This window comes from Notothenia rossii (genome assembly GCF_949606895.1).
Source record: "Notothenia rossii genome assembly, chromosome: 6".
Taxonomy (NCBI): domain Eukaryota; kingdom Metazoa; phylum Chordata; class Actinopteri; order Perciformes; family Nototheniidae; genus Notothenia; species Notothenia rossii.
The window spans coordinates 78,279,356-78,423,534 of NC_136909.1; the positions used below are offsets into that span (position 1 = coordinate 78,279,356).

At 40.2% G+C, this 144,179-nt stretch overlaps 3 protein-coding genes and 1 long non-coding RNA gene across 10 annotated transcripts; 1 reads left to right on the plus strand and 3 right to left on the minus strand.

The window, feature by feature from the left end:
• Positions 1-355: 355 nt before the first annotated feature.
• ndnfl (neuron-derived neurotrophic factor, like) lies at positions 356-9,348 on the minus strand. The gene is made up of 4 exons (XM_079688383.1): positions 8,925-9,348; positions 6,095-6,347; positions 3,990-4,114; positions 356-2,468 (listed from the first exon to the last, which is right to left on the minus strand). The coding sequence occupies exons 2-4, from the start codon at positions 6,271-6,273 to the stop codon at positions 1,021-1,023; spliced, it is 1,752 nt and encodes a 583-aa protein (XP_079544509.1). The 5' UTR covers positions 6,274-6,347; positions 8,925-9,348; the 3' UTR covers positions 356-1,020.
• Positions 9,349-14,112: 4,764 nt separating this feature from the next.
• On the minus strand, positions 14,113-21,377 carry sparcl2 (SPARC-like 2). 3 transcript variants are annotated; one of them, XM_079688044.1, is made up of 9 exons: positions 21,206-21,377; positions 20,633-20,738; positions 19,737-19,809; positions 18,937-19,048; positions 18,556-18,674; positions 18,311-18,465; positions 16,466-16,578; positions 14,951-15,045; positions 14,113-14,402 (listed from the first exon to the last, which is right to left on the minus strand). In XM_079688044.1, exons 2-9 carry the CDS (start codon positions 20,693-20,695, stop codon positions 14,347-14,349), a joined length of 786 nt encoding a protein of 261 aa, XP_079544170.1. In that variant the 5' UTR covers positions 20,696-20,738; positions 21,206-21,377; the 3' UTR covers positions 14,113-14,346. The 3 variants fall into 3 exon arrangements, with proteins under 3 accessions (XP_079544170.1, XP_079544172.1, XP_079544171.1); XM_079688046.1 differs by lacking the exons at positions 19,737-19,809; positions 20,633-20,738; positions 21,206-21,377 and adding an exon at positions 19,303-19,529 and having other exon boundaries at positions 18,556-18,670; XM_079688045.1 differs by lacking the exons at positions 19,737-19,809; positions 20,633-20,738; positions 21,206-21,377 and having other exon boundaries at positions 18,556-18,670; positions 18,937-19,529.
• Positions 21,378-23,044: 1,667 nt separating this feature from the next.
• Positions 23,045-88,350, plus strand: ccser2a (coiled-coil serine-rich protein 2a). 4 transcript variants are annotated; one of them, XM_079688775.1, is made up of 12 exons: positions 23,045-23,609; positions 40,755-42,226; positions 42,308-42,519; positions 60,646-60,739; positions 63,623-63,731; positions 63,872-64,052; positions 67,353-67,418; positions 67,515-67,631; positions 71,857-72,003; positions 78,859-78,946; positions 80,355-80,394; positions 83,339-83,537. In XM_079688775.1, exons 2-12 carry the CDS (start codon positions 40,798-40,800, stop codon positions 83,400-83,402), a joined length of 2,547 nt encoding a protein of 848 aa, XP_079544901.1. In that variant the 5' UTR covers positions 23,045-23,609; positions 40,755-40,797; the 3' UTR covers positions 83,403-83,537. The 4 variants fall into 4 exon arrangements, with proteins under 4 accessions (XP_079544901.1, XP_079544903.1, XP_079544902.1 ...); XM_079688776.1 differs by lacking the exon at positions 80,355-80,394 and having other exon boundaries at positions 23,049-23,609; positions 83,339-83,576; XM_079688777.1 differs by lacking the exons at positions 78,859-78,946; positions 80,355-80,394; positions 83,339-83,537 and adding an exon at positions 76,278-78,838.
• LOC307043863 lies at positions 50,958-54,641 on the minus strand. Of its 2 annotated transcripts, none has more exons than XR_013809461.1 (3): positions 54,563-54,641; positions 53,917-54,043; positions 50,958-51,428 (listed from the first exon to the last, which is right to left on the minus strand). It is a non-coding gene; the product is annotated as an uncharacterized lncRNA (long non-coding RNA). The 2 variants fall into 2 exon arrangements; XR_013809462.1 differs by lacking the exon at positions 50,958-51,428 and adding an exon at positions 53,673-53,770.
• Positions 88,351-144,179: the final 55,829 nt, after the last annotated feature.

Consider the following 144,179-nt stretch of genomic DNA (forward strand, 5'->3'; position numbering starts at 1 on the left):
TATTAAAGTGTGTGAATGTCCGAGGTAATATCTGATCCGTCTCATTCAGCCTTTATGTTGCTACTTGGTAAAAATAAGTTATTACTTGAAAGATGTTTCTTTAAGAAAGATGATAACCTCGCAAGGCAGGCTACTACTAGGGTTACCATGATGGAAACAATATTAAAGTGTCCCTTTCCTTCAACCTTTGAATTAAATGGCATATATTGGTAAGGCACTAAGTTTCCCAGATCTATTACAGTAAGAATGTAAGCTTTTAGCAATCAATTTGGTAAAATAATCACATTTATAAATGAGTTATACATTTATAATAAGTCTTATTTGCATACATGCAGCACTCAGTCAAGGACATACAGATACTGTAGTATTTATTGGTGCATTTGAAGCAGCACAAGAATACATCAAAGACAATGAGGCAAGTCACTAAGTATTTTTCACTGCTTCATGCGAAAGCAGAACACAAGATACACACTGACTTTGAACTAAGCATCTGTAGATTGCACCCATCTGTGTTTATAAGCCTGTACAATATGCAGCACTGAAGATATACGCTGCAAACCCCTGTCTCAGATGTTATCCAATTACTGCCCCATCTGTTTCTGTTGCATATTTGGCACAGTCTCTGTTGTTGTTTTTGTATTGACTTTCTGTCATCAAAAAACTCATTTGTCCTTTGTACTCCGACACAAAATAAGCACTTGGACAACTGGCACATCATAATCATGATAAACAATGAAAAACAAAATGACAAGAGCACAAGAGTTGGATTGTAAATGTTATGAACTTTTGCTGGTGTGCAGATCCTTCTCATATGTTTCCATCCACTTGCATTGATAGTGCAAGTGGAGTTTGAATAAAACCATTTCTCCTCCAGGGGGAATGTTTTCTTGTTATGGCTACAGTCTCTCCACAACAGTCCAATGGCTTTGTTCTCATGGTCAGTCTTTACAGCATGTCCATGGCCGATGCATTTTCCCCTAAAGTGGGACAGTCTTAAAATCTCCTGTAGGGGGCGGCAGCTCAGCACTCCTTTCTGGTCTTCAACATCTTGCTGGCATACTTGATAGGGATCCCCCAGCGTCTCATTAGATAGACATCAAACACATAGGCCATCCCTGGCTCCAGGCCCCCGATCACAGCAGTAGTGACGGCCCGCCGAGGATTCAGCTCCTGGAAATACTTGCAGAGAACCCTCTCGGTGTCAGAGCGGGACTCTGGTCCCAGACAGGGCGAAGTTAGAGCCGACGCTCCCCCTGCTTCTGCTCCATGCTCGCCCAGCTTCCTGCGGTACACACAGTACAAGCTTCTTTCCTCTGTGCCCATCCACGCTAGGGTGACGCTGTTGCAACCACGTAACCTGTTGAAGGACTTTATCTGCAAGGTGGAGGGTAGAGATGGGACCCCTCTCCGGTGGTAGGCTGAGGAGGTCTGCATTTTCACTGAAGCCATCAGACCTCCCAAAGCTGGGTCAGCAGCATCAGACATCCTGCTTGGGGTAGTTCCTTCTCTCTCCAAGTGGATGAGATAGGACGGACTTCCCTGGAGCCAAATGTGTGCTAAATCTCCCCCGACAGCCTGGGAGCTCAAAACCTGACCTTTACTTGACACAGTGACCTTGACTTTTTCTCCTCCGCCGCAGCTCTGCAAAGTGAGGAGGCCACTCTGCTGAATGCCCCGTGGACGGAAAGTGAAGAACTGCTCGGAGTTGGAGCCTCTGTCGCTAAAGGTCACCCACCTCAGCTCTCCCTCTCTCAGAGTGACGATCGTAGCCCGAGCCTCCTCATGCGTTCGAGCAAATGTTCCCTTGTACGCCATGCTGGTCCCGTTCAGCCTGTCGATCACAAACACGTCAAAGTAATACTGCGTCTCCGGCAGGAGCTCAGAGACGGTGCAAACGCTCTCTGTCCCCTGACACACACACTGGAGATCAGAATACTCATCAGTGGGGGAAGACGCTGGACTCTGGGCTTCTGGGTAAGAGTCCCACTGCTGCCACCACCACTCTTTCAAAATGGGCCATGCTGTCACTCTCCTCCTCCTCTCCTTCTTTTCTTCTTTTTGGTCGTTTTTTTTCCCTATTTTCTCTCGCGCTGCACAAACACTGGGGTAGTTTTTCTGAGAGTTGGCGAGGACACAGTAATCGTAGCTTTTCTGTGACTGAGGGAGGCTGGTGATGGAGGCACTGGGCGCCCAGCTGAGGGTGACACTGGTCATGCCTACACCCAGAGTGTGAACTCTGTGGTCGGCTGGGAGCAGGGGGAAGGCTCCGGAGGGCCCCGGGCCTTCATGGAGGTACACTGTAGCTCTGGTGTTCTGCTGTTTGGAGCGCAGCCTCAGGATGTAGATGGTGGCATGGGATTTGGAAGGACCCTTGTAGGTGTCAACTGCACTGCCTGTGAAGCTGTACATTTTCTCCTCACTCCCCGGACCTTGCCACCACACCTCAGGCGTACTCTTTTTGCTGCTCCCTGTGTGGAAATACAATAAAAAGCAAAATCCATCGTTACTTCACTTGGATGTTTGTGTATGTATTACTCAGTTCAGAATTAAGTTGATGCAATGCTATTAAGTGAGCAGCAATTGTAATGTACACACACATACCTGACTACAGAAACTCTCTCTTCTCTGTATGGTCAATGTCATCACGCCATTAAATAGAAATGTTTTGTGGATTTCCCTACAATCCTTATTTATTGCAAGGCACAATGCACCAATCAGTAAGTGAAAAGGTGAATACCCATCAGTTTTGTCATGTTTCAATTTAAGAATTAGGTGCCAAAATAATGTGGCTATGTGTAGGAGAAAGATCATGGTGATATTGAATGTGCTTTTGTCATTCGGATAAGGTGCTCAGCAGTAGCACAGTTATACAAACTGTACATATATGAAGGAGTACACACTGTTTTTCACTTTAACAAAGGATTCTGGGGGTTGCAGCAAACACACGCACTGCAAATTAAATGGAAAAAGAACAACAGAACAACTCATCGATGAACCAAAACAAATAATGACACAACGTCAATTGCCTCTTCACAGTCACTCTTCACTATAGTGTACGACGCAACTGGCAAAAAAACTGGCCACAAAAACCCGCCACCACTTGTCTTCACCGTTCACTTCTCAAATGAGACCAAATGTTACTGAATCAAAGTGAATAATTCAGGCTGGCATGGGGACCCACAAGCTCAGGAACTGAATGATTCATGTGTCATTTTCTAACTTCATTATTTTACCATGTAGAGAAGCTTGTTTAGTTAGCCAGGAGAAACACCCACGGAACACTCTGAGGCACATTTTCTTTTCCAGAAATCTTTTTTAGAGCTCAGAAATACTATTACTTTGATTTACTTGGTGCATTTATTGCCATGACTTAACTTTTAAGCCATTTTGTAATTCGTTTTTTTTTTTTTTTTTTTTTACAGTTTATTCAACATTGGGATCAGGAGGAGGCAATGCTTTTTGGTTGATGTGAGTGTTTTAAAGAGATTTTCAAATCCAAAGCCTCATATAAAATGTATGGGAGTGTGACAACCATATGTGATTACACTCGCTCTCTCTTTCCATGCAAGAGATATTTTGGCATTTCGAAGAATTTATAGCATTCAACTTGGGTGCAATGCTGATAAGATGTAGAAAATAAGCTTATCCACCTGAGAGTTTGTGACAGTGACAATTGGAGACAGTCGCTTTTTCAAAATACAAATGCCTCATCAGTGATATTAATCAGTTTATTGATCTATAAGCGGGACATAACATGAAATATGTCCCACTTTTAAACAAGCAATGCAAAGACTTCACACTATGCCATATGATGTTCCAAAAGTAAACTATTTTCTACAAACTCGCATTAAGCAAGATTAGAGTATTTGCCCTCTACTAAATCCCCATCTGTTTGATAGTACAGATAATATCTAATTGATGGTCTTGTCTAAGCCGGATGCAGGGTAACGTGTCTGAAGGTGCAGGTAGGGGTCTTACGGCTCACTCACACTCCAGGCTCTTGAGGGGTTTGTCCTTCAGGCTCCGTGCTGAAAGGCTCCATTCGATGGGGAGGTCACAGGGACTGACAGTCACCGACATCACCGGAGCCTTCTTCTTCAGCGTGAAGTATAGCCTGTGGAGAAACACCACAAATCACAGGAAGAAGTTGTTTGATTCATCACTGCGAATGTCAAAAAGATAACATTGTGTTTCCATTCAGCTGCGAGGTGATGGATGTAGAAAAAATATATCTTTCAGTGCCGATTGTGCCGCCTTCCTTCGGTTCAATGGATGATTTGCAGATACAATGGGCTGGTTAAAATGTTCTTTTTTACAGAAAGCGTAACATTTGTCAACGTGGCTGATGTTGCCAGTCTTTCTATTTGCCTCCATGCTGATCAGTCATTTGATAGCAGATCAGGAGAGGTGACCTGGGATCAGTTGATAAGGCTGCATTGACAGTTTCAGATGAATATCTTCCGTGTGCTGTAACTATCTGGGATCGTGCTTAGCATAGAAACGATTACATCCCTTATTGTGATCAGATGTTTTAGGGACAGTGTTTGTGCATGCTGTATTACAGATTTGCATCTCAGATGGCAGCTTGAGGACATATACCAGTCTCACTCTGGTGGTTTGGTATTATTTTAAAAGAAACAATCCCTGTTGGAAACTCATGAACCAATTTTCAACTATTCACCTTCACAATGACGTCTGAATGAAAGAAATCTGTCTCATTTAAAACCGTGTAATTTCTTCCCAGCTAGTTAAGCAACTGCACGGTTATTTGTCAATAAATATTTGTTTTCCCTCCTTACAAACATCATTATTCATGTTTCTGTGCAGATGGCGGTTGTTTCCAAACAGATGTGCGACACTTTCACTCTCAAGGGCGGTCTGTGGATTATTTAATAGAGTGATTAATTTCAGAATCAATGTTTTCTCTCCATTGTTTGCCATGTGGTTCTGCATGACTGCACCGGTGGACAGACTGCAACACACAGGGAGATGCATTTCTCAATTTTCAGCTCCCAGTTTCAGAAAGCGAGCACTGGCACTGGTGTGTAGGGATCAGGCCAAATGGGCTCGACTTCCTCTCGCTTTCGCTACAGTGGTGCTGGAAACAGCCAGTGTCTCTAAAAGGTGGTCGGAGGATGGCTGGTGACTTGTTATTGAAGTGGAAACACGGGCGAATCTGATGAGCAGGCCTCAAGATTTATTCATGAGCTTTCCATGAACTGCAAATTGGCGAAATCTTCACTTTTTTTTGTTTTGTTATTGAGTTATTTAGTGCGGTGTTGGGTTTCAAAAACATTTACTGACTTGACTTTTTATGCATTTTTCAATTACAGCCAGTGAAGGAAAGAACACTTATTCAAAGGCTGTACTTACATTTTGATGTGCCAATGAATAGGGTATTTCCATTTTCTGCTGACTTCTACTTCTACTCCAACACATTACAGATGGGAATATTCAACTTTTACTTTGTATTTAGTAAGTTTAGTCACTAGATATTTTATGGCTTTGATAAATAATCCAAAAGATAATCGCCAAATAAATGATGATTAATTATTATGGGATAAGATGAGAAAGGACTTTATTGATCCAGGGGGAAATTCACAAGCTAGTAGTATATCAGTAACAAAGTTCAATCTAAACCTACCATTACCAGATGCAACATTAAGTATATATAGTATAATTACTTGTATTAATAGGAGTTGATTTGCTAATATATTTTTGTGCATGTTCTCAATAGAAAAGGGTAATTGAATAATGTATAAATATAAATGCAATAAGATTTAGTTACTTTGGTAATGCTACTTAGGTAGTACTTCTTCCAATAAGAGAAACCACAAGATTGAAAAGAAATGTGTATATTTATTCTTTTTAATTATCTGAGATACTTAAATCTATTTCCATCCCCTCTGCCTTCAGAAGTTGTAACCGTAAAAAGTCCAGATTTACTTGAGTAGACAATTAATTGATTACTGAAAAGTTAATCAACAGATTGATCATCATTGACAATTATTATTAGTTGTGGCCTTAATGGCAATCAACAACTAAACCACCTGATAGTATCCTTCATAAATTTCCCCATCCCATCTGTTCCTACCTGCGGGTGCGTCCTTTGGGGAGAGTTAGAGATGTGATCTTTCCTTCTGGGAACCATGTAGTTGGGCGAAGTGGCACCTCGTTCTCCGGTGCCAGGGAAGAATGCACCCGGGGCCATGAGGAGCCACAAAACAGTACCAACGCTGCACCGAGACACCAGGACAAGGACCCGAGTGCCATCGCTGCTTCTTCTGTCTGTCTCTTTCACTCTTTGACTTTCCTTCCGTCACCACGTCTTGGATATCCCCGGGGTTCTAAGAGCGCATGGTGGAAAGGTCAAGGACATCAATCAGAGCCCATCAGCAACACACACACACACACACACACACACACACACACACACACACACACACACACACACACACACACACACACACACACACACACACACACACACACAGCAATGCACTTAAACACACTCAGTTAAAGTTCTACTGGACCATTCACACAGAAACTAAAGAGCTGTGGCGGCTGATGATTCATTGATATGAAGAAACATCCGTTCCTATTCAGACAGAATTATTCATGCCGTGGATTAGAGATTGCCATGCTATGTTTCTTTGGGGTGTGTGTGTATAGCACAGCTTGACACTCACTGTAAGACATCGCAGTACTTTTCAAAGTGTGAAGTGGGTTTCTAATATCACTCTGAAGTCCGTGCCTTTACATCTACATTTCTATTTTTAGTCGGGGGAGTTCAGATGAGTCTGTTCTGTAAATCATGGTTATTAGCAGCCATTTTATCAGGAGGAAGGTGACGCCATGCTGATGTGGAGAGAAGTACATAAACAACACCTGGAGGTGCTCTGATGCAGTCAGACCCAATCAGCATACATAAACGCAACGCCCGACAGGAGCTGGTATCAGATTATTCTGCCTGTCCTTTATACTATTTCTTTCACAGTGTTTCTCTTTCTCCTGTCTTTTGGGTGTATATATTTATATATGTGTGTGGTTGTGATTTAGTGATAGTGGAAAGGATGATTACAGGTCTCAGTGTTGCTCTTGCTCCCCAGAGACGACACATTTGTTCAAAGTCACAGTCTTCACAACAAACTCCCCGCCTTCCTCTAACAGGGTGTATTATGTCAATGCTGTTTCCTATAGATCAGATGACAATCACAGTGGAACCATGGAGGCGCCGGCTACAGAAGGTACATCTAAGTCTTTCAGGCCCCGGGACACACGGAGATCCAAACTCACAAACCGGCGCACAGCTACAAAGTCACACCGAGGCGCCTGCTCATTATCCTTGCAAAGAAAAAGGGGAGTGAACGACCCATAAAGCTTTAACTGAGAGACATGCAGCGGGAGAGAGGCAGATTGAAATGGGAGGGAGGGTGGTGAGGAAGGGGAGGCTGAGGAAGAAAGGGCTGTGGAAATGGAGAGCAAGAAGAGGAGGATGTTGGATCCCGGAGTAATTAGAGGGAAGGAGAGGGAGAGAGGAAAAGAGGAGAAAGTGGAAAAGAGGAGGTTGGAATCAGATGGGAAAAAAACATTATTGCCATGCAACAAGGTTGCAATGAATTTGTTTCGGTGTTTTAGCCAGACACATGAGGCTGATTGGTGTTTACTTTAGCCCCCATGTCGAATGGGTTCTAATGTGTCACACATTACCAGCCGGCTGCTCAACCTCACACTCCCCCTCAATCAGTCTCCATAAAAATGAAGACACAGTAAAGCTTGGCGGGCTTGTTTCTTCAAAACGCAGCCGCTGATCAAAAATGCCTACAGCTCCTCAGCAAATTATGGCCAATTGAATTTTCATAAGGCAAAAAGGCTGGGTCTTACAGAGAGAGAGAGAGAGAGCTTAGTGGACTTAACCACCGCCCTCTATAAATAAATACACACTCCCCTTTAAACACAGGAGCTCATGACTTTGATGGTCCCGCTCACTCTCTGCTCTTTTTTCTTCTTCTTTTCAAGGGTTTCCTCTTTCCATTATGTTTATCCCAGACTGTCAAGTGACTGCATTTATTCTGGATAGTGTTTGGGTTTTAATTAAGGATATTCCAACCCTGCACAGTTTGTCTTTTTCTCTCTCTCTCTCTCTCTCTCTCTCTGCCCTTCTTTTTCTGCCTGCTTTTCACTTCATCTGGCCCCTCATTTAGAAGTTGATGCAGGCTCAGTTTCAGAGGGACAGGTTGAGTGCTGTGTGCTGTGTGTCCGCACATTGTACTCACTATCTTCTATCTCCCTGAGCTCTGGCAGGACCATCTGCCTTCTGTTATCTGTGGGCAGATTAAATGGCATGGGATGGTCCCTGCAGGATCCGTTTTCCCCCCCAAACTACTACGGGCAAAGAAACTGGCCTCTGGTCCATGATGGGAGTTGACGAGATGACAACGGGGAAAACTGCAATGACCATGGAACTTGATAGGATTTTACGCTAGATTTTTTTACCTCGCTGCCTGAATATATTAACCCTTCTCCACGTTTTCCTTACTTTCATTGTCCCTCCGTGCATCTCTCATGCACTTTCCTACAGTATCATGCTTTTTTTTTTATGCATACTTTGTATCTGCCCTTTCTCTTTTTTATCACTGCCTCACTCCACAGACATACTTTTCTTTCCAATGACGTTATGTAGTCAGAGAGAGAAAAAACAGACAGGGACATACAATAAAACAAACAGATGAGCACTGCGTTCAAACATCAAGAAAAAACCCGATCCTGCAACAAATGAAAAGTACCCAGCTTTTAAGAAAAACCCTCCAGAGACCTTGATCCAAAGGAACAAGTTGCTGACTTACACATCCTGTTGAAATATGACACACTCACTCACGCATGCTCTGCAAGGACAACAACATACAAGCATGCATCACCCTTACCTTCTCTCAGTGCACGATATCCTCTCCTGCGCAGGGAGTGAGGGATGGGATCAAATGAGAGAGGGAGTGAGGATGGAGGAGGAGGAGGAGGAGGAGGAGGAGGAGGAGAAGGGGATGAGAGCCGGGCGCTAAGAGAGGAGGAGCGACAGCAGGTTGCAGTCGGGTGTTCTTCTGACTCCCATGGGGTGATGCTCACTCCTTCCTTCAGGAGGTGTCTCTCCAGGGCTCAGGTGTCCCCTCAGGGCTGTCCCACCTGCTCTTTACCCTGGTGTGGTCCCTCTTCACCCTCGTCCTCCTCACTCTCTTCACACGTGGAGGCTTGTCCTGCTAAACACTGTGTGAATGTCATCCGCTCAGTGGAGCTTTGTGTCCCCCTCTTGTCTTCTCGTGTTACCCCTGTCACTCTTTCATCCCCTTTTCCCTCTGTTTACCTGGAAGTGAACAGAGCTTTCTCGCAATTTGTGTGTGATTGTGTGTGTTTGTGTGTGTTTGTGTATCTGAATGTGCAATCTGAGAGTGGGTGAGTGTGAGGGGGCAGGCGGTGAGGTCGCTGAATGGGGGTGGTGAAGAGAGAGAGAGAGAGAGAGAGAGAGAGAGAGAGAGAGAGAGAGACTTTGCATTGTTAAGAGCAGCATTAGGGAAAGGGATGTGATGTAAAAGTGAAATACATTAACCGTTCTCTGGCTGCTCTGATAACATCTGTATTAAGAGAGCGTTTCCGACTGACTGTTGGAGGTTGTTCAGACTGACTTTAAACAATCATCAAATGCAAGGACGGATTATTATATTTATCCAAATATTTCTTGTTTTCTCTGACATTAAAACAAACTAAAATATGAATCGTGTTTATTAGAAACACTAACTGGACTGTTGGAGGTTTTTTTTTCTGTTCAGCAAAATAGTTTCACTTTTAAACCTAAAGGTGGGGTAGGTAAGTTTGAGAAACCGGCTCGAGATACACTTTTTGTTATATTCCATGGAATGCTCTTAACATCCCGATAGCAATGAATATCTGAAGTGCTTTGACAAAAAATCCATAAAAACATCTCATCTGTGGAAGCCGTAGCGCTGTAAAAAGCACGACCAATCATTTTAGCCGGCCCGGCTAAAATAACTGGATGGCCTACCTGCCTGTCAGCCTTCCATCTGTGCACAAACTTATCTCGTTCCCTCATTGGTCATGTGCGCGTTCGTGTGTGTTGGAGGAGGGGCTCTGTAAGGAAGTGGCAGATTTTTTCCGGCTGTGTATTTTCAAATTCTAGCGCACTCGAGCTGGTTTCTCCAAAATTACCTACCCCATCTTTAATATTTATTCCATTCAATTATAGAAATTGTTTTTTTTCTGAAATTATTAAAATTAAAATTATAAAAATAGGACGCACAGTCATCATCACTTATGTGTTGCTGGCCAAGGACTGAATAATGTATTTATATTTATCATTTAATTTTCTATACTGTATTTTGCTTTTCACAGTTAACAAACATCAGTTAACAAAACCCAAATGTATCACATGTTGGGCACGCCTGCAGCATGATACTCTTTATACTGAGGTGTTTTTATTAATAATGTTTTAATCAGGATGCATGTGTTTGGAAAGTAAGAAGCATAAAACTAAACAGAATTTGGATCGTACTATAATAATAAATAATAGATTTAATACTTTAATACTTAGATTTGATACTGCATAAGTTGTGTCTCTTATTGATATTCAACATAGCCCCCATTTACATCAATGCATTCATTGGTTCCTAATTCTTCATTCAACGTGGAGGCATGCAATAAAACAATGTTTTCTTCAGGAATTCAAGGTATCATGAGGTAAGTCATTTATACATTTTGTGGGTGAAGTATTCCTTTAACAATAAATCTCTCTCTATGCATATTTTTCTCCTCTAATCCTTTGCATTCTTGATTTCAGTCTGGCTGAAGTGAGGGAAAATTGTTGCATTTAGGCTGGTATGCTCAGTGTTTGCTGCCTGGGGCTTGGTTTCAGTGAATCCTGTCTGTGGAGTTGAAATTAAAAACCTGTGCCCGCATATCACAGTAAAGGCACAATGTAATGGACTGGAAATCTACCGGACAGAAACTATAGAGTCTCCATACAGGACGGCCATATTGAAGGCTTTATGTCCTTCACCTATAGGTCAATTGTAGATCTCAGAGGATTGTGGGCATTCATATCAGTGGCTCTCCAACCCAACCTAGCCCTCTTATCTCCACACAATGGTGGGCCTCATGTACCGTGCTCTCTCTCTTGAGCTCTTTAATCAATATCATTAGGAAAATAGAAAGAGGCTCGCCACATTGTGTGCTAACTCCCCCCTTCCCTCTCTGTGATGGGGCCTTTTCTCTCTCATTCACAGGTACTTCAGTGTAGGGCTATTGAGGTCGCTGTGAATGGGACCCACTCCACCCGAGGGAATATTGTCTGACCGGAGGCTGCAATCTGACAGACCCCCTCTCTGTCTGCGCCATCACTTAAAAGGAAGATGAAAAATGTGGCACATGAGCGCTATTAATAAATGTATCACAACTTGGGATTTTATTTCAGAGTGAGGACCTTTTGCTGCGGATGGACTCTCTTTCAAAGCCACCAAGTATCCCTCTCCGTGCGCTGGCCCACTTTACAGTCCCTAAGAAGTTCTGAAAGTCTGCAATCTGGCAGAGCGTGATACGGCAGCATGCTTTTGAAGACCGGATGGTGATTAACCTTAGAGAGATTACTGCACACATCGTGTATTAGCTGCTTTCTAGCGACTTTTGTGCAGTTTCTTAGGAAAAACCTGATTTTCGGAAACATGTTGTAAGTTGTTTTCCCAAGATTTTGGACATCTGTCGGACATCTGTCAGACCTGGATCTGATGCGAAAGCTTGGGTGACACACTCACACGCTCTCTGTTTCAATGCCATCGTGAATGGCCTGAATATTTCTTTTGATCCACACAGCTCCTCTCCTCTCTTGCTCAATAATTTACAGATATACATTCACCGGACAAACTCTATTTACACAGCGAGTGACAGAAAGTGGGAGTTAAAATTTCATTTGGCGTAATTGCATGAAAAGAAACTGCAAAACTGGCCTTTTCATCTATTATTGATGTCTGCTTACAAGCCATGCATAATGCAAAGGGCCGTCTTTATGACAACCATGTATTAAATATCATGGTCTGTGGGTCGAGGGGCTCGGCCTGCTTGTTTTTTACTGCCACTGTTAACTGGCTTTATCATTGACTGAGTAACAGCCTACATGTACAGTGTTGTAAAAGCAAGGCGAGAAAGAGGGATTGACAGTGAGAGAAATAAATAGGGAGAGACGAGATGAAATGGGGGGACATGAGGGAGGGAGTGCTAGCTGACAACGGGTTAACAGGAATCCTTATTTTTAACAACATGTCATCACCAGTCGCCCATCTGCTCCTGTGCTCTCACAGTCTCTTGGGAAAGAGAGGGAGAGTGTGTGTGTCTGTGTGTCTATGTATGTGTGTGTGTGTGTGCAAGAAAGAGAGTCATACAAGCAAGCCATCACAGATCAGATCTCTGATCAGCACCAAAGGAGGAGGAGGGGAGACACAAGGTTAGAGAGGTGGGTGGCAAACAGATCCCTCTCTCCTCTAATATCTAAATAGGGTGTGACAGGGGGGGACAGTAGGAGACGAGGTGAACCACGTGCGTGTGTGTGTCTGATAGTGCATGTGTGTGGGTTTGACAGCAAAGTAAAGTAGGATTAGGTGGACCAATCTACAACTGCCCTTTCTGTGTTTGGATGGGGGAGGATGGAAAGAGGTGGTGGTCCTGGGGTAATGAGGGAATCTATTAGAAGAGAGGAGGGGTGTATGAAGACACAAAGAGAGAGAAGGAGGAGGTGTGTATACCATGCTGGACCTTCAGGGGTGGCCCCATCAGCTCATTTTATTATTATGTTTCTGAATAAAGGAAGTTGTCCCTAGCTGGGGAAGAAAGGAGTGCTTGAGGAGCGATGTTTGTTGGAGGAGGAGGTGGGGGCACTCGCTCCGCAGGTCACTCATGATTAGAAAATACAGTTCCATCTCAGCTCAGTACAGTTTGTGGCTTTGTACTGTCTCCCAGCCTGTCTTCCTTGTTTTTCTCCCTTTTTCACTCGCCAAGAAGAACTGCAGCCCTCGAGTGCTAAGCTCCAAAAGTTTTTGAGTGAAAATCTGATGGAATGAAGACATCTTGCTTTGATATTTATGATGATGCACTTTCTGCACGGCATGTAGAACACGCAGTCCTCGTTTGCCTCGCGCCTGCAATGAATCTGCATCTCGCCCCCTTTCTTCATCTTTGTCTTTCCAATGTCTTTCTCTCTCACCCCCTTCATCCTTCAGGCATGGTAAATGTGAAGGCTAATTAGTCCAGAGAAACCAGTCCCACCAAAGCACCGACCCCAGGCCACACACACACACACACACCCCTATTGATCATGTAGCACCAACACAAGCAACAGCACCACACAAAAACAGAAGTGAACAATCAAGATGCAACAAGAGTTTTTACATCAGCCTGTTTATACATGTACTAAAAGTCAGCGAGATTTCACTACGCAAGTTTTTACGACCTTGACAGAGGTCAAGTGTTTCAAATATTCTGCATCATGCTCAGAGATGCTATTTGCAGAGTCTGCTGTGAAGGAAATGTTTTGCAGCTTCAAAACCTTTTTTTCTTGCGTTTCTTCTATACCCGCTTCCTCAGACATCCCTTCCCCCCTCTCACTCTCCGTTCTCAGTCTTTCCCTCATTTCTGATCCATTTTTTATGCATTACTCCATTACTCTCAACTCCCATTTACAGTGCATTACCTCCTCCCATCTTCCACAAACACACTTTATACTTCTCTCTCCTTCCTTCAGCCACTTTGCTTCTCTCCTTCCCTTCCTTGCTCAGTGCATTACGACACTTTCCTCTCCTTCTCCCCTTCATCCCCTTTATAATCTCTTTGTCTCTTCTCCGGTCACGTCATCCCATACTTAGCATTTCTACCCCCTTTATCTTTATTTCCCATCTAGTTTGTCATTCAGTGTACATCACGCTGTCTGTCTGCACTGCTCTCATCCTCCCTTTTAATTGGCCATTCAAAGCATGCCATATCAATTGGTACATAATATTGCCTGTTGTCTCTGCTCTTTTACAACACAGATGTACAAATGTCAGCGAATGGAATTACCAAGACTGGGGGTGAGACATTTATTTAAACACATGAATGCACAGACAACCAGCAGACAGTAGAGATTTGATGAGGTTGTAAATCTCTGCGTTATGAGCTGCAGTACTGGTCGAGAGCAGATGTGTGAGCAGTGTGTAGAGATGCCATCCTGTAGCTTTTAGATAACTGTGGTGATACATTCTTCTGCAAGTTCTTCAAAGTAAAAGAAATGCAAGAAGGACTTCATGGCCATTTTAAATGTCAAAGATGGTTCTCTTTGATTGTAGGACACAGCTTGCGGGAGCCCATTCTCATCGCTGTAGATAAAACAAACAAAAAAAGCAGCAATATATTATTTTGGTTGGAAACAACCGGTGAAATAACTGAGACAAATTAAATACTCTGAAGAAAATTGGTTTTAATGACTAGGAAAAAGCATGTTTTAAACAAGATATTTGAATGTATGTGTGTGAAATTTAAGTATTCAAAAGTGTTGATGAGGTCAACAAAGGTCAGAATGTCTTCACTGAAAGTTTTTTGATGACTGTTTTTTAATTGGCTTCTCGGGAGTGTACCAATTTTATGAATGTGCAAAACTAGATTGCTGCCCAAATGAATGAGCATAATCATTATCCAGGAAATTATTTTCCTTAGGAGAAGGTTCATGATTTATACCGTCATTTGGAGTGAAACTTGAGGCAAAATGTATAGAGGAACATGAATCATTAAGTATCCCATTAAGCTGGTTGAGATGGCTTTGCTCTTCTTCAGCAGAAAAAAAATGACATAGAAACCGTACAGTTAAAAAGGGGCTTAAAGTAAGCTTTAACCTTCAGCAATATCTGTCACCAGGAGGAATACTCACACATGAAATGGTAGAACCAGGCCTCAGTGTGATCCACTAGACAGGTTGTCCACTCTTGCAGGGTCACCTTCCTGTTCCTGTCACTGTCACATGACCTGCGAACACAGCACATTATAAAACATAGTGACTTGACATGCATTAACCCATGCCCTTATGAACCTATGCAATTGTTACATGCACACACTACAACATGACAGATTTATACACATAGTATACATGTATGGAAAGTGCATTGGGGCTCAACATCAGCCATTGTCTTTCACCCCGCAGCTTTATCTCTGAAGGGTACTCCTTCCATTTGTGTTAATCCATGGGCAGCGGGAGACACAGTGGGTAATAAACATTATCATTGCTGGGAATGGCTTGACATTGACACAGCCAGCCCCTACACCCACAAAACCTGTCACTGCAGACTGGCAGAGAAAAGGGGGGTTGGGTGGGAATATGGATGGTACAGAAAGAAGGAGAGATGGAAGGATGCGAGAATTAGTGAAAATGAAGTAGGAGAGGCAGAAGAGAGTCTATTTGAGGAGGAAAGTAGGAAGCACAGAAGGGGGAAAGAAGTGCTTCAACGTGGAGGAGGAGTTGGATGATGGAGAGATGGTGTGGTCATGAGATCGGAGGGGAGGAGGACACAGGAAGCGGCTGTTGGCATTGAGGATGAATGGATAGATGGCGTGCAGAGAGAACAGCATGGTGGGAGGTGCAGCTTGGTCACAGAGCGGGGGCGAAATGCATCGCCGTGTCACATTTTTAACCCTTGGCGTTTCAGTAATTAGCTAGAGAGCAACATATTGCGAGAGACAGAAGGTCCACATTACGAACCTGTGTGAGACATGAGGTGATGGTCATCAACACTGCCCTTATGTTATTGACTGCCCAGTAACCTTGTGGAAAGTTGGATTTTGCCTTCTATTCAAATAAGCTGTGTATTCATATATATATATATATATATTATATATCGATCTTTTTTTTTTTACGCTGCTGGACAGTCTTGCACTAATGTACATTCTCAAAGATATAGAAGTGACTGTTATTTTGTATATATTGATTGTTCTGCTTTTTTATTGTGTGCATATGTATAAATGTGTCTTTTGATTGTGTATATATAGGTATATACATATTTATATATATATATTACTTTTTGTATTCGGGATTGTGGGAAACGGTATTTCGATCTCTCTGTCTGTACACACAAACTGAAAGATTGGCAATAAAGTTGACTTTGACTATATATATATATATATATATATATATATATATATTCCTCCCATACTTCTGGCCTCAAGAAAGTTTATTCAAATCTAAGAATGTAACATTTGAAATGTGAATACTTTGATGATACATGCTTCGGGATTTTCAGGGGAAAAAACCATGCCAATATGAAATTCAAACATGTGGCAGATAGAACAATCATGATATAATTTCTCCTGTGGTCCAACAGCAAATCCTTTGGGGCAGCGCTGTATCGTTAGCAGCTAAATGTGGTACTGACTGAAAGAATGTGGTACTGACTGAAAGAATGGTACAGCACAATGCTCCAGTGGCATCCTCTTGTATCGCAGCTTCCTCAGGTCCCTGCGGCTCAACTTGCCATCGTTGTTCTGATCCAGCATGGTAAATCTTTGCTAAACAGAGAGCAGAAGAAGGATTGAAATAAAAGAAGCATCAGGTTCAACTTATCATTTGCACTGGTTATTTAACATGCATGACAAACAATGAAATAAATATGCATTGTTGTCGTGAATGCAACATAAGTTCCAGGGGTAGCAATGTCAGTCTGCAGCTATTGGATGGATTGGCATGACATTTATTACAAACATTAAGGTCTTCAGAGGATGAATTATTGATAACCTGACTTTTCATATTATGCCATCATCAGGTCAAAGTGTTATGACCAAATTCCAGCAAAACTCGTGACAATCAGCATCAGTTGTAGCCGGCTGGCGGCTAATTGCTAATAAGCACTTGCTAAGCTTAGATGGTAAACATGATAAATAGCCTATAAGCTAAACACATGGGTAAGCATCATCTTGTAAGCATGCTAAAGCTGAGACGAGCATGGCTGCTATTTTCATGGCGTAATTTGTCCTTGCCTGATTTGACATTGTTGAAAGACAAAATTCTGGATTTGGTCGTAGAGATGAATAAATGGTTTCATGCCCATTATCAGTACATGGTTTTTCTCACCTTCAAAAATACAGCATGAGTTTTATTTGTATTTACTTGGGGCCAGGAGGTCAATATAGCTGGCGTGGGATATTAAGTTATCCCTCCATTCAACATCTTATTGAATAATTTAGTGATTATTGACCAAATGCTATTCATACATGGTGTTTTTGAGAGGCACTGTCTCATTCTGTGGACGACTACACCACAAGCAACACAAGAACTTGCCACTTACACCAGGTTGTTAGCATCGATTTCCTGCTGGACAATGCATGAAAAGCAGTTTGTATATTAGCCCAATGAGGGTGTCTGGTGTAAAAAAAAACGTTATGTTCAGTGTTAAGTTACACCGGGCGTGAAAATGATCCCTTGGCATATTCTTCTTCCGGCTGTACTTCCTTTAGCATTACATTTTGTTGTGGATATTGATTTCATTTGCATCATCATTAGATGAGATAATAATAGGTCATAAATCATTTTTATTACTAAACAATTATCTTCACCCCTTGGGTGCAGACTTTTGGTGTTTGGCATTCTGCTCCATAGGCTTACATTAAGAAGGCAATAGAAAACTAGCACTTAACACCCGTAATATTATAGGACACACACATTTAGTTTTGCAAACAAACTGCGCAAAAGAGAAGGTGCGTTATGCAGTCTGTTGATGTTGATATGAATATTGATCTACTTGTGTATGTATTGTTAACAACATACCGCTAGCTGGCTGTCTTGAGAAGAAGGAAACAAATGTAAGAATCGCAAAAAACTGGAAACCCATGTGATGTTTGTTTAACCATTTCTTATATTGAAAGGTCACATTTATTTTCAAAAGCTATATCATGTGACACAATGACCCAAAATCAATTAATCAGCATTGACACTGGAAAAATGAGACACACCTATTTTTATTAGATATGGAGTCACCTGGTCACATGACAGCAAAGGTATTGAAAATAAATGGTTGAATTTTAAATCAAGACCTTTTAATACTTTAATATTTTTCAGAAAAATGTCATATAAAGAGAAGAAGAACTAGAATTAATGAAAAGGAAGTGTGTGGTATGTGGCCAGTATGGTAATAATTCCGATACGGGTCCCTGGGTCAGATGACATGGAAGCTATTAAAACAATTCCCCAAAAGATGGTCATTGTAGACGTGTATTGCCACTTGAAGCATGAACTCTCAGCTACCTGTGCTAGTAGTGTCCTCTGGGTGTGGCTCAGGCAGCTCTGGGACGGGGCAGCGGGGACGTAGGACTGCCCCATACGACTCAGGAGCAGAAACCAGTCCAGGAGACGATATGGAAACTGGCCTAACTCCTCCTCAGTGCATCTAGACCTGGAGACTGATCAAGACAGATAGCAGAGCTCATTTGGCATGTTGCAGTACACAGTGGAAATTGTGTGTAATATTTAATGCTGTGTGTGTTTATTACCCAGACAGGGTCCTGTGTGAGCCAGTGCTGTGTGGCGCCTCTTTCTGCAGGCTTCTTTATGCAGAAAACACTCATTCCCATAGGTCTTTCCCAGCACACTGCACACTGGTGCCCTCTGCCTGATCACATGAGCCAGTGCCCCAATGCAAAACTTTATGTAAGGTGCACAGCCAGATAAAATAAACTGCTGGAACTTTATCCCTAAATCTACATATTTCTTTCTGATTTGATATGATTATAATTAACAATATCCTACAGTTAATAAGCAATTTTGCATATGATTCTTTTCACTACATTTGCTGGTCAAATACAGGCAATTGTCAAAATACTTGCAAAATAAGTAGACGTGTACTTGATTTAAATGCCACGAAGTGTTTTTACCGTGGACAGGACTGAGGACAGACACACTTGGGGACACAAACTCCATTTTCTTGAACTACCTGGCACCAAGATCCCGTTGGACTGTGGCATTTCAACAGCTCACAAAGCTTCTCTGAAACAGGAAGATACATTTCTTCATAACACTGTTTTCTGTTTCCTAGTTTTACATTTGTGTTTTCTCTGCCATTACAGGCCAGTGTTGATAACCACTTATTCATCATGTAGCTCTGATTAAAGGCCTTTTGGATAAAAGCATCATATAAAATGTCTAGCAAGCATCTATTTAAAAGGATGACATTTGACAAGAGTGGTGGATAAAAAAGAAAAGTTAGTTAAAAGAAGAAAAGTAAAGCAAATTAAAATCACATTGTTACGTGCCAGGCAGGCTGTACTTGTGTGGTTTTCTTTCCCTCCTGTGTTTCTCTCTTCTCCCTGTCTTCTGCACAGCTAATCAGCAGCTGATCGGAATCTGCCTGTGCACCTGAATCTGATGGCTGATTGGATCTCCTCAAAATGAATGATGGGACAACCACCTTGTTTTCAATCATCATACGATACATTCTTAGCCTTAAATGCAAAATGTTGCCCAAAATGTTTTGAAATTGAATGACAATGCAACAATGATCGATGCATTTAGTATGAATTTTTACTTCAAGCCAACATTATGGTCTCCTTAACCCCAAACTGTGATGAGCCAGGCATTGTTGCCTTTTATGTCCTATTAAATAAAACATACCTTACTGTGTGTACACGATTTATCCTACTGGCATAAAGCCACATTCCTCGACTGTAAGTCTTACCTGGCTCCACTCTGCCAATATACGGTCTCAGGCTCTCCTCGGCTTGTCTCTGTTTGCGCTGGGCTCTGCCTCCCTGACACACACACACACACACACACACACACACACACACACACACACACACACACACACACACACACACACACACACACACACACACACACACACACACACACACACACACACACACACACACACACACACACACACACACACACACACACGATTATTCCCTATCGTGTTCCGAGCAGAGCTGACTGGATGAAAGGATCATATGCTTTTCTTTTCATCACATTCCACAGGCATGCACTAAACTCAGGTATTAACTTGTCAGTCATTGAAGACCTATTGTCTTAAAATGTGGATCATGAGCCTAAAGTAATGTGTCCCCACTATTTAATCGTCTATGTTTTCATCTGTGCTAAAGATCAGAGTTCATATATAAGAAAATCTGTCAGAGTTATGTAAAAGATATTTAAATAAAACTGTTAAATTAAACCAAGATGAAATTGGTATGCATTTTATCACATCCATCTCCTTCCATACGACCTTATTCCAAACTTTTATTTCCAGAAACTTTGTAGTCAGAGCCAGGTCGACATCTGCAGCTAAAGTTCTCCCAGATGGGAAACAGGTGCAATGCTGACCAGAAATGGACTGGGTCAATGCGTTTATGAGATACTGTGTAAACACCTATTATAAAGCAATCATGATGACTGGAAAAGAACAAATGAAGAAACACAAAAAAACAAAACAGCCATGAGATTCTTTACCATATTTGTAGCCCTATTCATGAACAAATCTGAGGGTATTCTTTGTGCCCAACTAGGTGGTAATTTTTAATACAATTTAAGAACATTTAGACATTACCCAAGACACATTTACAGTAGACTCACCGTGGTTGTACAAGTGTGTAGACTCAGGAAAAGAAACAAAACAAAGGGCAAGCTCAGGTTCATGGCTGTAACATCAAATCGGCTGCAAGAAGAGATTCAAATGTTCCTGCAGAAGGAAAATATTGGATTTATTCAAACAGATCGTGCAAACATGGCTGTGGTTGCAATTTATGTCGAACATTGTGTGAGATTGAATAACACATTTGTTTCATTTTCCGGCAACAACCCCACTCTAATTTTACATTTATCGATATCAATTACTCTTGAGTTAATGCTGATGAATAAATATTGCTCAAGGACTATCAATTTACCAAGATAATGTACCATTAATAGATGCGTTTATGTCTGTGGTGTCATTTACATGACTATTATTCTATTTCCAGTCATTAGGATAATAGAGCGGGAATCAATGCAGCTCATTGAGTCCCAAGAAAAACAATAATTTTCCATCTCAGAGGAAACAGAGGGTTGAATTACACTGAGAGGACATTCAGGATTTCAGCAGAGGAAGTTATTATAGTCTGTCAAGTCATTCTCTATCCCCCTGCCTGCTTGAATAAAAAAACTTCTTACCTGGGCCTCTGTCACTCTTTTTTTTGTTATTCCCTTGTTGGTGTTCTCCTTCTTTCCCTTGTTGCATGATATTCCTTAGTCTCTCCGTCTCACCGTCTTCTGGGCAGCCTTCCTCAGCAGTCTTACTTTTTACTTGTATTTGATCCATCTATTTTTACATCCTTGCCTTATCTAACCCCTCCTCTCTGCATCTCCCTGTCTGTCTGACTTTCTTCCCTTCACATTATCTCCTTGTTGCAGCTACTGCACAGGTATGTGAACTCACTTGAAGAGATTGTGCTGTTGATGCTGAGATATGGAAATAAGAACAGGAGTTTTTTTGTGGTGTGGATTTCATCGAAGTTGGCACTTGAAGAAGAAAAGATGAACAAGCCAGAGTAATTATGTGGTCACATTTCTTCTTATCTCGCTGTCTTTCTCAAATTAATAGTCACTTTGTTTTTCAGACACACATAAGCACGTACCCAAAGGTAGAAACGAATGAATATGATTAAATTAACTCTCAGGGGCAATACAAGGTAAAAGGCTGCTCTCTGGTGGTTATAATGATGAATAACAGTTTCACTGACATGGGAAACATTTTGTGGGTCTACTGCAGCTAAAATCACAACATCTTATGTATTTGTATTTGGTATATGTCCTCCTTGAAGGAAGACCATCGTTTAGTCAACACTTATTTTGATTAATTTACCTCTTTAAATAATGAAGGGAACCATTCTTCAAACGTTTTCCCTGTTGCTCACTTGAATATTACATTTAGAAGAAAACACAAAGCAAAAAACATGAATTAGTAAAACAGAAAAAAAAAAATTAAACAAACATCATTAAAAAGTTAGTAGCTGTTGGTAAAGCAGCATTTTTGTTAGTGTTCTGTTTGTTGTGATTTAGTGCATCTTAGTTAAGGGGGTCAACAGGGGCTCATGAAGGGGGCCTTGTGCGGTGATCCATTGCCAAATTTATTCAGATTATACAGGAATGTTAGATCATATGACACTCAAATTACACCAATACCACCATGCATTTGGTTGATCACCATGCGTTTGGGCAATCATATCTATAATATTCTAATATATGCAAAAGATGAAGCTTTGTATACATCTTAAACAACCAATGTTGTGACACTCACTAATGTTTTTATAATAAAAAACTCTTAAGAATGCATTATTATGTATTTTCTAGCAGATTTGTGTTAGTTTAACTCTCTTTGAATCTCATATTAAAACAACTAGTATATTTGGATGCTAATTTTATACTGAATTTAAATTATCCTCTGCGGTCCTGCATTTTCTTCTTATTAGTAAAATATATCAGTATGCAACTGCAACTGTACAATATTTAATTGGAAGGAAACGAAAATGAATGAATGAATGCCCCTCAAAATATTTGTTTCCAGCCCCCCAAACCTTCACCAATTGATAACGATGCAACATATAAATACACATAAATCAATTAAATAAAAATGAATGAGAATAATATTAAGTATAGGACAAAAACAAATACTTAAGTAATTTCTTACTGATACTTTGTGTGTGCGCAGTTGTGTTGTGTTGTGTGTACGCGCCTACGTCATTGTATACATTATGGTTTACGTCTCATTATAAACCGACGTCATGTCATCGGTAGCGGGAAGACTGTAGTTTACAAGCTATGTTGTTTACGGTGAACGCAGCCATTTGACACTTTTAGACACCCAAAACAAACAAACAACAACAACAATTTATTAAAGTAAAGGTTAACATGCAGGAACACCGAAAACAATGTCAAATGTAAGCAAATGAGCACTTTGAGGCTAGCCTGCGAAGTCACCCTTTGAGACCCAGGTGACATTAACGCTCCGCCCAGCTGGGAGCGAGAGGACGGTGCTGCCAGTCAGAAAGATAAACTGCTCTGGGAAGTCAGTTAGCACCGTGAGGTCGTCTGCTGTGGTTTGTTTATTCTCATATTTAGGAGCTGTTTTCTATGAGGATTTTTACAGCCCGGATTAATGTTGACGTCCTCCCGTCTTTTTCAGTCGGTAACGCTCGGTGTCATTAGTTTATCCGTGTTGTCATCGTGACAGTTAAACTAGCGGCTAAAAGATAGAGTAGCTTCAGGCTATTTTATCCTTAAAGTGGAATTACTTCATGGAAATACGAGGATTCCCATTTGTTTATTATCCACTAAGCTAAATGTACGGGACTCGAAAACAGACTTGACATGTCAAGAAGCTTTTCATTGAACTTGTGTAGTGGCTATGGGCTAGCCATCAATTCACATCAATGAATCCTAACTGTTTTAAACGGAAAGTGAAAGACTAACCGCCTCTGCTTTACTTTACAACATGTTATTTAAAAGCTAAGAAGAACACGATGGAGTGTTTGCTGACCCGTAATTGAGGTTGTAAACATGAGTTTCACAGCATAAGGTAAGTTGTTTTTCGGTTACATAAGTGGTGTTATGATTGTGAAATGAATGATAGGAAAACAGTAACCGTGTTGGCAATATTTGCTGCCTATTCATACATCTCCTTATTTCTCTGTTTGAGTATGGGCATACATAGTTGCTATATACATTTAAACTAACAATAACTCATGAATGTAAAAAGGCTTTGATGCAGTAGTTATTAATCCTCATGTTGATGCCCAGTGAGGCAGAATAGGCCATGTTTCTAACCTCACAACATCATGCCCTTGAAAGAGTTACTGTACCATGAATGAGGATGACCAGGCCATTTATGTAATAAGCATATCAAAAGCAACTATTATTTAACACATGATAACAGAAGTTGCACACAGACAGTGATTTCATATTGTAGTATTTCGTCTTGACAAGTCTCTCTATATGGCTCAGTAGTTAAGTGTAACTCTATCTTGTTTGAGACACACCACTGAAATGTGTATTCCTCATGCACTGGTGAGCATTTAAGGGTAACTTAAGATGACTCATGGGCCTTCATGCTCCCCTCAGACATGAGTTCAAAATGAACCAGGGTTTTCTATACCATGCAGTGCAGCCTCACTTATTCATATTTTTATACCAGAACTGAAGTTGCTGTCGGTCAAGTCTCATAACTATGTGTGTGCACCATTTAAGGCTGTGGTCTATAACAGCCCAGACAGTGAAAAGTGCCATGGCATCAATGTGCCAACACACATTAAAATAAGGCTTGACTTATTGCCCTTAGTGTAAGTGAGATGGACACTCTTTTGGTGCTCCAGTGTTTGGGTGTGGTCACATTTACACACTGTATGCACTCACACACACGCAAATCCATGTGTGTGTTCCTCAGGCACCTGTTGGCATAGGTCCTGGAGCGCCACCTTGGCTGAGGGTGTGTTTACAACTTGATTCCCCCCAACAACAGCTGAATGTCTCCACCATGTGCCTGCCTTCTTAAGACCCCCCATATTGCAGTTCAATATGTGAGGGTTTTCCCAGACTGTGTCTGCCTGTCTTAATGTGTGCCCTTACCATCAGCGTCTAGCTATGCGTGAAGATACACATTATACACGACATCACCCTTAGCATAGCAGTCATTCCAAAGCTCTCTTAAGGGCAACCTTGAGGCCAATAGATAAGATGGTAAAATGTGCTTGCGTGATGCTAAAAGCAACTACTTGCAGCAAGGAGAAGTGTTGAGTCATTATGCCAGGAAACACAGCCTGAGAGAGTCCGCTAAGAGCTTGGTGAGTGCTAAACAGCCCTTGAAAGCATCAGATAATGCACCCTTTCTACTGTAATTGTTGTATTTCATTTTTCTGATCTTATTTATTCTGACAAAACTGACATGGCATCTCCTAGCTCCTATTTTTTCGGACTCTTTGCACACGCTCTCCCCTATTTTCTATTGCTCAAAATCTAATCTAATGGCTAATAATTTAAGATGGCCATTAAAATGGGATTATTTTGTCACTTAGAATAATGAACTGTGTTTATAGTTGTTTGTGTTTGCATGTCTGTGTCGTGTTGTTATACTATAGCCACTTGATTTGACTTTGACTTTTCTCTGATCCTCCTTGCCCTCTTCTCTCTCTGTATGTTGTCTATCATTAGAGCTATACTTAGCCACGCTTATCAGTTACCTCGGTACGACCACAGATGTTTAAGTGCTTTGAATAGCTCGGTGTGTTGCTGAGTGTACAGTATGTCCGATGCATTGCCATGTCGAAAATGAACAGGAGCTTTGAGCAAAATGCTCTTTTAAAGATCAGGAAATACCCTTGTAGTACTCTTTGCATGTCACCGTATTTAGAGTTCACTTTACAATGTCCATGTGTTTGTGGAACCCTGCCCTAATCCACCCTTAAGTGAAGTACTTTCAAAGATAGCCATTAAGAACGCTGACCTAAACGTACAACAACAATTTGCGCTGTGAAATTGCGCAATTCAAATTTTCTATGATATCAAATTATAGGTTGTATACAATGGTTTCTGTACAGAAAGCAGCACTGTTATATTGGATGGGTTGTGTATAAATAATCCCTCTATTCTTTTGCTCCTGTGTTTGCACAGGTGTCATTATGAACACAATGGTAGCAGCAGATGTGTGTTATTATTGAGCCGCTGCTGAAATACCAGAAATCTCAAACTAACAGCAGACATTATGACTTGTCGCACAGGTGTTACATAAAACATTAAAAGTCAATACTTTTTTATTAAAATGAATGTCTATAATCTCAATCTCTTATAAACCTATGGTACACTTACACAAGTGTTTTCACTTTACCTGATTAGACCGATGTCCCAGCTGTGTGGGGGCGTGTACACACACTGCATGATTGACATTACGCATTACGTCTCCGTCCAATATCAGCCTTAAGAGAGGCCTAATTAACCTTCAGTCAAAACATCTGTGTGGATGTGCAGGACTTTGACTGTTAGTAGAAATGTATGACGCAAAATGATACATTGTAGTTACACTAAGCAGCTAAAACCAGCACTCGCAAGTTAATTCAGTGTCATTATTATGATATTAGCATTTCTTCATATTATGAATTGAATGCTGTATAAGACACAGTATCATTGCATATTTGTTTTGTTCCTCAACACGTGCTTGCTATTGTTGCTCATATCAATTCATTTCACAGATAGACAAAGTATGTTTGGCGTGCTTCATCCAGTTTTTCCATATCTTATTAGCTTCTAGTAATGTGACCAATTTGAGCTTGCATTACACACAGTCGCATGATCCCTCTCCTTAAAACCTTTATATCACATTCAATAATCCTTCAAGGCTTTGAATCATGTGGTATTATAGAATCTTTGTGTCCTTTGGATCAGGCGTTGTACAACCAACGTGCTGGAGTTTGTGAGCTGTGTTTTGAGGTTAACCGTTTGCTTTCAGCTTATCTACAAGAACACTGCTGAGTCACTCTCAATCACAGTATATGACCTGCTGCAATCTGCGACCATCTGTTCAACATACAGTACACGTTTCTTCTCAGACACCATTGTTTGTTTTCATGTTCATGCTACTGTACCTGTTTCATTTGGCATATTGCCCTTTGTTCACTCAGTAATACTATATCATTCTAACTCTTAAACCGCCATTTCACCTTAATTAACATTCATTTTGTTGTGAGTTTAAGCTCGGAATATATTGTTTTAGCTGTTGTGAGACTGTAGGGACATTTTGCCCATTACTCATGTCCTGTTCAAGTGCAGAGATAACGTCTCAAATGTCTATGGGGTTACCTGCCCAGTCATTATGTTGATATTCAAATACTTTATTTGCATGGCAGACTAATCTGCAGCCCTCAACATCACCATATAAAGAAATGATGGTGCCTGTCCGTGCTCAAAGCAGTTAACACAGCAGAGGTATCTCTAGCCACAACCACCTCCAATGAGTATTTAGTCAGTTTATCACAGAAAGGTTACTCTTTTGTATCAGACTCTCTTTTGAACAGGTTCCCGTCTAGTTTCATCCGTTGACCTAATAGCTCTAAACCCTGTGAAAAAATAGGACACAAAGGCCTGGCAAACCTCAACCGTGGTCTTATTTGATGTCAGGAGGCTTTGTTCTCCCTAGCCTCACATGTTTGCTTGTTACTGTACAAACACGTACAGTAGGAGAATAATAGAGATTAGGGGAAGTCTTTGTTAAGAAAGACAGCCTGATAGACAGTGGAAAGAAAAGAGGCACAGGAAAAGAGGGAAGTTGGGCAGAGAGGAAGCAGGAGTCCATTCAAAGAGCACAAATCCATCAGGAACAGGATCTATTAAAGGCTTATATTTTAGACTATGTTTCATATTGAGGGCCTTAACCTGTTAAGCCCTGAGCCTGTTTTTCAGGTTTCAGGCTCGAAAATGACATGCCCAGAACGAATGACTATAGCTTCACTTCTAAAAGGGGTAAATGAGTAATCTTTTTTCTCAAAGCAATGATACACCTGTGAGTTAGATCTAGAAAAGTCAGAATCAATATAGATGTTTTTATTTTAAAGTAAATTCAGATTGAACACAGTAAAAAAAGTGTAATTTATAGTTTCCGCCCAAAGAAAAACCATTACTTATAGTGAAAAGCACCTTTGAATGATGGGATAGTAGACTAAACGCTTTAGGAATGACCCGTAAAGTGAAGTTGTGTGTTGTCTTTCCTGGCTTTCGCTGCCGTGAATTTTGGTCGCACAGTGATGATACTTATACCATTGGAATCTGTGGAATCTTAGCTTTCACAGGGGTAGACATTAAGGGTAAAATGCCACTGGCCCGGAGCATTCGTCCAAAAAAAAATCGACTTATAATGAAGAAAATTAACACATTTGTTGCAATAGTCATTTATGCACTAACTACATTACTACCTGTACTACAACATTTGAATCATCAGTTCTTCCTAATTTTCCTCAATTGTTCATATTTGGTTTATTAAAATAATGATATTGTGGTCATTGTTAAAAAATGTCTGCTCTTATTATGAGTATTATTATTTGTATAATGCACTTTCTGCCTTCCTGTCATTAGGAGTTAGACATGTAATGGCTATGTAATAGATTAGATTAGAACCTTCATTATCCTAAACTGCTGGGACATTTCCCTATAGCCAATACCCTTTATATGTTCTACTCTTCACTTAGGCTACTTGTCAGCACGGCATTGATGTACAGAGCCGACAGAAGACCTTGTTTATATTGGCATCATATTGAGAGGTGCAGCCAGTGACGCGTCCTAAAACCAGGAAGTAAGCTGCTGGTTCCCTCGACAAAAAGCAATGGGATTTCTCCACAGGGTTTTGGAAAATAGCTGGTAATAAGGTCTGTGGAAAACAAACCTGTTTGATAAATGAATGTTTTGTTCAGCCGGATAATCTCCACATGTGTTACATTCCCTATTGGGCTAAGGGAACCAAAGGGAAACGACACGACCAGAGTGGAATTGGTATAATTATAAGTGGCTTTATTAAAGTAGGTGGCAACAAAGACAGGCAAACAGCCTAGAATGAACCAAAACGGATGATCTAACCATCAACAAAAAAGGACTCCAAAAGAAAGTTACAAAGAAACAAAACCTCACGTTACACGTGGTACAAATGGAAATGAGGAAGGCTGCACACACACAGCTGCAGCTGGTCAACAGGTGCTAATCACCTCGGTCTAAGCTAACATGTTACACAAATACTAGCAGCTGATCAACAGGTGCTAGTCACCTGGGTCTAACCGAAAAATGATAAGCACAGTTACATAAATACGAAACACAACACACTACCTAGCACTCTGCTACGCAGTCTACTAGTTACAAGGGAGCTAATAGCATGAACACCCCGAGTAAGGTATCACAAGGCTAGAGGCGTCTGTCTCCCAACACAGAGCCTCCAGAATGATCTCCGTTCCCAGCCTTTGTACTTCTCCCCCGGGAGATGTGCCGGAAGGGGGCGGGGATTGGATGACGTCTCATCCAATCACCTCTTCGGATGTTGCGAGGGTGGTACTTCGGAGGAACTGCGCAGCTCATGTGTACACACACACACACACACACACACACACACACACACACACACACACACACACACACACACACACACACAGGATTAACAGCCTTAACAGCCCCAGGAAGGCAGCGGCTGTAAAAACATGTCTACCCTACTTTTATAATTTTCGAATCATAACTCTAATCGAAAGATTCCATCGATCAAGCTGGCTGAAACTTTCTCTCCCTCTTAATAATAATAATAATAATTCATTTATCTTATATAGCTAGGCGCCTTTCAAGGCTCTCAAGGTCGCCGTACAAACACATACAAAATAAGATACACAATACATAACACCAGCATAAGAGACATAAACAAGACAATGCAGTATATAAATCAATCAAATAACCAAATCAATAAAAACAGAGGATGTGTGATGGATAATTAATGATCAGGGTGGATATGCGAGTGTGAAGAGATATGTTTTGAGGCGTGATTTGAAAATGGGGAGAGAATCAGTTTTGCGGATGTCAGGTGGGAGGGAGTTCCAGAGGCGGGGTGCAGAGCGGCTGAAGGCTCTAGACCCCATGGTGGTCTTCTTCTCATACTCTCTGTCACTATCCGTTTAACTACTCCGGTGACTTTCTTTTATTTGAAGATTGTTTTTTGCCCGGCGCTTGGCCGGTTACCGCTGGTATTAAAAACATTTTTGGTGAATGGTTAGGTGGCGCGATAGTCTGTAGTGTTGAAATTGTTCATATCGTCAGTTAGCTGAGTTTCTTCCCGTTAAGTGGGTATGACACATTAATAGGTTGTTAAATGTTAAGAAGCCCTGAGACACAGTTTCGTGAATATTGTTGTGTTTGCTCCCGCCGGCGGGGGCAATCGGGCTTAACAGGTTAACATAAGAACTATTCTCTGGAAGCTAAATCTCTCACCGCTCATGACAGGCTTATGTTTTGCATTGTAACTTTTGGCGATAAGGAATGAGTCAGAGTTTGGCAAAGGTTACATCTAATGACCAATAAACAGCACATTGTTCAGATAAGCTGGGGATGTTTCAGCTGAACTCACATGTCAGCATAAAGAAAAGTGGTTGATACAGTAGAGAAAGGGATGTCATTGTAATGGTATCATAAAAGCTTGGGGGAAGGCAGGCGGTTTTCATTTTTTTCGCCCTGAGTCCTTGTTGCTATATAAATGTTTTTATTTGTTGTTCTGTTCACGAATCATGTGAGAAAAAACGCTTATGATTCATCTCACTAAAAGGGCTGTTGTATCGATGCCTAATCCTCTGCATGTGCATGTATTGTATAATACGTATATTATTATATAATAATGGTTCATTTAGAGTTCAGGTTTTCATCAAAGCTTTACATCAGACTCAATTCATATCATGTCCGACATCACAGAGAAAACATAAACGTCATAAAATATGCTTTATCAACAGCATGATGTACTTCCTGTGTGCTGCTGATAGCATAGTATAGCTTGAATGACTGTTTTTGTACAATTTCACAAAGCTTTCTAAATTGTATTAATCCATTTAAAGCAACATTTTCACATTTGGGAAGTGAAAACCAATTCATGTTGGCCAATTTTGCTTCATAGAAGACTACAAATGAGTTACAATGGGACAACTCTGGGTTTTTGGAAGCCATCCAAATGACATACAACTTTTTGGACCTTTTTATCGTTTGATGGTTTTTACAGGTGGAGCCAGAGTAAGCAACATTTTCATATTTACACTCAATACAATTTAATGATACCCGGTGATGTGAAAGAGATGTTTTTAGTACTTTTCCCAATGTGAACCGATAGAGAGGCGAAGTCCCACCCTTTCCGGGGGACCTCCATGGGACCTTATTTCGGAAAAAGTATGTATTGAAGTCAATGGCGAGAGAAAGATTATTTTTCGATCCCGTTTGAAGTGTGCCACGAATTACTGATTTTGCAAGTCTAAAAAATTAAAATGTAAAAGTAAAACTTTTTTTTGTGTGAAACCGCTCAATGAACTACATCTCCCGTCTCGCACCACACACCAAGACGGCCGTCACGTTGGCACATTTCACTTCTTTCTTTCAGAATGAGGCGAAAAGTATTAAAAGAGGTGAAAATCACTACAAGTCTGGGCATGTTGAGAGCTGTACATACACACAAGGGGAGTTAGTCGGTTCCGTAAGAGCCAGCATGCAGGACCGGATTCTGGGATTTGTATTCTTTCTGGTTGCGTATTTTTCATAGTCTTACATTTCAACAGTTTTACGACAAACTGACTTTTTTTACATGGAAATTATTTTTCAAGATTGACAAACATCATATGTGTAATTTGTGGCGGGATCAAACGGGATCGAAATATAATCTTTCTCTCCCCATTAACTTCTATACATAATTTTTCCGAAGTAAGGTCCCATGGGTCGGAAGTAGATGGGCGGGACTTCGCCTCTCTATACTCCACTTTGAGGGTTTCTGCAGCTCTCAGCCACTTTCCACCTACTTGAGTGGTTTTCTGGTCCAACAAACCAAATACCAGTTTACATACAAAGTCCAACTCATGAACTCACACCAACAATTCTATTCTATCATAGTAAACAACAACTGAAAGTGTGATTGATAAAGAAAGTAATCAAAAGATAATAGTTCTGTCAGTGTTTAGAAAACAAAGCCATGTCTAAAGTGCAGGTTTGATTTTAGTAAGCTGTTGTTTGCTTGGTGAAAACACAGTGAGCAGTGGATACAAACTTTTCTGTTAACTTTACTAAGCCATAAAATAAAAAATTGCTTGACCATCCATAGCTACACAAATTGATAAAAACACAAACGATGTACTTGAAGAAGGTCTATTATCCTAATTAAGATGCTGTTACTTATATGATTATAGGCCTGAGCTAGTTAAGCAACAAATAGCTGCACCATGGAGTCAGTTCGGGCGAGAGAGTTTTATCTTTTAATTAAAAAGAATAAATTGTTGCGAGCAGTTGTGTGATCAATCATTAATGAGATGTTCTGTGGTCACTCTGAAGTTTTATTATGCATCAAAAAGAAAAGTATGCCTCTGGCTGCTGTCGGCTCTGCCTCCTGCTCCCATCTGCATAAACGACTCTAATGACCTGGCCGACAGTGACTGACACCTGCGCTACTGCCAGGCAACAGATATCAACCTTTTTATCCCAAACGGCCAATCAGAAGGTGAGAATTAAATTGCGCTGTCAAATGCACTGCAGTCTTCTCCCATGTGGTTCAAATGAAGGTCATACATGGGAGAGGGAACAGATACGCATGTCTGTCTCTTCATGACGCGCACATACACTTAAAACTGAATGATAAAGCAGAGAGAGGTTTAAGGAGAAATGTGATTACAGTGATGGGTGTGTTGACATCTGGGCACCTCTAACAGTGAAGATAATTAGATTATAACAAGTCCTGCCAGCAATACTGCTTCTCAGCATCACACCTCACAAAGAAGGCAGCAGCAGGGTTATTCTTATGTATGAGTCAGGGTGGATGATGAGGACTTTTTGAGGGTGGTCCGTGTCAGGACTTGTCAGTTTGACTAGGTGAAGACAACTTTTGTGACTGTCTCGTTTTTTTGAATTAATGGACCACCTGGAAAAAAGTTTCCAACATTCAGATGTCATAACAGTTTTCCGTCTAGAATAAGCTCTCAAAATCCCCACCTATCTTAACCAATTTAAGGCTGTAAATGTTTAAAAGGCTGACTTTGATTGAGGCTTGTTAAAAGAAGTATACCAGGAAGTAATTTAAATGCAAAAGAAGTCCTTTGCTACCCTGTGTTTAAGCCTTATTTTATTGCTGCTGATGTGGGTTGAATCGGACTCCGTTGTGATTTATCACGGCATGTGATAGTTATAAACAGTGGATATTGAGGAGCTGGCAATATGGTTTTACAGCTAGCACTTAGCTGAAAATGGTGGACTGAGGGGGACCAGTATGCTGTCAACCATGAAATGAGTATGGGAAATTGAACTCGTATTGAATCTTTACGAGAACCACAACAAATGCCTTTTTACTGGAGTGACTTAATGTGCAGCTGAGTGCTGCAAGGCGGGATCTGTTTCCCTTTATTATCCCCTCTGGAGATTCAATGACATTAAAGGGCAGCAGCATGAAAACTGACAATTACTACTCTAGCTTGTCAGTAACATTTCTTTATTGGTGGGATTATGTGACTTTAGTCTTTGGACTTTGTAATATATTGTGGATAATTGATCAGACTGTTTCCTGCTGAAGTTTACGTCATTTGTATTGACAACAATTCTTTGTAATGTTTTTATTTCCCCAAAACATAATTTGTCCTCACCACTTCTGTACTCTTGCAGCACACTGGGTGGGGCTCCTGAAAGATGCCCTATCAAATATTAAACGCACCCATAAATGCTCTGTTCTCTCCACCCACCGCCACACACACACACACACACACACACACACACACACACACACACACACACACACACACACACACACACACACACACACACACACACACACACACACACACACACACACACACAGGCTCACATGCAAGGAGAGAGCCAGGCGGCAGACAGACCAACCTCTGAAGAGTGTCTTCCTGTTCCTGTGCTATTCTCTCGTCTGGGCGCTGCCTTACTTTCAGATTAGATGATGGAGGAAACAAAGTGCAGTGACTTGGCAGGGTGTAGCTCTTGTCTTAATGATTCACTCTTGGATTAAAATAATTGGAACATAAACTCACTCAGTTAAGGTAAAGTTTTTCTATTTTACTTTTCTGTGGTACATAATGAGCAAAAAATGTGATATTGTATATGTATGTTCTTCTGGTATCTTGTTCAGTATACTCAAACATACACTGCAGTTGTGAATGTAGCAGGTTGCCACACCTTAACTTTCCCCACTTCTTTCCTCTGTTGGTCTCTGTCATTCGATCTACCCCAGTTAGTATACAGCATTACCAAACCCTCTATGCTGTCTCATTGGATTAGCATCAAGTAACATCAGTGCAGCTCAGCCTAGTATTGCTTTCACTCAATACACATTAGCCTAGCGTCAGTGTTGCTTTCATCCCTGTCTCATTCTATTAGCCTGCTCTAATGGCACTCTGTTAATGTCTTGTGGGACAGAGCTTTGGCCCACTACTGCTCGGTCCAGATGACTGGCCTAGTTATTACTCCACTGGGACACTGCACTCTGTCAATATATGTAAATGAAGCTGGACTTTGGTTGAGTGTCAGTAGGAGGTGAACAAGTCATTTGGGCTGCAGTTGATTGTCAGAGTATAATTATTATACCTCTATGCATTCTTTCAACACAGACTATGCAATTAGATATCATTCATCCAACATATCAAATATGTTTTAAAACTGGGCTGACTGATTGTGGTTATGTATGTGTGTGTGCATATGTGTGTGTGTCTGGGGTGGTCCCTTAAAATCTTATCTCAGAGTGGAGCCAGCTGGAGGATATATAGGCTCTTCAGACAAGGGTTATATAGCTTTTGATCTATTAAATGATTGGTTGGGCGCTATAAAAGACAGATTCGCCAAAATCGACAGAAAGTAGAAAGAAAGATGGAGGTAAATTGCAAGCTGCAGCTGCCCTCCACATCAAACCAATAACCAATAAGAGTCTCGATTTTTTGCTTCCTCACTCCATCCATCCTCCCTATCCATGCTTTCTCTTCTGTCTCTCCCTTTCTTCAGTTCTCTATATTGTGAAGCTCCAGTCTATGTTGACTTGAATTGCTCAGATACACCCATTGTTTTCTACAAAAGAGAAAGCTGTTAAGTTTTTCTGAAGCTACATTTTTAGTAGTTACAAATACAGCTCTTGTGCTAAGGAAGCTATTCAAAACATGTAAGTGCACGTTACCATTTACGCTACACAGGAAATAGTAGCAACAGAAAAGCTACCACAGAGAAAAAAGTTGAAGTCTGCGTAGATTTTTATGTGATTATAGAACCTTTCATATCTCTAAGGGCATGTTTGTTAAAAAATAAGACTGTACAAAAAGAAACCTGGTTCAATCAGCCACTTTACAGCTTAGCTTGAATTAGATCCACTTCCAAAAGACATAACATTTCTTTCAGTTTTATGTCAGACAAAGAAGGGCCACTAATGTCTAGGATTGTAAACCTTTACACACCAATTATGTTTTAGCAGGAAGTAAAAAGACATTTTACTTTTACTTTCAGGGTTTCCCCCAGGAAATTGTAAATAGATAACATTCAAAGCAATTTTTTATGTAAGATTAGGTTGCTCAACTCTTCTCCTAAACATTGTTTTCAAATCTACAGTAACAGTTTTTTCCAAATAAACTATTTGTACAACAATAGCGAACAATAATTATTTTTAATCAATTTTCTCAAAGTAGTTTTTATTACTGCGCTTAAAGGTGGGGTAGGTAATTTTGGAGAAACCAGCTCGAGTGCGCTAGAATTTGAAAATACACAGCCGGAAGAAATCTGCTACTTCCTTAAAGAGCCCCTCCTCCAACACACACGAACGCACACATGACCAATGAGGGCACGAGATAAGTTTGTGCACAGATGGAAGGCTGACAGGCAGGTAGGCCATCCAGTTATTTTAGCCGGGCCGCCTAAAATGATTGGTCGTGCTTTTTACAGCGCTACGGCTTCCACAGATGACATTTTTTAATGGATTTTTTGTCAAAGCACTTCAGATATTCATTGCTATCGAGATGTTAAGAGCATTCCATGGAATATAACAAATAGTGTATCTCGAGCCGGTTTCTCAAACTTACCTACCCCACCTTTGATGGAATACAAAAATATTGCTGCTATGAAAGCAAGGGTCTGCATTAAAGAAGTGACGCCCTGCTTTGGAAAACAATGCAATACAACAGACTCTTTATAAGTAAATAACAGCTGATAGACAATACTACTAGGGTGTTACCCACATGTGAAGTTGCATTTGCATTTTTTTAATATTGTTCACTGTTTTCTGTTGAAACTACTAAAAAGAGCATTTTCTTTCTATATACTGACTTCATACTTATTCCATATCCCTTTCCCGGGGGTTTCCACAGTCTGAATACAATTCTCCCCTTATCAATGTCTCAAAATTGAATGAAGGCGAGATACGAGAGGAATGATGCATCCTGACATTCTATTTTTGAGAGATGGTGCTCAGACCTTTTAATGATGGGGAACCATGAGCATTGTGACATGGGGATACACTGCAGCATCGTGTGTAGTAGAGCACCTCCATTCATGCGTAGCCCCACTGACCCAATAGATCATAGCCCCCGGCCTGTCGCTTCCTATCTGCATCCATTCTGTTACTCCTGAAGAATGAATCTCTGTAGTGTGTGAGCAGATCAAAAGTGAAAGCTTTGCTAGGGGAGTAATGAACAACCTTATTCTTGCACTTCGGATTTTTCAGCCTTCCCATATCTCTGCCAGGTGCTTTCTGTCTGGCTGTCCTCTGAGACAGAAATAAAGTAAGGCCAAACAGCCTCACTGGCAGACAGACAGAAAACTCCCATTCCCTGTACGACGGAGAGTAAGAAAAGATGTCATCTCACTTTTTTGCTTTTCTCACATACAGGGATCACTGCTGAGATGCTGAGTTGCAGGTCTAGCAAAAGATCTCTGTGGGAAAAGCCTGCCTGAAGTCTTGTCTCACTGCCTCTCCCATTCTTACTTTATTTAACAGCATCTGTCTATCGCTGTCCATTCCCTTTTCTTTTTGTAATCCCTTCCACTCCCTCTGCTGCTTGCAGTCTTTCGTTACGTACCCTATTATTATTCTCTGGATTGGAAGTTACATCGTGATGAAATCGTTCATGCACTAGGTGATATTGGATTTTAATCTAATCTGTTGATCTCTTCCGTACTCAGACACAATCTATAAAGCAGCGATTTTTAGACATCAAGAAAAAACAGTTTCTTGCTGTTCTACAACCCTCAGTAAACAAACCTAAAATACAAAGATAAACTATATTATTGAAACAATCCCTGTAGACCTCAGTGTTAAACCAGGTTCAAATTAAATCAACAGCATTGAAGCTTGTTGGAGGTTTATAATTCCAGTGTGCAAACGTTGCTCTTAGTATGATTTTTAGTTAGTTAGACTGTGTCTCTGTGGATTTCCTTTACATTATTCATCCCTTCACAAGGTTTCAGGTTTTGTTTCAGATGCAGTGCGGACCCACAAGAGGCATATTGTTGGCCTTGATACTTGGATGTTAGTGAAACTCTGGATATTTATTTACAGTACTATACTCTGGGGGGGAGGGGCAGGCCATCACATATAAGCGCATGACAGATGGCCTGCAAGGTTTACTGCCCTACCTTAAAGTGTGTCAGGCGGTTTGGGTGTTGTTTTTTTATTTATGCTCCTCATGAGCTGACCTGTGTCCTTGTACTGGTATTGGAGAAAAGGGCTGGGTATCAATCATATTCTGTCCATAGCACTGGGAAACGGAAGCAGACATTTGCTGAAATTTGAACCGATACTTTGGGATTATGTTTTTATTTTGAAGATAGCTGATTCATATAATTAATTTGTGAAAAAGTCATTATTAAAGCAAAACAAGCTTGTAAGTGTGTTTATGTTATGAACAATTATTCGCTCAAATAGATACATCGGGATAGTTATTTTGTTAAAGGGGACCTATCATGCAAAATGCACTTTTGTTCGTCTTTTATACATGAATATGTGTCCCCGTGTTCCAGGGAACTCACCAAGAGTCAGAAAACACAACCCTCTCTATTTTCCTCCATACCCAAATCTCTAAAAAAGGGGCTGCAACGGATCTGATACAGACTGATCCAGATTTGAACACTGTCCTGACGTCAGGACGGTGGCGCTACGGCTATAGGGCCAACTCTCCACCTATCAGGGGAATGTGGGGTTGGGCCACGGCCGGCCATTGCCGCTCGAAAGCGCTGTAGTAGGCCTACATTTGCCAGGCCTGTAAGTGGCGCTGTAGTCTGCCACAAAAGCAGCGAAGAAGACTTCCCATGCATGGTTGCCATGGTTGCCCTTCTGTTTATTCTCCGCTGTGGCTCCACAGAATCAGCCCCCTGCAAAAACAGTTCTGGAGAACAGCAAATAGAGCGAAATGAGACATGGCTAGAATGTATGATCTGTTTGGTATTTTGAAAACAGAAACATATAAATATACCTTATATAGTTATGGCCCTACAATATATCATTTACATATAGCATGATAGGTGTCCTTTAAATTCAAAAACATTTGTATTTTTTTTTATTTAATTAGATAAAAGCATTGAGATCAAATCTAATTTTCAATGCTGAACTGGCCAAGAAGGCAGCAAAGTTACACATAACACATACAATACAGAGAACATAACTAAGAAAACAAAAGACGAAAAAGCAGTCACTAAATTGTGCACATTAGGACAGTAAGAAAGGTACACTACTTATTACTGCAAGAGCAGCTGGTGGTAAGGACTTCAGACAACTTCAATTTAAACATGCTATTGAGACAAGTGCCGTCAGTTTGAGGTGTGATTGAAGGTCATTCCAAGACCAAGGACCATAATAAAAAAGACTCCTTTTTCCAGCCTCAGTCCGCACAGCAGGAACCTGGAACCGTATCCAGGCACTGGATCTGAGGTTGTAAGAGTCACAAACTGGAGCAAATCTGGCACATATGTAGAGTGGAAGCTTACCTAAAATGGCTTTATACATTATTAAAAACCAATGCTGCATCCAACGCATAGTAAGTGAGGACCATCCAGTTAGGCTATACAGTTTGCAAATATATTATTTTGTAATAAAATGCCTTAGATAATCAGCAATGTAAGATACTGTAACTTGAACATCATTGGTACCAAAACTCTCGTAAATCATGGTCACGTACATACAATTGCCTTTATAGCAGGACTTTGATAATGTGACATTAGTAGGCCACTGTGTTGTTGTTGCTGTAAATACAAATGTGAGACCTTAACATTAGACTATTCTACCTACTTATTTACTCAACACCCAAAGAATTACAGCTAAACTATAATATAACAAGCATATAAACTGTGGATGGGGAATTTCTTTACAATGACTTCAAACATCAAAGGAAACTCCCGCACTACCAACGGGTTTCTTCCAATGTCTGGGTGACAAGTGAGATGACCCAGATGACAAAACATTTGCCACAGCTGCGTGGAGGATTTGCTGTTTATTATGGTGATCTGACACGCTGGATGTGAATGAAACTTAAGAGGTTCTGGGCCATTCATACAGGCGAGCCCTCTAATTGAATTGCTACCCATTAAACACACATAGACACACACAACCACCACCCCCACCCCGGGGCAAAGAGGCTTTGGTTGCCCCACTTGCAATTGCTGACCTGATTTTGCGTGCAACTTTGTGTTTTCGTTTTTGTGCCGAAGTGTGTTTATGAAGCAGATTAGGATGGTGGCATAGCCTGACTTCTGTAGCACTTATGAGTGTGTCTCTTTGATTGTAGACGCGTGTGTCTGTGCATGGGAATGTGGGGCAGCAGGGTATGTGGACGTTTTTTTTCTCCTGAACACGAGTCCCACATTTTCACACAACGCCCCTCCCCCACTAATTCAGAAGTTGAGTGGATTATTGCCCCAGTATCTGCCTTTGTGTCTTTGTGCCAGTTTGTCAAAGGATCTACTCAAAAGGGGGATTGATCTACTGTTGATCAACAAAACAGCCTGCATTTCTAAAAAATACATTTACTTTCTATCTGGGGCAACCGTCTGCAGACAGTTTTTGAGTCCCTGCTTTGCTCCCTCATGCAGATGGATCACTTTCTGTTAACCGCTCCAGCCATCTGGATTTCAGTAACTTTCCTATTCATAATTTTCCAGCACTAGCCAGATGGATGCAACACGCAGGTGCACCACCAACACATGTACACTTGTCGCATGGCTGATTGGAAACGGATGAATTTAACGAGTAGCAGGAAACGGCCCTGTGTTCTCCCTCCATTGGCTTATGCTCTACGTCCTGCATTCACTATTCAAAGTGTGCTGGCTACCTTCCCAACACTGGTTTCCCCTTGTCCCCCAGGCGGTGTATATCCGTTTGCCCATTCTTCTGTTGGCCAGGCATCTCGGCGCCATATCCTCCAAAACCTGAAAAAACTAAACAAAGTTATCATTATTCTATTAACTGTCTTAATATACCCATACATTTTGGGAGATTTAATAATAATAAACACAATACTCTGGTTCCTGCTATGGATTTATGTTCATACATGTTTGTTTCCTGCTTTGAATAGAGTCAAGAGTACCTTATGCATGGTTTCAAGTAGAGACATGTGATTTTCCATGTGTGATTGAAATTTGTGGCCGTGTACGGATTGCGTAAAGTCAGATTAATTTAGCCTTTATGTCTCTCACATGACCACGTGAAAGTATAAAGCCAGACTTACCGTGACAAAGCCTCAAGTCATCCTGTAAGCTGCTGGTTTAATCCCTAATGCTCCTCACAGTCAGACAGGCAACTAGTCCGGGACAGCAGGTGGTCAGAACTACCCTTAGTGTTGTTACTATTTATCAGGGCATATGCTTACGGCATATAGTGTGTGTGTGTGTCTGTTGTGTGTCTGACTGTGTTTGCTTTGTAGGATTTTCAACTACTGTACATTCTAAGTCAAATCATGCTGAAATCTAATCATCTATTTGTGTATTCTTTCCCCAGTTGTGTGTGATTCCATGTCCCTCCATGCCTTTTTGGGCATCTAATGGAAGAAAAATCACACATCAGGTCCGCCATGGTATCCAGGCTGCCTAAGTTCGGTGGACGCTCCTCGACTGGTGCTGCCAACCCCTTGTCCAATGGTTTTACACACCCGACCACCCCCACTCAGGATGGAAAGACCACTCCCTCAGGAACACGGCCAAATGGCGTAATCCGAGCCTCTTCATTTTCCTTCAAATGGAAGAGGGACGAGGGGACGAGCCCCACCAGCCCTGAGGATGGCGTTGAAGAAAAGGCTCAGACACTGCTCCCCCCTCTGGTAAAGGAGGTGAGAAATGGCTCTCCATCGACGCCCAAGATGCGGAGGTCAGGTGTTTTGACGGTGGCTGTCTCCAGTCCCAAGGCCATCCCCAAGCAATCCTTGAAGATGAGTCCCAAAATAGTGACCAAGCTAGACCAAAGCCCACTGAACGGAGGTCCTAAAATTGCAGCCCATAATGGCTTCAGCAGTCCAGTTCGAACGGGGTCAGAATCCCGACTTGTGCGGCCGAGAGCAGGCTCCAGCTCTCCCAGAAGCAGCTCTCAAGACAGCCTGTCCCAGTCAAGTGACAGCCTGAAGACCTTGGCACTTGACAACATGGTGCGCTCAAACAGCTTCACTCACTTCAAGCAGATTCCCTCACCCACCAGCCAGCCTATGACGCGGTCCTTCTCCTTCAACCGGGCTGTAGAGCTAGCCAAGCCTCTGACAAACACTCAGCTCCGGCCTCCTCGCAGTAGTTTTCTCAAACCCCCTCAGCTGAGCAATGGAAGAGTGGGTTTAGGACTCGGAGGCCTGAATAGCGGCCTTGGAGGTTCAGGAGGTCTAGGTGGAGGACTTCAGTACAGTAGACCACCTTCAGCTGCCTCTTCTCTCCCCACTCTCTCAATACCTCCAGCGCCCACTACTCCTAGTCCTCTGAGAAAGCCTCTGCTCCCGAGCTGTGTGCTCAACAAGTCATTGGGAAGCAGTGGTTTGTCTTTGGGCTACAGGCCGACTCGATCTGGGCAGACCAAGCAGCAAAAGCCACTTTTTCCATGTAGGGTCAAGGGCGATATCAGACCTTCAACTGCCCCTGAATTTGCAGGGCTATTAGGGATAGCAATAGACATTGAGCGGACTAGTGAGACTGCAAAAGCAGTCTCTCCCAGTGACAGTGATGGAAGCTCCGGAGGAGGAAAAGGAGGAAAAAGTGTGCTTAAGATCTCTGGCCAAACAGCAGGTGAGACTTTGGAGGACATGTCCTTATCCTCGGCCTCCTCTCTAGACAGAGGCGACACCAGTGAAGATTTTCTGGATGACTTTGACTGTCTGGGAGATGGGTTCAGTGATGGGGACCTGCCTGACAACAGAAGAACTGACAGCACTACTCAAACCCGCTTACACAGCTTTCTCAATGAGAGCCTTGACTGGGACACTATGGATCTGGCAGGTAAGATATTTTCCTAATTTCATTTAATGTTTGTTACATTTTTGTCCGTTTCTCAGACATGCGTTTATTTATCTTCTGCAGGACATAAAGAAGAGAGCCCTATGCAGGACTCTCAGGGACCGCTGGGCTTGTCTTCAGAGCCGGCTGACGTCCTTCAGGCTTCGTCTGTGGAGATGTCGCCCTCCAACAGCTCTGGTGGAACCTACATGTGGGATGAGGATGGTCTCGAGCCACTTGGGGGGCCGGGGACACATCCATGTGACAGCTATGATGATTCAGACCTCAACAGCATGGTGAGTCCCAGTTTCCAGCTTTCCCTTTTAATGTTGTTAATGTGTAACTTCACCCCAAGGTCTCAGCATTGCTTCACCCACTGAATAATTTAGAATTTTTTTTTTTTCTGAGCCTTTGTGGGAGATAGGGAGGGGTTAAGCAGGGTGAGTGCATGGATGTGTGAAGCATGAGTTGCTCAGTGGGCGTTAAAATTAAACTATTTTTAGTTTACATTTCATGACACAAATTAGAACAAACCTGTCGACTCTGTCGGCATTATCCTGCAAGGTTCAGGGTGGAAAGATGGCCTGTTGAGTCATTTTCAATCTGTAAAATATATATTTCTAAAACATTTGTTCACGATATAGTCATATAATTTCCCAGCAGCTCAAAGCACCTTTAATATGTCAGTCCTAAAAAACGATTCTTATTAAAAACATTTGCCGTCAGTTTAATCCCTTCCCACTGTTGTCGGGGGTTTAAAAAATCATATCAAATTCACTTTTAATCAAGAACATTTGAGAATTAATCAAAAACTTCTTTAAAAAAAATCTCATATCTACTTAATATTATAACTCACTCAATATGAAATATGTCAGATTAACAACCTTCTCAGTAAGAAATATTTAGTTGATTGACTAATTGAAAGTCAATCAAATGACATTTCCAGGTGTGACATTTTTGTTGTTGTATAATTTCATAATTATTCATATTTAAACTGATAAGGAAGTAAGCACTCCTGTTGAAGCAGCTGCCACGCATGTAATGTTCTCCACTCCTCTCTTAATGTGAAGTGGCACATCGCTCTGTGGCACATCTCAGACAGAAAGGGAAAGGGGAGGAGAACAGCCAAAAGCCTTTAGCGATAATGAGGTCAATAAGGCTAAAAACTTCAGCAACACTTAAAGCTACTGCAGCTTTACCTGATTGCTAGTTGGCGTAGTAGAATGTGCTAGTGTGAGTGAGAAGTGGGTTCATTTCCAAGAGTGAGAGGGTTGAAAGAAAGGTAAAGGGTATGACTTTAGTTTTTATGACATCTTGATAGCAGTACATGAGTACCAGCATCAGAAGGCAATCTCAAGTAATTCAAAAATATAGGCCTGCAGCAAACATTACATACAAACATAATTATGTACCTAATGTAAGCTTCAGGAGCACACTTTAGATTATCCTCAATCAGGGTGTGAGGAAGCTTATGTTTGCAGGCCCCTTAGTTTCATTTTGATCCTATTTAATATGAAATTATACTAATTTGTTTTACATTAAAACATACAAATATTCAGTATTATGAAAAAAATAAATTCTGATGTCATTAAGTGTAATTTCCCTTTTTTATAGGGGTTTGACTTTGGGGTTTGACACACACACACACACACACACACACACACACACACACACACACACACACACACACACACACACACACACACACACACACACACACACACACACACACACACACTATACATTGTTTAGTCCATTAATCAGTTCCACTTTTTAAAGATTCCTCCTTCCTTTTATAATTAGGGATTAAACGAGCAGAACAAAGGCTGAAAAGGAAAGCAAAAGTGTCTAGAGGTTTCTGCCAGCTCTCACTGCATTTTTCCTGCCAAGGCTTCTCTCTCCCTTAGAGGAATGCTGACCCGGCCACCGACTGTGTGGTAATAGCATTGCTGGCCTTCTCTTTGGCTCTCTGTACTCCTGTACCCCGGCACCTGATCGCAGGAATGCGCAAAGAGCTTAAAATGAGCTGGACTAGAAATGATATACGCTTTATGTGTTTACTGTTATACCATGTGATGGAGACGAAAACTCTGAGCCACTGAACATTTAACTTGTTTATCTCACAATAGTGGTATTTGTAATGGTAATTATTTGGCAAAGTTATCAAAACAATAAGAAAAGGACAAGAGGTGTGTGTGTGTGTGTGTGTGTGTGTGTGTGTGTGTGTGTGTGTGTGTGTGTGTGTGTGTGTGTGTGTGTGTGTGTGTGTGTGTGTGTGTGTGTGTGTGTGTGTGTGTGTGTGTGTGTGTGTGTGTGTGTGTGTGTGTGTGCGCTATCTGTAGGTGTGCATTGGTGCTGTCATGTGGTAGACTTGTCATGTGACTTGAGAGTCCTGTATTTGTTTATAAGTATGTTCTTTTATCCAATCCTACGTTTAATCAAATATTGTGCTTCCCAAGTACAACGTAACTTGATAGCAGTGCTTACATCTTTTGATAATATTGTGAGAATAATCAGATATAGATTGGAGAATTTTAATCAGTGCTAGTCAAAGTATCTTCTTCTGAATGTACCACAAAACAGTTCAGAAGTACAAGATGATCTTTGCATGGCTTTGCAGGATTTACTACGGCAACATTATTATACTTATAATATAATATCCTGTATTTTGCAATTAAAATAACTGTGCAAAGAGTTTGGGATTTGAATATTTGAAGTCAAAATCCAATGCTGGGATATTCTGCAGAATGAAAAGGCCACAGGGCTGCTAGTTTGTATTTAACTAGATGATGTGTGTCCCCTGTGACTATAATCAGTAGCAGCCATCTTGCCGCTCTAGGCCAATGCAACAAAACCCAGCACTGCTACAAATCTGTACATACATAAATGATTTCAGCTTTGGGGCTTGTGTGAAGCCTTTCTAAAGAGGAACAATATGAATAAAGAAGAATAGGGTGAGATTCAGTGACTGATAGCTGATGTGTGAAGATCGGCTCTATGGGGAATCTGCCTTTGAGATATTTAACTGGGCTATTTGATTAGAGGAAATGAGCCCACTTACTGTAATTAGATGCACTGAGCTCTCTATTCCACCCTTTTCATCCTATTTTCTTCCCATCTGTCTCTCTCTCTCTTACTCCTTCTGCCATTGTTCACTGGAAATAGTAAATAGTTTCTTGGAAAACCACAAATATATGCCATGTTTACACGGAGACGAAACGGGTTGTATCCGCTACAGTTCTCTATCGTAAGGACGGTTCGTCCACACGAGGCCGTAACGGAACCGCGGAAAGGGAGCCTTCAAAAGATAACGGCTCCCAAGGTGGGTAGATCTTCGGACGAAACGCTCTAGGGGGCCAAATTGCTCCGTGTGTACGTCCTTTACGATAATTTCCTGATAACGATGACGCCATAGCCCCGCCTCTCCACCTCTGCTGCTCACCCCTGCGTCACCCGCGTCATTGTTGATGTGTTTCGCCAACAACAACAATGGCGGGTCACAGGGTTGCTTTCGTGCTCCAGACGGTACTTTCCATGCTACAGATGTTGGACATGGAGAACTACATGAACTACATGTTGCTAAATCCACCGTGGAGAATAAACAGAAGGGCAACCAGGCAACCATGGCAACCATGCTCGGGAGGTCTTATTCGCTGCTTTTGGTGTATTTTGTGGCGGAAGTACAGCGCCACTTACAGACGGACACGTTTCTTGAGCCGATTCCGTGTGGACGGCAGACTTTTTTGATATCGACTAAGGTTTGTTTTCCGTTTCGTTTCCGTGTAAACGTGGCCATAATCTTGTCACAAAGCAGTGTCTGTGTCCAATTTTTATTTGTGATTCTTTCAGATTTATGCTGCATAATCCATGTGGACTGTAAGGACAGTGACAGTCTGTTAGGAGTTGAATGAAAGGCCAGGAGTTTGCTGATAGCTTTTCTTTTAGTCTTGTGAATGCATAAGCCTGCTGCTCTGAATGAGATGCTAGGGTTATTCAAAAGGAAAGGCATGTAATCATGGCTGTGAGAAAAAAGTAAAGTTGAATCCTCTTAAAGAAGAACGCAACTAGTGTTTATAGCATTTATGTAAGCAAAACTCTCGCTGTGTTTGTTCCTTGTTGGCATGAAAGATTGAATAAGATATTAAGCTCCTGGCAGGTTTAATGTTACACTGCAGTGGCGTGCACAGTCCACTTGGAGGCACTGTGTTTCCTTACGACAACACACTGTGGCTGCTATAGTGTTCTTGGCTTGTGTGTCCCAGTATCTTTCCGGCTATAAATGGCTCCATCTGCATTATTTTGCCTCTATGCAAAATCAAGGAGGGAGCTACCTGAGCTGATAATAACACTCCCATGATGCACCATGCAGCTCAGTACAGTACCAGCTTTACAAAATTGGCATTTTGAGATGGAGGGACCCTTCTCACAGCGCCTGTTAATGTTTCCCTGGCCTCAGCGCAATTCATCATGCAGCGCAACGGCATCTCTAGTCCAGGAAGCTATTTATATTTAAATGGTAGAAGCATTTTGGAGTATCTGAGAATACTTATTATTTTGTCAGTCATAAATGGAAAGGATCCTAGAAAAAAAGCTGAAAATATATAAATGTATTCGTGTGGCTTATTTGTTTTTTCTCTAAACTGTGTCAAAGGATGGAATTAGCAGTTTGGCTGTTGAAGGGTTTGTTGTTGGGGTGTTTTTGGATTGATTTATATTGTTAACTGCATACCTTTTATCCCCTCTCAGTATTTGCCAAATACTATGTTCAACTTGAATACAACATGAATAGAATCAACAGATCTACCAACTTTGGATTTAGTAAAGCTTATTGTTATGGTGTTTTAGAATGCCTCTTAATAACAGAAGTACATTACCTTTTTAACTACAGCCCCTTGTCCCTCCTCGCAGCATGAAACCTTGCTCGAAATGTGTTGCAGCTGCTGCCATTTTCTCTAGTTTAGCAGTTTGGTTTCCGTGTGAATGTTTTACCCATTTCCCTTTCTGTGTATTACCCAAAGTCCTGGTGGTACCGTAATCCTTCCAGCTTCCTCAAAGCTGCACAGTTACCGCTGCCTCTTATCCCTGATTTATTTATTTTGCCTCTAATTTTAGGCTTTTGTGGAGCAAGGTTGAGACAGGTCATTTCATTAGTGTTTAAATGAGTGAGGTGCTTAAGCCTTTTGTCTGCAGTCCTCAGCCATTTATGGAACAAGCTGCCAGTGAACCGGCTATGCTGCTGCATTAATGAGGCTTATAGCTCACCTGCTTTTGTTTTCTTTATTTTAATTTGACAGCAGCAGCCTGTGAAGGTAAACAATGGTTCTCTGTGTAACCCCTTTTGCTGCATTCAGTGCTTTCAATAGAGACCATCCCAAACTACTTCTGACAACAGCAGTGTGAGTCATTCCCAAATTACAGCCTACACTTCTATCATTATCCTCCATGACTCCCTTTAGTTTCCGACCACAGTCGTGACTATTATTTTACCAGCAATCATTATCATGCTGCTTATTATAACCACTTCTCTCAACACAGGCTCACATTTAGAAAATCGTATTGGCTGCTTATTTGGTCCCTATGAGAGATGAAGGCAATATATTAGATGATTAGAAACATAAAAGCAAAACCATTTTCACCGACAAGTCTTGGTTGATTTAGTATAATCAGTTTATTGACTGTGTTTTACCTGCAGTTACATGATTAACAATGACATAGCCCCCACACTGTGTCAGCAACAGGTTACATTAATATTACCTCTAACTCATTTTCAAAGCGTAACCTCAATCTAAAGGTTCATTTAGGACTCGATACACTAAATCATGGAGATAAGGCCTTGAATCTGCTATTAAATGATTTAAAAGGAAGTTTCCAAAGAAAAGCAGGTTTAACAAATCTTGTTTGAGAGACAGATGCTGCAGTTATAACAAAATAAAAGCATAATCAGTGGCGGACTATTTATACCTAGGAGAGGTGACCCATTGAATTATTGGTTAATAATGCATAATACAGGTGCAACGTTATTTGTATAACATAGTAATTGTTTTTTGTTTCAGTTCAAATGTGCCGCATTCAAGACCACCAATATACATAATGTGACACTTTCCAAAACTCTGTAGGCTGCAATATCAATTACATTAGATAATCATTCATATAACAGAAACACACTTTTCAAAATACTCAATTCTAGAGAGTAGAGTAATGTATTTCTCACTGTCAGCACCAACCTTATTAAACACTTGATTTGTTGAATCTCTCCCCACTCCATGTCCAATTCAACTTGCAGTATTCTCATTTACATTTCATGCGCCTTGTGATTTTTAAATTATGCCGATGAAATTCAGTATCTAGTCTCTCATGGATATTCGATTTTCTTCTTCTTGCAGTAGTTTAATTCAGCTCACTGGTAAGGCTTGGGTGAAACGTAATCTGCTTTTACTAACAGAATTGTAATTACATTTCTACAAAATATTCTTTTAGTTTTTGCACAAAAATGTAATATTTCTACAGAGCTTTGGATTTGTAATGGCTTTATTTGCAACTGTGGTGTTTACCTTATTAACAGATACAGTTACTCCCCACAGTATTTTCGCTCTCTGTGTTGCATTTTGTATCTAACAAATGAGGAAAAGTAAATAGAGAAACGATAAATTAAGCAAAACGATCGCAGTACCTCTCTCTCAATAGGTCATTCAAATTAAGCAGGGCACTAATTCTGTACTATTAAAAGCAATAAACAACTCAATAAAACGACTTAGGTAAAAGGTGCAGTTATTGTTATCAGTCTAAGTAACAAAGCCTTTTCGTAAAGCAGTGCAATGTGTAAACTGAAGCCTGAGGTGCCTGCTTGTTGGCAGAGGAGTGCAGAACAGCTCCTTTGTTGATGGTCTTTGTTTTATGTCTAAAGTACATACACTGTGACGCAGGAAGCATATTGTTTTCAATTTGTTAACAGTACGCATAACTTGAGCACAAAATGAAATGGCAAAAAGATTGAGCTGGGAAGGCATACTGCTGATTTGAGAGTTACATAACTGTATTTTGCTCTGTTCTGTAGCTCCATCGCTCATTAAATAATTTCACTCAGTGTTCCTGTTTCACTCTGCTTCAGTGTTTGCCTGCGCATAGCATAACACAACATAAATGAAAGGATATGGCGATTTGTAACAATCTTTTTCTTAGTGTAACAGTAAACAATATTGGAGATTTAAATTATACAGTACCTTAGTTGAACAGTCACGGCTCAGCACAGGTTCAGTTCAGGCTGAGAAAAACTTCAACGCAAAGTTTATTTTATTTTGAGAAGACTGTAGTGCAACTGTCAAAAAGATACAAAATCCCCGACATATATTTTTGGTATTTAATTTGACAATTTTGCTATGATAGAGATTATACAGGAGTACACGTAATGCTGGTTAGAGCCTTTATTGAAACTGGTCTGTATTTGTTTCAACACATTTAAGTCCTTGCCAATTACAGTTTTTGTTTACAGTTATATATATATAGTATATTTCCATATTTTCACCTTCCCATAAGGCAGCCATCCCTCTCTGTATTTAAAGACCTAGCTCTGGTAAATGGATTACAATGACATCTGGAAATGATTGAGGTAGAGGACATCTCCTCCATTAAAACCACAAGCGAGTCCCAAGATATAGAGAATAAGAAATGATACTCTTAAGTACTGGTGCTAATGTCACACAAGAGACATGCACAGAGAGCAGCAGCTGAGCACACACACCCTATACTCTATACATTTATATGTAAAGACACAGAGTAGGCTATCACATAATATTTCAGTATATCTGAGAACATTATTTTGGAAAGCGTTTGACCTTGATACAAAAATAATGATCCAGAAAATGTATTGTTTTTTAGCCCTAGTAGCTCAACTGAGATGTCATTACCAAATAGACAGATACTGGGTTGAAAAGAGGAGCTTACATTGTGTGGGACAAAGATAAGAAAAAGACAGGGCCGCCTCAGAAAAACAAGTAAAGTCTCCCTCGCACTTATTGATTTGACTCTGTAACCCATGCCTGAAGTTTGTGGACTCTTAAAAAGTAGTTAAAACTGAAATTCACCTGCCAACTTTGCCTTTTTGGATGATAAATGTGCCGTGGCTAATTTACAGTCAGCCAACAAAAATGCAAATGATAATCAGAAACCCCAAAAAGAAAGCATTAGAATTAAGGTTTCTGTAATGAGCTTTTATTTCGCTTTGCAAGTCTGTTGTGAAGGCATCTGGGTCACTCGTGGGCAAACTGTCAAACAGAGAAGTTCAGCTTTAAAACTTTCCCAGTGATCTTAAAGGTTTTAATCAGTGTTTGATGAAGCAGTGTTTGTTGTAAGATTCATCTGGTGCTGACGGTGGGAGCAGAGAGTGTGCCATAAAACTGAGCACACTGGAAGACCTTCACTCGGCTGTTGCCATTTCGAAGGCTTCTCTTGCTGCAGGCTTTCGATTGATTGAGCATGTCTGTGTGTCAGAGATGGATCGAAAATGTGTATGTCATAATGTCAAATTCATGTACTCCTACAAGTCCTTCCCTGAGTGAGAACAGGCACAGCGGCATCATTTTAATTGGCTCAAAACTGCTGTTTGGTGCATTTTAATAACCGTTCCTAACAGATATTGACCTCGCTGTTGAATCACAGAGTTCACAACACATGCGTTTATTGGGTTTCAATATTAAACAAAGTTGTTACACTCTGCATAATAGAATTATTTCTTAACAATATACATTTAGTTACTTAACTTATATAATAAAACAGAGCTCAAGAACAGGGTCATGAAAATATCACACAGCAATGTAGCCTGGAGTCACTTTATCAAAGTCAAACATCTTCTAACATTGGATTCCTTTTCAAACAAATGTTAAAATGAACACATACTTTAAACCAGGCAGTATAAACCCTGCAACAGTACTGAACACTGATCACTGTCAAACAGAGCAACAGAATGAATATTATCTTCTAAAGATTACTTAATAATATGATCAAATGTAACCCTTTAGTAACAACATTTTGATAAGTAACTGCAATTGAATGATATCTTTTTTCTCAGTTACTATAACTGGTTACAATTACATTTATACAAAAAATGTTTTCTGTTATATAATCATAATAATTACACATTGTTGTCAATCCCTCTTTCCTGGTACATCTGGGCCTGTCCTCGAGCAAGGCATTCATCCACAAGTTACTCCTGATGTGTGCAATATGTGAGAAGAATGAGAAATACAATTTAAAATCTTTAATGTTCCCTCAATAGAGACATCAAGGCAATTCTGAGTGAGTCATACACAAGTCCCAAGCTATCATTTATGATCCATCTGTGTCTGTAACTGAAGAAAAATCAACTCTTTATTTTACTCTGATAAAACTATGGCAGATGCTATTTACACCTGGGTGTCCGTAGCTAACAATGCTATTTACACCCGGGTGTCCGTAGCCAACAATGTTATTTACACCCGGGTGTCCGTAGCTAACAATGCTATTTACACCCGGGTGTCCGTAGCCAACAATGCTATTTACACCCGGGTGTCCGTAGCCAACAATGTTATTTACACCCGGGTGTTCGTAGCCAACAATGTTATTTACACCCGGGTGTTCGTAGCCAACGATGCTATTTACACCCGGGTGTCTGTAGCTAACAATGCTATTTACACCCGGGTGTCCGTAGCCAACAATGTTATTTACACCCGGGTGTTCGTAGCCAAGGATGCTATTTACACCCGGGTGTTCGTAGCCAACAATGCTATTTAAACCCGGGTGTCTGTAGCTAACAATGCTATTTACACCCGGGTGTCCGTAGCTAACAATGCTATTTTTACACCCGGGTGTCCGTAGCAAACAATGCTATTTACACCCGGGTGTCTGTAGCTAACAATGCTATTTACACCCGGGTGTCCGTAGCCAACAATGTTATTTGCACCCGGGCTAGATTAGATACTGTTTTGGATATATAGGTAGGCTATTTATGGAAATGTTTATTTGATAAATTGCCTTGTGCTGCTGCGTCAAATTCTAATTCCCCTATGGTGGATGTATAAAGGCACATCTTATCTTAAGCACTGTAGCTATAAGAAAATGCTTAGAAAGGGTATATTTTGTGTTTAATGTATGCTGAAAAAAAACAGCTTAGACCAATTTAGCTGGTCAGGATGGCTGGTTTAGCTGGTTTATTTGGTGCCTGGTTTAGCTGGTTTAACTGGTGCACCAGCTAAACCAGCTAAACCATCCATCCTGGCCAGCTAAAAAAAAACAGCATAGACCAGCATAGTATGCTGGTATGCTGGGCTGTTCACCAGCATCCATCTATCACCAGTTTATGTTTAATAATAGTATTAAATATATCATGCTGGAAGCTTACCAGGATTTGAGATGACCAGCATACATTGTTTAAATCAGTGGTTCTCAACTTGTCAGGGCTCGGGACCCACTTTTTACTTGGTCAATACATCGCGACCCAACATTTTGATGCACTCAAATCTATTCAACAAAAAAACGTGCTGTAATATATATATACGCTTTTCAGCATACAATATTAATACAAGTGAAGTACAGTGCATATATCCCTTATATCCCCCAGGAGATATAAACTATGCATTCTGGTACACTCTGAGAAGAAAATAAATAAATCTATTACTACCCGACATATTAATAATATTTTATGCCATTGTTTATTTTTCACTTTGTTCTGACATCTTGCAGAAGAGTAAAGAGGAGATAGTCTGTGTGGATTACTTTAAATTGTGGGTAGGGTAGATAGCTCCCATTGTTCTGTGACCTGTCAATCATCAAACCGTGGGTCATATTTCATTATGTGTTCATTTTTATCTGAAGTTGTACCCATGGATGTATAAAGAAGAGTTCTACCAAAAAGTTATTGTCCGTGGGGACTTCGGCAACAAAATAAAAGTTATACTTTCCCCCCCCTCCCCCCAAAAAAAAAGAATTCCCCAAAAGATTTTCCGCATTTTTTTTCTTCACTCACGAGAAACGGGTCCGCGACCCACTTTTGGATCACGACCCACCAGTTGAGAACCACTGGTTTAAATACTGGTATGATTACTTAAACCAGAAAACATAAATATATTACAAAGATTCATTGTGTCACATGTTCTGGTATCTACCAAAATAAAGACGTTGTATAGTGTTCATAACAGTATTTTAATTGAATAAATAGCTAGTTAATATAATAAAATGCACAGCAACAATACAATAATTATACAAATGACAACCAACCTGCAAATCAACTTACACATAAAAATAAATATATTATCTAAAATAGGTGCATTTGATTAAAAAAAAAAAAAAAAAATAGAATTCAATATTTAAATGGTAACAAAAACAGTAACACTATGTATGATAAGAGAAAGGCAACAAAGAAAGTGTTTTTTGTTTTTCTTTGTTCATGTCCATAATGTTTCCCGTTGTGGTAAAATACATTACAGTTGGTTGGCATAGACGTTACAGTCAACAATTGCTTATGGTGAATTATGGCAAAAACAAATAGAGCTAGTGTACACGGTGCAGCTGTATTATCTGGGAAAAAGAAGAATCGGATCAGGATTCGGTATTGTCGGACAATCAATATCAAATGAATCGGATCATTATTAGCATCAGCACTTGATCACCTTCGTCGACTTGCAGCCTAAATACAAAGATAACTCCACTCCTCTCACTCTTACCTCTAATAAGCCTTGGTAGAACTAGTGTCCGAGTCATAGGGTCTAGAACTGACTCATGTGGAACAGAGTCCCATACAGACATGGTTCCATGTTCAGGAAACATGTTTGATGTGGGCTGACATCCTTTCTGCAGCGATAAATAAAGAAAACAAAGAAAACATTTTGAGTAATAGTAATGATGGTAACAACAATAATATTAGCATCACTATTTATATAGCACTAACACAATTGCAAAGGGATTCTCACAACAAAAATAAAGAACAAAACAATACCAACAATAAAAAAACCAATTATTAAAGGAATTTTAAGAGACAAAGAAGTTATAAACATTCTAAGAGGCCGACTACAAAAGCTAGGCTCAATGGCTCTTGATGACATCAATGAGCAGTCCCAATAGATGCCGTTGTATTAAAATAAATAGAATAGGTCCAGATTTCTTCTATTTTGTGTTGGATGATTTGTTTTATTCATTGCTCATGGATGTTAAGATGTGTTTTACAATTATAACAAAAAGATTATTGTAATTGGAATAAAAAAGATTGCAAATCATAGTTTTAATAGAATCACTAGCAATATAGGGTTTATTCAACAGCAGTAAAGCATTAAGTTGCTACATTAACATACACTGAACTGTAAAGCAACTTACCACTATTTAGGAAAGGCTCTGATCTGAAGGGTTGGCCAGTCGGACAGCAAAGAGGTGGAGGAGTACAACCATTGGTATACAGGACTGTCTCAGAAAATTAGAATATTGTGATAAAGTTCTTTATTTTCTGTAATGCAATTAAAAAAACAAAAATGTCATACATTCTGGATTCATTACAAATCAACTGAAATATTGCAAGCCTTTTATTATTTTAATATTGCTGATTATGGCATACAGCTTAAGAAAACTCAAAAATCCTATCTCAAAAAATTAGAATAGTTCCTCAGACCAAGTAAAAAAAAAAGATTTATAACAGCAAAACACAATCAAACATTTGAAAATGTCCATTAATGCACTCAGTACTTGGTTGGGAATCCTTTTGCACGGATTACTGCATCAATGCGGCGTGGCATGGAGGCAATCAGCCTGTGGCATTGCTGAGGTGTTATGGATGCCCAGGATGCTTCAATAGCGGCCTTTAGCTCATTAGCATTGTTGGGTCTGGTGTCTTTGAGCTTCTTCTTCACAATACCCCACATATTCTCTATGGGGTTCAGGTCAGGGGAATTTGCAGGCCAATCGAGGACAGTAATGCCATGGTCAGTACACCAGTTACTGGTGGTTTTGGCACTGTGGGCAGGTGCCAGATCATGCTGGAAAATGAATTCCTCATCTCCATAGAGCTTTTCAGCAGACGGAAGCATGTAGTGCTCTAAAATCTCTTGGTACACAGTTGCATTTACTCTGGGCTTGATGAAACACAGTGGACCAACACCAGCAGCTGACATGGCTCCCCAAACCATCGCTGACTGTGGGAACTTCACACTGGATTTCAAGCAACTTGGATTTTGCTCCTCTCCAGCCTTTCTCCAGACTCTGGCGCCTTGACTTCCAAATGAAATACAAAACTTGCTTTCGTCTGAAAAGAGGACTTTGGACCACTGTGCAACTGTCCAGTGCTTCTTTTCCTTAGCCCAAGTCAGACACCTCTTCCGTTGTCTTGAGTTCAGAAGTGGCTTGACCATGGGAATACGGCTATTGTAGCCCATTTCCCGGACACGTCTGTGAACAGTGACTTTTGATACCTGGACTCCAGCTTCAGTCCACTGTCTTTGAAGCTCCCCCAAATTCTGGAAGCGACTCTTCTTCACAATGCTGTTAAGGCTGCGGTCATCTCTCTTGGTTGTGCAGCGTTTCCTGCCACATTTCCCCCTTCCAACAGACTTTTTGTGGATGTGCTTTGAAACTGCACTCTGTGAACAGCTTGCTCTTTGAGAAATGTCTTTTTGTGTCTTACCCTCCTGATGGAGGGTGTCAATGACGGTCCTCTGGACAGCAGTCAGATCAGCAGTCTTCCCCATACTTGTGATTTAGTTTACTGAACCAAGCTGAGTGTTTTTCAAGGCTCAGGAAACCCTTGCAGGTGTTTCGAGTTAATTAGACGATTCAAGTGATTCGTTGAACACCCTACTAGTATACTTTTTCATGATATTCTAATATTTAGAGATAGGATATTTGAGTTTTCTTAAGCTGTATGCCATAATCAGCAATATTAAAATAATAAAAGGCTTGCAATATTTCAGTTGATTTGTAATGAATCCAGAATGTATGACATTTTTGTTTTTTTAATTGCATTACAGAAAATAAAGAACTTTATCACAATATTCTAATTTTCTGAGACAGTCCTGTATGTTACACCTAAAAGAAAGATAAAGAAATAAGACAGCACAGGAGGACAAACATCTTCTTAAGTAAAAGACCAAATCATGTCAAGCTTTAACCTGAGCCTGTTTTTCAGTCTTTACAATGCACTGTTGGAAAATACCTTCCAAATGCTAAATTCAAACTCAATACCATAAATAACTGGGTACCAAAGTGCTTTACCTGATAGAGCACATTGATAGAACCGGCTGGGCCTTTTGCTGCATATCATCTCCTCCCTCTCCACTGTTTCCAGTAGATATCTCCTGCCTCTGTCCAATAAAACAGAAATGCCCCAAAACAATCATATTTAAAAAAAGTTAAAAACAATAACTTGCTTTTGGCATTGAAATGGATTAGAATCTCACCTTTTTCATGGATGTCAGGAAAGCCAGGAAGTCGTTCCCTTCAAGTCCGCAACCAGTCATAGGAGTTCAAATGCAAAGCCTGACTGATGACAAGAGCGGGAGACTTACATTTTACAATTATATTTTTTGATTAATACCAGAGCAGTGTGTACATAGGCCCTGTACGACATGCAAAGAACAGATCAAATCCCCTGACAGACTCACACACTTTGGTGATGTCCTCATCTGATAATGTTTCATTTTTTAGCAGCAAAGTAACATTACTCAAAGTCAGTGGCGAGCCATGACTTTTATACATTAAATCAAGTTATTTTGCTAAAACTAAATAACTTTTGAAGTAAAACTGATGCAAACAGAGACCGAAAATATGTATACACTGGATTTCTCCGGGCGTCATCCTTCTGATTTACCACATAACATTTCTATTGAACCACTCCGGCCCATATACTCCGGCTCTGAGACGCCAATTTTCTTTTTCAGCTAACACACCTGAGTTTATTATTTTGCACTGAGCTGTGTTTGTGGTCAAACACTGGCTGAAATAAATAAAGTGCAAAAACTGATGGATGTAGCTGCTCCTGGCCTTTTGTTGTGTTGATGGAAGGTGTTCTCTATAGCAGGGGTTCTCAAACTTTTTGTTTATGCGGACCACTTTTTATTATCAAGGATTTTTGCGGACAACCTCAAATGCAAACCTTAAAAACAAGTACATATATAAACGTAGTGTTAAAACGCAGATATATGTTATTGTTGATTATGGACAACACTTAATTTCACCACTGGTTAACCATGGTTACGTGTGCGCGTGCAACACCACAAACATGGATCGGTGGTTAGCATCAGGTTCTCTGAAGAGAAAAGAGGTTAACGTTGCCGTTAATGAAGATAATGAGAGTGAGTCGGAGGCATCTACAAGCCAGATTCCAAGATTGACGGCGAAGATTAGCTGGTTTTAGGCTCTCGTTAGCCAGTGTCTGAGCAAAGGCTCATGTTCAGTGCCTGTGTAGGTAAATCCCTGTTCTAAGTAGTTCTTATTGTATTTTATTTTAATCTTCCCTCTCTTTTTTTTCTTCCGCGGAATCTGGCTTATAGATGCCTCCGACTCACTCTCATTATCTTAATTAAGGGTAACGTTAACCTCTTTTCTCTTCAGAGAACCTGATGCTAGCCACCGATCCATGTTTTGTGATTTTAAACGCGCACACGTAACCATGGGTAAAATTAAGTGTTAATCCATAATTAACAATAACAAATATCTGCGTTTTAACACAACTTTATATATGTACTTATTTTTACAGTTTGCATATACAGTATGAAGTGGTCCGCGAAAATCCTTCATAATAAAAAGTGGATTTTATTTAGCTTTTTTCCACGGACCACCTGCAGCCGTGGACCACAGTTTTGAGAACCGCTGCTCTATAGAGTGCGCAAAGCTTTTTAATACACAGAGGTGAACTGTCAGACAGCTGAAAAGAGCTGCAGCCAATGAACGATGTAAGAGTTGTATCTCAGTACCGTGTCAAATGTATGAAAGTCAGTATATCAGTTACATTTCACCAGATATATGCGAGTGTAGGCTGTTTTTGACATTGACGCTACTTAAGATAGATAGTAGGTGAATGGACGGATGGATAATTAATATAGCTTTGCTGACAGTATCTGGAGGGCCGCAGAAGTATGAGCTGTTTTTTCTTTTTTCTTCTTCATTAAGTCTGGCACACTGAGTACCAGGCAGTAATTGTGCAACACATGAGATTTACTATAATGACTCATTTTGTGCTTGTGTCCTTTAGTCAAAGCCCTGTCAATTTAGTTTCATAAAGCCCAAAATTGCCTTGAAAAATAAAGCTTTGAACTATTGATTCAGTTCTCTGCTTTTGGGTATGCTTTGAATTATTCGGCAGACAGCAGCGCAGCAGTCAGACTAACTGCATATTCCGAGGCTGTAATGAGTACTGTTTTTGTTGGATTTTCAAAGTGTTCTGTATTATCGTTCATAATTGAGTGATATTGTCCCAGAAGTGTGTTCTGTTATCTGTATTATGTTTAAGGGAATACTTTGCTGCTGGAGTGAGAGAGTCATGTGAAACGGCCTCACAGGAAAAGTACTTGACAGTCCTTCACAAGTTCTGATTGTTAATGACAACATGAAACAATTACGGAGAGTGAAAATGTATAAAGATAAAGGACATTTAATGCACAAATGTCAAAAGCAATGAAAGCACCATCTAATTACAAGAGTTCAGCATGACATTCTATTTTATATATTGTATAAGTTCCACAAAGGGAGTATTAATGGAATTAACCTGTTAAGCCCCAAGGTCCCTGCCGGCAGGGACCCTGTTTTTTTTTTTCAGGACACTGTGTCTCAGGGGATCTTAATATTTAAGAACCTATTAAAGTGTTATACCAGATTAACGGAAATAATCTCAGCTAACTGAAGATATAAATCATTTTTACCAAAACAAAACACAAGTCTCATAAGAAGCATCTAAATGACCCCTTAGCTAAAAATGCTAACGGACATTGGCACAGAACTCAAGATAAAAGTACCCTTATTACTTATCGTAGCTGCACATACAAGATATCTGATTAAAACTGAGGTTCCACAGATTATTTAGGTATATAGTATCATCACTGAGTGATCATCACAGGGGAAGCAAAGACAGACATCACAACACATACCTTTACGTAGCTTCTAGGGAGATCGCCTCACCGTAGCTGTTAATCTGATCAAAAGACGTGTTCAATGGCATTAAAACGAGAAAAAACGCGGCTGAATCGGTTAATCCATAGGTTGATAAAGTTTCTGGGCAATAATTGGAATTATTTATAATCCATAATTCCATTTTTATGTAAAAATCGCAGAGCAAAAGTTAGCTGCTAATGGTAGCCACCAGAGTTGCTGCTGCTTCCGGTCTTGGCTATGCGGCAGTATAATACACACACATGACCAAATAAGGACTATGTGGGAGTTCCCCTCGATTCCATTGGATCTGACGGTTAGAAAGAGATGTCACATGTCAAAATCCTGCAGGGGGAGCCAGAGATATGACAAATCCACCCAAATGGCCCCAGAAGAGTATTTTTTTTGCTAAATCTGTCTAAAATCGTCAAATATCACTTGTTTTGCATCAATCTTGATACAGGGTACTTATTATATGTTGTACTTTGGATTCCTAAAGCTTTTAGTCTACTAACCCATCATCCAAGGTTAGTTTTCACTATAAGTACAAAATATGTTTTGGACGCACACTATAATTTACAGTTTTTTACCATGTTCAATCTGAATTTTCTTTAAAATAAAAAACATCTATATTGAATCTGACTTTTCTACATCCAACTGACAGATTTATCATTACTTTGAGAAAAAAGATTATTAATTTAACCCTTTTAGAAGGGAAGATATGGTCATTTGTTCTGGGAATGTCATTTTCGAGCCTGAAACCTGAAAAACAGGCTCAGGGTTTAACAGGTTAATACATTACACATAGATGTGTTCCTGCCCTTGAGTCCAGTTTCTCTGTATCTACAAAACAACCTGCATTCCCCATTAAAGAAGGACTTTATGTCACAGCATCAATTAATCCTGTTGTGTGCTAAAAAGTTATGGTTTTTATATCTCATAATAAAATATGGGTTTGTAGCAACTAAAAGCTGCTTTGAAAGAATTGCTAATGCCAGACCAAGGACAAAAGGATCCTGATTCATGCAAACATTCATGTCTTGCTAATTGAAGGATTAGGAATGATTTAAATGTTTCAAAATGCTGTGTGACCCAAAAATACAAACTGCGTCTGTATATTTGTCCTTTAGTGCATTGTGTGTTTTTGACTTCATTGTATCTGGCCCCTGTTGTCTAGATATATTTATCAGTTAGGCTTCCCGAACATAAACACATTTTTCAAAAACACAGAGGAAAAATGATATAATGCACTCATAGTGTGCCTAAAATGTACCCATAATGTTATCTAATGCCTTACAACGAAATGATTTTTGCCTGTGATTTCTCAGGATATGCTTAACAACCTTGACCCTCCGGCATCAGGAGAGCTGGATGAGGATGACCTCATGCTGGATGTGGACCTCCCAGAGGAAGGCTTGCACGGTCAGCACACAAAAACCCACACACACAAATTGTATTTATCTTATACAGGATTTAAATTTGCGAGGTTATTCTTTGGCCATGAGAAATGCTTTAGTATCATTGGCTGGAAGTCATCCATTATTCTTCGGACTCCTCCAGCGTTAGTGCTCTGATCATAATTGTAAATTAATGCATTAACCGAGGCCTGAGCATTCTATTTCCAGCATTATCCTTTTATGGCATAAAATGTCTAGAATTCAATAAATCCCATTTTGCCTTGGGTGAAGAATTGTCTCTGCAACAACCATTAGCATCTTATAAATGACACCTTATTGTCTATCATGTGCTGTTACTGCTAATATTTGTTTGCTGAAGAGTTATTTAATTACAACTCCAACATTGTTCACAACTAGCTCTGAATGACAGGTAGGCAGCTGACTTGGAGCAGTATCATGCTGCCTTTGTTTACAGGAACAGATGCACACACAGTTGCGTATGGTTACGGCACATCCACATTGCATACATGGGCTCAGAAGATCAGAGGCTACATTTGATCGCCTTGAAAACAGCAGTCTGGTGTTAGCATGATTAGTTTAATAGCTTAACACCCCCCGCTACCATCTTGATATGATATCTATTTCTGTCTTCAGTGCTTTCTCTGTGACTCATTTTCACTTTGTGGATTTAATCAATGGCCAACCTCATTGGGAAACAGTAAGATAACTTCTTTGTGGGTGTTAAAGGTGATCAGGTCATCATATCACCACATAATAATAGTGTTGACAATGTTATTATGGATTCAGTGGGTAGTGTGGGTCACTTACATGAAAAGTACATTTTGACCTCACCTATAATCAAACATGAGGAATTCTAGGAAGGGAATTTTCCCCCTTCACTCCTGAATCTAGCCCCGTCACATTACCATTCATGGCAAATGAATAAGGCACATTGAAATATATGGATGGGCAAACGCACCCATGCTAATGTACAATAGTTAGGTGTCAGGCACCCCTAGCAATGCTGCCCACCGCAAATGTTCTGCAGTAAATTCTAACTTTTATGAAGTTATTTATCAGCTTTTATGATATTAAGTAATGTCATTGATATAAACTACATCCTCCAAAATGATCATAACATTAGATGAACACCTCTCTAAAACAGCTTTGACAAAAAGGGAACATTACAACCTTGCAGATGGTACACATTTATTGCAGGCCTGTTTTATTAGACTGCATTAGTTTTAGCTAGGTGTGCCTAATAAACAGTCAACTGCAAATACATCACTGAGGCATCTTTACACCCCTGATGTCATCTTCAGTCTGTAAACAATGATTTGATTTTGAGAGAAGCAAACCGACAGAGAGAGGGAGGGAGAGGGAGAGGAGAATGTTCACTCCAGAGGAATGTGAATCGGCGTGTTGTCCCTTCCTACTCCTTTTTCGGAAGCGACCATATTTATAGCGCAGTGTGTCATGGCTAGTGCTAAAGCGTCAGAGTGAAAGCAAGAGAAGCTGAAGAGTCCAGTTAGACCCAGCCCACAGGGCAGGCCTTGAGACACGGGATAGGAAATGATGTTCCCTCCCTCCCAAAGACACCCTGACTCTGCCACAGACCAGGAAGTGGAGAAGAAGACAAAAAGGGATGGGTAGAAGGGGTCTCATGTATTAATTTCATCCAGTTACCGGGTCCCGTGACAGAAGAGAGAGGCCCCAGCTTCTCTCTCTTTCCTGCTACAGCTAGTGAATTTCTTTCGTGGACACAAAACAATTACCTCAGCTGCTCCCCCACCACCACCACCACCACAGTCATTTCTCCCCAGCTGCAGTTCCTAGGGAGTTCCCAGAAAAACAACCCTGTCAACAAAGACAGAAGCAGACAGAGTGGGATCTGGGTAGACTTTCTCTCACTGGCCCTTTAACTGCTCACCAGCTGACTGGACAAGAAGACATTTCTCTCCACTCCCCGTCTGAGTTTCACTGCCTTTGTGGATTTCTCACCCCCAAGTTGGAATATATTCCTTTTGAATGACTTTTTCTGAGCTGAAAAGAAGTTACTGGAAGCGCTGAAGTTTCCTGGAATGTAATACTTCAGATTCAGGCTGAAGTTTGCTCTTGTGCTATGTGTTGACACTCAGGGTAAAGTAAATCAAATGCCACTGCTGAATTCCTTGGATTGGTGTCTTTCAATCTGCCCAGTAATTCTTTATCTCTCTTTTGTCTATCTCTCTTTCTCCCCTTTCTATCTGGAACATAGATATTCAACGGTCCTTTTGATTTCCTGAGGGTCTCGCTCTGTTAGTTGTCAATTTTGTGGCGGTCATGGTTCATTTCACAGCTGTGTGCTATTGAGTGTTGCCAAATACTGTGTCCTTTTACCTCCTTGAAAATGTAATGGCCTGTCACTGTGTGTGTGAGCGCATTTTTTGCATCTGATGTTGGAGACAGTTGAGATGAATAGAGAATAAGGAGGGGAGATCCGATCATGATTTATATGCAAATACCCATGATAGGGTATCTGAAATATACATCGAAGTATTCATTACCAAAAGATAGGAAACATTGACTCTCAGTCTTGCTTTTTGTGTTTGCTTTAGAGTGCTAGTAAAAGACAAACACTGGCTGGGAAAAAGAGAAAAACATAAATTATAACCTTTGCAGAAATGCAGCTTATCTTCCACAACAAACATCCACTTCAACAAATAACAGCAGCAACAGAAGTGATTTTCTTGAAGTTTTATTTTTTGGATCTATACTTTTTCACCATATCTCAAACACTGGCTTCATACATTTCAGCTCAGATGAAAAAGTGTTTATGCTCCTTTCTCCTTCACTTGCTTCTTCTCTGTTTTAGATATTCTCAGGTTTCTTTACTCTGTCTTATCTTGCTCCAAATTCTTCTGCATAGACGCTGACAGGATGTCCCACTTTGAGTGCTCAGAGAGGGCCGGTCGGCAAGGGCAGCGGCGTAGACACCATCGCTGGAGTGGACCAGATAACTTCTACAATGATGGCAGGTTGGTTAGGTCTGGAAGGATGTTGCCAGAAGAGAATTCAAAAGTAGAATGCAGAAAGCAAAGACACAAAGCCAACATCATTCTGTATTCCCTCTGCCTGGCTCTGACTCTCTCCTCTGGGTTTTATCTCTTTTTCGCAGGGCCCATGTTGTTCAACACTATGACGGTCTCAAGGCTTCAAGGATCTCTTCACGCTCTGTCCCCTCTGAAGGCAGGCAGCATGGCTACATGGCGATGCTGGATGAACTCACACTCGAACACGTGACTCAGGACTGCAGCTCGCTGAAGAACCAGCTGCTCAGGCTCAAAACAATGCTACAGGTGAGAGCCATTTAGAAACACAGAGGTGTACGGGTGCATGTAGCAAAACTTGCACACTCTTACGGCCCGTCCACACGGCGGCGTGCTATGAAGCTTCAACGCTGCTTCCCATTCACTTTGAATGGGGTGACGTCACGCTTCGCCAAACTGCATTGTGGTTCTGTCGCTTTGCTTTGCCTCCGTTGCTCGCTTCAAAAGTTGAGAAAAGTTCAACTTTTCAAGCTTCGACGGAAGCGTCAGCCAATCAAATCATATGCCAGTACAAGCTCTAGCCAATCAAACCGCGTGCTTGTGTTTCCGGCGCGGGAGATTCATGTGATTGGTTGTTGGTCGAGCTTCCGATACGCCAGCCGGCAACCTTCAACGCACGCTGCCGTGTGGACGCTGCGTTACACACGTGAATGCATGTAGAGAGATCTACAAGATGCCAACACATAAAGACATTTGTTTGGTAGGTACATGCACTAACACACATAAGTGTTCACAGAAAACTCTGTGACTCTTCGTTATATGTTTACCATTGTTTGAGTTCTGTTGCATTTGCTGTTGAATATGTCACGTAACATGCAGATATTATTGCCACTCCCATTTTTTATTTTGGTCTCATATTAGGCACATTTCCGAGTTTTGGGTACAATTTCAGATGCTTTTATTTATTAAATTCAGCTTTACTTTTTTTTGCACTGCTGTTAGACCCTCCAGAAAAACGCGGGCTAAAATCCTTGATTATGCGATTAAAAATGCTGGGTTTTTATGTGATTTTATCTGGTGAAATTGCGGGAAGTTGCGAAAAAGAATAGATTATTTTTTTAAATATTGGGCTGTCTTATTTATTCTCTCTCACACACAACCTGCCACTAACGTTAAACCCCTTTCCTATTCAATTAAACACATTCAATGTTTATTTATTGTAAAAGCAATTGGGCTATTTTAATCACACTCTCTCTCTCTCTCTCTCTCTCTCTCACACGCACGCACGCACGCGCACACGCACACGCACACGCACGCACACGCACACGCACACGCACACACACACACACACACACACACACACACACACACACACACACACACACACACACACACACACACACACACTTCTCCGCCTCATTCTGTCTTCATTTACTCGTTCGTTATCTGACCAGCTTCATTCTTGGAGGCTACTCACTTCGTTTCTTGTAGCCCTCGAAAGGGTTTTGGAGGTTGATGCCTCGGTGAATGTGAGTTGTTTGGCTTTCTTGTCCGCAGCAGAAGAAAGCATTTTCGAATGTTTGAATGAATCAAAGTGGGTCGTCACCGTCGACTTTCTCTAAGACGTATGCTCCAACACACAGTTGCACGGGGTGCAGAATAGTTTCCCCCCACTTTCAGGAAAGACATCGGGGTACTGCTTTGCCCGGTCTCTAGCAGAAATGTTCGTCGTGTGAGTTCCACACGTTCACTCTACGGTGTTGTTTACCTTCTGTGATGCGCGAGCTGATGACGTCACGTCATCATCATCACTACTTCACGTCAAGACGAGTTAACTTTTTTTTTTCTCAACTTTGTGTGGAAAACTGCGGGGATTATGCGGCCTTTTGAAAATCTGTGCCATTTTGCTGATTATGCGGTAAATTCTGTGATCGCAGGATCGCGTTTTTCTGGAGGGTCTATGCTGTTGAGTGTTCTGCAGGGGAGAAATGAGAAGTGTTTTCTAACAAAACTCAAGTAAGCTATTCTTGATCTATAATGCGCTTCCACTCCAAGTACTTAGAAGTTATTAAATGTTTAATTACATCAGTTGTATTATTCCTGTCATCACACAGGAACAAAATGCATCACCCCCCCCCCCCCCCCCCCACATCCTATCATTGCCCCTCGCCCACAAACCCCAAAGTACTGTCAAACACCCGGTGTCAAACTCAGAGGCTTTTCTTTGTGTATTTGTCCCTTTTATTAATAAATCATCAATTTTTCAGCAACAGCAATTTTAGTTATTAGATGCTCTGAGACTCCTTCTCTTTAAATGCAGTCTGTGTGATTTGTGATGCATGTTTGTGTGCGCTTTGTGAAAATGATCAGATAGACAATACATATTATAATTATGATATATATTTTCAGTTCGTCAGTCAGACACATCTATTTCATGGGAAGAAGAGTGGGTGACAAGAAGGGAAAGGAGAGGAAAAAAAGATGTCACCTATAGAAATGAGCTCTTGCATATGAGCTGAAGTCCCACGCTGCTGCGAAACACAGACACCCATCTTTGAAATAGCTGAAATGCATAAGCTATTCACACTGCGCACTCTGTAAGATTAAATGATCCTGAATGCTTACAACTCAATTTCCCCTATACAGCATAACAAGTGATTCTGCTTTTGCATTTAAATCAAATCTCCTTCAGATGTGTTCATCGTGCTCACTGCAATTAGTCAAAGGTGTTTGCTGTATAGCCTCAAGTAGTACCAGTGTTCTTTATTGTGTTTTAGTATGTTGTGAGCTCAAGGCAGCGCATGTCAAATGAGCCACTAGCCTTTCTGAATCCTAATTGATCATTGGTGTATTGTGTCTGACATCCAGACATGTTGGTTTCATCTGATAAAAACCACATGACCTGAACAAGAAGCAGGTGAAACGTAGTGTTGTCATATTGTATTTTAAGTAGTTTATTGAATATTAATCCCAATTTTGATCATTTTCCAAAAGCCATCATATTGAGATTTGATAACCTTTGATTGAGATGTGTAATTATTCATGACAATTGTAATCACCAAGTTCTTTATCTAAACCATGATTGGTTAAATAATCAGCAAATGTAATTACAGTTTGCACTGAATATTCTTTTGATTGCTGCCCTAATTTCAGCAGCTTCGACAGACATTTTTGTTCTCTATGAAATAAATATAGTTAAAGTTAAAAAACACTCCGCTCTGCCTGAGGTATCTAACATTGGAGGCTTACAGTTCATGGTCAGCAAAGTATATATTCTAAATAGTAAAATTATTTCACTGTGGCAGAAATATTGCTCTTGAGGCATGCCCGAGGAAATCGTCATTGATCCAGCTCACTGTGTGTGTGTGTGTGTGTGTGTGTGTGTGTGTGTGTGTGTGTGTGTGTGTGTGTGTGTGTGTGTGTGTGTGTGTGTGTGTGTGTGTGTGTGTGTGTGTGTGTGTGTGTGTGTGTGTGTGTGTGTGTGTGTGTGTGTGTGTGTGTGTGTGTGTGTGTGTGTGTGTGTGTGTGTGTGTGTGTGTGTGTGTGTGTGTGTGTGTGTGTGTGTGTGTGTGTGTGTGTGTGCTGTTGTGTGTGTGTGTCTGTTTCCAGCTTGAGGATACTGACTCTCCAGCAGATGTTCCTGAAGAGATTGAAGACAATACAACTGCATCACAGGTAACACTCTTTACTTTAGTTGTATAGCAGTGGTTGTTTGGATATTCTTTATTTGTCTCCAGTTTTCTTCACAGTATACTGTATGTGTTTTTCCAGTTGGAGGAGCTGATCAAGGAAGTGCAGGTGCTCCGAGAAGAGCTGAGGAGCCGAGACAAGACCATCGCTCAACTCACATTGCAGAGCCAACAGTTACAACATCAGCGGGAACCAATGGTGAGTTGTTGTGTTCAGAACTGATACAAGTGAAAAGCCTGAAAAGGGAAATGTATTCTATGTCAGATGGAGAAATGATTACATTAATTTGAGTAATACATTGTCTTCCTGTCTTTTATTTTGGACTATCACAGACATTAAACACAGCGTAGGGCACGAAAATCCAAAACACTTCTACAAGTGCTGAATCATCAAACCAACTGGAGGCGAAAGTCTGATAAGATCTGCAGACTGCACTCATAGCTCCGAGCAAAAAGCAAATAGGTTTGACAATGCCTGACAAAGATCTCTGTTGGATCAGAATGTTGCTCTGATAAATTACATTTGCTGGGAGCTATCTGTAAGGCGTGCAGATACTATTTTGTCTGGAATTATCACTGATAGTATAGACAGTTGACAGTCTTTTATCTTGTTACAGTTTGTGAGTTATTTCTGCTGATGGGTTTCTGTTGTGTTTATGTTTGAAAGTACTACAGTTTTTAAAAACAGGTCATTAGCGAGATTAGAAACAGACAAGATTATTGCAGAGAGATTCTGCAAATGCAACCCTCACTCCTTAGACCATCGGCTTGCCAAATAAAAAATAAATGAGAATATTGGATGCATAAGGGTGCAAATATATACATATATGATTATTATTATGGAGCTCTAGAGAAGGGAACATACTGTATCAGCACCCTCTTTATGTGAAGATGCAGCTGTTATGAGGGTTGCAAAGGGGCGGAACATTTCCGGTAAATTTCCAGAAAGTTTCCATGGGAAGTTAAGCTCGGGAATATTGGAAATATTCGATGCAAAATTAAACAAAAAACATGACATTTCAACAGATTTTTAATTTTTATTTAATTTTTTTAAGTAGAACAGAACAAGTTTTAATTATTTTATTGAACAATTATTTGTTTCATTGAAGAACGAAAACAGGAATGTTGAGTTAAATATTACTCAACCCTACTCATTAAAAAATGAACAAAAATGCGCCCCCCATCCAAAAATCCCCAGAAAGTCCCATTTTAAATGAAAAGATGTGGCTTCATTTGTCTTGTGCTTTGGGCTCAAAAGTGTGATCCAGTCTTCTCGAAATCATCCGTGCATGTGATGGAGGAATGCACAGTGCCTGTAGGGGGTGTGGTCTCAACAGCCATGCAGTGGCAGTGTGCTATGGCATGGATATTCAAGTGTACTTGAATGGCATCTGTTTGTTTTAGTCATGATTATGCTAAAATATACTTTCCCCAACTATATTTAAGTTCCCTATGAAGAGTCAACCTTCAATTTAGAAAATTCCAAGTTTATTCCCATACATTCCCGTTTATTCCCATGAAAAGTTTCCATCTTTGTAAAATCCCAGAATTTTGCAACCCTATTATACATGTTCAAAGTATACTCTTTGAAAGAAACTCTACATGACATATGAACTAAGGTGACGCTCATCACTGACAAGTAAATGATCAAGCCTCATACACCGAAAATCAATTTAGGTTCATCTTCCGTGTAGTGGTACAGTACATAGAGGCGTGTGTTCCTGGAGCACGTTCACACAGGGCTGTGATCCTGCTCATGTCTGCTGATTGCTTTCATGTAGCCATCATGCCCTGCAAGCATGTAGCTTCTAGTCTGGTATTCCATCACCCTGACACCATTTCTCTTCAGTCTTGAAATGTCTGGGCTCAGCCTTCAATCTTTTGTTTTACATCAATACCAGATTTGATAAAGATATAAAAAGGAGAAGAAATAGCGTTTGTACAGACATCATCACCTTGTGCTTTGTGGCACTTTGAGGGATTGAGGAAAACACACAGTTTAAAAGGCTTGTGATAGATGAACGGATCCACCATTCAGCTCTCTAGTGGTCTCTGAAGACATACTGTTGTACCCTTTACTGCAGGTTGGAGTTCATTTCTCTGCTCCCTTATGCACTCCAGTGTGTCTACTCATGCGCTCTAGACTGTGTTTCAATAACCTCCATTCTGTTCGCTTTAAGCTGGCTCCATCTCCACTCCAACATTCATTAGTGTCTTGACCAGAATCGCTTGTTAGCCATACAACCGTATGCCTGGCTGACATTATTCAAATCCCTGTCGTATAGAGAAATACCATAATGTCAAAGCAGGGTCTGTTCTCCAGCCTCCCTGCCGCATACTGTGCCTCCAATTAGAATGATCACCCTCCCACTGCAGGTTCTTCATCTGAGCACAACATTGTTGCACCCTCACCTCACAACAAGCAAAATGAAAAGGACATTTTCAGATCTGTGTCTGACATTAATGAGTGTGGAGGCTGTGAGAGGGAAGATGTTGTAAGAAGATAAGAGGGAAACTGAGGTGTGTACTCTGCTGCCTCTGTTTGGAAACACTATGTGGGCAACCAAGGTTATGTTAGAAGAATTCTGAAGCTGGTTTGTGTTCACACAGCCTCTGTTGTCCCTTCAGGACAACATTGAACAACAATGAAGCCAACTAAATGGGTTTAAAATGTTTAATGTGCTGACCAACCCTACATTTGGTCGACATGATATCTAGAATTAGAAAGTCAACGGTTACTGGATCTGCTTTTTCTCCTTTGAAATTGGTTTTAAGACAGTATAGCGGTTACTTAAGAGTGAGGGAGTCGAAGTGTTACAGAGAAAACTGAGAGAAAAGTTGACTGAATTGAACATAATGGACTGATTATAAAACAATAGAGAAGCTGTGTGTGTGTGTGGCAGCCAGAAGAAAGTCTGTTGCACTGTGTGTGTGTGTGTGTGTGTGTGTGTGTGTGTGTGTGTGTGTGTGTGTGTGTGTGTGTGTGTGTGTGTGTGTGTGTGTGTGTGTGTGTGTGTGTGTGTGTGTGTGTGTGTGTGTGTGTGTGTGTGTGTGTGTGTGTGTGTGTGTGTGTGTGTGTGTGTGTGTGTGTGTGTGTGTGTGTGTGTGTGTGTGGAGCTGGGAGGAGTGAAAATGAAATAATGTGATAAAGAACAGTGGAACCATCACAGACAGAAAACTGGTTTCTCAGTCTGACTTGATGGAATGCAGTTTTGGAAGCTGCTTCCACCGCTGTTGAGGCAGCCCGCTCATGATTATGCACACTTTTTTTTTCTTTGAGCTGCATTGCAGATTTCAAAAAGGCTGGTGAAATCTAGCCATTTCTGTCAGATTCTGATGTCGTCCTTGCAGCCAAGTACATATTTCTCTGCTATTCATTAACGCATAAGTTATAATATGAGATTTAGTGCTTACTTCTTACAGAAATAGGTAAAGCACATCATTGCTCTGGTATTTGTTTTCATATTGGATGGTGCTTATAATTCATAAGGCTGATAAAGAGCCTATATTGAGATAAGATAGTCAAAGCGGTTTAACAGATTAAAAAGGAGGTTATTTTCTGTCATGTGCTTAAAGTAAATGTTAGGGTGAGTTTCATTTACTGAAGGATCTTTAAATTACCATGTAAGGGTACCCACTTTCAACCAGTGCTTATTTTTCATATGTCAGTAATAATACATAATGTTTGATAACCTTCTAACTCACTGACTTTTTCCACATTCGATGTGAAGAAGGGAAGATGCTCTAATTTTTTAAATGTCATCTGTTTTATTTGTAGAAAAAAAAAATTTGTTTGAAGAAAATATTGCACATTCTTTATTTATTTGTCGTCTGTTTGTTCATGTTATTGTATCTGATATTTCACAACTAAGTGGGTGGTTTCCCTCGCCACCAGTGGTGTAGTGGTCGTTGGACGCGGGGAATTATGATTCGTCATCACGCTTGTGACCCCAGGGTGACACCACCAGCTAACTAAAGTAGGACTTTCTGTTGACCTGTCTGCCCGTTTTGTGCACTTGCGGCCTTGTTTGGGATGACCTAATTAAAATAGCGTCCACCCAGTAAAAAAATCCCCACTACACCACTGCTCACCACAGTATCATTCCGGAAAAGGTTATACATTAACTGTTGATGCCGAATGCCAAATACTAAATCCAAGAAATTAATGATCTCTTTCTTTCTTTTTAAATGATATTCAAGCATCCAAGTCAATTTCCATTGAACTTATTGTTTAAAAGTTTAATTGAGGTGGTGCTAATTGCACTGATTGCACATGATTTGCCCTGCATAGTGACTTGCTTAGTGCCAGCATTAATGTAGTAAGTAGAACATCTGGCCCAGGTTAAAATAAGTCAATAAATCCAGCTTCCGGATATTGGTTAATAAGCTTTCTTTCATTCATTCAATTATTCTTACTCCCTCAGCCTGCACAGGGGCGGTCGGTCAGATGTCAGTGTCACCACCAGAGGGCGCCCTCTTCACTACGACAGGGAGAGAGACAGATGGACAGGCGGACGCAGCATCACTATGACAAAGCCACGCAGACCTACTGGAGACCACCGAGCCAAGCTGTGAGTCCAAACATCCACTGAACGCATGACAGCACTCCTGAAGTGCTCACAACTGTGTAATATTGCTGATATCTGAAACTGGTCAACAATGAAATGCGTGTGTTTCAACAAAGATCTTTATACCATTTCATATCAGCACTTTGGGATACTCTGGTGACTTAGTACATGTGTCACTCCGCTTGAGTCACTCAACCAGTTTATCTACTGCTTGTCTCAGGCCAGCCATGTCTAAAAATGAGTACACCATATCCCCTCTATGGAATACAGTTTATTAAGATGTCAATGTGCTTTTTGTGACCCTATCACACACTCGTTTCACCCAGATCTCACTCTAAACAGGGTGTTGTGAAGCTGGTGTTTAACTTCAATTACTGAGGAAGAGAGGATGTAGAGTTAAAGGATGGAAAGAAAAAAGAAAGATTAAAGGAAGTAGGAATTTAGACAGAGAGATAGCTAGGTGGAAGATGGGCGGATTAGATGTGTGTGCAATGTGTTCAGTATCATGCCACTATAGCATGCTGTGTGGCAGCCAACTATTGATTCAATAGCAGGAGTGCCACAGGCAGGGTGCCGAGTAAACACTCCCCTAATTGACCTGCTCTCATCTCACACACACACACACACACACACACACACACACACACACACACACACACACACACACACACACACACACACACACACACACACACACACACACACACACACACACACACACACAATAGAAAAGGCAGAAATAAGAATTTTAAGGACATTACTTTGAGTAAATAATGTATTACAAAACATTACACCAGATTTTCAGTCTTATCTGTTTAATTGTAGAAATGAGACCTAGAGTGTATTATGTATATTTTATTATGTACAGAGTAAATAAATAAAAACAAGCTCACTGACCAAAATACTGTATGTCCCTGCTTACCACAAGAGCATATTATGGTTTAACAGTTGCTATGGTAACCATCAAAGAAAGACTAGCTGTGCTCTATGGGATGCATCTCGATGATGGGAACATCTACCTGTGACCTGTAGTGCCTGGTGTATAATAGCACGCTAAAACACAGCCAGGTGGAGTGCATTATTTTCCCTCTATTCTTTCTACTCTGGTTTTTCTGATATGTTTGTTTTCTTTTCCGCCATCCTCTCTTTTCTCTCCCTTTTTAATCGACATTACTTTTCCTCACCAGAGTGGAGAATACGTGTTGCCGCGCTGTGGGCACACACACAGTTATGTTAGTGGCATTTTATTTTTCAGAGAATACAATCCCTCGTAAAGGTTAGCAGCAAGTTCTTTGTTGTGATTTTTCGACAAGGTTGCAACAAGAGAGAACAGAGAGTAAACACATATTGTAGCAAAAGGGATTGTTTCTTTTCCTGTTATTTTTTACTATTGGATGGTATCAAAGGTTTTTGGTATAGCACTGACATTTTTAGCACCTTCAGCAAGCCTGGGTTCACAGTCTTCCTCAAACAAAACTTCACTTCCACCTCTCCTGTTTTTCATACAATCTTTCAAAGTTTTCTTTTAAGGAGTCTGTTTCTTTAGCTATTCTCTTTCTAACCCTTGCCATTTTTAGGCAACTATTGTATTATTTTCCAACTCTTGCACATTCATTGTTTCCTTATTTCACTTTTCAGTTCTTCTCCTCCAACACACACAAGCAGACATTCATAATCCACTGTCGTATTTATAGTTTTTTCTCTCTTAACTCTGAAATGCCCTTTCCTGTTGATTTTCTGCTCCTTTGACATTTAAAGTGCCGCTTTAACCGAGCACTGGAGTAGCTTTTGCCCTCAGATAGTACTTTTTGAGTGCTAAGCTGAAGAGATCAACCTAGAATATTGTTGATGTCAAAGGACAGCAGCTATAATCTTTTTATAGCTTTCTGTTGCCTTATCAGTGGCTCACTGTGCACCCTGGTTCTCGGAGGTCTGGAAGTGAGTGAAACATGGATTTAGGAGAAATCTGTCTTTGCTTAGAGCTCAGATTAAGAGTATAACAGCTTTTGGTCTTCACCCTTTTGACATGGCTGTTTGAGGACATTTATTTTTCAGTCTACAGTATTCATGCGGCATCTTCAAGCAGTTGATATATTTATTTCTCGGACATTGTCGGCTGTAGCTCCGTAGGCTGCTTTAACCAATGTCACTGTTTGAGATGAACTCGTTTCCTGACTTCCTCAGTCTGTAGGATGGCTTTGGCAACACGTCCTAACCAACCGCTCTGGGCACCAGCTCCCGCAGCTTCTCATTTCAATCTGCTTACAATCCAAGTTTGAGTTCAGAAGCAGGCTCAGGAGGAAGACAAGTCTCACAATATGGCACGAGTATTATGTCTGTCAATTTTCAAGAGGCAGAGAAGTAGCGGACACACAGAAACAGAAAGACGCTTGTATCTAGTGTGACATTAGAAACTAGTTAAATGTCACCTTTAAAAAAACTAACATTTTGAATAGCTCCCCAGAGCAATCACAGCAGGATAAACGTTTCTGCGCCTCCTCTGCTTTTCCAGAAAACAATGAACTCGAGCGGTATTATTTTTGGGAACTTCAGTTGTAGCACAATAGAAATTTAAATTTAGCAGCCTTGTATTTGTGTGTGTTTTTGTTCTGAGAGACACTGATTGTGTGTGTGTGTGTGTGTGTGTGTGTGTGTGTGTGTGTGTGTGTGTGTGTGTGTGTGTGTGTGTGTGTGTGTGTGTGTGTGTGTGTGTGTGTGTGTGTGTGTGTGTGTGTGTGTGTGTGTGTGTGTGTGTGTGTGTGTGTGTGTGTGTGTGTGTGTGTGTGTGTGTGTGTGTGTGGCCACTTGTATCTCTAGTACTGAAGTGCGGGACACATTCACTGTGACTTAACAATGAGTTCAGCAGACTGAGCCGACCTTGTAAATAACCCAGATAAACAAACGCCAGATGAACAGCAGCAGTGAAACAAACAATGGCAACACAATAGGCAGTGTTTCATCAGTGGCAGACATAGAAGATAATTACAGCTACCTTCCTACTCCCTCTGTGCCTTTTAAACATCCTCTTCTTCACCTCTTCATCCCCTCTCACACCACCCTTCATCTCTTTTTATCACTCCTGCTCTCACTCTGTTATGTTTTGCTTTTCCCTCTTGTCTTGCTTCATTGATTTCTTTCCATCCCTGTATTTTCGTCTTCTGTCATTCCTTCTCTGACGTTAGCTCTCTACTTCTTTGCTGTAATTAGATCCATTTGCTGTCACACAGAGTGAGAGGGGGGGAGGTGAGGTGAGGGAGAGGCGTGAGGATTGAACAGGGTTCACTGATCAGCGCTAAGCTGCTGGCTGAAAGAACACGTTTTTCCCTCTCAGATCCTGACATTACCTCTCCACCCACATCTGCCCCTTGCACCACAGACACACCACCACACATGAACTCACTTACACATGCACGCTTATTAATGCACGAGGCACAGCAGAGTCCCGTTGGACAGGTGAGGATTTAATTGCCAAAGTCTTTGAAGTGAGACGTTACGGCCAGACCTGGGGTTAGCGAACCATGAGGAACTCTGTGTAGTGGATTAGGGGATTAGCATCATGGCTTCTTCTAAATACGGCTGTTATTTGATAAAAAGGTTGTTGAGTCACAAAGAACATTCTTTTACTTTAGTTGAGAATGCTTGTCCTACTTTGCCAAGTTTTGCCATCTGCTTTTGGGAATCTGCACAGGCAACCTAGCTTAAAAAATCACTATGAGATAAGCCTCTAGTGAACATAGCTTTACACCCATTACTTATATGGTATTATTGTGCTGAGGAGAATTACATTTAAAAAAGAAAAACTTCTGTATTCAACCTCGCCAAGGAGGTTATGTTTTGGTTCTGTCTGTATGTCTGTTTGTCAACAGGATGACTAATGGCCCCTTTTTAGTGGAATGGTGTAGCATTGACCAAGGAAGAACCCATTCAATATTTGAGTGGATCCGAATCGTGGGTCCATGCATTATTATTATATTTCGTTAACATCGCAAGAAAGGGCATTTGGCCTTGGCTGAGGTTCACTGGCAAGAGCCACTAGGCATCTAGCTCTGTACTGGTAGGGGAGATATGAAAGAAGTTTTGATTAACTTGATGGAATATGAAAAACTTTCAATGTCTGTCTCTCTGCCCTTGTCTGTCAGCCCTTCATTGAAGAGTCTTTACAGCAATGGAAAACTGTAAAAGTTGACAGGCCTTGCTGCTGCAGAGTTCTAATAATGCTGCCAGACACTGTCAGAATTGTTCAAGAGTCCTCCAACAACCCTTTCTTTTTCTCATAGACTGAGGTTTTCCTGCCTGCGAATAAAGCCTCAGCAGGAGACTTCTGCACAGACCTCCTGCCGAAGCAGTTGTTGGATTTCAAGGAAGAACATGGATATCGAGAACAAATCCGGGGGACTTGTTACCCCCCTCTATAGCAGACGCACCAGGAGTGCTCTGAAAAAGCTTATACCGGAATTGCTGGGAAGTTGCCACTGCTGCTTCCCTTTCTAGTCCTCTGTCCCTCTCTTTCTGTTCTGACAGATTCACTGCCTCTCTTTTCTATATAAGTGCCTTATATGGGTTCCGGCCCTTTCCACAATTGAGAAAAGAAGTAACGCTTCATAAGGTTATAGTCGGTCTGTCTCTCCTTCACATGATGGCCCTGCTGCCCTTTCACTTTGCCTCTCCCGACGGGGGCCACGTCTTTGAATTGCTTCACCTGAAGATGTGGAATCAATAAAAGGGCTTGTGTTATTTCAGGTACTGATTTGAAGCTTAGATGTGGGAAAAACTAAATGTTTGGAAGACAGAATGACTGAGAATAGAACATATGGGAATCAATTGTGTTAAGAAATATAATATTTATTAAAAAAACTGTCAAAATGATACACACTCACACTGTTCCTCAGGTAGATGCTGTATTTGTCCTAGTGATTAATACCTTTGGATATGCCACTTTGTGTAACTAACTACAGTTGTGTGTGTGTGTGTTTGTCTTGGGAGAGATTTTGGCACTATGATAGTGTTGCAACCAAAACGTTATAGAAATGAAGTAGAGATAAAAATGAAGTTTGCAGACTGTCTGGGCAAGAAGGACATGTCTTTGTGCTTTTATTTCTTTGGGCAGATTTTGTGACGACCTTAGCATTGTAACCATGCCCGATTTAGTCGTGAAACTTCACAGATGTTCAGTTGAGATTCGAGAGGAAAGAGGAACGTAGTCCAAACATTACGGACAAAGGGACCTTTGTTAAAACCACTTTTTTCCCCTGAAGCTTCACGCTGTTGTGTTCGATTCCAACATGTTGTAAGCAGGTGTTTTTTTTAATGTTGTATGCATCCTCATCGACACTCAAGCAATTGGGTGTTTGGCCACTTAGTCCATGGGTTAGGCATTTTGGATGGCTCCATATTGAAGTGGCACACAAGTGACTTTGTCAGTGTGTGGGTTACAGAAAATCACCTTGCGGAATTGAAAATGTGGTGCAAAGCAGAACATGTGTTTGGTTTTGGAGACTTCAGCTGAGGTTTTGCTCTGAGTGTCAGTTTCAATCCTAGCAAATCATCTTTTTGTGTAACCCAAAACTGATGCACTAAAGAGACTCTTAAAGACGTCTTCAGCATATTTAGTAGACGTACATAACATTTCACGGTGATCCTGTCGACTTTCAAGGTGATGAATTGAAAAGTTGTCCTTTACAGTGTCATCTTGTTTTTTAACACAACCTATAATGGAGTGCTTTTCTACAATGGATTGCAGGCTTGGCAAGAGGGATGGTTGGTAATGGATTTTACTGTATTTATGTAAAAGCAATTATACAGATGAAGGGGGAAAAATGGCTCTCAGGGTGGCCAAGGGCAAAACAACATAAAGACAACTGAAAGTCTCAAGGTAGCAAAGGTTTTATATGATAATGAGTATATTACTGAATAAATGTGAGAACAAAATGACCTTTTTTGATTAATTAATTGGCATAAATACAAATTATATTGGCAAATAGTGTAAAAAGCAGTGTTGTGCTTCATGTGTGTGTCCATCTCAACAATTCCCTATAAACTAAATCTTAATAACGTGGAGTTTTACAGTTTAGAAACTATTCTTATATTTATTAACCAAAACGATGGTCCATTTACAGTATATAAAATGTGTGGGTTAAAGTCACGGTGCTCCCAAATGACTTTATTTTCAATTCTAGTTGAGAAAGTGTCTTCATACAGTAAGCACCAAATAAAACATCCATTGTCTTGAATTGCAGGCAAATGCATACAGAACGATATGCTAGGATCATGGGATGAATATTTCACTCAGTGTAAATATCATCTATATGTATGTAGCTTCGATGAATAGTTGAAACGAGTCCAAGTAGAATATTTATCCCACCGTCAGACAGTGAGTGTATTTTTTCAACAAAAAAGCTACCTAAGGGAGAATGCAATAGGGAGACTTGATGTTAACACTAACCCTTTTTAACACTAATACTATGAGGTTTTTTTTTACAGAACAGAAAGTCTATACTATAGCATTGATTTAACCCTGACATGGTGTATGAGTCTCTACTACACCATGATAGACCAAGTGTGCATGTCTGTGTTTAGTCTGTCCTGTGAGAGTGTGTTCTCTAAGTGTGCTTCTGTGTGTGTGTGTGTGTGTGTGTGTGTGTGTGTGTGTGTGTGTGTGTGTGTGTGTGTGTGTGTGTGTGTGTGTGTGTGTGTGTGTGTGTGTGTGTGTGTGTGTGTGTGTGTGTGTGTGTGTGTGTGTGTGTGTGTGTGTGTGTGTGTGTGTGTGTGTGTGTGTGTGTGTGTGTGTGTGTGTGTGTGTGTGTGTGTGTGTGTTCCGGTACGTTATGCCTCTTGTCCTTTGTGTTTTTCTCTGCGTAGGGTGTGCTGCCCCCCCCCTTGCTGTCCCCGTGGCAGGCACAGCACCAGGGCTTGACCCGTACCAGCATGCCCCAGCGCAGACAGCAGAGTGAGTCACTAACATCCTTTGCAGCCTCTTCTTCATCTTTTCATAAAACCACCTAGTATCCACCGGTGTGAAAATAGCCTGAAGATATGGTTGTTGCTGTTAGTCGAACCCTTTCTTCTCACAGTTCAATTACAGGACAACTCGTGCTGATACTTCAGGATTAATATGGTACACGATTAGTAACGTACAAAATGTTTTTCCTTGTTTGTTTTACTAAACGCAGTCTGACTTCTTGTCCCACCATAACAATTCATTTGCTTGTGTCCTTTTCCCTGTGCTGCCCATTTATAGCTTCAGTTCGCCTTAATTAGCTGTGTTCAGTCAGAAACTTGCTGACTAAAAGAAGCGGATACTTGCATTTATAAATCTCGCTTTGACCCCTGCAACTGTTTTGCAAAAGTACAAAATCCAATTTAATTATCTGGAACAGAGGATCTATCTTCTGTTGTTGAACAAATTGTACACAAGACCTTAACTCCATTGTTGCTGAGGATGTAAACAACTTGCAACATTTTTCTGTCGACAAAAATACTTTCACTTTATTGAGCATGACGGGACAGTTGAAGCAATGACAGCACTGTCACATCAGCGAACACAGACGACAAATCTTTTGTGTTAAGCGTGTGCTGATGAGGTAGCAAGTAGAGAATGTAGGGAATGATAAATAGACGAGAGGAAAATACACATGTGAGTGAGCAAAGAGCGAAAAAGTAAAGAAAGAAACAAAGATAAGAACCCACGCTGTGTTCTTTCTATTTATCCCCTTGGGGCTCAGCTTCGTATCAAGAGGGAAGGTGATACAAATGTGGCACAGGTGAATTTTCACTTAATATGTCTCAGGTGTTGTCTCGAGTTCTCTTGTATTTGAAGACTGTTTTGATCTGGTTTTCTACAGTAATGAAAAACAGAGTCTGTACTGTAGGAGAAGAACAGTGGGAGGAATGACGAAGACATAGAATATAGTGGGTTTAATGGATTTAAGATGACAAACAGCAGATTTGACTCCTGCTTGAACCCCCACTGAGAGCTATGGCAGTTTTTGCTGCTGACAATTGTCTCCAGAATAGAAAAATTGAAATTGTCAGTTCTCTTCACAAGGTTGTGCTGAGTGGAGGAAGCAGTATCTGTTGCATTACATTGGTTTGTGTGTTGATCTAATGTGTGACCTTTCCTTGCAAGCATGGGCTGGAAGTTAATACTGGATTTTAAATGTTTTAACCCCAATAAGTGTTTTCTCTCTTTCTCTCCTCCTGCACATCACTACCTCTCTCTCTCTCTCTCTCTCTCTCTCTTCCTGTCCCTCAACCCTTTCTTCTCCTTATCTCATCTCTGTCATTAAATTAAATCGAATCTCCCATGTTCTCTCTCTTTATACCTTTGCCTCCCCACAATTAATGCCTGTGACAAGGAGTGGAGCACCTAGTGCAGTACTTCACTGACGTGGCGTGGTACAGTAACGTTTCTTTAACATGCAGTTCACTGGTTGCCCCCTCCCCCCCCCCGCCTCCTGCACGCTGGGCTGTGGTTTGGCGTCATGACGCACGACTGAAGCATGCTTCTTCTAAATCTGCGTCTGCATGCTTTGGGTTGGATTTTCCGTTGTTTTTAACTTTTTGGAGCCTTTGTATCTACACTTTGGTTTGCTCTTCTTAATGAAATCCGCTGTGATTCTTTGTTTTGTTTCAAATGTTTCACTTTTAATTTACCTGGTTTTTGGTGTCTTTTTCCTTTTTGCCTTCTATCAAATACATATAAACAAAAAGAAATGCATGCATGGGTAAGTCTTTCTTTGCTGTATTTGATCAATTGACCAGTTGCTTTGTTAATTCTAGATGTCCGCCATGAAGGATTTAGTGGTTTGAAAGCGATACCATTTAAGAATATCCTGTGTGTTGGCACGTGAATGCATATTACTGCTTAGCAATTTCCTTTATGCTTACTCCCCTATCAAAGCAGTTAAGCAAAGCAAGCTCAAGACAAATCATAGTGATTATACACCCTATGCGCTCACACTATTTCTACTTCTTAAACTTGAACACAATCCAAACCAGAATGTTCACGACCACGGATATTAATGCTTATGCAAAGTCTAATCTTTCTTTTAAATGGATCGCCTCCATATTGCATCTCTTATCTGCTTATGTGCTGCAATCTCATTGTCTTACCATAGACGTAACAGGGATCATTTACATAATTTACCCTACACGGCCATTTTTCACAGTGAAAGAGGCTGGAGATGAGATGGTAATAGTGTGCTTGACATCTCAAATATTCACATTGACATCTTTCTTGTTTAGAAAGAACATTTCTATTCGAGTAATAGATATCATTAGTGGGCTGAGATATTAACTTCATTGCAGTGCAGGGAAGCGCTCAAAAAGGATTGCTGCTAATTATTAGTATCTGTAGCAGACAGCTGTATACGCCAATGATTACCGACTGTAAGCCTATAGATCCTGCATGATGCCATCACTGTCAGAGGCTTCCTCCAGATGCGCCAGCTATACATATATGCACCCAATGCAAAGCTTGTAATAAGAAAATGTCATTATTTCCCTATAGCCTTACAATATGACAATGGTCATTTCAGTCAGTATTCTTCCCAGGAACAACATTATCTAAACTGAAAAATAGTACAAGTCCTATCTATAATGATGATTGGTTCTGATTTACTTTCTTATCACTGTAATCAGTGAAATGTTGAAATGTTTGTATATTGTTTCTGAACTATGGCGTTCAGCAGTTAAGATTTGAACTGTGTCTGAAAGGAAAATAACATATAGATAGAAACATCTTGATAACATGGCCATGATTTGAGTGACAGACTAATCAGAGCTGTTGTGAAAAGCAACATAAACGTTCTTTATATAGGAGCATTTTAAATTACAGACTTTAAAAAACGAATATCAGTATTGCATTGCTTGAAGAACAAACAGACGCTGAGAAGTGGACAAGGGTTTTGCAAAAGGCCAGCGGAGGCATTGTGGCAGGGGACCAGGAGATGGAGCTGTGGCCTCGGTCATTCACTCCCACATACAATATTAATGACTGATGGTAGAAACGAGCAGAGTAGCTTGACCTACACAGCTATATATTCACACCCTCACAGATCTTTATACTTTCAACTCACAGAGGGTATGTTTCTGCTAAAAGTGAGTTCAGGCTTTCATGTAGCTTTAGATGGTTCCAGGTGGATTTGGATACTTTATGTTCTGCTCAAAGGACATTGATGGAAAAAGGCCAGTCCAGTAAAAAGCTGGCAGAAGTGCCGTCGGTACGCCTTAAAGTAGCCTGTCTCGAACTAGCAGACTAGCATAAGAAATAGTATATCAGATTTGTATAGATGTTGAGCTCATAAACAATTCAGAAAATGTACTCTTATACATTTTAAGATATTCACATCAATATTGAATTCGTTTTTCTGATTTGAGCATCTCTTGCTGTCGGTTGGACTAATAAGCACCGTTGGCGTTCTACTCCGCTGCTTATCTGGAAATGTAATGCAGAAAAGTTGTTGTGACCAAGGTTAAAGCTATTTTATATTCCTATACATCATTCAGGCTTACCGTGTTGGTGATATCTTAAATCTTAACATGTGCAATTGAAACCAATCCAATCCATTTTGTGCTGTTGAAACAAACACTAACTCTGTTAAGTCATAATGAGTTTCTGCCAGAGAGGTTTCACTCAACTCTTTTGAAGCCCTAGTTTGTTGTTTCGTCGCACTGGATAATTAGCAGCTGTCTTGCACAACAACTACTGAACATAATAAGCTTCACTGAGACGGTAATTGTTACAGGGCTGTTTTAAGAATGGCATTATATTGTTCAGGTGTTTATGATTTTGTGCTCATTCCCTGTGTGTCCCCTGGTGGAGGACAACACCACGGTTGGTCTACATTTCATGTGGTTAACGACTCAGCACGTTCTGACACAGGCAGCAGGCATCATAGCTCTTATATTTTGGAGTCCCTCTGCGGCAGCGATCACAGACAGAGTCAAAGACTTCAGTAGATCCCGGGCTTTCGCATGGCAAGGTTATTCTCCTCAGCTTGTTTTTATCTGCTGAATCAGGGCTTCCTCTGTGACTTTGCCTCTCCCATTGGCAGTGTAGTAGTTGAGTGACTGGATACGATTTTAAAGAGTAAACACATCATAAAAAGGCAGATTTCTTTGATCTGCTCTTTGATTCAGAATACATTTTGAAGCAGCAGAATATTTAAAAGCTGGGAGTCTACAGGGATCACTAAAGACTAAAAACATTTTTCAAATCCTGCCCCTCGTGGAATATGGTAAAAAGAAACCAGTTGTACCTCTTAATACCCTGACTGTTCCTTGGCTATTTTATACCCATCTTCTAAACATTTCAATTTGATCTTTTCTCTTTCTACAGCCTCAAATACTTCAGCCTTTCAACCCCTGCCTCAACGAGCACCTCCACCAGGGAAGACAAGTAAAAACTCCCCCCACCGAGGGCCACAGTGACTTCACAAGGAGTAGATCAGAGGAAGAAGGAACGCACAATGATGCTTGTCGTCCTCCTGATGACTCCGTGGCAGATGTGTCTGGGCCGGCAGACCCCGACGGGCTGCCTCGTCTCCTCCGCACCCACCTACGTCCTGCAGCTCCACAGGGAGTCGCTGCGGGTGACAGTGCAGCATCAGAAGCTCAGTCTGCAGCCCAGCGTGGAGGCGGGGCACCCGCTGTGATTTCGCAGAGCTCTGTCACTCCTAAATCTGCTGGTTCCTCTAGCCCTCGCATGCTGCAGCCCCCTCGCCTTCACAAGCGCGTGTCTCTTCCCGCACTCAAGCCAGGGGGCACTGGTAGCTTCGCCTCTCTGAAGCCAGGCTGCTCTTTAGGACCCCTGGCTAACCGGACCAAGCAGCTGCCCCCTCCGTCTAGAGGCCTTCCCTGCTTTAACGCTGGACCCCAGGTTCAGTCTCTAAGTCTCTGTCGCACTTCACTGCTTCAGCCTCGCAGAGCATCGGAGCCTTTCAGTGATCCGCGGGGCTTCCACTCCAGCCTGGAGGAGCCCAATCAGGGGACACTCAGAGACCCTCGGTCTGCCAGGATCCTGATCCCTTTGAGTCGCTCAGGCCTCCCCAAGCCAAAGATTCCCTGAGGAGCCTAATCTCACCCGTCAGAACTTAAAACAGGATTCACTCTGACATTGATATTCACCCCCTACCCCCCTTAGACATTATAACAGTGTCAGTGTTTTTCCTTTTGGATGTCACAAGAACATACACTGAGCTCATTAACCCACATGGACCAATCAGGGACTACCTTTGTCACTGACATTGGTTTTGTGACTGCGGCATTCACATCTACAACTCCCACATGATTAACTGATTTAAATAAAGTATGAGCAGGATCTTATCTTCCATAGTGGTATGTGACAGTTTTCAGATTCAGGGGGATGGATGAAAGAAGAAGCGTCCATTTAACAAGCCTTGCGCATGCATATGATTGAATAATAGTGTTACCATTCACAGGGGACAGCTTTAGTTTTGTATACCCGCTGGCTGTTATGAAGTTTAAAAGTTTAAGTTCACAGCTGAGCCCTTTGACACACAGGTGCATTTGGTTTCAGACATGGAGGGGACATAAATGTGACCTTTTCAGTGTAATAGAAGACCCAGAGGCAGATGGAGGCAAACATATAAAGTGGTAAAAAGAAGGATAACATAAAAGCAGAAGTGGCATGGGGGCTGGTTTGAAAAACAAATTTGTCAAAGTGCTCTGGAGCTGTCACTCCCAGAAAGAAAATGTGTTTTTGTAAATGTGCTAGAGTGTATGTATGGAGGTGAGAAATGACAGACATGGAGGTGAAGTGCATACATGTTTTTATTTCAGTTGCAACTCACACCCTCTGTGTGCAATTAATGCATCTCAGACGGGAATATAGGCTTATAAATAACAGTATCATGCTGGTGGTGGAGATGATGGTTTCGTCATTTAGTTGAGAGAGCGGCGTACAAAAGCACTCGCACTTAAGTGTGCTCAGGTACGACATAGGCTTTACTCATATTTGCGAACACACACAGTACTAACAGTGTGAAGCAGTTATTTTAGAGCTACTTTAGAGATGGAAAACAGTGAAGAGTTCCAGGTAACATTATGTGTGACCTGAGTGAGGAGAAAAGCATGTAACAAAATTAATTTATTATATATGAGTATTTGATGTGGCCAGGGAAAGGAAAGTTTGGGGCTCTCTGCTGGAACTGCTACCGCCGCGACCCGAAAACGGATAAGCGGGAGAAGATGGATGGATGGATGGATGGATGGATGGATGGATGAAGTATTTGAATCCTTGTCCTAATAAAAAAAAAAGAACACGCAACATTTCCAGTAATGTGAGAAAAGGGTCAATTCAACCTTTTTTTGCATTTGTGTAATGCTTGCTTTGTTGTTGAACTGTCTCCCCTTAATGACCCACACATGTAAAGATCAGCTTACAGGAACTCATTACATGTGTGGAGTTGCTGCCTGGTGTGTATACTGAATGTGAGTTTGTGTGTGTGTGTGTGTGTGTGATGTGTGTGTGTGTGTGTGTGTGTGTGTGTGTCCCCTGTCTCTCTCCTCCTCTCGCTCTCTTGCACATCTCTTTGGGAACATCAAAGGTATTAGTGTGTTATTTTCAGGTAGGGAGCCTTTGGGGCTTTAGCGGTGTTTCTGTTGGAGCTTTGGAGAATTGTGTTTATCTCTCCTTTGCGGAGCCCTTTTCGCAGTCAAACGCTCTCGAAAATGTCCCCGAACGGAGAGCAGCAGTGTGTTAAAAAGGCCTTCTGACAGCAACTCAGCTCCCTTCTCTGTCACGCCGCGTGACCGCTTGGTGTACGCCTCTGGCACTGTCCGGTCTACTGCGTCCAATAATGCACCCTACATAGACGGAGTGAGACAGGAAGAGAGAGAGAGTGACACACAGAAATATAACACGCGTACACATCCGGACACACAAGATACATTGACGCACACGCACACGAACTCTGATACAACTCAAAGAGACACAAAACTCAGAGACACATCAGTTCACACTTCCTGGTAGCTAAACAAATGGGCCTGCGTTCTATAATAAAGTGCTTAAAAGTGTTGTTTTGGTAGTTTTCAGCAAATGAGCTCGCCAAGTACACATTGATCCATCTGTCCTCTGCAGCCAAGGAAAAGGTGGCACTCCCTGGATTACCCTGGAAATGGGTCGAGGCTGGAAATGTGGATCCATGTGGCTGATAAAGCATGTTTACCTGTTGGAACGATTCAACACTGTGCCAAACCAGCCAAGCAGTCAACACTGGAATGGGAAGCCAAGAAAAAAACCATTTATTTGAATGAAAACAGAGACAGAACGTATATAGAGAGGATGAGAAAGAAGACGGAGCGTGAAGAGAGAGCAAAGACTAATAGATGATGAGATGAAATGGTGAATGTGCTATGATCAGGATAAGCTGGCAGACGTTTCTGCTTGTGAATGTCTATAAAATGTCGTGAAGGTTTGCGTAAGAGAGGAAAGTGACAATACTCAACATGTTTGTGTGCGGGCTCCGTGGTCCGGAGAATGGCTCACTAACTGCTTAGTTATGCCAAACAGGAAGTCAATGTTTCCCGCTATATGTTTGTGCATCTGTTTGTGTGTGTGTGTCTCCAAACACCTCTGACTGCCAGTGTTTCTGTGGTGTTTGAGAGTGTGTGAGAGAAAGATGAAGCCAGGGAAGCGGGACACTGTCATCCTTCTCTCCCTGTGCTGTATTCCCTATCTCCCAATCAATGCCCCTGCTCAGTTTAGCATTCGAGACAATCAGTCTTGCTAGCTTTGCTATAACAAAACCACAACTGGGCTCTCTGTAGCAACTTGGATCGATTCTAATGCGGGATCTTGATTCACTTCGTTTTGTGACTTACACATTTTTAAACTGCGTTGCACAACAGGAAAAAGCACCCAGGTTGTTCTATATTATTACTTCTTAATGAGCACCAAACGCACATTATCCATTAATGCAAGAACAAAACACAGGGGCATATTTGCACCAGCTAATCTGTACTTGTTTTTCGACAACATATCAGATGTATAAGAAGCTGCTTTTACAAACCCACAGATAATTACCCCCTACTGTAAATCTCTAGGTCCCCTCGGCTTGAAAGATGACTTTAGCCTCTTTCAATGTACATCAAGGTCATTTCCAGATGGAGCAGGCAGCTGTTTCCAGTGGAAAACCTACTGTATCCTACCTGGCCAAAGCCATACGACAGAGAGAAAAATGAAGTTACAATCGAGCTGAACACACTTGGACACAAACATGACTCCAAATTAGTGAATGACTAAATATTACAAGCTATTGTTTGCTAACAAAATGACCCGATAAACTGTATAAGGTTTCAATCTGTTGTTCTGGGTCTACAGCTGGTGTCCGCTGCTTTCAAGATGCCAAAAACAATGAGTTAATGCATGTGTAAAAACCATAATGAGGAGCTGTTGTTTTGGGGCCATCTTCTACCTTCTCCTGTTGACGGTTTTAAAGTCAAACTTGCAAAAATACCTTTGCTTATTTTTGGAGTAACTCTCTTATATTTGACTGTGTTGCATTACATTTCCCATCAGACACAGACACAGTCCACTGCTTCAAATCTGCCATGTAGTGTATCTATTTATATCTCCATAATATGTGTTATTGTCATTGTGTTAATCACATTCATAATACTATAAAACTACTACAGCCGTTAAGCACTGTCTCCTGTATACTGTGCAATAATGTCTTGAAGCTGAAACGTAAGGGAGCGCTACACTGTTTTTTGCAACCTTTTATGCAAATGGGGAAAAAAGCTAATAAAGCTTTTTAAAAATTCTAATTTTAAGCACTTTATATGACATTATTTGTTAATGCTGAATGAACATTGAACTGGATTTAAAGATACTTGGTTTTGAAATACATTTTGATTTCTAATATTATTTTCCTTTTCCCAGTGTGTGTCCGTTTGCAAAGGTATTCTATTTTCTAAGTAGCCATGTGAGACTGCGATAAAGGTTGAACCAAAAATCTAACAAGGGTGTTTCAGCTAACCTTCTGTAAGTGGCCAAATGTCACCGTTTACGTTTCTTTAAAATGTTGTTTCAATCAAAAATGTTTGCATGTTAGACTAATAACCTCCAGCTGGTTTACGGAAAATGTCAAACATCAGAGCATAATATGGTGCTGTGCCATGAAAGAGAGGCCACAGGGGAAATCCCTGTGGTGAGGTACTTCTTTCACAGTTAACGTTGTGTATTGATCCGGATAGACCGTTGTCAACGCTTACAAACATGAAGCTGCTGACCTCAGTTGAAGATGAGAAACCTCATTCTTACTTGTTTCCCTTGTTTTCACCGTCTACTGGTTTATTTCTGGAAATAAAGTATGATTGTGAAACGAATGTGGTTTGGTCTGTTTTTCTTGTGTACATTTTTTTATAAACCAACACCTTTTTCCTATATACACAGCCTTATACTGTAGCTTGCGTGTCACAGAGGCACTTTTACGGAAATTCTGTAAGAGGTTGCTTTTAGGTCTTATAGCAAAAGGCATTGTTCATCAAGCATAACCCATCTCTATTCATTACATTATATACAGTCTCTGTACACCTTGCATATAGTCCACATACTAATGAGGTTAAAAGCTTCAGAAGCGATGGGTGGATATCAGCCTGCCAAGCGCAAGGAGTAGTGTGATACTGTCGTTAACTTTGGGTTAAAAAAGGTTGGAGATGCAAAAGGTTTCTCCCTTTGAAAGGAAGCCAGGCTCTTTTATCACAAACTGTCAAATATGCTGCAAGTTTTCACTGTGTAATGTTAGAGTGCTGCATGTTGCTACCTCTGAGAACACCAGTTTGTTGGATTCACTTTATGGATAATATTGAGGAAAAGACAGTATAACATTATACAATTGGTGCTCTTCAATTATGCAAATGTATGCTATTGAGTATTTCTAACAGCAGGGTGGTAAAATCCTTCAGTTTCCCTTTTCATTTCACCTCGAAAATCCTCTTTTAACACACATTTATATTCTGCAATGCAGCTCTTCATTAAACATTCATAATGTTTTACACCAAAGACTATTTGTTTTATTATGTCTGCACCATGAAATGAATGTATTGTTTGTATGCTACATTTGATAGTGGAAGCGTCAAGCCAACACTAGAATGGTGCCTCAGGTTAATTTGATTAAATGTTGAGTTTTTAATACTCTTAAACATGTATAGTTATGGACATGTTTAGATACCTTTTAATTTTTTTGCATTGGAAAAAAAAGTCTATATGGTGATGTCAATAAAGTTATTTGAATGCTCTCTCTCTCTCTCTCTCTCTCTCTCTCTCTCTCTCTCTCTCTCTCTCTCTCTCTCTCTCTCTCTCTCTCTCTCTCTCTCTCTCTCTCTCTCTCTCTCTCTCTCTCTCTCTCTCTCGCTTGCCACTTAATTGGGCAACCAATCAGTTAGGAGATTTTGAGATGAGCTTCCTTCAATAGCATATTTTCAAAATGGCGGCCTACTGAATAATTACTTTTCCTAAATAACTTGTACTCTGCTGCCATGCTCATTTAGCTTACTTTGCTACTAACAATGCTGCAGAAAACTGTTGCTTCAATTCAATAATATTTCCTATACACACGCTCGCCTGTTAACATGCACTTTCAGGAGAATTTCAAACGCAACTTCAACCCGGAAGCGGAGTTTTCTCTGGATATTGTCGGCAGCCTGGGACCAAAATGTCTTTCTTCCGCCGTAAGTCTCTGCGGTTTGTGCTTACTGCATATTGTGTGGCTGTGTGCTGCTATGAGGCTGCTGGCTGATCTTTTACCATCTTGCTGTTGGATTGTTATGACTTATGATTTAACTTCTTGTAGGCCTACTAGCTGAGTTTTTCGTTTTTTGTTGTATTTTTATGCTGTTATTTTGTTTATATGCTTAGAGATTAAACAGTCATGATTTGGGCCTTATAAGGGGTTATGGGCTGAACAGGATTTAAGAAATACGTAATTCTTGATTGGTTTGTTGTTGTTGTTGTTGTTGTTTGGGGGGTTTTCCCCTCTCACTGCAAAATAATAATGTAAATTAGCTTTAGATATGTAAATATTATTTATATCATGCAAACAGCTAGTGACTTGGTTATTCCTCTCTTTAATAATATATTATATATCATCATCATTTTCAAAATCAAAGGATTGTACGTCAGAGCTTGCTTTGCTGTTCTTCATATCAAATAAACACTTTTTTCTTTGAGCTCCTTTTTATGTTTACCACGGCTGCTGCACCCGTTGCCAACCTTAAGCTCACAGTCTGCACTGAACAGTATTTATTTTACTTATGACTTCTTTAAAAATGTCTTGGCATTATCTATAACCAGGGGCGGACTGGGACTACAAGTCAGCCCGGGACTCCCGACCAGCCCACCTCGGTACCGCCGGCCCACCTCGGTACTGCAAGTAATTACCGCCAGTAAATTGTCAACGGGGGTTGCTAGTGACTTATCCGACCGGCCCACATCGTCCGACCGGCCCACTTCAGTACCGGCCCATCGGGATTCGTCCCGAACGTCCCGATGGCCAGTCCGCCCCTGTCTATAACCCTAAGCATACACGTCCTTTAATTACAAATATATTCCATTATGTTTCGGGGGCAAATAATCCCATATGTCAGTCGGAAGGTAGACATTTCCTTCTGCTAATCACTTAAACCTTTCGTGGTGCAGTGTTTGTCTGCTGAGTCTAGAACAGCAATCATTTCTAGATGTTGTAATTTACATAAATGTATTTGGAAAGATGTACGGTACTTACATGATAGCAGTATGCACGGGTAGTGAGTTAAGTGAGCGATACTGTGTAAAGACACAAATATTCTGTCTTTGATATTCAGATAGCAGGGTTGAGTTATTTATGATTTACTTAGGATTTTGCCCCAGGAAATAGCGGGCGCAGCAAGCCTTTCAGATCCCCAAACACACGTAGTCTCATGATCAATTGAGTTGGATGACATCCTAAACAGTAACCTGTGGTGGAACATTACGGGACATAATTCGCTGTGTTTTAGAGAGTGTGTTGCGCCACGGACCTGTTAGGTAGCAAACCTGTGTTTGGTTATCATTCTAGCTTGAGTAGCATGCAATGAAATTGTTCCTACCTTTCTGTAACTAATGGAAAATAAAGTGTGGAGTTCCATAGTAGGCTACTCAACGCGCCGCCTCCGACTCCCATTCATCGGCTCTACAAACCACACTTTCTAAGAATAGCTTTGCCAGTGTGAAATTGCTTCGTCTCTTTTCCAGCAAAGGTCAATGTTTTATTTAAACTTTTATGATGTTCGTTGTAGTCTTTGTTTCAGACAAGGTGGCTCACATCTGCTCCATAAAACTCATGAAAACTTGACTGTTGGTGTTGCTGCACTATACTTTGATATGGGTGCTTTAAAAAGTTTGCAAAAGTCCCTCTGACTGTACACAGTGTGGCGAGTGGTGCATAAAAGGTCAACAGGACACGGTTAATGATAATTGTACAGTATGTGATTTTAATCCCTGGCAGGTTGTAGCAGGGTTAATACAGGCCCTGGGCAAGGCTTAATGAGGAGTTTCATAGTGTACTTGATTGTGTTGCAGCAGAACGTCTTTGTTAAGGCCAAAGCTTACAGCTGGTAGTCTGCATTGTACATTTTAACGGGGTTATTGCAATAATAGGCACATTGTGTGTATACCAGTATGTCACAGGATCCAATGTTCCTCATTAACTCTCCTTGTTGGATGCGGGCCGCTTTTTCTGCACTAAGAAGTGTGTGGGAGGTAGCTGTATTATGTTACATTCAACTCAATTACGTGAGTTTTACATTTATTCTTCATTCGTTAGATTTTAATTCTGTTTGTTAATCTTTTTTGAACAATTTGTACAGTTAATATGATGAAAAAAGTGTAATTAAGTGAGTGTTATTCCACTGAGTTGTCACAATGTTATTTTTTTATCTCGGAAAGATGTATACCAGATGTTAGTGCCAGAGGATTATTTTAAGAAGAATCTGTATTTTTTAGGTCCTTCTTTTAATCCACCTTTCGGTTACTTGAAAAGCTAAACCTGCTGTGAAAACGTGGAGGAGAGTTTATTTAAAAGAAAGGCAGTTACAAAGACTCAGAGGGACTTTTGTGTATTTTACCCGTCATGTTTTCAGACAGAGCCGTCTGCCACCAGGGTACCTGGACACTTCTCTTGAAGGAGAAATGCCAGCCTCGTTCTCTTCCTCCGGCAATGCTTTCAAATATTCACAAACGCTGTAGGCTAAACGGCTTAACTTTAGTGTAGACTGACTTTTTAGGGGTGAAAACACAACATTGGTGTGTGTTGCTGTGGGATGGCAGTGGAACATGAGCTTAATTGGTTCCCCTGACAGCTGTTTGACTTCTACCTGCTCTAGGACAGGACCCTCTCACTCTGACGCGTTAATTTACACACAGATGCTCATTGCTATGCATAGCTGTCCTGATCAGTTTGATTTATACAGTGGTGATCCGCTTTTTTAATGACTTACAGATCACCTGTCTACCAGTTCAGAGTCTCTGCTGTCAGGGGCATTTGTTGGCTTGGCAAGATGTAAAAAGAAATAGACTAATTATTTAGACTTTGTGTTGTTGGTGCAATATTTAGTTCAATGTGAAGGCCAGGGCATATTTTAGTTTGTACTTGTGACGGAAGTTTACATTTCTTTTTCAATAAAAGTTTTTTTTCAATTTTATGTCAGTTTTGTATTTACAAGTTATAAACCCTACGAGCACTTACAAGAAATTAAGAGTGAAGGACATTGCGGGATGACAGGAAATATATACAGTGGGGCAAAAAAGTATTTAGTCAGCCACCAATTGTGCAAGTTCTCCCACTTAAAAAGATGAGAGAGGCCTGTAATTTTCATCCTAGGTATACCTCAACTATGAGAGACAAAATGAGAAGAAAAATAAATCCAGAAAATCTCATTGTCTGATCTTTAAAGAATTTATTTGCAAATTATGGTAGAAAATAAGTATTTGGTCAATAACAAAAGTTCATCTCATTACTTTGTTATATACCCTTTGTTGGCAATGACAGAGGTCAAATGTTTTCTGTAAGTCTTCACAAGGTTTTCACACACTGTTGCTGGTATTTTGGCCCATTCCTCCATGCAGATCTCCTCTAGAGCTGTGATGATTTGGGGCTGTCGCTGGGCAACACAGACTTTCAACTCCCTCCAAAGATTTTCTATGGGGTTGAGATCTGGAGACTGGCTAGGCCACTCCAGGACCTTGAAATGCTTCTTACGAAGCCACTCCTTCGTTGCCCGGGCGGTGTGTTTGGGATCATTGTCATGCTGAAAGACCCAGCCACGTTTCATCTTCAATGCCCTTGCTGATGGAAGGAGGTTGTCACTCAAAATCTCACGATACATGGCCCCATTCATTCTTTACTTTACACGGATCAGTCGTCCTGGTCCCTTTGCAGAAAAGCAGCCCCAAAGCATGATGTTTCCACCCCCATGTTTCACAGTAGGTATGGTGTTCTTTGGATGCAACTCAGCATTCTTTCTCCTCCAAACACGTCTAGTTGAGTTTTTACCCAAAAGTTCTATTTTGGTTTCATCTGACCATATGACATTCTCCCAATCCTCTTCTGGATCATCTAAATGCTCTCTAGCAAACTTCAGACGGGCCTGGACATGTACTGGCTTAAGCAGGGGGACACGTCTGGCACTGCAGGATTTGAGTCCCTGGCGGCGTAGTGTGTTACTGATGGTAGCCTTTGTTACTTTGGTCCCAGCTCTCTGCAGGTCATTGACTAGGTCCCCCCGTGTGGTTCTGGGATTTTTGCTCACCGTTCTTGTGATCATTTTGACCCCACGGGGTTAGATCTTGCGTGGAGCCCCAGATCGAGGGAGATTATCAGTGGTCTTGTATGTCTTCCATTTTCTAATAATTGCTCCCACAGTTGATTTCTTCACACCAAGCTGCTTACCTATTGCAGATGCAGTCTTCCCAGCCTGGTGCAGGTCTACAATTTTGTTTCTGGTGTCCTTTGACAGCTCTTTGGTCTTGGCCATAGTGGAGTTTGGAGTGTGACTGTTTGAGGTTGTGGACAGGTGTCTTTTATACTGATAACGAGTTCAAACAGGTGCCATTAATACAGTTAACAAGTGGAGGACAGAGGAGGCTCTTAAAGAAGAAGTTACAGGTCTGTGAGAGCCAGAAATCTTGTTTGTTTGTAGGTGACCAAATACTTATTTTCCAACATAATTTGCAAATAAATTCTTTAAAAATCAGACAATGTGATTTTCTGGATTTTTTTTTCTCATTTTGTCTCATAGTTGAGGTATACCTATAAATTACAGGCCTCTCTCATCTTTTTAAGTGGGAGAACTTGCACAATTGGTGGCTGACTAAATACTTTTTTTCCCCACTGAATCTGTCTGTTAGTGTTCGTCTTTTGGCCTGTTGCACAGATGGTGTGGCCTCTTTTAAGCTTTGATAAATGTGTCATGTTAATTAAATAATATATTCTCTTGTCAAAGTGCCGAGTGCCACTTCTCTTATATTTTACAGGTCTGGCACTTTGCTGCCAAAAGCTTGTAATTGGCATTTAAACTAACCTGTCAACAGCAATGCTGGTGTCTATTATTATGTTACTTAAACCTGCAATAACACTTTTTTTTGTGCATTTCTTATTACTTACTCAAACCCTACAATGCTTCAGAAAGGTAATATGGACAGACCTTCTCTCACTTCGGCTTAGCACTTTTTGCAGGGCCACAGGCTGCCCTTTTATTGGAAGTATGGAGTCTTATTCTGTTAAGCATGATTATTTCTTTCTCATATTAGACTTTGTGCACTCATAAATCATGATTATGTCCATGTAAGTGGGCAAATTTGGATTTCTGGTAGTTTGTGTTCTGGTAATGGGAAGCCTATTCTACAGTATATTAGACCTTTCCACTCAGGAGGGATGCGGATGAGAGAAAAACAGATGGCTGGAGGACTGTCTGCACAGAATAAAGTCAGACAAATCGGTCTGGCAGACTCTTAAAACTCTGCTGTTTACCACTATTGCTTCATAGAATAAAGGGCATAGAAAAGGGAAAGTGCATAGAGCTGCCCCCGTCTTATGTGAATAAATGTAACTCACATTTCTTATTCATAACAACAATTTTTTGATAAAATAGGACAAAACTTAAAGACATATTGTGTAACTATTTTTACCTTTATAAAAAATGGCTTCAATAATACCATACCCAGGGAGACGTGCGTATGTCCCTACGTCACTATGTTGATTTGGTGAGTCTGAATCATATCTTATGCAACAATGTTTACTGGTTTTCCCTCTGGTGATTTTGTTGATGACTTCAAGACTTGTGATGGACAAAACTTTACTGCTTGCTAAGTAGCACTTACAGTACAGCTAACTGCTTCTAACTGAACTAGTCAGACTGTTTTCTCAAAGCCTTGCTGCCATGACTATGAATGCTGGCGGGGAGCTGCGCTAAATCACAAAATACAGACAACATTATTTTGCTTCAAATAAATTCAACAACATTGATCCATAATTTAATCATGTTTTTTTTGCATTTCTTAAAACCTCACATTAAACTGTCAATCCAACATTTCTTTAAAATGTTCTTGCTACAAACTGCACTTTTACTTATAACTGACAACAATGTCAACGGAAGGCAAAGTTCCAGCTCTTCTGTCATGATCTCATCCATTTGATTGAGTAAAAACAGGCAGGTACAAAGAAAAAGAACTGAAAAACTGAGTAAGCAAGCAATACAACTTTGAGTGCTGAGTCAGAAACTGCTCTTGTGGCCTTCAGTTACAAAGAGCGTGTCAGAAAGCTAAGAAGGATAAAACAAACCCATTGGGTTTGAGTGCATCTGAGATGAGTGTCGACATCCAGGGTAGAACCGACAAAAGGCCACGTTCTCTGTTCATTTTTAGAGCTTGATGCTGCTTTTACTTTACAAGATCTTCTTCTCTGTAGGTAGTGCCGGTTCAAACGGTGATCGTCGCAATGGATATTCTTTGTTAATTTCTGATGGATATCCGTCACTTCCCTTGAACTGTGCATCAGATCACAGCATGCACTGAGGACTTCCTGTCAAAACAACATGCCGTCACTATGATGAACGCAGCGTGTTCGAGGGTGTCATTTCCCGCTGCTGCCATGGCTGAAAAATGGTGAAAGATTGATCATCAAACTCTGCTCATTTATATATTTCTTAGCATGATATAGTATTGTCACAGTGAACCTAGCATTAGGGCTATTAAGGATTTCAACAGACATATATTCTTTGAACAGTTGCGGCGCCAGTGTATTTTTGTTGGGTAATCTATGGTAGGGCTAACGCATACAGTGGTGGGGCTCAAGTCAGTATTTGCAATGTAATTAAATACACGCTATATCGCCCCCCTTGACAGTGAAACGCCACGCGTGAGGTTTAGATTATTTCCCTGTCTCAATCCAAATTGAACTGTATGAAATAAAAAGGCACATTTGTCTTGTAGTAAATAAAAAGGGCGACCTGGAGCCAATCCTACAATTTCCCCACAAGTGAAAGAGTTGACATGCTGAAAACCCAACCCCTGCAGGGGGGTCTGGGGGGATTCTCCCCCAGGACATTTTTTGAAATACTAACATATAATACACATTCTGGTGCTCTCTTGAGAAGAAAAATAAATAAATCTATTACTACACGAAATATTTAAAAAACTGAATGCCATTTTAGTTTTTTGTTACTTTGTTCTGTGTGTCAAAATGAAAGACAGCCCACACACCTATCCATCATCAAACCGTGGGGTCTTATTTAATTACGTGTTGATTTCTATCAACACGTAATGTTGTATCGATGTATAGAGATGTACTACAGCAAAAGTATTCTCCGTCGGGACTTCCTGCAACAACACCACGCAGTTATCGTGATTCTGATTGACCAGAAGACATTGTCAAAGATGTTCTATTGAGAAGACGATCACTACGTGACAAACGTTTTCAAAACCGTTTCTGGTCTTTGGTATTTCCAGACAAGTAGCTGCTGGAATCAATCTTACTAACTGCTGTCTGTGCAATTTACTCCGCGCGAGTTGGCGGATTTAATTTTTCATGGTGGGGCTATGCCATTTCTTGGTATGGCTGTAGCCTACCCCAGCCATACCCTGGCGCCGCCACTGTCTTTGAAATAAATGTCCCTTAGAGGTGGGGTAGGTAATTTTGGAGAAACCAGCTCTAGTGCGCTAGAATGTGAAAATACACAACTGGAAAAAATCTGCCACTTCCTTACAGAGCCCCTCCTCCAACACACACGAACGCGCACATGACCAATGAGGGCACGAGATAAGTTTGTGCACAGATGGAAGGCTGACAGGCAGGTAGGCCATCCAGTTATTTTAGCTGGGCCGGCTCAGGTGATTGGTCGTGCTTTTTACAGTACTACGGCTTCCACAGATGACATTTTTTTATGGATTTGTTTTCAAAGCACTTAAGATATTCATTGCTATCGGGATGTTAAGAGCATTCAATGGAATATAACAAAAAGTGTATCTCGAGCCGGTTTCTCAAACTTACCACCACCTTTAATATCATCAATGAATAGCTTTGATCTGTTTTTGAAGATGGTAATTATGTTTCAAAGCTCTTTAGGTCAAGCAGACTGTGAGTATTTTTGTAAAAGCTTTTCTGAGGTTAAGTTTCATTTAATGGTAGCTACAAAAAGAATTTCTTTAGTTACAAGATATAATTTAGGCTATGAACTGACACATTAAACTTAAATCAGCATTTCTATTAGAAAACTGGCATCACAAGTGGTGCCAGCAACAACCCAAAAAAGGTAAGCACACACGATTACAGTGACACTAACAACATGAAGGCAAAACATAAAAAGCCAGACTGTATAATCACATCTATGGGGGCCAGCTAAAAAACTGCACATTTTACAAAATCATGCCAAAGAACATCTGATATGAATACCACTGTCGCAGTCTCTATGCAGTTTACAGAGTGATTAAATGAGTCATCAATCAAACATTTCAATACAGCATAACATTGTTTGCCAGTATGAGATGAATTCATTTGCTTAGATTAAAAATCCATCTCATATCATAGATGTTTAGTCATTTTTGAATGCAGAGCACATCTTGCTTGCTTTCTAATGTTAAGCGCCTGAAGCCTTGGGAAATGAGATAAAGAAGAGATGAGTGCCTTCCTCTTTAAGAATGGCTTCACAGTTTTTCTTTGTAGGGGGATTTCTTATATTGGGCAGGAAGGCTCTCTAAATGTCCTTTCAGATATTTTTACACTTAGTGGCCGTGATAAGTCTCAGTAATGTCTGTCTGTGCGGGTCAAACAGTCTGAGAGTCTATGGAGCATGAACCCTGCAGGACTGCTTTACCACTGAATATCACCCATTTAAGATGAGGAAATATGACGTTCATGTTCACTTTAGTCTTTGATAAGAGAAGTGATGGAGGGAAATATCTTCTGGTTTTGGCAGGATTGTGCTATGGAAGAGATGTATCTGCACTTGGTTACTATCTAACAGTCACATCAAGGGAAGACACCAATGCCAGAATGACTGAATTCGGAGAGAAGCAAACTCCTCATTTTTTACATGTATTTTTGAACCAATCTTACTATGACATTGCGAGTTGGCTGAATTTGAATTTATTAGGGATGTTGCAGTTTAAGATAATTTGAACTCAAAACACAGAAACTGATTTGCTGTTGATATTTTTCCTACTCTTTTCCATAGTTGGTCTTTTACATTAAAGCTTTCAGTATCATAGAAATACAATAAGTAAACATCACACAATACACACAACATGCAACCAATAAAAACAGCTATACATCTTGCGAATTACAGTACATTTTCAAATAATTAAGTGAATACATTTGAAAAAAGGCCCACAACACGATATTTTAAACGCTGGCTCCTACCATGCTCCTCACTACACGGTCATTGTCTTGTATTTTTGTACAAAAAGGCTCTGGGTCTAGACTGTTAATACATCTGAAGCCTTTTAATAGAGTAAAAGATTAAATCACTTATCGTTCTAGCATAAATGTGAATTAACTATTTATTTGATCGGCTTAAAAAAATCAGTCAAAGTAAAATAGTTTTTTGTTAAAAATCTAAGTATTTCAAGCAATTTTCACCCTTTTGTTAGCAATTTCTAAATGTTCAAATGTGATGCGAATACATTTCATTGAAAGAAACTGTGACAATGATTATAAATGCATTTATTCACAAAAATGTGAAATAAGCAGCGGTCATGTGAGAGAAAAACAGTTTGTCTCTATTCATTGATTTTTGTCAATATACTATGTCAGCCTAGACAGGGGGATGTCAGCAGATTGCATCGCTGACAAAGATTAGGTGTTTCTGTCAAAGTTATAGAGTGTATGTTTGTCTTATCTGTTGGCACCTTCAAAATAAATACATCAACTGGATGCTCCCTGCTGAGAAGTTGCTTTAAAACAGCACACTGTGTAGGATTGATCACAGAAAGCGCACTCAGTGGCAGAGCAGATGGGGGAATTACTGGCTGAGAAACAAAAAAAACTGCCACCTAGTAAGCACCACTCCATCGCTGAACACTAAACAAGTCTCTCTTCTGTTGTTTCGTTTCCCCACACTGCTGATACATACATATGTAACAGTTGTAAATATACAGTGGTGTTTTTTGTTAATCATTTAATATAATCACACAAATTCTGTGTTTTATATTTAATAATTCTGTGTTCTTCATTTGTTGAGCGTTCAATACCTGACAAGGTCTGAGATCAATGGGCGGAACCTCCGAAATGTAGTCACTGTACTCAGAAGATTATTTTTGTGGGGACGTCTCCCTTGATATTGTGTCCCTCACGTTTCCTCTTCCCTTTTTGTGAATGTTCCACGTGAGAAGAGTGGGAGGAAAACAATTGAATGACGACTGATTTGTTGTATATTGTCAGTGAATACAAGGAGATCGCCTCGACTGTATGCTGGCTCGGGTATCAACAACATCAACACAACGCAGACACCGCTTATCGACACCGTACATACATGTTACCAGCTACCCTACCTTTTTTTCACCTTGTCAGACTGTGTGGAGAAACCTACTGTAGCGTAACGATGGTTTGAGTACTTTGCCAGCTGTCTATATTTCTGGATATTGGTCGTGGGAAGATTTTGTTCCCTAAATAGCGTCACAGCTGTGAAGCGTCTTCTTTCAATCGGTTCGTTCCCTTAGTCAACATGTCGATGTATCTTCGGGCAAGATACATGACCAACCGAGTGCGAATGTTAGCTTCCTTCCTTCACCCCTTGACACCCCTATCATACCCTCTGTATATGGGTAAATTATGACTTGTGTTTTGAGGGGGGTTGTAAAGACTGGATAAAGCACAATATTAATGCAGTCCATCCATTTCACCATTTACAAGCTTTGCTATAGTTGCAGTCATTGGACAGATGGGGATTCGCTATATATGTGCCCGCAGGAATAGAGATAAAGCCCCCATCATTACATAACATATATCATGCTTTATCGTTACATTTAGCCTTAAATCTTTGAATAATTGTGCCCTCCACTCATCTGGATGCAACATGACTTGACAAGTAAACAAAGAAAGAACAGAACATAAATAAACTATTTATAATCCACTTGAAACCTAAATGCAACAAAAATGTGTTCACATACCAGACCGACAAATAAACACCTGGCAAAGTACTACATGGCTTCTGTGTTGGTGCAATAAATGCCTCTAGAAGCATCAATGCAGAGATAATCTTCATTCACATTACATTGAAGACAAAAATAAATAATAATAATAAATTCGACCTTGAAACTTTGGATAAATCAGCACATGTCTCCAGACACTTTTATTTTTCTGCATTTTAAATCCTTTTTTGGACATCCCCCCTCTATCTTTCTCTCTTCGTCTGCCCCGGCTCAGTTGGAGGGATCGGGAGTAGATTCATGTCCCAGGGAGAGTGTTTGTCAGTAACAGATCAGCCGATGCTGCTGCGGTGGCAGGTATCTCCATCACCTCCGTGGGGCCTTACCTCCGATGCATTGATCAACTCCCTGTGTCTGGCTAAATGGAGTTTGGAAACACATCTGTTGCCTGAGAGACCCTCGAACAACTGGGGACGCGTTGGAGATCTATACTTAAAGCTCTGCGGAGACGTGGCCTATGGTCGAAATCGGTGTAATTGTTTCATTTCAAGCCTTGAGGCTCACAGAGCAACAACGGCCCATAAAAGGTAGGGCGCGTTTAAAAAAAAAAGAAAAGAAAAAAGGGTAAGAAATCAGAAACCTTCGTGATTCTCGAAATAAATTGTGTGATACGCACTTTCCTTCTCTGTCTGCTGAACTCTTGATGTCATTGCATAATTCTCTCCTATCGCACAACACATAATAGACTTGTCCTATATTCAGGACACTGTCATGTCAGCCCTGGTATACACTAACACACTCCGACACCGACTCTATAGCGCTCCCATATTCTCCTGAGTGAGACCAGAAAACAAGGTGTTGTTTGATGGACAGACACAATCACAGTTATTTCTTGCCACTACACATCTGTCAGTCGCCTTTCCATTTTTCAGATGCATCAGTAGTATGCTGTTTGAAAGCAGACCTGATACAGATTCTCAGCTTATTGTTTGAAGACTAGCTTTGCTGGAAAAGTAAAGGTATATTTCTTTGGTCTTGTGATATTGCTTTGAGTCTCCTTAAGGCCTTTGATCCATCCATGTCATGTTTGCACACAACTTATTTCTGGGTTGCTGAGTCACATTTGACACTAACTTAAAAATCCACCTCTTCACTTAAAACTTATATCTAATGAGTTGCAGACATGGGGGAAGAAATGATGAAAATAAAGATACAAAAACAGACGGTTGGAAATCAAAAGGCTCTTAAGATCAAAAGGTTTTCACACCGAATTCTTCTGAAAAGCAATGATGTTGAGCTTTATCAAAGCTACCCTCATTACTTGGCAGGTGCAAACACTTACCTAACTGCAGCCCCCTAATGCGAAGGATCGGACAGGATCTACCAGGGCCAAACAGATCGATGTGAGCCATTCCAGGCTTGCTAACCTGGGCTTTGGCTGTAATAAAACTCTGCCTCCTTGGAGCCCAACACATAATGCAGCAAGATAGAGATGAAGCAAATGACTCTTTGCATGAGCCAGCATAGTAAACACTCGCTCTTTAATGGCTTGGAGTTGCACACCAAGACTTTGAGAGTTCATACATCCTTGAACAATTTTTTTTGGAATATATGCTTCAAGCATGCGGACATTGGCAGTGTATGAAACTGTCTTTTTAAAGGGGAGACCTTTTCTGACCCTTGTTCATTGAGCTTTGTAAGAGCACCCTGCTGCTCATTGATATTCCTTACAAAGAGATAATGTTGTGGCAGTAAACCTAGCATCAGGGTTATCAATGCTGTTCCAAAGGCAAATTCACTCTTAAATTAAATATAAGTTAAATAAGTTAAATATTTCATAAAAAAATCAATGAATAGCTTATTTATCTGTTTTTGCAGATGGTAATTATATGTTTTGAAACCGTTGCAGGCAAATAGTTAGGCTCTATTTTACTGGATCTATCACCCCACATCTCCATATGCCTGTAAACAAAAACTTAGTTCAGTCAGACAACTCACGTGTTTCTTTAACATGTTTATTAGAAGCAGCATACAGTATAGTTGAGTTTGGCGTCTAGGCTCGGGCCTCATCACTCCACAGATATACATAGCACGATGAGTGATGATTAAATAACTAACCCCCCCCGAGCCTACAGGTGGAAGCTGGGGTGGAAGCTGGGGTGGTGGTGGGGCGGTGGTGGGGCAAGCAAGCAGCAGTGACTTGGAAGTAGATGCAGCAATAGCAGCAGCAAGCAATGCATGGAGATATATCTGGCAGGTTAAATAGAGCGGCTTATTAAGGAGACTCTGTTTGGTTGGTTGCGGTGTTGCAAGGGGCGTTATGTATGAATGCAGCATAAGTGCTCGAGTTGACTGCCTGAACTAGCTCGCAGGCTTCGCCCCATCTCTGCACTCCATAAGAGGATTTTACATTATGGATATGAACTGGGTTTGGAATAATAAAAAAAAGATAATAACTGTTAGTATGCTGATAGTTGCACTAAGCACAGAGGTGTAGCTAGAATGAATAGTTGGATAGGGGAGAATGTTTTTCTTTAAAATATTTGACATATTTAATGTTTGGGTAGCTGTCTTGCTTACAAACCATAAGAAATATGGTTAAAACAGTGAGTGAGACTGTGTGTGGGAATTCTTATAAATAAGTTTTAGATTGCACCTTCCTCTTCCTTTCCTTCACTCTTTTATGATTTTTTATTGGTGTAACTTTAAGATGAGTGCTGTAGATTGCTCAGATATGTGATTGTTTTAAAACTCAGACAGACACTAAAAGAATACCCATATAAATAGTGATTAGAATAAGCTTGCAGGTTGGCTGTGTAACGTCTTTAGGTTCATCTTTGGCATCAGGGTAAAACTCACAATATCACCCAATGCACAACAAAAAGACGTAAATGTTGATATTTGACTGACTTCTCTGACGTAACCGCCCCCCTCTTTGCCACAACACTTCTCCACCTCCAACTCCTGACAAACGTAGGTGATCCAATAACCTTTCCAAGATCTTAAGCAGCCTCAATGTGATTTATGGAAACCATCGCTGTGGTCTAGGCCAAGAGAGTGTGGCTGTTGAACTCCAGGGACTTCTCCTGGATTCGTTTTTAGAAAAGTCATACATCACATTCAGTTTTCACTTATTCTGAGAGTCTTGACTTGAAGGCCAAGCTTTATAGGACAGCTGGATGTCCTCTGGTGTGACAGACAGACGTCACAAACACCCCGGTAAATGTAGTCACTTGTCACCTCAATGCATTTCTTCTATAACACTCCATGAATATATCAGAGCATTAGCATGTGCCTTGCTTTTCAATGAATACCAAATTGAGAATTCAACTTGAGGTACAAAAAGCTGAGATTGGTTCCAGGGGAAATAGCTGTAATTTGTGATATTCAGTTGCTCCTGGTTGCTGTTTCACCCCAGATAGCTTATTTAGGATTTGAAGCAGACTTTCTCAGTTGTCACATTGGCCTTGGCCTACCACATTTTTGTCCATTACCCAGCAATGGTCTTGGGCACATTCGAAAGGTTGGGCTGATGTAGATTGAAGCTTGGTGTAAAGTGCTCTCACAGAAATTGCACGGAGGTAGAAAAGTGTCAACTCGATCAGGCAGCAGAGGAAATCCCTATCAAGTCCTCTTAAGAGTTTTCGACATCGTCCTCGTCTGCATGTCAAGTGACAGAGGACTCAGTCAGCCATACTGAGTCACTGATATGACCTCAGCCGTTAAGGTCAACATGACTCAGCACCTGTGTCTCTCTACTTCAGCTTCTATCTTTCTCTGTCTTTCTTTGTCATTCCCTGGGCGGCAAGATTCACAATGCCGTTTTGACATTTATAAATGAGTTTGGCGGCAGTAGAAGAGTTTGAGATCCAACTAAATGTCCCTTGTGGTGAGGTGCTGAGATGACAGGATAGTCTTTTCGAAGCAGAAATGTTAAACGTTTTCTAGTTAATCTGTTAAATGTAAGGATTTGCTGTTCGTTCTGTTTTATTTTAAACATTGGATATCTCTGAGTTTAGACTGTTCATCAGACAAAAAAAGGTAATTGAAGGCCTCACCTTGGACTTGGTTTTCTGACATTTTATGGACTAGATGATTAATTGGGCAATCGAGAAAATAATTGTAAGATTAATTGACGGTGAAAATAATTAATTAGTTGTTAGCTTCAGGTTGCAGCCCTAATTCTATGCATGAGAGTGTAGCTATGTGTAAATTCAAGATTCTGATACAGATTTTTCACTATGCTTGCTCTGTTGCTCTAAATTACTTTATCATTTCAGTGGCTCCCATTTAAATGTAGCAGTATGAGCAGGAATGATTTACGGTGTATATTCAACGATAAAAGAGACAGAAAATAGACTTACATTGAGTGACTTTGTATAGTATTTGAGGGAATACACAATCACACTTCAAATGCTTTCCCAAAGCATATTACTTTTTTGAACAAGAATACATTCAACTTTTAGAAAATCTCTTGCAAAAATGTAACTTTTCCAAGATTACTTTATTAATATACTGTAAGTGCTTTGTGTATATGTGTATATATATATATATATATATATATATATATATATATACACATATACACAACTTTGTGTTGGAATATTTTTAATTGGGACATGTATATTATGCGATTAAGTATAAAATGGGCACTACACAATCAGCAAAAAAAATGTATTGGTCTTTGACTACAGTAATCATTATTTATCGATGCCGGACATTTTGCTGCATTTTTAGATTTTAAATCATTGTGGGCTTTAGAGCTGAACGATCAGGCAATGGACAGATCAGTAATGTAAACCCAAAATAGAGGACTAAGGAAAAAAACGAATTATTCACTTTGAGAAGTTGGAGTCTGTGTTTTGAGCTGCAGATAAAATAAAAAGACGTCCTTTTGAATTCTAGGAACCTATTATTGACCTTTTTACGTTTCCTGACATTTTAGACATCAGACAGTTAATTAAAGGCAGTCAAGACATTTTTTAATAATTGATAAAACACCTATAGGTTTCAGGCTTTGTAATTTCAGTGTCTTTCTTAGTTTATATTACACTGGAGAAGCTGGTAGCTGTAACATATGCTTTTAACAGTGTCAAAGTCAGAAGCCTTACTCTTTGTCTTAATGACTTATTGTCTGTTCACTGCACATTGGATTTATTCATTGGTTGTCAACTTTCCCCTCACTTCCTGTTGTCTTCCCCCCGGCTCTCACTGTGACTGTTTGTGTGAAGTCGGTGTAGCCGGTGTAACAGCATTGGGGGAAAAGAAAAAGGTTACCTGTCGACTGAAGCCCTTTAATACGGTTTGTGCTCCTGAGTTTGTCCTGTTTGTGTATGTACTCTAAGTGCAAGCGTGTGGAGGAACAGTGGCACTGTAAACTGATGCAGAGAGACGAGGCAAAGTTCTCACCCTGAAATATTTATCAGCACAAGCCTGGGAACGACTTCTCCCTAACTTTCACAAACAGCCACTTCCGCAAAGGGCATAGGGGGGATGTAGCAGCCGCTTCTGCATTAAAATTATGTCTTCTGATCCAGCAACTCTTTGTTCTGTCGTCATAACGTTTTTTTGCAAATGATTTGTACGGACAGAGAAAGTGCAACTCCAAAAGGGGAAATGCACAGTGAAAACGTTCAACATAACTTCTGTTGCTTCACAGTAATGTGAGCATTGTTTTAGCTCTCACCTCAGTGTTCACAGTGCCTGTCTCCAAAACCTTGAGATAATTACTTCACCTGAAGAAGCAATTCACAGAGTAGAGTAGCAGAAATGCTGCTGATGACTAAGACCTGATTGTTGCAGCTCTAATATTTCCCCATAGAGCGGTGCGTATACAGAACCCTAAAACCAGAGAAGGACTTAGCATTTGACCTCTTCCGATTCCCTTGTCTCGAAGAACATTGTTTTTTTTTTTATATGTTTGTGGTCAGAAGTCTAAAATGGGTCTGTGGTTAACACAAGCTTACACAATGTTCATGTTTTGTTCTGCGACATAAAATACGCCAGTAATTACCCCACTTTTAAACATCCGATCTTTGAAGTGTCATAAAAATGGCTGTTTTCTATAAGTGACTATTACGCCGACACGAGTCTGCCCTTAGCTGAGGCGTGTGTTGGCCACAAAGCTGATTTTATGCAATATTTAGAAATCCTATTGCCTTTTGTTGAGAGACCGCTTGCGAAGTCGGCTTACAAAAAAATGACATAAAAATATGTCATCACTGTTAGGGACATTTAATTAATTTTGTATTTAGATGGAATTTGCTTAGGTATTCAACCTTCGACACAGTTCATTGTTTTTTCTCTTTACTGTCTCTTTTCTCAAGGCCTTGGGTATCGCTGCTATCTCCCTTAAGGAGGAGCAGCTTGGGCCCATTGTTGTTGCCAGTCTATGACAGAGCACAAGCTGCCATGAGGTAGTTTACTGTTCAAGGACGTAGGCTCCCTGGCGCTTATTCTTTCGTATGGACGAGAGCTCTAGTTAGATTCAGGGTCCATATTGCTTTAGTCTCACTGATGAAGAATGTTGATTATTACACTCCGAACTAGTTAAAACCTCGAGCTACAGAAAGAGTTCTTCAGAATTGGTTTGGCAACCGCTGTGTCAACTCGTGACACACCGCCTGTCTTGTCAATTCTCCGGCCGTAACTCCAAATAAACCGTCAGTGTTTGCCATCAAAGCTCCAGCTCTCCTCGTGTCTCTCTGAGTCCTGTTTCCAATTGCTTCAGAAGTTTCCCCCACAATCACTGCAAAATCTATTGGTCTGTTAAATTGGAATCATTTTCTCATTCCAGTATTTATGGTATTTTTTTTATCTATCAAAAGGATCAAAACCCATATATGTATTAAATGAATGCCATTAACAGAAATAGATAGCATTGCTTTTCTCCCATTCATGCTGCAGTCTTGCATAACTCCAACAACAGTATAAGGAACTCAAAGGGGGCTGCTCTACTTGTAAATGCATGAAATGATTCATCACATTTCCATGAAAAATTATGCAATTAATAAAATGTATAATTAAATTGATGAATAATTTATTAAATAATCATATTTTGCCTAATAAAGCAAAACGTTCAAAATAAACATCAAAAAGGTTAATTTGAGGGAATTGGATTTTGCTCTGACGTCTGTCAAACATCAGTCAGGAAGAGCTTTCTGTAATATTCATCAACCTTTAAAAAGATTAAATATTCATGACGTGCAGAATGACTATAATTTAAAATTGTTTACTCATCATCTTCTTATGTAGATATGATGGCATCCACACGTTTACTGCATTTGCAAGCCTTATAAACCACAATATTAGCAGGTTAATACAATATATAGAAATAATGAGCTGCCAAAAGATAGTAAAAAACAGTTAATAAATTAGGTATACGCTGCATATGTAACACATTTCAACAAATCTGACTATGAAATGCATCAGTTATGCAATAACAAAATGTGTCCCAAAAGGAGAGAGTGTTGGTTGTAAAACAATGGACCAATTTAATGTAAAACCGGAAAAGAACAATGAGATATATTTATATATGGGCAAAGGATGATATCTATTAATTAATCAGCAGCTATGGAAACCCCAGCATAGAATAATTAGAGCAGCTGACTATAACCTGACACACACTTACCCTCTCAGATGGAGGTGTGTGCGTCCTGTGTGTGAGACGGTCCGGCCTGTTGCCCTCTCATTGCTTCCTCAGCCTCTGTGTCTGTGTTTTAATGAACTGGTTAACTTCAAACGACAGCCTCCTGATTTAATTAGCCCTCTGTGAAAGTCAGCTAAATCCCAAACCTTATGGCTTTCTTCGATAATTTATGCTTTTTCCAGTTAGCTCAGCTTGCCTCGTGTTTTTTAGTTTCTGTTTCTAATGAGTGGAGGACGGGTGTGATGGAGAGGGAGGGGGGGAGGGCGTTCGGGCTAGTGAGCATACTGTAAGCCACTTTACCCCAGCTCAGCCACGGCCGCAGGGACTGCAGTCACGGCTACTGTCGGCCACCCGAATTTAAACGGAGGGACAGATGTGGAGCAGAACAATGGCAGACAATAATTCTAACATAATGATCTGTGAAGAGAGGGAACGAGGGGCATGATGAGAAACAGGGAGACAATAAGAGATGGAGACGGAGAGTGGTATTGTCAGGGGAGGCAGAAGGCAACAGCTACATAATCCACTTCAAAGGAATACTTTGGGAGTCTCTATTACACAGAACACGGATCCCTGACGAATTATTGATACCCAGAAAAGATAGTTTTGCTTCAGAACTTGTAAATAATGTGATGTTGTTGCAACATCATTTAACCGAGCGAGTTTTACTCGGGGCTCGACATATAACACTGGCTCGGATAAGCCTTGCAACATCACTGGGTAATTATAAGCCAACTATTGCTTTAGAATTACCACTGAGGTAATGAGTTGGATGGAGGGAACAGCACTTTGGCTGTCAAAGGGATTCCCATCATGCCAAGTGAAGTGTGCGGGACACGCACATTTCTAGCGGAGAGCTTCACACATTGCGATCTCCAAATGGTTGTTAGAGATAGCTGAACAAGAATTTGCTTTTGTTGACTTTTAAATCCCAGAAGACATTTATTCTACAGCGTGTGTACACTTGAATTGGCTCCTTTTGGCAGATTGTTTTCACGCTGTTGTAAGGAAGACAGTCTTTAAATTTCAAGTATTCATTTGCGATTCATCATCTTCTGTGTGCAGAGCTTGTATCCCAATGCCTGGATTTAATTAAAACACATTGGGCTAATAAATAATTTCGTTATAGTACTAAAAGTGTGAGGAATGGATTATAAAGTCTGTTTATCTGCTTCTATGTAAGCTGCCCCATTGTTTCACTAACTAGCTTACTATAGTAATTACAAATCATCACTTCCTAGGGCCTATAGTGACACGATAACATTACATAACATCAAACTTGTTCCCATTTTATGTGAAAAATCAGTCAGTCTGAGCCCGCATCTACAAAAGACACTAGAACTTACTTCTTCACTGTGTTTGAGGCTGGGACATATAGTATTAGTATTATCCCCATTCTTAAAGCACAAAAGCATGTCAACTCAAAAGGTCAGCAGGATAGAGCGTTTTCAAGCAGCTCATTAAGCTAATGTAAAGACATAAGCTATATTTTGATATCTTGCTACAGCCGATACAATCTTCCAGAGAGAGTGACTTTTTTAGACTGAGTTAATTGTTCCAGGAACCTTTTAAACATGATTTGTGTTTTATCTTTTTCAATGTTAATGGCAGCTATGTATCATACATCATTGACACATGTCTACATTTTCTTGCTGAGAATTTGAGGCACTGAGGTGTCCCTTGAACTGCACGTCGTTATTGATAATAAGTTCAGTGACTCTGTAAGATCAAGGAAACATTATGCTGCTGCTGCTGCTGCTGCTGCTGCTGCTGCTGCTGCTGCTGCTGAGAGCAGGAATAACCTCTGTTTATCGGCGTTGAGAATAAGGCAGAATCTCTGACACATCCCTTTTTTTGTTTCGGATAATACAGTCTTGTATCTCGTGCTCCCACAGAAATCTGACAAGTGGCTGCTGAGGTGAAACAAAGCAGGTGCCCATGCAGAACAATGACATATTATCACTGTGAAGTATTGTATGTGCTGTGCAAAAAACAAGTAAAGCTCTACAAGAGTTTCAGATTTTTGTTACTTACTGGTGAGAAGACTGCTTCAGTCCTCTTCATCAGCCAACTCACAGAGAGTTTCTTTGACCCAAAGGGAGAGAGTTTCCATGTTGTTGGTGTTGGACCATCTGCTCATTCAGTTACTGTGGGGAAGCTACACACGTACTGCTGCTTCTGTTTCTAGACAATAGTTCTTGCCTTCATTCCTCCTCCTGAGTGAGGCTCACAGCTGTCTGTTGCTCCAGTTCATCTGACAGTCGAGTATATCAGGTTTTAACCAGGAAGCCTGGCATCATGCACTTATAAACCATAGGATTCAATTTGTTCTCTCAATGAGTTTTTGGCACCATTTAACTCCACATGGTGATGCTGTTAAACCAGTCCAAGAGTCTGTCAATCAATCGGTAGAGAAAATCTAGCCAATTAAAGGTTTGCAAATTTCACTACTGGAACAGCTGGTGCATAGATCCAAAAAAGAAATTACGACAAGGAAAAAATGGAGGATACTTTGGTTATGGATGAGTGTGGATCACAGAAGATGCTGAGTAGTTAGACCACAAATGCAGGATGTACACTTAAAGAACAGACGGCAGGAATCAAGGACACACATTCTCACAGAGGTAGAAGAGACAAGAGACACTTAGTCAGGAAAGGCAGTGGAAAAGGATTGAGAAGGGCAAGGACTAAATTAACTGGAAAGGCCAGTATAAAGCCACGCTGTTCAGGCCAGGTAATTGAAGAGGACTCAGATAAGCGGAGAACGTTGTTGTATTTACTAGGGGTGCACCGAATGGGAAATTCTTGGCCGAAACCGATACCGAAAATAGGAAACAGTTGGCCGAAAACCGAATGCCGAAAGGCCGAAAATGATTAATAGAAATATATATATATATATATAATGTATACATTTTTTACCAATGTTGTTCAGCTACCTGATTATGGAAAAAGACATGATTATGGCAAAACTTAACTTAAATAATAATCACTATTATGGGTCCATAAAACATTTATTCAGCACTTTTGAATGCATACAGTACATTAATTCCAAGTCAAGTGCATTTTCTTTTCTCTGTAGGATAACTACAACAAAGTGCATTCAGAACAAAGCCAAGGTGCTTTAAAACTGCATAAACATCTAGGCCAGTAGGCCTACAACAAAATAGTGTAAATAAAGACTGTAACAGCCAGGCCTTCAACAACAACAAATGCACCTATAAGTGCATGCATACAAATGTGCAAACTGGATAAATCCACATGAATGTAACTATTTACAAATGAAATTACAATTGAATTTCAAGAATCTATAAATAAGGCTGTCTGTCCTCATAAGCAAAGTAGTAAACATTGTATAAAGATACATAAAGTGAAAACTGGATACAACATCCACAATCAATTACAAATTAAATTACAATTTCAAGAATCTGCAAATAAGGTGGTCTGTCCTCATGAGCAATGTAAACAACATTGTATCATTTAGATACCGAAAGTACAATATATTGAACACTGTGCTGCTGTCATTTCCCCCTAATGATAACCTGAGATGGTGAATTATAACTCACAATGAAAATTGTTCAGGAAAGTGGGTATAGAGTAGACATGTAGAACTAGATAAGCTTATGATAAACCAGCCTTGTCTACTTATTAAGGAAAAGTGGGAGGTTCTTTTTAATGAACATTAGCTTCTCTGCTTTATCAGCCATAAGTCTGCTCCTCTTCTCATCAAGCACATGAGAGGCAGCGCTGAACAGCCTCTCGCTGTCAGTGCTTGTGATTTGATCTTATTCCGCATATTTGTCCGGGTGTTTTGATTTCAAGTGGCGGAGTAATCCCGAAGTGGTGAAAGTCTTTGCTGTTACACCCCCTCGAGAAATGTCAGCTGAACAAGTTTTACAAATCGCAATCCGCGCCTCTTTCTCTGATATTTTGAAATATCTCCAAGCGGCAGACATGTTGGCTGTGAGCCAGCCGCGAGCATGGTCGCGCGCCGTGCTTGTCGCCGCGTTTTGATTACGTCATCACAACAACACGTTAGCTTACCAACGTAACCCTGTTCTCTGACATTTGGTGATATTTTTTCACGAAAGCCGAAAGGGCCTTTTTAACCATTTTCGGCCGATAATTTTCGGCGGCCGAATATTCGGTGCATCCCTAGTATTTACAGGCAAGTGTTATAACTTTCCTTTTAATTAAATAATATATTTGAATACAGAGGGACAGAGGTTATACTTTTTTGATTCAAGATGAGATCATACTGACTTTTTAACCATCATAAGAGGGATGATAAGGAATAGTTTTACATTTTAGGAAAGTGCTCTCTTGCAGAGAGTTTGAGAATATTGATACCATTACAAGTGTAATTCTAGCAGTAGCTGGCACCTGGTTAGCTTAGCATACAGACTGGCAAACAAACATGTCTTATGTCTAAAGGTCATACAACCCAACCACTGATGTTTGAAAGCTCTATAATCGACTTGATCTATCTAACCTTTACAAAAAAGCGCAATCTGCAATTTACTGAAAATGATGTGCCATACTATTGATGGTAACTAGGTTGACTCCATTAACTGATTGTAGCATCATCATTTATCCAGGAAATCAAGAGAAGACACTATTGGTACATTTGTAGAAAAAAGTATTTGAAAGTAATCTGCAGTGCCTGTATCTACTTTATTGTGTCCATGTTGTTTACACTTATTCTGTGTTTATCTTGAAGAGTGCCAGGGTATTTTGTTGTCACAGTGTCCCAAGGGCTGCTTCTTTTTATATTCAAAAAGTGCATGAAGAGAACAAAACAATTTTTAGGTGATGGATGTGTTTTCCCCTGTGGCTGAGGCAAAAATGTCTAAGATGTGTTTTTTGTAGTTTCACCTAAATATTCCCTACGAACTGCAGAAAAGCAAACAGTCCAATTTAAGACAAACATCCCAAAAACTATTTTTCCAGAAGAAACATAAAGGTGACGGCGTAGAAAGATATCATGTGATCATAGGTGAAAGTAGATTGTTCAGAAAATACATTTGTAGTAAGGTATGGATGAGCTTCATGTAAGGTATTGTGCTGCATTAATCATTACATTGCAGTGTTAGCCTCTTTACTTAAGGCTGTTCATCATTTGCAGCAAAACAAGACAATGTCAAAGTTTGAACATGCAAATTGAACGACTTTAATCTTCTTGAATGTATTTCCAAAGCCTGCAGGCGGTGTATGCTTTTAATAAACCAATGCTGTCTGTTCTCGATACCGCCCACATTTTTAAATACCATTAACATTATATCTAAGAGGAAGTGTACTATCCTTGTTATTATTACTAGAACAGTGCTGAAGGCTGCCTTCACTGTGTGCTTCTTTTTTAACCTTGTCACTTCTTCTCTGGCATTTCTTTTCCAAGAGCTCTTTGAAATAATTTGCTTTGGGTTAACGCTTTTGCTACTGAAACATTTTTAAGACATGAAAGGTAGCAGATTTATACAGACAAGGTCAAATAGCATCCTCAGGTTATTTTCAAGATTTTATTATTTCAAGTAAATCTACAAATTTGCCATTTGGAAGGAACGTAATCGGAGTACATTACCATTAGGGCTGCACGATTTTGGGAAAAAATCGAATTGCGATTTTTCTGACAAATATTGCGATTGCGATTTGAATTGCGATATTTGTTTTTAAGCGACCCAACGGAACTTTATTGTAAAATGCGGCCATAACTCCGGCTAGGAAGGTCGTATCAACGTACTCCCGTCTCTAGCACCCCCCCGCAGCCCGAGCTACGAGTGAAATAACTAAACTTACATGAAACTTCCGTTGGGTTGCTTTAAAGTCAAGCTTCAGTTTAAGATTCACCCTGTAATAGATGTAAAACATGTGATGGAGCATTGCTAACCTGACTCAGATGGTTTGTTTCACCACACCATCTAGGAAAGCTCCACTGGAAGCCATTTGGAAAGGGCAGGCACTTTCAAAAGCACTTGGCAGGTGATTGGATCAATCTGTCTATCACCTTCTATCATGGGCCACTTCTGATTGGTTAACAATGGCTGGTACATGTGGAGCACAGCACTTCTGATTGGTGTGGATGACTGACACACAAGAAGATCAACAACATTTTTTTTTTAAATTGTAAAAAAAAAAAAATCGCAGGCTTTGCGATTTGATAATCGCATCATTTCAAATCGCGATTTCGATTTAAAATCTATTAATCGTTCAGCCCTAATTACCATTACACTGGAACCCTAAAACTAGTTTTTCCAGTTAGTTTCTCATCCATTGTTCTTATCTAGCTACATTTCTGGTTGTGTAACTTTTAAGATTTCGGTTTTTCGTAGAATCCAATATAGACAAACCACATCCTCACAGTCATGATGAAGCAGGTTAGCATTTTTAAATTTTAAATTCTGAATAAATAATACCAAAAATGGTCTTTCATCTTTAGTTGTTAGCTATTGAGTAGTTAATGTTATGTATAAATACTTAATATTGGAAGTTTTCAGAGGCTTAAGGTTATAATAGCGAAGACGAAGCACCCCACTGTGATTAATTGACAAACATTATTGCAGTAGCTTTTGTTTTTGGGTCTTGTGGTTGTTTCCTTATTAACATAAATCACTTAAGAAGTGTACACTTTATTCACAAGGTCAGTGAAGGGAACTCCTTGGCTAAACAAAAACAATGTGCAGCAGGAGTGAACACCATCTGAATTTCAATTAATAGGATATAATGCAAAGTCAATTAATATAATTCACAAGCTAAAGGGGGTTGAACCCCAGGCTCAGGCACACAATACTGTATGTAATCAGAGGTCATCAGCTGACTGAGCTGTCTCAGCCAATATGCAGATAAAACCTTTCAACGTTGTCTCACATGAAATCTGAGTGTACACAGTTTCCGGCGCATCTGCCAAGCATGAAAAGACGGTCAAACCCTCCAGGGACCTTGCTGATGATATCTTCAGAGAAAGGTTGCTTTATTTGCATCCCTGCTCTGGAAATGACATTGCTATTATCTTGCAAGCTGAACCATGAACTATGTTACAATGCATCAGTTGCATCATCTGCTGGAAGTAACATTAATATGTTTTACACTACAGTGACGTTGCAATTTGCATGGTGGAAATTAAGGCAATGGATTTTTAGGCAGCATTCCTTTGCCATGTCTCTTCAGAAGTGTGTGTGTGTGTGTGTGTGTGTGTGTGTGTGTGTGTGTGTGTGTGTGTGTGTGTGTGTGTGTGTGTGTGTGTGTGTGTGTGTGTGTGTGTGTGTGTGTGTGTGTGTGTGTGTGTGTGTGTGTGTGTGTGTGTGTGTGTGTGTGTGTGTGTGTGTGTGTGTGTGTGTGTGTGTGTGTGTGTGTGTGTGTGTGTTTCCATCTCAAACTAATATCTATGCAAATCATGTCACCAAGGAGGAGTCTTTACTGTTATTTCACTTAGTGATTGTTACTTAAAGGGATCCTCTTGCTTCCTCCTCATAATTTCCTATTTCATCTTCCTATAATTTGTTGTAATTTAGCTGGAATCCTTTTCACTCTTACAGGTGTGTGCCTGATTGATTAACAAATAGTTGTTTGTGATCAAAGCTAAGGTGCTTCTTGTTACTGAATGCCGTTTCAAAGGAATGTCAAAACAGGTGGCAAATTAAAGTCTGCCTTGTCTCTCAGTGTCGATATCAATTATTCAAATAATACTTCAAGGTGACATATCCAGTTAATCCAAGCCCAAAAATCTATAAAACTTTTTTCTTGAAATCATTGCATATCTGAAACCAAAAATAAAATCCTCCCACTGTTTCATCATCAAAGACTAAACGGAGCGACTATGACACTCCTGAAACTGAATCTGTCAGATGTTCTTCAGTAAAGCCATCATTTATTTAAATGTTATCTGCAACCACTTATATTACGCTGTATGTCAACAGTAGGCATTTGTTCTCCGTATGCACTAATGGTTTCCATAAACAAAACGTCATTTTTTAAAGATTTTAATTAACTGGGATAATTAACAAATGGGATGAATTGCACTCCATTATTTGTATATATAATATGTTATCCTATATTTGCAACCAAGCAAACCAACAAAATAATAATACAGTAGACCCCTCTGCATCAACACATTTTACTATGGTGTTCTGCCGCCAATTTAAATCAAAATACTGCAGGCCTTGGAGAAACTAGAGCCTCCATCATCATCACCACGGAGATGGCATGCCCCTGCACGCCTGTGGCATCGCAGCAAATGTGGTGCAGACTCGTCTAAACCCTTGGCCAAAATAACTGATAATGGTAAGAAAGCTGGTTGAGCATTTTCCTGAAAACACAAAAATTGTGATTTGTGTTGAAAATAATATTTAGGAATTATGGCCGAAGATATGTGAAAATATCTACTTATCTTTTGAAAATTCTACTTGTTTTCCTCACGGATTTACAGAATAATGATAGCCCTGAAAGGACCTTCACTTAAAATAGACCACAGGCAGATTTTGTTTTTGCAGCAATCTTTTCTGTGTTCAATTCCCACAGGACAAAGAGATGATCAGAAATCCTAAACATGTACAAAAAGCAATCCTTTATCGTGCTTTATCTGTGCTCTATGCAATCCAGCCCATCATTCTGGAGATAGTATAGTATGTGCTGATCTTATTGAATATGGTGCAAATAGGAGGCGTCTCCACTAGGCACTCTCTTCCCGACACCTCTCTAACTGCGCATTGATGCAAGACTGCCCTTTGCTATTGCATATAAAACGTTGGTTTAACACCAAAGCTACTGCATACATTCTCTGGTGATCTCGAATTGCGGGGCACACATGAGATGGAGAGTGTAAAGGGTAAACCTTGTGAGACTGCGTACTTTAGTAATCTGCTGCCAATTCGTTGGCCATTGGGATGCAGTGGGGCTCAGTGTCGCCTACACAGCGGCTTAAAAACCTGTGCATGTTTGCCAAGGGAAATGACTGTGTACCTGTGGAGTCTTGACAATAGCACTGTCTCCATCCTACAAAATCTTTCATCGGCCATCAGGCGCCATTAAAGCCCCTGTCACACTGTCCCGAAATTGACACCCGATGGACACACGATTAAGGAAATGTTCAAATTCGGCTCTGATCGTAATAACATCGGGCCATTCGTGAGGGCATCTTAAGCCATCGTATGACCGCCGGTGGAGTTTCTCAGGCTCCGACAGCAACTTCGGGAGCGGTGGCAACATCTTTGGCATCACAAAGCATTGCCGAAGGACCTTGTGAAGGTTCATTTTCGTGTTGACTTCGTGTGTCCATTTTGCCCTTCGTAAGGCATTCGTGAGGGCATCTCAAGCCATCGTATGACCGCCGGTGGAGTTTCTCAGGCTCCGGCAGCAACTTCGTGAGCGGTGGCAAAATCTTTGGCATGCCAAAGATTTGGCCCGAATGGCCCGATGTTGCTACGATCAGAGCTGAATTTGAACATTTCCTTTATCGTGTGTCCATCTGGTTGTTTTATTGCACAACAAAATCATGTAAACATATTATGTAAATAACCCATCCAATTTGTGTTCTGTGAAACTAAAAAGGATATAATATATTATTTTGAAGGAGAGGAAATTGTTGTTGCTATGGAAACAACATGACGGAGAAAACTTAATATCTTCTACATATAAAGACGGAGAAAGTAAAGAACAAAGTCTGAATATCAGTACAGTATCATAATACTTTAACATAATTGTTTGTGTTACTTTCGTTGCAGTTGTATGTCTTAAATGTAATGTAAATGTTGCCTTTGTGTGTGGTTCGGGGCCATCTTCGTGCGAAATTCACAATTCCATATTCGTGTGTCCATCGGGTGTCAATTTCGGGACAGTGTGACAGGGGCTTTAAGCTTTACATGGGCATTTTCGAAAGCATAGTGAACTGATATTTAATATGTTATAGCACGTAAGTCATGAGGAGTTATACGTAGTCTTACTTTATTGTTTTGTGCTGGCTACTTTGTACAAACTGGATTGCACAAACTGTTGATGAGCACATGTTGCAGCACTCCAGCAGACCCCGGAGATGGGTGATATTTTCCTGAGGGATAAGTGCTTCAATCTGCAAAGTGGTGGATGAAAACACAAGACAGCTGAGACCTCCTCCATCTTTTTGAAGCTGTATCAAATGAAGTCAGGATGTTTGGTTTTGTGTTGAGGACTTTCACTGCAGTGGTAATTTAGCACTACTGCTACCGACTCATTATACAGACAAATGAAGTTCAGGTTCTGAGTAAACACTATACCTATTAAGTGATAACAAGAAACTAGAGGGATGCATTATACCAGGATATCAGCAGCCCTGGCTCTCTTTTTCTCTCATGCTCAGTCAATTGTCAAGTATTGAGTTTTCTTTGTTTGTGCAGAGTCTCAAAGGACTATTTTGTCTCATTTGTTTTAATCTGACTTGCTGCACTTTCACCATATTAGAAAAAGCTACAGTCATCAAACTGTAATCATTAAAACCTTTAGAGACCTTTATTTTCTGCTTGAAGACTTTGATTTTAATTTATGATCTGTTTCATAATGTTACACTTAAAAGCTTTTCTGTTGTAGTTTTTTCCAGCATGCTTCTATTTAAAAAAAAAAAAAAGGATCTCAAAGAGCAGTACTAAATTATACAAATGAAGCAGGTATGTTGCAGGGATATACATCAGCTGTTGGGGGTTTCCTTTGTGTTAGATATCTTAAACCTGTTGTATCGACTATTCCCTGTTAGCTGCTAGCTGGCAAGAGATACTGAGGGTATATTTTTTATTTTTAAGGAGCACAAAAACAAACCGAACCACTAAGAAACAGAGAAATTAAGTGAAAAGCAACCTTATTTCAAACTGCAATAACAATCGTTCTGCCTTGGAAAAAAGACAAAACATTACAAACCCATGTTTATGAAAGTGTTGCTCAAAAGATTTGTAGCAACCGAGATATTTAAAAAAATAAGGGAAAATGGAAAAGAAGACCGAGTGTTGCCATGGTGATGCTTGGCAGTCAATAGAGAGCTATTGTGTGACCCCCCCCCCCTCCCCTCACACACTACTTTTGAAAGCTGATTGAGTTGACCGGTGGGTAGCGGAGCAGAATGCCACAGACAGCCTATCCATTCCCCTGATTAGTCCTCCACACTGTTCCATTTTTTATTCATTTGAATCATTAATGTTACAGTTGCCATGCTCACCCTATGTGTGTCAGAGAGAGCTGCAATTCTTTAAAGGTCTTGTAGTGTGTTACCATGGAGAGACATGTACATTTCAAAACGGGACAAAATTAGTTCTGGCACCAGCTTTATTAGAGTGGAGGAGGTGACAGTGATGAGAGAAATTGTTTCATTGATATCTAGAACATAATAATTCAGGAATAATATAAAACAAACCTAAGGGCCTGAGCACCAGCGTCTATTTTCAATTGTTTGCAATAGAGTGGTCCAGGAATAGGTCTTCTACGACATAAACAACGTCAGTAATTACCCCACTCCTGAATGTCAGCTTCTATGTGTCATATAAACGGCGGTTGCTTACAAGTGACGTGGGCTGTACTTCATTTATAGCTTTGTGTTAGCTTTGGAGGTTGTCCTGCTGAACAACACGTGATAAGTATCATAAGTACGTGTGTTGGCAACAACGCTTATTTTCTTCAATACTGTATATCGAAATCCAATGGGGCAATCCAACAGCTTTTTGTCGAGGGACTCCTTTGCGATACTTACTTCAGTGCAAAAAAAGTAACGTTATTTGCTGCACCACTCCTTAAAGAGAGAGTTTGGCGTCAAATGTGTCCACCTTGAGACTAAGCGCTGAACGCTGTTTTAGTGTGAACGGTCTGAGCGCCACTGAAAATATCGGAAAAGCTCTGGTGACATTGCTGTTAGAGGAGGAGGAGAAGATTATAATTCTATAAACATTTAAATATATTATTAGTTTCATCTCAACAAGATTTTGGATCACATATCTGGCTACAATATGATATTTGCCGATCTATTTGTCGAGCCGTAGATTTATTTTCCAAGGCACACTGCACTTTGACACACATCTACAATGTTCCCACTCGCTCTCTTCTTGCTTACAGCAGTATGGATCGATGTTCCTCTAGTATACTGATGCAGATAAAAGGATCATCATACGCCGAGTAAAAATGACCAAGCATCGACGTGTGACTGTAACACTGATCTGAAATAATTGGCAAGAGGAAGGAGAACCTGTGTGACAGAAAGTTTGAACCTATTTTAAAATCCAACACAGTTCAGGGCAGAAGCTAATCTAAAGTTAACTTCAAGCGATCATGGCGTATGTAAATTAAATTCTATTATGATATGCCATGGTGTTTTAATCGAATTTGAAATGGTATATGTAATCACAGTTGATATATTTATAATGTCTGGGAGTTGTGTTTGTGCTGCCTTTTCATAATCGCTTAACATCTACACACAGCAAATGTCTCTTGGCAACTGGGAGGCTGAGATTTAACTAAAGCTATGAAAGAGATAAGAACAAAGAGGCTTTCATTATAACTCCATATGACATCAGACTACTAGTTCAACAACCTTTGTTCAAACTTAGTCAGAAGAAGACTGTTCAGATAAATTGAGTGTTAATGTACTAAACATCAGTGGAAGTAGAGAGTACTGAAGAAGGATATCATAAGGTTTAGTACAGCCATTACATTAGACGCACTTAAAGACCTGAAGGCACTGCAATCTCTAGAGGAATATAGACGGGAGAAGAGGCAGCATTAAAGTAGCTGCTATTCATCTACGGATTACAAACATGTAGGAATAGAAAGGCACAATTGCTTAAAAGGCTATTAACTCTAGGTTATGTAAGAGATATTCTCCATACAATGAGATAATTATAATTTAAACTTTGATTCCTCTAGTTATGTTTTTCTGTAATTGTCGAAAGTGAGATACAATATATGAGACTTGGATTACAATATATGAGTTTTATGAGAGTTTGTGAACCAATGCTTTAAGTTAGTTTTGCTGTTGTTAATTTCAACCACAATCTACTTTTACAAATTATACCTTTTCTCAAATTTCTTCAAAATGGAGGCCTAGGAGAAAAACTAAATGTTCTTCAATAATTCGAGATCATCAGATATTATACACATTGTCATGTTGTGGGTGAAGCACTCCTTTAATACCAGAAGTAGAAATAAATCATATGCAGTGCAGGTTGATCCACTACTGACGGGCAAGATCCACATGACCTTTAGCCATTGTGAGTCGGTTTTTCTTCATTTGCTGCCTGTCGAGACTCATACACCTAGTTCAGTTAAGTGTTAGGGTGAATGTAAGTGTCTAATACGAAGAACATGTATCTAAATCAGTATTCTTTTGGCTGAGAGGTTTTAAACCCCTCCATGATTTACTCTGTTTCACTCTGAGTGGTGATCTTGACCCTGAACATCCCCTAACTTCCTCTTCAGTGGCGGAACCAGGACATTTTCAGTTGGGTGGCCAGGATGGAACCAGTGATCATTTTGAGGTGACATTGAAATCACTATTATATGAACATAAAAATATATCTCACAATAAAATAAGGGGTTGTTTAAGGCACCTACAACACACCTCGACATTATTTGGGATTAACCTAGTGGTGGAATAGATCAAATAATATCCAGTATATCTTACTATTTTTTTCTTATTCCCGCAGGCAAAGTAACAACGAAGCTTACATTATACAGATGTAATGCAATATACAGACTGTTTAGCTTATGGTGATCAGCAGCACTATGAGCTCATTCTCTCAGTGTATAATCAGGAATACAGAGACACACACACATCATTTAAATACAGTTATTGGTTGAGAATAAACATCTTAAAGTAAATAACAATAAACAATAGCCCTTAACCCTGTAAGGCCCCCGGTTGTAATTTTACAACATTACTTGAGCTATCCAAAAAAGTCAGTACATTTTCAACTTTTTTTAAAAGACTACATTTACATAGTCAATAGGTCCTTTTGTTCAGCCTCACGATGCTATTGGGTAGTAAATATTATTACATTACATGTTACGTGTTAGACGCTTTTATCCAAAGCGACTTACTCAATACTGTGGACAATCCCCACAGGAGCAATTTGGGGCGAAGTGTCTTGCCCAGGGACACAACGACATGCTGATTGCAGTGCCCCCGTGGTGAAAGTGTTTGGGGTGGCCAATAGGGTGGCCAGGATTCAGCCACCCACCAGCTCCGCCACTGTTCCTCTTGCAGGCTGGCGTCTTTATAAGCTGAAATATATGCGGCTTTGAGAAGTGTAACCACACCGAATCTAAAAATATGTGTATCGTGTATGTGTTAAGCCTTCACTGAGCAAAGATATTCAGGAGTATGAATAGGGGGTATCTCCATTAGCGATACCCCTTTCCGCCTCAGTTTGAAACCAATGATGGCGATAAGTTAACCTCAACCAAAAGAAAATATTCAGTTCATAGGATCATCATTCAGTAGCATCTATTTGTGACCCAATTGAGAACATCAATGCATGAAACAAACAGCAAAACCTAGCCTTTAGCACTTCCAAAAAATGGTTGTTCTCAACTCTAGTAAACAAAAAATGGCAGTCGTCATTGTTGTAGCAGTCTCAAAGGGCAGCAATGTCAAAGAGGACTGAATATTAAATCTGGAGAAATGACAAAGGCTAAAAGAGACTCCAGGCAATATTGAAAGTGAAGACAAATGTAGACCCATGTGTGCACTGTGACTCAGAGATGAAACCCTCCATGTTTAGAGAGGGACTCTAAAGATTTCAGGAGCATCTGGGACCTGCATCAATAAAAGTGCCAAGCTGCAATGAGCCCCAAAAGAAATCATGATAATATTGAAAACCGTAAAAATATTGAGTCTGAGAGAGTGATTAAATGAAAATGTGAGAAACGAGTGTTTTCATGAACTGAAGACAGATGTGAAAATTGCAAGGTAGTGAAGCCCTAAATCATAGGCTGCTTTATCGTCCCCTTAAACCTTAAATGGTACGATCGATTAACATCATATTGTTATGAAGAAGAACAGCAACTAGTGGTTAAGAGAGTGAAGGGGTCTGAGCATTTCAATGGGCTGCCCCAACAATTAAAAAGATAGGGACAACTTGTGATGCAAAACATGGCGTCTTGCTCTTTTACTGAACCACTTTTTATGTTTAACGGAGAATTCAGGAGAAAACAATGGCTTACGAGGATTATAAAAAAAACATCAATAAGATTAATGTCCCACCGTAGCCCAGATAGTTTAGGCATTGTGCATCAGCAACCATCTGCCATTATTACACGAGTCGATTGATCTGGTGTTGCATTGTAAGTCAGACTGAGTGTTAAAATGGGCCTCCAGACATACTTTGCGTTATTATACCTGGGAGATGCAACCAAGTAAAGTCGGTGTACGTAAAAAAGTGCAACAAGCCAGCTTTCAATTGCTCATCTTTTTGTTCTGTATGAAAACAAAGAAAAACGAACACAACCAGAATATGCTTCAAATCCTTTTGATTTTGTTCAAGCAAAATCAATTCATCCTTTGAGAAAGGGAAAGGGGTGATGATGGTAACATTGTGCTATCATAGTGTTCACAGGCCTCTGACTATCCTCTGTATTGTTTGGATGTAAATTGAATTGATTTTTCTTCTCCTAGTCTTGCAGCTCTACCTATTGAAGCCAGCCACCTGTTTGTGGGTGTTACCGTCTGAAAAAAACATCGATGCAGGCAAATCAGAGCCAACAGGGATGCAATGATGGAACAGATAAAAGACAAATAAGAATAAAACAAATAGATATAGACTCCTGTGCAGAAAGAGTTACAAACAAAAGAAAAATGGCAAACAAAACAGAAGTGTCAGAATGTGCATTTCAATGTTTATTGTTCATGGATGTAAGCACTTTTGCTGCGGCTTTGCAATCACAAATTGCTTCTCCATTCCTTTACCTCCCTGTTCTCCTGAAGAGATCGTGTCTGGCAGTCAAAATCGTCAGCTACAATTTATGCCTTCATTGCTTTGTGGCACAAAACGGGATTAGACTAAAGATACCTGTCCAGAAGAAGTGTCATTCTGGAGTTGGGATCTTTTTTCGTTCGTTGTATTTTGTCAAAGTGATACCTTAAACATGCAAGCCCGAGCTACCAATTCAGTGGTTGATTATCTGGTGTCTAGCAGAGGTTAAAAAACGGCTCTGTAAAAAAGCAGAGAAAACACATTTTCCCTGAGAGCAACAATTACTCTCAGAAAACTGTCAACTAAACTCGTCCTTGGTTCACCCCACTGCATCATGGGTCATTGTTAGGAACTTTTGAGCTAATGTACATAGTATATGAGAATCCTGACAATTCAGAGAGTATCTTCAGAATGTAATAATAATAATAATAAATTATATTTCTAAAGCGCTTTTCTTGAACCTAAAGACGCTTTACATTTGGGACGGAGGGTAGACAAACCAAACTAAAACAAAACTAAAAAGAAACAAAGAAACAAAACAAAACAGAAAAGCAGTCAGGAGGAAGTTGGTTGAGAGGGGGGGGGGGGGGGGGGGGGGCGCTATGTTGCAATACCATCTACATGGATTATATGTAAAAAAAAGGGATTTTACATATTGAGCAATCAATCAAGCGCATCATAAAGCCAGCCTTAAGACTTCGTTTTTAGATTTAAATATCCAACAAAGTCAACTGAGCCCAGCAGCTGGATTCAAGAATGATTGAGGAGTGGTTTGGATGACAACAATGATTAGTGTTGTATTTCAAAGTTAAACTAAGTTTATTCTTAAATTTAAAAAAAATAGAAAACACTTATACAAGGCATTGCATGCGTTGGTAAGATTAGGCAAATACATAGCTGAACTTTAAGTTTAATAAGGATTCAGAAAACAGTTATTGAGGATAGTTAACATGGCCGCGTTAGATTACAGTTATAGTGTAAGGTTTACTTGAAATACAATACTTCAGAGTGCAATACAACATGCATAATGAATTTATAGTGCTTTTGTATACTACTGGGCACATTGTTTTATTGATTTGAGGAACTGCAGGACCAACATTACATATTTACGATTTAAATATTAGTCATTAAATGTTACTTTTGTGTTTCCAAAGGTCAACTTTAGCCAAAGCTTTTTACTTGTCTGGAGGTGGCCATCATTGAGATCAGGTCCTCCTGTCCCCCGTCTGGATTACTATTTCAATGAGTGTAGTGATGATATTAGACATAATGACTACGGTATTTGGTTAAAAATACCATCATTTATGCTTATGCGCAATACCCCATTTGTCTGTTCTCTCTCCATTGGCTGCCTGTTGCACACACAACAGCATCTCGGAAACCCTGCAACATAATTACTTATCCCTCTTAACCGCTTATCTTGCTTGGGATGCACATCATTTCCTCAACAATTGCTTTCAATTTTAGGATAAGGGGCTGACCTGCCACACAAATAGTTAAGATACGGTCGATTAAGGTTCCTGACATTTATTGACATTTCATGAGTTAAGGGGTTATATTGAGAAGCACATAATAACTTGACCTGTTCTAGTGTGTCTCCACCTTATCTTTTAATTTGATTAATTCCACTTGGAATATTGTCTTCTGCATTTAAACTCAGTCTTACTTGTTTTCAGAGCAGCCAGCAATAAAAATGAGCCTAAAAGATGGACCTTTTTCTGAATTTGTTTAATGTTTGCTGAATAGTTAATACTGGCACTAGAGCTCTTTGGTGCATTGTGTTGCCAGGCTAAACATCCAAGACCTTGGAAGGCAACTTATACAAAAACATAAACTTTCTTGAGAACTTTATTGAAAATGTTTATCAAAAATATGTTTAAGATTTGCAAAATATTGTCCAAATACAAGCAGCAATCCAAGACATCGGGATGCATGATTGCCATGAGTCAAGGTTCCCCTTTATTTTTGTCAGCTAAAAGGATTACTCTGCAAGAGTTTTCAAGATACCGCCAGTCGAAATGGATTGAATACCTTAGTCATGTTTGTGGATTTTAAATTGATTGATTTTAATTCAACAAAGTGCTCTACCACTGGGAGGGATATCACATTGCAAGTATTTGTTAGGATGTACATCACTTTTTAAAACAGTTAATAAATGTAAATACAGGACACTATATACTAGCCTGGACTAACTATATTAAGCCTTAGAGACTTAATATATCAATTACTTGTGGTTGTCAAATAGTATGTCCTTTATTGAATACAATATCATAAATTAACCAAATGAACACCAAAGTTAAAAATGTTGGCACGAGTGCAAATGTACACTCAGTTCTCTTCTGAATCTGCCAGAAACCATTTCCTTCACAGTTTGTAACATCCACTACTGTCAGAGTAATCATCCTCTAACTCAAAACACTGTGGGACAGCTTTGAACATCTTATTGGGTCCAAAAATAAAAGTATCTGTTTTTTGAAGCATCATTATTGAAAACATTTCATTATAGTGATCCAATGTACCTTGAACTCTGTAAATCAGTTTCCAAAACACCCCACACATTTTGTTGTTAAGGTCAAAGGTGCTCACAAAGAGGACAGCTATTACTGCGTCACAGTATGAGATCATGCTGAGCCATCTTCTCCGCTCTCCATCAAATTCAACAGGGGTCAGCATGAGTTCTTTTGGACGGTTTGTTTTTTCATTCAGTGCTGTAGAGAGGGGTCAAAGTATTCACATAGGCTGCAATACAAAACTGTTCAGATCAAAAACATTCACTTTACCTTTGGTTTCTATGGCTACAATTTACAGTACATCGATGAAGGCGGCTATGGCTCAGTTGATAGTGATAGTGGGTAGACTTCGAATCAGGGGGTAGCAAGTTCGAGTCCCACTGCTGTCAGCATGTCGTTGTGTCCCTGGGACAAACACTTCACCCCAAATTGCTCCTGTGGGGATTGTCCACAGTACTGAATGTATGCTTTGGATAAAAGCATCTAACAAATTACATGTAATGTAATGTAATGAGCAAAGAAGGTCACTTTTGACATTGAAGTTCTTAAGCTGTAGCTAATTTACAATGATTATGGGAGTTGGCACTATTTACGCTCAGCTAATGTTCCTTGTTTCTTCTACTCTCCTCTTTAAATAAATGGCCAGGCAGGACAGCTAACAGTCTTTTGACAGCAGTGAAAATGTTGTTTATTTTGGATAGTTTACATCCACTTTTTTGGTGCTTGCTTTGCATGTGTTTGTGCTTGTTAAAGAAAATGGAAGAAGGTGGACTTTAATCTGTATTGTTTTTATATGGTATTAATAATAACAATTTAAATATCAACAATATATCCAAAGATTTTGAATCTCAAACCATTCGGTAGGCTACAGCCTCTATAAAAAGTAAGACCATTTTTTATTGAACCAAACATTATAGTGTAGAAATCAACATACAGTATATGTTTTGGGAAGAAAAGAGATATTGCTATATCTTTTGAATGTTTAAATACATGGGATAATAAAAAAATAGGATAATTTGAAGTCACCAGGACGGTCGATAATATAAACTATCAACCAACCTCTTGTTAGTTATTAATGCTGCAGTTTGTTTCCCCAGGGCCGTCTAGCTTGATTTTAAGCCTGTTAAGCCTGACCTTGAGTTCCGCTGGATACCTTTTTAATTTATTATAACACAGCAGGCGGCTCTGGAGTGCAGCGGCAGGCCCCCAAACAACAAATCACCATTTTGATTTGCAATATTATTTAGAAAAATTGTAGATAAATCTAGTTTTCTCAAATTGTTAAACTTTACCACTTTTTATCTATCACAGAGTCAACCCTGAGATCCTGATGATGTGGAAAACCTCAACAAAGTGCAGACATAGTGCTGTATTGAGGATGTGGTATTGAAAAATGTGTTTATTACTTGAAAATCCTTAATTGTTAGTCAGAAATCTTATGATTCTCCTACTGTTGCCAGATTGCTGCCCCCCGCAGAGTTGGCAACCTGAAATCTATTATCTCCAGGAAATAACTTTGAAGTTTGAGTGCTTATTTTTATTAAAAAGGAGAGATTCCTGCAGAGACACCAAGGAGAACGGATTTTCTATTTTCCCATGGTACACTGATGGCCTAATAAAGATCTCATTAATAGGCCTAATTTAGCTGGACGTGAGCTCGGCTACATTAATCTACTTAGCAAAAAATAGAGTGAAGCTTGGCTGCTTGGTATTCCAATGTAATGTCACTATCTTAATTGTTATAGCTGAACAGAGTTTGGGCCCGGTAGTGGAGACTGATGTGGCCATGTTGATGCAGGTCACTTTTCAATACAATTAAACATTACATCGCATCTTTATAGCATTTCCCGTCGGTCCAGTGTTTTTGTCTCAGTGTAAACAAAGCGTGGCTTAAACGTATTTCTGAAGAAAGATGCAGGAGTAAACATTTTTTGTCTAAGAGAGACCTCATACAGTACAAATCGTGCCAATTAGAAATAAGCAGCCTGTTGGGACATAAACTATATGAAGATGAATTCCCCACTCCTCCACAAAGTGTGTGTGTGTGTGTGTGTGTGTGTGTGTGTGTGTGTGTGTGTGTGTGTGTGTGTGTGTGTGTGTGTGTGTGTGTGTGTGTGTGTGTGTGTGTGTGTGTGTGTGTGTGTGTGTGTGTGTGTGTGTGTGTGTGTGTGTGTGTGTGTGTGTGTGTGTGTGTGTGTGTGTGTGTGTGTGTGTGTGTGTGTGTGTGTGTGTGTGTGTGTGTGTGTGTGTGTGTGTGTGTGTTGTACTCGTTCTAAGCACTCAATAATGAATTAATGATGGTGTTTCCCACCTGTGCTGCTGTACCTTAATGCAGCTAAATGGCCCATTTCAGGTTCCATCATACAGCAGTCCCACTTTCCCTGGAACAATCAGCTCTGTGCGAATGCTTATCAGACACCAGCACACTGCCTAACGGTTTGCAAATACTATCTGATAGGATTTTAGAGGATTTTACAAATCTGAAAAGATATAACAGCCGTTATCATTGTATCCCTTATCTAGTGGATTGCCATGTGAATACAATGATTCATACAGTATTAGAAAACTTGGCAAAATAGCTTTTTTAAAATAAAGTAGAAGGCTTTGTTTTTTAAATGTTGTGTCAGTATTAACATGGCCTACAATTCTTCCTATTAAGCGGTACAGTGCAAAGCTATATCTATGTGTATACATGACAATATTCATTATTTTGTAATAATTAATAACATCACGTACATGGTAAGGAACAACAACACAGTGTACGATAAAGAAATAAAGAAGGACAAGGTCAGTTTGTTAAGGGAAATAAGTGTTCTTGTATTCAAATGGACATGTAGGTACAGTATATTGCTCACAGTATAACTCATGCGGCCAATATTATAAACAGGTGCGTGTGAGATGCAAACACTTTGGCTCAGCAGTAGACTGGGCACATGTTTCGCCTTGGAAACACATTTTCTGTTTGTCCTGAAGACTTACAAATGCATATTTTCCTTTCCAGTGGTGTATCTAAAATGCAGAAAATCTGTGACCTTTTCACTGCTCTGAATATCCCCAGAGCGAGCCGCTCAGTGCCGTTACCCGTGACTGAGATTAATTCCTCAAAGTCCAATTAAAACTAAAAGGTATAGCGGCCTGCTCTCCATCACAATGAAGAGGATGTGTGCGAGAAATAAATAGTTTAGGGGATATATTGCATATTTGCAAAATGAGGTTAAATGTATATAGGTTTTAAAAAATATATTTACTCATCGTTTGTTTTTTCCTGTTGATTGTGCCTTTTGGGTGCTCACCAAAAACATGATTATTTTAAAGATTGTGTGTTTGTTCCCAGTGTGAAACGATCAAGACATGCACGGATGATTCAGTTGCCTTTTACTAATTCATTAACTCGTTTTTCTTTCAAATCAGCAAAAGCAATCTTTAGGAAAACAAATAATCTTCAATGCATCAAAAAGTCATTATATTCTAATAATGTTTGTGTGATGAGGAAATGGTTGTACAGTTGAAATCCTTCAACATGCCATTGTATTGTAAAATGTGTGTAGAGCAGTTCCATAGAACAATTTCTACCGTTTTTAAGTACCAATTTTGCAAAAATGCAGCTCCGTTTCTGGCATTATGGGCCATACATTCGTCAGCACACTAAATGGAGTAATCTTTAAATTAAATGAATACGGCTTTCTTCAACCTCTGGTGTTTCATGTCAGTGCTGCTCATGCTTTTTTTTAGGTTCATGTATTATTAATATTAGTTCAGCTTGTCCTGACCACATTCTATGGAGCAATGTTTATTTTAATAAAATGTACTGTAGATATCAGACTTATTTCTAAAGAGCTCTACATAACAAAAAAGGAACTACTGTAGCCTCAAAGCGAGACTTTGATGATTTCTTAAAATATGTTGTGAAGTGTGTGTGTAGTAATGTGTCTCTTGTTGCAGGAAGGCCTGAGTGTGATTCAGACTCTTTTCAACCTAACAGAATACTTTAAGGGAAACTCAATTTTACATATCAAAGTCTGTTTCCTGGTCTTGGGGAGTACTACTCTATGTGAACAAAAAAGCTTTAAACATTTGGTGGCTCTGGAGAGAGCAGTGCAAAGTCAGTTTAAAAAGTTTAAAACATTAAAAGTCTGGAGTTAGGAAAGAGTGAGCTTACAAGAGTGAACCTCTGTTTTATGGATTAGACACTGCTAAACTAAAACTAGCTTTGTGCAGTTGAGTTGAATTGTTGGTATTTTAGGCACCAGGTTACAACGAGGAATGGCACCAAAAAAGGAATAAATGAACAATATATCTGTTCATCTGCATACATCTGTATCCTCTTTTTAAAATGTCCATTGAAGGCGGACATGTTTATGGGAAGGCAAAGCTTAATACTCTTTTTGGAGATGGTTGACCTGCAAAATGTCACTGCAATTGATGCAAAAGAAGATTTTTCTAAAAGTAGTTTTGTAACTTACTGACACACACACACACACACACACACACACACACACACACACACACACACACACACACACACACACACACACACACACACACACGCACACGCACACCATGGGCCATTTAGCTGCATTAAGGTACAGCAGCACAGGTGGGAAACACCATCATTAATTCATTATTAAGTGCTTAGAACAAGTTCACTAGACACACACACACACACACACACACACACACACACACACACACACACACACACACACACACACACACACACACACACACACACACACACACACACACACACTTTAAAGCCATCTAAATGTCTCCTTTTGAGGTCCCTCCAGCTGTTGGCACCATTGATATATGAACACAATAACACAACAATCTCCTTTAAAGAACGTTAGCTTTTAGAAAGCTCTTTAGGCTGCTTTGCAGAGTGATATAGACACAGATCCATGCCTCAGACACAGATGAGGTTCGCCTCCCTTGGAGACATTCTTTGACAGTGTACGACAAGTTAGATTTATTTGGCAGATTGGTTAAAGGAAAGGACGATTGGAGCTGCCACCGCTTCATTGATTGAGAGGAAATCGGTGTTGAGCTTTGATCGGACACTGAAGATAAACATCTCACACGGATCAGAGTCACCTAGAAATCTGCAGAGAGGGTTTGCATTTAAAGTGTTGTGGTTAACACAATTGTAAAAAACTGAAACTTTTCTTTTTAACTTATTCACAAAAATAAAAAACCTTAATCCAGCGTATGGCTGCAGCTATTGATTATCTAAGTAATCACGCTTTGATTCAATAAAGAATTAGTTTGCTTCATGAGGAAGCAATAGAAATTAATTTGCATTCTTTTATGAAATATGAAATTTGTTCTTGCTTTAAAGGCAGATCAATATTATTTTCTGTCAAAAATGTACTTATTTAGTGCACTTAAGAGCCTATAAAGTAACAAGGCTCCTTAAAAAAAACATATTTCAATTTTCCTGAAGTCAGTTTAAACCGTATAATGAAGGTTGAAATGTATTTCCTTTTACCTTGTTACTCTGCATAAAATCACACCATTCAATTTAATCGGAAATAAATGCTTGTTCTTTTATTTAAATCTTGGCACTCGTAGTTTCAGTTACATATTACAAGCTGCTCTGCGCTATTGTTTATGAAGTTAAACGGGTCATAATTCCCTCTCTTACATCGATGATAGAAAAGACGAACAAAAAAAACAGTATTTATTCAAGTTTCTCAAGGAATCATTCGGCCATACATGAGTGTCCACGCCCCCGTCCCTTATTCTGATTACTTCCCTTTTCATTTTATCTGCAATTAGCCATTTAATAATTGTCGATGACTTGACTCGGTGACAACAAAAAACGACATGTTGAGAGCCGTTTTCATGGAAACAATTTCCATATCTCCGGGGGAACCTGTCCAATTGTTTCATGAGTAGAAAGATTACCTGTGCAAAAGCAATTTAATGGAAATCTGAAAGAGAAACTAATCACATTTAAATCCAATTTTGTGTACCCTTACCTCAGCTCTTGTGCATGTTAAATGTCTGATAAATAAATAATGAACTGTATAGAAAACCAAAAGGTTTTGCTTTGTGACCTTGATGAAATGTTTTCTATGCAACTATGAAAACATCACACAGAGATTTAAATGGCTGATGACATGTACAGAGAGAGCTGTTAATTACTATCTGAATTGACAAACTGTTTACTCGTCAGTATGAAAGTGTAATTTCATGTCAACTCATGCACAAAGCTTTATGAAGCTCAGCGCAAGTTCAGGCAGGAAGACCTATCACTTTGTATCGCGCGTCATGGCAATACTCGCTCCCTTCACTAAATGATAGGGAGCGCCACTCCTCAGCTAACTTATCACTTCCCTCCGTTCACAAGCCTAATCATCGCACCTGTTAATCCCTCTATATATGCTCTCCCCTTTTCCATCAGCTGTCTTCCAGGTGCCAACGTGCAACCCTCCTCCACCCCTTCGCCTCCTGCTTCCAACTCAGGGCCAAGCCCAACCTTCTCCCTTCCAACCGGACCTAACCACTTATCACCACCACCAGTGTCTAGACCCGGGGGGATTCATCGGAAACGGTTCTTCCCTTCCCGAATGACATCCTACAAAACCTGGGCCTAATCGCCAAACACCATTTCATTCACTTGTTATAAACTGTCATCATGATGTTTCATATATATAATGTGACCCGATAATAAACATGTATTCCATACATCACGTCTCTCCTGATTGAAATGCTTTAGACCTTTGTTATTATCATAGATGCTTCTGAGAAGAGCTTATTTTCATCAGAGAACTGAACTTCTTCACCTAATGCGCTGCCTCAAGTGTCCTGTTTGCTGATTCTCTGCCACTACATTAGCATAAACACTAGTTCAAGCTTATATATTTGGTATTTTAAGCTTGTTTTCATGTTTTTTCTGACAGTGAGTTAATGTGTGCCAAGTTCTAAAGGCTTTTCTTATGAATTGTGTGTTTTGCAGGCTTTTCTTCTCATTATCTCACTAACTGCATTGGGGTAATGGTGTGAAAAATTGATCCTCAAAGTGAAATGTCAGTCTAATCCATTTTAATTATTAAAATAAGTATGGTGGAATACATTAATGACAATATAAGTATTTTGGTATCCTCTAAATAATGTAAGCAGAAAATGAAATGTCTTTTTATGTTTATCTTTCAACAAAACCATAATAAACGAGCTTTGTCATTTATGGATAGTGGAGTGTTGTGCAGGTGCTGAGAAATACAGAGTACATTTACAATATATTTTCTGAGCCTATGCTCTACAGATTGTTGAGTTCAGCACACGATCAAGGATAAATATAGGAGGCATGAAACTTCTGCTATGTTTCCGCTTTGTAAGACGTAGAGCCAAACGCTGCATAGAGTCAGTTTTACAGTAATGCAAAGAGAGAGCAGCGTGCGCATAAGGTAGAAAAAATAAAGACACCTGTCATAATAGGAGAGAGATTTTCCGAATACAAGCAGAAAGGTCCTGTCGCTTTGATTCAGATTTATGTTGTGTTTTTGTACTTCTTTTTTTCCCATGAAGCGTTTGGACAAAGGTTCCTGAATGAGGGTGAAAGCTGTTGATGGGGAGTGGGAGGAAGAGCCCCAGGCTGCTCCGTGGTGTGGATGCTGATCAACTGATGTAGTCGTTTGCTAATGAGATTTTAGCCGTCTCCTCTCTCTGGCTTTGTCCATATGAAGGGACATCTGCCCTGCCGTGGGCAGCGTGACAGGAGCCTCACAGTGAACAAACTGGTCAGTAGGGGTGTGTGTGTGTGTGTGTGTGTGTGTGTGTGTGTGTGTGTGTGTGTGTGTGTGTGTGTGTGTGTGTGTGTGTGTGTGTGTGTGTGTGTGTGTGTGTGTGTGTGTGTGTGTGTGTGTGTGTGTGTGTGTGTGTGTGTGTGTGTGTGTGTGTGTGTGTGTGTGTGTGTGTGTGTGTGTGTGTGTGTGTGTGTGTGTGTGTGAGAATATGAGGAGGATGGCACGGACCTAAACCGTTCTCACCTGACATCTTGTGTTTCTCCGCTTGAGAAGGAGGAAACAGAACTTTGGTGGGAGGTCCAAACTCTCAAAGATGCTGAGGCATTGAAAACCATTTCAACACATTTATAAATAGCACAGTTTGGCAGGTCGCCCTCTTTGTGCTGTGACAGAACTCTCTGCAGGCTTTTTATGAACTCTGTGCAATTACTTAATTATCGGATTCATTGAGTGGAGCACAATGCCAGGCCAAATTACATTTTTTTGAGCCAAGCAAAAGATCATTTTAAGCGACAGGTTTAAGCTGTTTGGAGTCAACTATCAGATTTACTTATCTAGAGCTCAAACCAGGCGTGTGACGTTATAATTGTGAATATCCAAAATAACCAGAAATAGTTCAGACATCTGCTGGTCCAGAATATTTTAGACGGCAGAGAAAGATGTCCTAGCTCTGAACATGGATCCAAACAAACACGGTTTTAGATATGCTACAATGTTTTATGCATAAGAAAATCCATTCAAATATGTCCTATTCACATTCATGATGTGTGTTGTGCTTGGAAACACTGCATGTAAACATAGCCGTGTTTGTTTACATTAAAGACCGGTTTGACTTCAAGAATTCAAATGATTTTATAAAGATATTTTTCAGACAAGCACACCTGAAACATTTCTGATACATCAAATGCAAATGATGTGTTTGTCTTTGAGTGATCACAGTAGGAGGTAAAACGCAGTTCCTCTTTGGCAATATGAATTCATAACAGAAATCCTGTCAACATTTAGTTCTCTTTTTCTAAATGTCATTAAATAATATGTTTCACCAATAAGCAATTGTAACATTGCTATGTAAAAGGTTGCTTTTCAATGAGGAGTTGAAGATAATAAAAAATAGAAATAACAATATTAAATTAACATAATCCGCATTTTATTAAACATGAAACAACACTTACACAAAGTTGATAGAGGAATAAACAAAACAAACAAAATAGAGCTCTGAAAATGAACAAACTAATAATCCAATGTTCTACCCGGGTAGTCTGTCGTTTCTTCGGTGATCCAGTAGGAGAAACGCGACCATTGATTATAAGTCCTTTTTCTGTTTATGTAATCCAACACTGCTGCTCCAAACGTTATCCTTCCTTGGTAGGGTCTGTTAGTTCCTGTTTTGTACCATCAAAACATCACAAACAATTCCAAAAACACTTTTTCTTCATATTTGAGTGGGTTACACAATTAACAAAGAGAATATCATTTCAAATGTTTTTCGACCTTTATTCATTCACGTCTCTGGTGCTTTGAATGAAAAGGGAAACGTGTCAGTGCAGGCAATGGGGTTTATTTTGTGAATGCAGAACGTTAACAGTAGATCTGAGCTAGGTATTTATATAAGCAACCTGACTTTGTGCTGGTAATCCCAGTTTGACACTCATAATTCACCTTAAACCCACTTTGAATTCATTTGGCACAGCAGCTACTGAAGCCTGCACACAGTTTTGTTCTGCCCTGCTGGCACAACTTCCGTGCCGCTATGGAACTGAAGCCACTTGGGATTGAAGCACACCTTCTACCCCCTGTCCTCTACACACACACACACACACACACACGCACGCACGCACGCACGCACACACGCACGTACACGCACACACCCAACTTTTCTCTGCAGAGGAAAGGCTGAATCACAATGTCAGCACAAACTTGAAATGCAGACAACTTGAACTTGGGACAGTAACAATGAGAGACGTCATTTGAAACTTGTGATGTCTTTCTCGTGTGTGTGTGTGGGGGTGTGTGCGTGAGAGAGTTTTACAGAGGAAGGGTGTGTCCCTTTTTATGTGTTTTGTCATTTGACTCACTCTGGAAATATATTTCTGTTCCGTCCTTCGAACAGAGTGACCACTACTGCCACACTTTTTGAGATTAATATCCAAACGACGTGGCCGTCTGCCTAACTCATGCTGTATTTTGCACTACAAGGCGAAACAATGTACCAATTATTTCTAGAACTTCTGTCTCCTTAACACAAATCGTCAGCTGGGATACACTCTCTAACATACAAACATTTCCTCTGACTTCATGAAATAAATATTTTGATTCGTATCCGGTTTTTAGAAGTCCAAGGTTGGCTGTATTCTCTAAATCATGGTGAAAGGAATCTGTTAAACAGTGTACAGTAGATCTAAATGTCTTTCTTTCTCTCTCCATAAAGGGCTCTCAATTCTGGTACAAAATACTAAAATCTAGTTACATTTAGAAATAATATTTTACAGGTTAAGTGCTAACTAAAATTAAACCTGGAGCTTTTGAATTTTTTAAGCACATTTTCTGTATATTACCAAGGTCTTCAAAAGGTGGCTATTAGCCGCTTTCACACCAAGTACTTTGCCGTACTTAGTTCCCAGCACTTAGTTCCCAGCACTTGGTTCCCCCATGGAACTAAAGAGCAGATCGCGTTCAAACTGGAATAGGTTCCCTGAGGGAAGATTACGCAAATGAAGCCGCTGACGTCACTTCTTCTCCTTTTAATTTGGGTTTACTGGCAGGCCGCAAACAACTTCACGGCGTATACTGCCACCTGAAGTCCCCGGCCGGAAGTCCCCGGAGTTGGGGACTGGCTTCAGTAGAAGCAGCTGGGACTCCCAGCAGCTTCTACTGAAGTCTTCCGGTTAATCGCCAGAACGCCGACACCTCATCATCTCCACCGCTCCCATGTTTTCTTTTGTGTTGCCATAAGTTAGTCTCTCTCCGTTGGTGCGCTATGCTAATGCTAATAATGCTAATGCCAGCAAACCATGGCGGCTTCACAAAACTTTTCAGAGTTTTACGGGGCGTGGTATGCAATTCGCCGAGCCAATCAGAAATTGGAACTTTCTCTCCCCAGGAAAGTACCTGCTCTCTAGCAGGGACTGAAAAGGGGGGAAAAGTTCTCATGAACTAAGTTCTCTTTTTGGTGTTAGCGCAAAATCCCAGGAACTATCGGAACTAAAAGGGAAAAGTACTCCGGTGTGAAAGAGCCTAACCCCTAGAATCCACCGGGTCTGTCTGCTTCGCGTTACGGCTGTGCCGCGGTTTTGGTCCGGCCTCCTCCGGCGTCATACCCTACCGGGCGCGTTTCAGAAGCATTTCAGAAGCGGAGCGTTTTGCCTGCTGGCTCACAGTTTTTGTTGATTTGGGCATATTTCCTGGACAGGCTACTTTGTACAGACAAAGTTAATAATACTTCAATATTCCAGTTATAAACGACATGAATCAAAGATGTGTTGCTGTATTTTAATGGTAAAAAAATGCATTCATCATGATAATTATTCTATATATATAATTTAAACAGTGCATGTAAACCGGAGGAGAACCCAGCGGCGAGATGCTTCTGGGAAGCTTCTGAGCCGTAACGCGGCGCGTCTGGTGAAATAGCACCCATTGACTAGAGTGGCCTTATGCTGCGTTCACACCGGACGCGATGCGACGTTTGGGGGCGGCACGATTACATGTAAAGTCAATGCAGAGACACGATCAGACGGCGCGCATGAAGCGGTGGACACGGCGCGAATCATGCGATTGAGGCGATTGAAGGGGGCCACGTCAAACGCGAGAGTTCAATTTTTTCAACTCGAGCGTCAAATTCACGTGACGCGTTCTCGTGGAAGCCAATCAGAGGTGAGGATCTCAGCCTGCCGTCACTGACGTTCAACCAGAAAACATCAGCCATTAGCTGTTAGCAGTTAGCACACAGAGATCACAGCTCCTCATATCTGTTCAGAAACTGTACAGAAGTTAAACAAGTACAAACCACAGACTGTCTGTGTCATGGTGAATACAGTCGCTGGTTTGTTTATGTCTGTAGGCCGTTGTTATGAGTGTGGAGTGAGCATATACAACGTTAGCTTAGCCTGGTTGACCCATTCTCCATTCAGAAAACAAGCATTTAAAAAGGTTTTTCGCCTGCCGTCTTGTCTGCAAACGTGTCAATCATTAATTCATGGTTTTTACTAACCGGTATCAGTAGGTTGTTACGTCGGCATCATTTAGAAACGTGTATTACAATTTAATCATGGTAAAATATGTTCATTGTGTTGTGGTTGTAGCTCCCGAGCCAGCGTGTCTTGTTTGAATGATGCGAGTAAACGCAGATGGACCCGGTGGAATCTAGGGGTAATATGTGTGCTGGTGTACTGTGTATAGGTTTTTCTTTTATTTCCATATTGTCTGTGTATTCTGTTGTGATAATACCTAAAGCTGTATATTTTTTAAATGTAAAAACAAAACTATAGACAAGATAATTACGACTAGCTATAAACTCAATTTTCTTTATTAAATCCTCGACAGCTGAAGTTGCATTTCCATTAGATGATCACAGTGTGCAGCTGTTTTCGCATTGCTACGGTATTTTACATTGTTGAATAATTGACTGATTTATGAGGGGCATAAGTGGTCACTATATGAGGTTAAAAAAGTCTTTAAATGTGTGGTTGTTGAGTTGAGGATCTGTCTTAGGGTTTTTTTCATGTAAAGGTGAGACGATAATTATGATTCACAATGGCCATTTTGAATATCCAACAGCTTCAATTCTTAATAGAAACCAAAGCACCAAAAAGCAGTTGTCTTACTATTTTTAAAGAGGATTCAACAGGTTCAACAACAAATCTATGGACGCCATGTGACCGTTACATTATGACGTTGTCAGCCTCACTTTAATTGTTTCACTTTTTGTCCAGCTTTTTATTTGATAACTTTGAATACAAGGACACATCAGTATGTGTAATAATACTTTTTTCCTCTCATTGCACAGCTTCCACAGCAATCCTTTCCCGGTGTTTGTCATGCAAAATGTCACTGTAAGAAAAATGATTTCTATAAATGAAAACTAGCTGTTAACCACAATGTACAGTGTTTAAATGTTCTCATTTACATGACACTTAATTAGCTGTTTAGCTGACAATAACCCAAGAACTGACATGTAAATGTGTGTAAATGTGTATAAAGTCCCTGATGAATATTCATAACATGTACAAGTATATTACTGTCTTGTTAAAGCAGGCAAATGCACAAGATTCATACATTGTGAATATGTGATATCTTTGACAGAAACATTAGTTCATATTATATGGCTCCCAGTGTGACAAATGTCTTCTCATACAGTTAATTTCACATCTGAAAAGACAGGGAGACCATCAATCACTTCTCCCTTTGTGTGAATTACTGAGCAAGTTAAAACTCAACATTAGGCTATTCCATTACTTTTATTGTATGGAAATATTTCAGAATCCAGGGCCATTTGTTTGATACAAATGCAGTTATTTTAATTATTTCCTCACTCAAAAGTCTGATTCCTGTTTTTCCACAAGGGAAATGTCTAGTGGAAACCACAGCTGACTGGAGACATGACTCTGACAAGTGCAACATGTTCTCTGGTGCTCTGGAGTTTAGTTGGTGGTTGCATCTCTGTCTCCTTTGAGCGGTGGATGTCTGAGGCTGTTTACTCTGTGCCCAGTGTGTTGGCTGCCTCTCACTAAACATCTTGTTTTTAAACCTTTGCCGATGTGGGATTGCTGACCAGGCTCAGAGGTTCTGTCAGAGATGGAGAGCTGAAGGAAAACACACTTATAGCGACGTTTTTATATATCCATGTGTGACTTGGGTTTACACATCAGTTTACAGTTGTAATGTTGTTATTAGAGCGGCCCTTGTATGCTCTCTGTGGTTCTCCCCCATCCAGTAGTGTGTTTTAGGTTTTTCTGTATGTAAATGGTTTACAAAGGCTAACATCTGAGAGCCTGAGTTTCAGTCCCATTTTTAATTCTAATGGTTGCTTGAGGTTGTGAACAGTTTTCATTTTGTATTGAGTATCCTTGGCAGTTCAGCATGACGTAACTCTACCTGTCAGAAGTGTGTATACTGGAAAAAGGAAAATTACAGCCTTCTCTTTTTGACACATTTTCAGAGATAAAATCAAGTTTCATAACAAGCATCCTCCGTTTCACTTTGTTGCAATGTGGAAACACCAACACTGTTCTGAAGAAAGATAATTGGTCCTGAAAGAATCACCATAGGTTGCCAGAATCTCGCTATTTGCATAGGAATATATTTTTTCTGAAGAGCAAGAGGCGAGACTTTGTGTGGGAAGAACTGTGATCATTATTCTTTTTTGGATTAAACAAGCAAGTGGAACAAATTGGTATCAACAGCATGATACTTTTGGCGATGCATTATTCCTTGAGCAGAGCACCAAATTATACATTCATTGTTATACTTTAGGGGACATGAATGTCTAAGCCAAATGTGTTATCATGATCTGGATCAAAGAGGTGGACTGATGGTTTAAAATGCCACAGGTGTGGTTAAATCGTTAAAATTGCTTTTCTTCTTAACTGAAACCGTCTCACTGTTTGCAGAATAACTAAATCAATATTCGTACATTAAACTCATGAATCACTAAAGATAGTCATTTCACAAAGAGAGAGAAAAAGGGGAGGACAGTAAAACTGATTATTTTGTCCCTTATTTCTCTTTCTCACTCAGTATGTCATTTTCTCCAGATAGGGGTCTCTTTATCAAATCAATGACATAACACAGAGTTTAGTGGCATCAAAAAGTAACAAGAGGTCATGGGAGTTTTTTTCTTCAGGTCAGAAAAATGGTGAAAACCAAACCACACTGCTTTTTTCTCGTTAGCACAACATTGTTGTGCCTTGGTACATCATTTAGTGTGAGGACAGAGCATATGATGCAAGAACTGTACACATCGTAACAAGCTGAAATGGCATTACAACCCTTCTGTGTGGATCGTGTCTTACAATGAGAGGTCGTGGTAGTTATTAAAATGACCTTTCGGAATAACAAAAAAGAGTGCAGAGGATCAGCTATCGTTTTCAGAACTACAATAAAGCTGAAGATAGAAAAGTTAAGGGAATTGAAGTTAAGTCTTCTCAAGGGGTACATGAATACCTAAATATCATGATGAGACATTAATGAGACATCTTCCTCCAAACATGTGCATGTGAATCTCATGATGGCTTTGGAAGAAAAGGTCAGGACATCACCAACGTTGTTAGTATTACACGTCTGGAGAGCAGGAATAATTGTATGGCTGCATCCAATAGGTTATTGCCATATTTCAGTCTGGTTCAAGTATTATACAAATAGACAGACAAACATTTCCATCCCAAAGCCGAGCCTCTGAAGTGTGACTTAAAGCAACCCCTCAATAGTCAAGTGATTACAACTCACTCGCTCCGAAAGCTCCAAATCAAAGAAAGCACGGCTGCAGTACATCAGAATCAGAATACCTTTATTAGTCCCACAGAGGGGAAATTTGCTGCGTTACAGCAGGAAAGAGCCACAGACAGCTTAGTGTTGCATATCTTACATGCGTTAAAAAAGTACTAAGTTATAATATAATAAACAATATGCCAAAAAAGAATAAAACTTAAAGAAGTTACATCATTTTCAAAAATACAGATCAAAAACAAATCAAATCTGCAAATCCTATAGCAGTTCTTAGGATTTAGCAGCCCGGTATATATTACAGTTATTAAAGATGGCATATGTATATAAAGTATATATTGCACATAAAGCACATATTGCACATAGTTTGACGGTATTTAACAGCAGCAAGTTACACAATTTACAAAATACAAGATACATACCTTGTAACAGTAACAAGGGTTTAGCAGCCAGGTATAAATTACACAGTTATTAATGGCATATATATATTGCACATATAGCACAAAGTTGGTTTGTATTTAGCAGCAAGGGGTGTTATATTCTGTGTTGTGGTGTGTGTAGGAGGGTCTACTAGGGGCAGTGCTGGTTGTAAAGTCTGACCTCTGCAGGAAGGAAGGACCTGCGGTATCTCTCCGTGAGACAGACAGAGTGCAGCATCCATTGCAATCATCAAAACACATAGATAGACTGCAGTAGAATGTATTTCTGACTTTCAACAATGATAATCTGCAGTAAAATAATCATGGCTACCAGAATTGGCGAAACAAGAGGGCTAAATTAGGGCTGCATGATTTGGAAAAATGACTAATTGCAATTCATTTGACACAAACTGCGAATGTGATATATTTCATGATATTGAAGGGATTGATCATTTTTCATCATTATATATATTTTAAATGACTTAACTGTGTTTCCTTAAGAGTATCTCAACCAACCAATGATATGTTATTCTGTAGAGTATGATTTGGATGTCTCAATATTGAATATTTGATATAAATCTGATTTAATTGTGCAGATAAACTAACGAGATAATAAGATTTCGAGATTGTTACAGTCCAGTATGTTTGTGGAAGGATGTAATGAATTAAATTAAGACAGCAAAGTGATGGATCTCTGAGGTCTGTTTCTTTTATTTTAACCAGATGGTCACACAAATTACTAAACACACAATAAAATCCCCAAATAAAAAACAATCTGTTAACTAGATATCCTCCAAAAAATGTGTTTTTCTTTCTTCAGTTTGGACATTTCTCTTCTGCTTCCTGTGCACTTGAGACACACGCTCTGAAAATAGCATCTCAATTAACTGGCAGGCTGCAGGGGAAGAATATCGAGACTCTAACAGTGTGGGTGCACAACAACCTGTTGGCAATCAGAACCTATTTCTGAAGTATGCAGAGAGAAAAATATGTTTTTAATATAAACAAACATTAAAAACACAATTAGTAAGAGTGAAAAAGTTATTTTAAACATATTTGAAGAGACGGACCTAGTGAAGGAAAACAGATTGAAAGAAATCGAGACATATTGGGATTCTGCATGCTACCCGAGTTATGTCTGGTATTCAGCAGGAAAGAGCCTCTGCGGCACAGGGCATAAAAGTTTCATAGCTCTGTCTGTGTTTCTCTTGGATTATTTATCAAATAGTGAGGAGTTGTTTATCACCCAGCTAATACTGCTTTGCTCAGGTATGGGAGCCCAGCAACTTCACATATATTGAACCTTATAATAAATATTAATCTGTTTTCCAGCATCAGGAAGAGAAATGGATGTCACGTTCATTTGACCTAAGGGTTGAATGAGGTGGATGTTACACTACAAAGCTCTTCCTGTGATGTTATCTGGAAAAAAACACGTGACATAAACGATTTAATCAGCATATCATAAGGGATGGATATAATGCAGAGTGGTGATTCACCCCACGTTAAAAAGACAACAGAGTCTGTACAAAAATAATAAAATGCCAAGTGAAACAGATCACGCCTGCCAACACAACAGACAGTCCCAGAGAAACAACAGGCCTCATGTTATCAAAAGCATTGTCCGTGAGGTAATCATAGGTCATTGCTAATTGACCCTATTGAGATCCGAGGGCATTGTTTTGGCTTCACAACAAAGCCATTATCTCGTCCTGATTAATCCTATTACAAACCATGCACAGGTCACTGATGTCCAAGGTGTAACTTTGGTTTGAGAAGTGGGAGGGGGGGGGACAAAAAACAGGGGGTCCTCCGCAATGAAACATTTTCTCAATTGAATCCCATTTCCTGCCTTTCTACAAATATATTAGGGACTGTAGTGTTA

Excerpts from the sequence above, each read along its gene's own strand:
- sparcl2 (XM_079688044.1), bottom strand. The coding sequence starts at position 20,695 with ATGAACCTGAGCTTGCCCTTTGTTTTGTTTCTTTTCCTGAGTCTACAC. Across the intron at positions 19,049-19,736 it reads TATTGGCAGAGTGGAGCCAG|AGAAGCTTTGTGAGCTGTTG; the intron begins GTAAGACTTACA and ends TTCCTGTTTCAG. Across the intron at positions 15,046-16,465 it reads TGTGCTGTACCATTCTTTCA|GTCATGTGACAGTGACAGGA; the intron begins GTCAGTACCACA and ends CTGTGTTCGCAG.
- ndnfl (XM_079688383.1), bottom strand. The coding sequence starts at position 6,273 with ATGGCACTCGGGTCCTTGTCCTGGTGTCTCGGTGCAGCGTTGGTACTG. Across the intron at positions 4,115-6,094 it reads CCCAAAGGACGCACCCGCAG|GCTATACTTCACGCTGAAGA; the intron begins GTAGGAACAGAT and ends GTTTCTCCACAG. Across the intron at positions 2,469-3,989 it reads ACCCCTCAAGAGCCTGGAGT|GGAGCAGCAAAAAGAGTACG; the intron begins GTGAGTGAGCCG and ends ATTTCCACACAG.
- ccser2a (XM_079688774.1), top strand. The coding sequence starts at position 40,798 with ATGGAAGAAAAATCACACATCAGGTCCGCCATGGTATCCAGGCTGCCT. Across the intron at positions 42,227-42,307 it reads GGACACTATGGATCTGGCAG|GACATAAAGAAGAGAGCCCT; the intron begins GTAAGATATTTT and ends TATCTTCTGCAG. Across the intron at positions 67,632-71,856 it reads AACATCAGCGGGAACCAATG|CCTGCACAGGGGCGGTCGGT; the intron begins GTGAGTTGTTGT and ends TTACTCCCTCAG.